The 143,466-nt window shown below is 47.9% G+C and overlaps 4 protein-coding genes across 8 annotated transcripts; 2 read left to right on the top strand and 2 right to left on the bottom strand.

Moving 5' to 3' along the window:
* On the bottom strand, window positions 35,830–92,584 carry FKBP6 (FK506 binding protein 6). Of its 4 annotated transcripts, XM_005661974.3 has the most exons (10): window positions 82,082–82,465; window positions 81,763–81,880; window positions 81,264–81,353; window positions 80,256–80,458; window positions 78,656–78,775; window positions 70,859–71,053; window positions 70,620–70,729; window positions 69,422–69,514; window positions 55,718–55,763; window positions 43,516–43,991 (listed from the first exon to the last, which is right to left on the bottom strand). In XM_005661974.3, the coding sequence occupies exons 1-8, from the start codon at window positions 82,136–82,138 to the stop codon at window positions 69,424–69,426; spliced, it is 984 nt and encodes a 327-aa protein (XP_005662031.1). In that variant the 5' UTR covers window positions 82,139–82,465; the 3' UTR covers window positions 43,516–43,991; window positions 55,718–55,763; window positions 69,422–69,423. The 4 variants fall into 4 exon arrangements, with proteins under 4 accessions (XP_020941977.1, XP_005662031.1, XP_020941978.1 ...); XM_021086318.1 differs by lacking the exons at window positions 43,516–43,991; window positions 55,718–55,763 and adding an exon at window positions 35,830–35,928; XM_021086319.1 differs by lacking the exons at window positions 55,718–55,763; window positions 82,082–82,465 and adding an exon at window positions 92,323–92,584.
* On the top strand, window positions 96,695–104,350 carry TRIM50 (tripartite motif containing 50). Its single transcript, NM_214186.1, is given in 7 exon segments — window positions 96,695–97,093; window positions 100,001–100,096; window positions 100,966–101,196; window positions 101,311–101,330; window positions 102,710–102,834; window positions 103,762–104,154; window positions 104,157–104,350. Coding segments are annotated over 7 exon segments (1,458 nt in total).
* On the top strand, window positions 109,977–119,370 carry NSUN5 (NOP2/Sun RNA methyltransferase family member 5). Of its 2 annotated transcripts, none has more exons than XM_005661971.3 (10): window positions 109,977–110,115; window positions 110,213–110,335; window positions 111,293–111,467; window positions 111,563–111,671; window positions 116,710–116,848; window positions 116,934–117,049; window positions 117,431–117,609; window positions 117,796–118,006; window positions 118,103–118,242; window positions 118,323–119,370. In XM_005661971.3, the coding sequence occupies exons 1-10, from the start codon at window positions 110,023–110,025 to the stop codon at window positions 118,541–118,543; spliced, it is 1,506 nt and encodes a 501-aa protein (XP_005662028.2). In that variant the 5' UTR covers window positions 109,977–110,022; the 3' UTR covers window positions 118,544–119,370. The 2 variants fall into 2 exon arrangements, with proteins under 2 accessions (XP_005662028.2, XP_003124450.1); XM_003124402.5 differs by having other exon boundaries at window positions 118,103–118,243; window positions 118,319–119,370.
* On the bottom strand, window positions 118,666–142,965 carry POM121C (POM121 transmembrane nucleoporin C). Its single transcript, XM_003124420.5, is given in 14 exon segments — window positions 118,666–120,850; window positions 121,210–121,332; window positions 122,411–123,166; window positions 123,169–124,068; window positions 124,969–125,145; window positions 125,598–125,700; window positions 125,815–125,939; window positions 126,377–126,450; window positions 127,086–127,177; window positions 135,311–135,482; window positions 137,553–137,633; window positions 139,686–139,844; window positions 140,154–140,369; window positions 141,541–142,965. Coding segments are annotated over 14 exon segments (3,648 nt in total). The 5' UTR covers window positions 142,113–142,965; the 3' UTR covers window positions 118,666–120,752.

The following is a 143,466-nucleotide window of genomic DNA, read 5'->3' as shown; positions in this document are numbered from 1 at the left end:
GAGGGAGATTACCATCCATGCCCACCCCCACTCTAGTTCGCTGGGCAGTGGGGGCCGGAGTTAGGCGAGGTGGGACCGAACCCCTCCTACCTCCTCCTGGGAGAAACAAGTTCCCCTGCACAAGTGGGAAGGGACGCCCTCTGGGCCTTCCACGCTGCGGGAGGCCCGTCTTAGCACGGTCTCCGTGACCGTAGCCACTACTCACCCTCAGTGGACACATGCTGCCCCTTCCCCAACGTGGCCCTGGCACTGCCTCCTCCTGGAAGACCTCCTGTCTGTTGGCCCTGGTGCCTTCTCTGTACCCTGCAGCCACCATAACTATGCCTGTCTCCCCACAAGCCTAGGAGTTTCTGGAGGTCCTGGGTCAGGCCATGCGTCTGTGTGCCTTGGTGCCTGGCCTGAAAGAGGCTCCTATAAATATTTGTTGATGAAAAGAATGTCATAATGAGGAGGTGGCCATAGATCCTTCTTGGAAGAGGCTGAATGCAAGTGGGACCTGAGGTGGAGGAAGGCGTACTGATGGGACCCTGGAGGACAAAGGTGTCCATGTGAGTAATCAGGGACCAGGATGAAGACTGTCCTGCGCCTCCTCCAGGTGCCCAGGACACCCCTCAGGAGGGGCTGTCTGTGGTGATGAAGGACCCAGCAGGTACAAGACTGACACACCTGTTCCTGGGCGGGATGTGTGTGGAGTGACACTGCAGCTTGGGCAGATGGCAGTGGGTACCAGCAAGTATGTGCACTGTGTGTGTGGGTCTGGAGGTGAGTTAAGTGTACAGACACATAAGGACATACAGGGCCCTGTCAATTCCTACGTGTGCGCACGCTCGACCATGCACGGGGCAGGGCTTGGGGAAGGGGCCCACCTCCATAGCTTGAGCCCGGTTCTGCTTCACTGTCCCTTGATGGGGATCGTCAAGGACTGGTCTAGACTGTTCCAGTCTCACTAAAGAAGTATTTTAAAAATTTCTTATTAGGGCTTTTACAATTTTTATAACTAATTCCCTTACAACCTTTCCCCTCAGGTAGTTAGCACCAAGAGTTCAGGCAGGAGTTCCTGTTGTGGCTCAGTCATAACAAACCTGACTAGTATCCATGAGGATGCAGGTCTGATCCCTGGCCTTGCTCAGTGGGTTAAGGATCCAGCATTGCCATGAGCTGTGGTGTAGGTCGCAGACGCGGCTCAGATCCTGTGTTGCCATGGCTGTGGCATAAGCTGGCAGCTATAGCTCCAATTAGACCCCTAGCCTGGAAACTCCCATATGCCACGGGTGTAACCCTAAAAAAAAAAAAAAAAAAAAAAAAGAGTTTAGGCATCTCTTGCAACTGACAAAGGCTCAGTTTCCAAAATGAACAAACAACTCATACAACTCAACAACAAACAAATAACCCAATCGAAAAATGGACGGAAGACCTAAATAGACATTTCTCCAAAGAAGACATATGGATGGTGAATAGGTAGATAAAAAGATGCTCAATATCACTGACTGTTAGAGAAATGCAAATCAAAACCACAGTGAGGTGTCAGCTCACACTTGTCAGAATGCATCATTAATAAGTCTACAAATAACAAATGTTGGAGAGGGTGTGGAGAAAAGGGACCCCTCCTACACTGTTGGTGGGAATATAAATTAGTACAACCATTATGGAGAACAGTATGGAGGTTCCGTAAAAAAAGCCAAATACAGAACTACCATATGATCCAGCAATTCCACTCCTGGGCATATATTGGGCCAAAATTATAATTCAAAAAATACATGCACCTGTAGGTTCACAGCAGCACTATTCACAATAGCCAAGACACGGAAACAACCTACATGTCCTTGGACAGATGAATGGATAAACAAGATGTGGTACATATATTCAAAGAAATACTATTCAGCCCTAAAGAAGAATGAAATAATGCCATTTGCAGCAACACGGATGGACCTAGAGATTATTACACTAAGTGAAGTAAGAGAAAGACAAATATTTGGTATCACTTATATGTGGAATCTAAAAAATGATACAAATGAACTTATTTATAAAACAGAAACAAACTCACAGACATAGAAAACAAACTTATGGTTACCAAAGGGAAAGACGGAAGGGATAAATTAGGAGTTTGGGATTAACAGATACATACTACCATGTATAAAACAGATTAACAACAAGGACCTACTGTATAGCATAGAGAATTACATTCAATATCCTGAATAATGTATAATGGAATGTGTGTGTATAAACATATATACACGTATATACATACACACACCTATATATATATATATAACATATAAAACTGAATCACTATGTTGTACACCTGAAATTAACATAACATCATAAATCAACTGTAATTTTAACAAAGAGTACAGGCACCTCTTATGGTACATTTTTCTAACTTTACAAAGATGAATACATGTAAGTACCGCCTTTTCTGATCTTGTTTTTTACCTAAGCAGAATTAATATTGTACATTTCATACTTCATTTTCTCATCTAGGAATCTATCCTGGATAGGCGGATGGGTATACGATAAAAAATGAGTCTAGTACAATATTAATGGTAGAATCTAACGGTGGATATTCAGGTGCTCACTATAAATGTTGTTTACATTTCCTGCACATCTTTACATTTCACGATAAAATATTTTAAAAAGACCCATCATGAACGTCTTTCCAGGTCGACACACAGGATCCAACCCATCCTTTTTATTAGTCATTCTGATTTCCACCGTGTGTTTATTGTAAAGGTTGTGGCCAATCCCCTGGGGATAGACATTTAGGTTGTTTGGGTTATCATCGCAACATGGGGGACATGTATTCATATTCAGGGGATGCCAACTGCAGCCCACAGTCCGAATCTGGCCTGCTGCCTGTTTTTGTAAATAAAGTTTTATTGGAGCATGGCTATGCTCACTGGTTTACGCAGAAGCCATGGCTGCTTTCCAGCTACCCTGGCAGGATTAAGTAGTTACCATAGAGACCATGTGGACCACAAAGCCAAAAACATTTATCATCTGGCCCTTTACGGAAAACAGCTGCTGACCCCTGAGTGTACTTGAGCTTTTATTTCTATAGCATGGAGTCAGAGAACCTGCTGGGCCAGTGGGTATGTGAATCGTTTTTACAGCATTACTGAGGTACACTATTGATGTGCAATTAACTTGCACATATTTAAAGTGTACAATCTGATGGGTTTTGACATAAAGATATACTTGGGAAATCATCACCACAAGCGATTCAGCAGATAACCGGTATCTTCTAGTTAAAACGCAACTCTTTTCCAGTGTAGTAGCACATTAAAATGTTAGCAACTGGCATATGTATTAACTGGTCCATAGAGTATGAAATGAGCTTATAAAACCACCATTTATTAAATATTAATTTACATCTCACTTAATCCTCCTAACACCTTATGAGGTGGGTATTATCTCCTCCAATTTCTAGGTGAGGAAACAGGCTTAAAGGGAGTGGAAGAAACTCCCTTCAGGCAAGTGATGACACGGGGATTAAAAAACAAGTCTTCGTCTCCCAGAGTTTTTTTATCCCCTCTCCCTTCCCCAGGTGACCATGAACTGCTGCCACTATAGGTTAGTTTGCACTGAGTTTATACAAGTGGACAATGCGTGTGATTTTAAGGTAATTTGGGCCGTGCATATTAATTGGGCATGGACTGGGCTGGGTGGTGGGTGCCCTCTCTTTGCTCATGGTCACTTGATGAATCGTGACTACTCTGGGCTTGGCTGATGTTTGTGACTAGAGAGAAGCTGGGGTGGAAGGCAGAGGAGGTGATAGGTGAACAGGGTCTCACAGGCTAGGTGGAGCCAGGCAGAAGCCAGGGCGTGTTCTAGAGACAGGAACAGCCTCTGCAACAACTTTGGAGAGAAAACAAAAACAGAAGCAGCCTCCTGGGACCCAGAGTGGAGGCTGGAAGGTGGGACTGACCCTCTAGCCATGGGGAGCCATGTGTGGCAAGGTTTTGAGGGAGGGAGGGCTTTATTTGGTCTGTGCAGAGTGCTGCTGGAGGCGAAGGACACATGAGGGCTCTGCTGGGGGCTGGTGGGGACCAGAAGAAGTAACAAATGTGAGAGTCTGGAGAAACGGGGAGGGCATGTGAAACCGGGGCTCTGGGGGAGCTGCTGGGAAGGGGTGTGGTGTCTGCGTGCCCAGAGGCACCCCTAGCTCCAGGGAGCCCCCATCCTCCATGCCCCCCGCCCTGCCGGGGTGCTGCGGCCACCCTGCGGCCAGGACAGGCCGAAGGGGCCTGCTGTTGCTGAAAGCCGCTTTTGTGAGGCTGCTCAGGCTCCTGTTTCGTTGACGTTGGAACCTGCTGCTTATTTATCCAACTCGAAGGGAAATTCAGCAGCAGCCGAGGGAAAAAAATAACCTCAGCTGCCGAGCTAGGAGGAAAGAGGCCCCAGCCTGGCCTCCGTCTGGCCCCCGCCACCCTGCCCAGCCCAGCCAGGGGCCTCGGATGGAGCCCAGGCTCTCCCAGCAGCTGTGGGCCTCCCTGTGCCCCTGGAGAGGGGGGGCCTGGCGGGCCTGGGACCCCCACCCTGTCTGAGGCTGCTGGCTGGAGGAGGGAGGCCCTATGGCCTCTCCCAGGGAAAGCCACCTGCCTCCGGGACAAGCCCTCACTATGGCCTCAGCTCATTACTCTGCCTTGCCCCTGCCGGAGGAGGCTCCACAGTAGCTGCCCCTGGTGTGTGCTGGAACCCTCTCCTGTCCCCACCCCGCCCCCAGTGCAGGCCTGGCTCCAGGCCACACTGCCTCTCGAGGTATGAGGGTAGAGCCTGGTGAGGACTGTCAGATGCGGAGGTGTGACCTTCGGCCACTCTAGACCCTGTGGTCCCTCAGCCAGGGGTGGATGTGTGAAGGAAAAGGTGTGGACATGGCCCCAGGCACCAGCCCAGCCCAGGAGGGCCTCCCAGTTCTCCAAGGCGCAGCCCGCCTCCCTTCTCTTCGTCCAGCTGCCCCTGTGCTCCACGAGGCCCTTTCATACCCATGACCTTGTGCGCCCCCATTTTACAGAAGAGGAAACTGGACCTCGGGAGGCTGAAAGGTGGGGCTGGACCCCAGGCCCCCGGACACTAGGCCTGTGGCCTGCCTCACTTCTGTCTGAGGCCATCCCACCAGGCAGGTTCGCCTGCTCCCCGGCCCAGTTGGCAGGCCTGAGACCTCGCTGTTCTCTCTGCAGAGGCTGCGCCGGGAACTCCCGAGAACAGGGAGCGTGTCCCTATTCACTGGGCCCCTCCTGGTCCTTGCCCTGGTCCCGGCTTTTCCTAGGTGTGCGGTGGGCAGAGGCAAGGAGTCCTCACCCCAGGTGAAGGCAGAAGCCTCCCAGCAAACCCCCTGCCAAGAGGTCTTTTTCTGCTCCGTGTTAGCCTTTCTGGAGGCGCCCACACACGGACAAGCTCAACTGTATCTTTGAGGCGTTCAGGCCCTGGGGGGTGATGACACGGTTTCTGGATTCAGCTGCCTGGATTCAGATTGTACCCGCAGCTGTCATCCTGGCTAATCTGCCCAAAGCCTCTGGGCTGCGGTTTTCCCGGCCGTTAAAGGAACGCTCCATGGTACCCGGTCCAGGGCCGCTGGGAGGGCTGGACGAGCCGCAGAGGGTGCGCTCCGCATGCGAGGGGGTGCCACGGTCACTGCCAGCCCACCACCGGCCCTCCCTCCCTCACACACACCCTTCACTCAGCTCTCCAGGACTCTGGGGGACGAACTATTGTCTCAAGCTGTCATTTGAAGCTTGGCTCACATCAGGGTCACATTTTGAGTTTCACTGTGTGTTTAGGCACGTTTGCTTTCCTGGGTACCCTCCTCCAGAGAAACAAACTTTTTAAAACTACATTTTATGGCTACACTAGCATAAAGATGAATATATTAATATTACCTATGAAAATACTTTTTGACCCAAAATTGATTTATTTTTCCCCCCAGTTTTAAGAGAAAGTCTTTTGGGGGGCTCTTAAAAGGGCTGCAGGCCTGACAAGGTGCCCACTAAAGCCCTTTTAGGTGGATGTTGGCTCTGGATTGATCTCTAATATCCTTTGCTGTCTAATGCCTACCCCTTTAACTTTTCAGTTGCTTTCTGAGAAATTTCCTCATCTTTATCTTCCAACCTTGTATTATTATCATTTCACCTTCTCCGCCTTTTTATTTTTAACTATCATATATTTAATTTGTAAGAGCCCTTTCTTATGCTGTTTTTTCCTTTTTACATCATCCTGTTCCTGTTTCATTATAAGATCTTTAAAAAAAAATACATCAAGAAAGGAAATACAGAGCAATGAAATGCATGAATGACAGCTGCACACACCAACACAGTGAGTCTTTTGATCATAAGCTCAAATGAAAGCCAGGCCCAACAGAATACACATAGTTCGATTATAAGAAGTTTGGAAATGGGCAAAATCAAACTAGATATTTATGGCAGGCATTAAGAAAATGCAAAGACAGAAGACCTAAACAGACAATTCTCCAAAGAAGACATACAGATGGCCAAAAAACACATGAAAAGATGTCTCATAATTAGAGAAATGCAAATCAAAATCACTATGAGGTACCACCTTATACCAGCCAGAATGGCTATCATCAAAAAAGTCTACAAACAATAAGTGCTGGAGAGGGTGTGGAGAAAAGGGAACCCTATGACACTGTTGGTGGGATTGCAAACTGGTGCAACCACTGTGGAAAACAGTATGGAGATTCCTCAGAAAACTAAAAAATAGAACTACCATTTGACCCAGCAATCCCACTCCCAGGCATCTATCCAGAGAAAACCACAACTCGCAAAGACACATGTACTCTGATGTTCACTGCAGCACTATTTGCAACAGCCAAGACACAGAAACAACCTAAATGTCCATCAACAGAGGAGTGGATCAAGAAGCTGTGGTACATATACACAATGGAATATTACTTAGCCATTAAAAGGAAAGAAATACCAGCATTATTAGCAACATGGATGGACCTAGAAGCTATCATGCTAAGTGAAGTCAGTCAGACAATGAGACACCAACATCAAATGCTTTCACTGACATGCGGAATCTGAAGAAAGGACAGAATGAACTTCTTTGCAGAACAGATACTGACTCACAGACTTTGAAAAACTTATGGTCTCCAAAGAAGACAGTTTGGGGGGTTCAGGCAGGTGCTGGGGTTGTGGGATGGAAATCCTATAAAACTGGATTGTGATGATCATTGTACAACTATAAATGTAATAAATTCACTGAGTAATAAAAAAAAAGCAAATGCGAAGAGATGAACATCACAGTCACTGCATAGAGTATGGAGTTGGGATGGAGGGTTTGGGAAACTCAGACGGTGTTCAGGGGCCTGAGGGGCAGGTGGGGCCAAGCTCAAAGAGCCTGTGAACCTCCTTACCCAGAAAGGAACAGGAAGTCTCTGAAGACCTCTGGAGACAGAAGTGACATAATCAGCTCTAAATTTCTCAAAGAGCACACTGGGAACTCGGAGGGTGCTTGGAGGAGGCTGTCGCGGAAAGTTAGGGCGATGGGAATAGAGAGGGGAGTGGGCGTCCCACAGACAGGGAGCCACAGACCGAATGAATGAAAGATCAACCTATATGGACTCCAGCCTGTCAGTAAGGAAGAGTCCAGGCTTGGAGAGGGGTCAGCCCCTATGACGACATCAAGCTGAATGCCAGCCTGGGCCTCATCAGCCAGGGCAGGGCTCTGACCATAGGACACTCCAGCCTCCAGCTCCCACTGGGCAGGGAGGCCTGAGGTTGGGCAAGCTGCCTGGCAGGAGTTGGGACAAGGGAGGGGAAAATGAGGGCAGGACGGCCCCTACTGAGGGGTGGCATCTGGTCCTGAGAAGCCAAAGGCACAGGGCTGGGCAGCTCCCAGGTGTCTACGCTCTGTCCTAGGCTGGCAGGTCTGTGCCAGGTGGGTCCTAGGCGATGACAAGGGGCCGTCCCCTGTCCAGTATCTTCACCTCATCCACTCACTGGTGGGGTGGGGACTCGGCAGCCCCCATCCTACCCCTGCACAGAAGCCCTTTTCATAGGCGGGCTGGCTCAGAGTGCTGGCAGCCCCTCGGCCCCACGCCTCCTTCCTGCCGAGCCCCCATGCTGGTCCCCTTCTCTAGGCTCCGCGCAGGCCCAGGGTGGGGAGCAGCCGGGCACTGAGCACAATGTGGCTCCTTGTTCCCCAGCCCAGCCGAGCCTCCTGGAATTGGCCCATTTCCTGCCTGGGCCGCAGGGCCTTTTCCAAGGTAAATAAACAAATACGGAGAAGTTGGGGCCTGGGGTGGAAAGTGGGGTACTGGGGTTTTTTCTACCCCAATCCCATAGCCACAGTTGGTGTGTGACCACAGGGTCGAGTCCCCACCCCCTGAGGTTGGCTGACCCCAGGAAGGGCAGAGAACTGATGAAGGTTTGTCCCCCAAGTCCCCACCCTTAGCCATGGGCTGTCCCCAGAGAGGAAGCCAGGGAGCCAGGGACCCCAGGCAGGGATTCCTGGGCAAGGAAGACAGCAGCTGATAGTGGAAAGGGCTCTGAAGTGGACGGCAGGTCCCCGGGCTCCTGTCCCACTGTGCCACCTGGAAGGGCTGTGACCTGGGGAAAGGAAAGGTGCCACCAGATGCAGAAAGGGCTCAGGAGGGGCTGCCTGCCTGGAGTGGGCCTCAGCCCCAAGGGCAAGAGGATGGGCCCACGGGCTAAGCAAGAGTGAAGACTGCTCAGACTTCTCCTGGGGCAGGATTGCTCTAAGGAGCCGCACTGGGGTGAGGGGTGGGGGGTGGATCCCGTGTGTCTGCTAACTTGGCTCTTGGTCTCTCTGAGATCCACCCTTTCCATACGCCTCTTCTCTGTCAAAGAGGGTGGCCTAGATACAGGAAGGGTCCAGCTTGCTGCCTGCCCCGGCCTGTGCTGGCACCTGCTAGGGTTTATGAGCAGTCCCTGCGGCTGACCCGCTGGCTTTTAACCCAGGAGCTCCTCCTGCAGGACCCAAGTGAGGGCCTCAGAGAGCTCTGAGTCGAGGGCTTTCCCAGCCTGGCCTGACCGCGCCAGGCACTGGGGTGGAAAGCGAGTCCCAGGGGGGCAGCAAGGCAAGAGAGCCCTGCTCGGGGTGCCTCTCCATTTATCCCTCACAACTGCTCCTCCAGGCAGAAGTCAGGATGCCAATCCAGCCACTTCCTCTCCCACGATTCCTGGGGTCCAGGAAATAGAAGACACTGCCCCCGGCTTCTCAACAGGATAGCTTTCCTCATACTAACCTCTATGGAAAACTAGTTTGCCAAGCCTGGACCTTGGTAAGTTACAGAGGAAGATCCTGGCGTTAAGTTCATGCCTTTTCAAGATGGCAAGACTGTACGTGTGAACATCAGTGGTGCCCCTGTGTCCTCTCTTCCTCTTTGCTTCCACAATAACTCCTGGTCTCAGGCTCCCCCAGGTTGACCAAAGGACGGGACTCAAGCGCACGTGAGTGAAGCACATGAATAGCTAAGCGTCCCCCCACTCCCCACCTGCACGACTCCTCAGGGCTCTGGAGGGAGCCAAGTGGCAGATCCTGGGCTCACTCTGCCCCTTCCACCTCTCTTCACCCCAGAGTAGGTCCAGAAACCCCTGGTCATTGAGCAGGGTGGAGCTGGAAAATCAGTTCATTTGATTATCAGATTTTTTTTTTTAATGGGCCGCGCTCACACATATGGAAGTTCCCAGGCTAGGGGTAGAAGTGGAGCTACAGCTGCTGGCCTACACCATAGCTACAGCAACACCAGATCCAAGCCGCGTCTGCAACCTATACCACAGCTCACGGCAATGTCGGATCCTTAACCCACTGAGCGAGGCCAGGGATTGAACCTGTGTCCCCTGGATACCGGTCGGGTTCATTACCATTGAGCCATGATGGGAATGCCCTTGATTATCAGTCAGGAAAGTCACTCCCTCCCCCCACTCCCTTCCACAGGAGGAGTGTGCCCCACCCCATTTAGCTTGGGCTTGACCATGTGACTTGCTTTGGCCAACAGGATGGAAGCAGATGTGAGGTGAGCAGTGGTTTGAAACGTGCTTGTCCGCCTTAGCTCCCACCTTAGCCTTGGGAAGAACATGGAGCCCACCAGTCTAGGCATTGAGAGATGTGTGGACAGTCGTGGACCCAAGTGGGCTTAGAGCCAAGCCTAGCTGCTCAGCAGAGGCACAAGCAAGAAATAAACACTTGACTGGTGTGCTCTGCAGCATTACCGTGGCAACAGCTGACTACTGAACTCCGAGGCCCCTTATGGCTCTTAGCCTCTACCAGGGGGCCAATCCTGGCCAAGTCTGAACATCCACCTGTCTGGACTGGATGATCCCTGCCTCCCACAAGTGGAGGAACTGAGCCCCAGCGGCTCATGAAGCAGCCCTGCCTCCCCCAACCCCAGGCAGATCAGAGGGCTTCCTCTGATCAGTGTTGCCCTTGTGCCCCTGCAGAGGGACCAGGGTTCTTCCGAGGAAGAGGATGATGTCAGACAGGGCTGCCTGCCCGGAATACTTCCTTTTGGGCCCAACCCAGCCTGCATTTCACACACATCAATCCTGAAGGCAGGCATCTTTGCTTCCGTTTCCAGAAGAAAAACCTCAAGGTCAGACAAGTTGAGGGACTTGCCCAAGACCACACATCTGGGAAGTGGAGCAGCCCCGCGCATGTTCCTGAGGCTGGGACCTTCCCCAGCCAGGGCACTGCCTGCCTTTCTGCAGCTGAAGGAAGGGGCTGGGCAGAGACCAGTCCTGGGCCCAGAGTCCCCTCTTCATCGGCCTGCCACCTCCCAGGAGGGGGCTCTGGGCAGATGGGTACATCTCGGGAGAGAGACAGAGTTTTTCTTAGGCCTGCTTCCCTCCTACCTGTGCACCCCTCCCCTTCCTAATACCCAGACCTGGCCCTTGAAGGAAGCCCCTCTCCTTTTGTCCTTCTCATCAAAGCCAACTCCCAGACAACCGTCACTCCTGAACATCTGAAAAACTCGCTCGCACTGAGGCCCTTGGTAACTGGGGAGAGTTAGGCCACCACGGGGGACAGCTGCACAGGGAAGGATGCCCCCCAGAAGGCCACATGTGGACATGGCCCAGAAAAGCTGGGAGGGAGACAGGAGAGAGGTCACGCATGGCGGAGCCCGAGCTTCCCCTCCGAGTGAAGGAGTGGGGCCAGGTGTATTTATAACACAGCCCCGAAGGGGACCAGGCCTCCTATAAATCACACTGTTTCCTTGACAGGACTAAAAATAGCCCCCTGGCATCTTGCACATGCTTGTGCATGGAACAGAGCCGGCCCGGCCAAGCCCTCCGCCCCAGGCCCCGCCCTCTGGTCGTCAGCACAACGTTTCCACCTCCTCCTCCCTACTAGGCACCAGGCTTGCCACCCGCCCCTCACCTCCACAGAGGGGGTGCCCCCAGATGGAGGGCCCGCTCAGCGGGCCCCCCGAAGCTCTGTCCACCAGGCCGAGACTGCTGACTCAGGCCAGCCACAGAGGGGACAGCACACATCCTCGGCCAAGTCAAGGTGGGGAAAGGTACAGAACTGGGCAGTGGGTGACGAGTAACGGTCGGGGCCAGCGGGGAGGGGACCTAAGCGGAAGATCCCAAGTAAGCATTCAAGGTCACCACGAGGCTTCCGCTCTCTGACGCCAGGTGAAAGACAGAAAGGGAAGGAGGGACTCAGGGCAACCCTGAACCATGCTGGAGCTGGGGAGACCCTCAGCCAGTGCACCGCAAAGGGCAGCCTGAGGTCGCATCAGAGCAGTGGGCGGAGCACCTGACAGTGGAGATCCCGGAACAACTCGCCGGGCGGGGCCACCCTGCACTTCTGAGACCTCGCACTTCTGAGGTCCCCTGTCCCTGCCTGAAGTCCAGACCTCCCCACTCTGATGCACCCCTCACCATAAGACTGGAGCCCTGGGTGCCAGGAGGCAGAGCGTGGGGGAGGCCCTCTCCTGGCTGCCCACCCCCGCTGGCAAGCCAGTTTTCCGGCTGTCTCTGGGTCAGCAAAAGTGACCTATGTGAGGCATGACCACACCCTACCAGTCGCCTAGGCTCTCTCTGGGAAATCCATTCCCGCTGGGGTCAGGGAGGGAGAGGCCACCTTCTCAGGGATAAAGCCTGGGCTCAGTTCTGAGGGGAGCCAAACAGGGACAGGACCTGCTGCGTGCTACTTGTCATCATATTCACCCATCTGCACAGTGAACTTCCCCAGGAGACTGTTATCACTGTGTTACACAAGAGGAAGCGGAAGCTGAGATTTAAACTGGGGTCTTTCTCATTAAACCCAGAGCCCAGGTCACAGTGGAAAATCCCAAATTCTTTCCTGTGTCCAAGCTCAGTATTGTCACAGAGCTGCCTTCAGTGTCTCTCTCCTGTGATGTCCAAGATGTGGGCAACTGGACTGGACCAGACCGGAGGAGGGGGTGGCCAGGTGCCCTCCCCCGCCCTCTCTGGGCACTGCCTTCCCGGAGCCGTGCCCTTCCTCCTGGGCAGCAGCCTCTGCCCCACAGGACCTGGCTGTGCCCTGGGTGGTAAGAGGAGAGGCTCTGACTCTGGCAGAGACTGTAGGCACTTAATTCATCTAATTGGCCCAGGGCAGTGGTTCCAGCCACACCACGCCCTCGGAGACCTCAGAGGAGTTTCTCTTCTGTGAGCCTCCGCTGTGGACGAACCCTTGATGAGCACACATCCACCAGACAGTCTCCCTTTCCAGCTCCAAACTGGGAATTCTCGAATTCGTTCTCCAAATGCCGACGGAGTAGCTCTTCTGGGAAGGCACGTCCCAGGGCCAAGGGAACAGCAGGGGCCAAGATAGGCCAAGACCTTGTTCACGCAGCACTTTCATCTCAGGGAAAATCACAGTGCCGCGTTGACAGGATGAAGAGTGGGAACTCTAGAACCATCTGGGTTCAAATTCTGGCTCTCTCAACTAGCTCTGTGACCTGGGACAAAATACTGAACTGCTCTGTGCTTCAGCTCCCCTATCTGTTCAGTGAAGGTCATAATGGCACCTGCTTTGATCCTGGGAGAATTAACTAATGGCCCATGCACAGAGTGCTGGCAGCTGTGACCGTCAGTGCCTGACCCCAGGTCCTCACTGGGAGCCTTGGGAAGATTAAAATAAGACATTAGGCATCAAAGTACAAAACATCATAACTTGTCCTACGGCAGCCCCAGCATTCTTTCCCCCTTAGGAGGTCAAAGGGACCTGTCCCTGCCTTTTCTTCTTCAACCACAGCGTTCGAGAGAATGGATGACCTGATTCCTTATGCAACCGGAAAAGGGCATGGAAGCAGCAGCAGAAACATGGATCGCCCTCCCACCCCCTACCTGGTTTCATTTGGAGTTTTGTACTGGGTGCTACCAGCCCGCTCCTAGTCCAGCCCTGATGGGAACAGAGGGGAACTGCAGCCACAAAGCCCAGCACTGCTGTGCCTGGTGAGGAACAGAGTCCTACATCCGAGCTATAAGTGGATCAACAAGTAAAAAAAAAAAAGGACACAGCTGAAAATTCTGGAAAGTTTTGCCATCTGGGTTATCCCAGTAAAAGACTAAATTGTATTAAAATTTAAACACTTTAGAATATCCTTTTTTTTCTTTTGTTCTTTTGCCTTTTCTAGGGCCTCAACCTGGCATATGGAGGTTCCCAGGCTAGGGGTCGAACCTGAGTTGTAGCCGCCGGCCTACACTACAGTCACAGCAACGCAGGATCCAAGCCATGTCTGCGACCTACACCACAGCTCATGGCAATGCCGGATCCTTAACCCACAGAGCAAGGCCAGGGATCAAACCCGCAACCTCATGGTTCCTAGCTGGATTCATTAACCACCGAGCCTCGACGGGAACTCCGAGAATACCCTTATACTGAGAATAACTCGGGACATAGTAATAATAATACTAGGGCTGTTTGGATGCCAGACACTATTCTGCACGCGTTACAGATGCTAATGTAGTAATCCTCACAGCTCTCTAATCCGTTAAATGCTGCTGTCCTGTTACTCATCCCCAGAGAGCAGAAAGGATGACGGGAGCAGCGAGGCTCAAAGTCCCTGGATCTGCAGCGCCACCTTTACCTGGGAACTTATTAGACATGAATTCTCTGGCATCGACCCACATCTGCTGAATGAGAAGCTCAAGGCGTGAGGTCCAGCACTGTATTTTAACAAGATCTCTGGGTGACTCTAATGCATGCCCAAACTTGAGAACCATTTGAACAAAGCTAGATTTGCTGTGGTAAAAACAAAAAACAAAAAAGCCCTATGCTCAGTGGAGTAAAACAGCACAGGAAGAGTTTTTCCTCGTGCTACTTGTCCGCTAGGGGTAGGAGGAGGACTTTGCTCATCACAGCACTCAGGCACCGTCTGGAAATGGACTTAAAAGTTTACAACAAGCGAAGAAACATTCATTCAAAAAACTCTACTAAAACTTGTTAAGAAGAGAGTCTGTGGTGTTTAAATAAGATCCCCCCACCCTGACCCCCACTTCAGCAGGATGGAACTTCCACTCCAGGCTGGTGCAGCCCAGCACAGAGAGGTCCTGTCACTTTAGCTCCCAGGCAGGGGGCTGTCTTCCCAGAAGGGGCAGGGCATCAACATTTCTCAGGGCATCAACATTTCTCAACATTTCTCACCCTGGCTACCTGGTGCTGAGGCACTGTTCTGGGCAAGTGCGGCCAGCTTCCACTCCACCATGGTTATGGCACCACTGAGAATATTGGGCTCCAATCCCCTTGCCCTGGCTTGCTAGGCAGAGGTTTCATCCTGAAAGAAGACTTGAGGCTACTGCCCTTCCCCACTCAGCACTCACCTCCTGAAGCAGGGTTGTTACTCCGAGAGAAGCATACTCCTGTCCCTAGTTCCAGCTCCAGAGTTATGGCACAGAAATTTTGCCAATCTCTTCCCAAAGGAATTGACTTCATTTGTAGCAAAGTGTGGAGAAGCTCAAGCCTAGAGGTGCTTTCAAAAACAGTGGAGTTTGTGGTAGAATGCAAGTGGGAAGAGATTGGTAGATTCATTGGAGAGGTAAGCTAGCTAGTTTGTCAGAGAGAACCAGGCAAAGAGACAATCGTAAGGAACCCTTCTGGGGTCAAAACGAATCTCAAACACTGACCTGAGTAACTATCCCTTCAAAGGAGTCCTTATTTGATTGGATTATACCACAGGGCATTGTTGTAAACAATAGCGCAACTACCACTTAGAGGATCTTAAGAGATGGATATGGTCAGGGAAAGAGACAGTCAAAGACAGTTCTGCCAAAACCACTGTCATTCCACAGTGAGTGTGGGCACATCCAAGGCTTCACCCCTGAGGAGCAATGCCAGAGGCTACACATTAAGGAGAGAAGGTAGAAGAGACTTTATTCAATAATCCAATCATTGGGAGTTCCCACTGTGGCTAGTGGTTAACAATCTGAATCTGACTGGAAACCATGAGGTTGTGGGTTTGATCCCCGGCCTCACTCAGTGGGTTAAGGATCCTGCGTTGCCGTTGCCGTGAGCTGTGGTGTAGGTTGCAGACGCGGCTCGGATCCCACGTTGCTGTGGCTCTGGTGTAGGCCGGTGGCTACAGCTCCGATTCGACCCCTAGCCTGGGAACCTCCATATGCCGCGGGAGCGGCCCTAGAAATGGCAAAAAGACAAATAATAATAATAATAATAATCCAATCATTGTACAACTATAAGTGTAATAAAACTGAGTTAAAAAAATAATCCAGTCAGTCACTGAACAAATAAATAAGCAAACAACAATAACAAGTCCCGGGGAGGGGGAAACATACTGAGCTACTATGATATACTACCTAAAATGTCCAGTTTTCAACCAAAACCATGAGACATGCAATGAAATCGCAAAGTATGACACACATACCAGGGAGAAGACAAGTGACAGAAACTGCCTATAGGAATGACCAGATGTTGGATTTAACAGATACAACTTCAAAGTAGCCATTATAAATATGTTCAAAGAACAAGGAAACCATGATAAAAGTAGTGAAGACAGCAGGAATCTTTCTATGATGAGAACATCGCATCAAACAGAGAATACCAATAAAGAGATGGAAATTACAAAAAGACCCAACGGGAAATTCTGGAGTTGAAAAGTACAATAACTAAAATGAAAAATTCACTAGCGAGGCACAACACTAATTTGCACTATAAGAAGAACTGATAAACTTGAAGACAGATTGAGATTATGCAGTCTGAAGAACAGAGATTTAAAAAGTGAAGAAAAATGAACAGAGACTCAGAGAAATGTGGGACATCATTAAACACACCAACGTATGTGTAACGGGACTATCAGAAGGAAAAGAGAGGAACAGAAAAAAAAGGTAGAAAAAATAATGGCTGAGTTTGATAAAATTCAACATCCATTCATGATAAAAACTCTTACCAAAGTGGGTTTAGAGGGAACCTATCTCAACATAATTACAGCTATTTATGACAAATCTGCAGCCAACATTCAATAGTGAAAAGCTGGAGTTCCTGTCGTGGCGCAGTGGTTAACGAATCTGACTAGGAACCATGAGGTTCGGGTTCGGTCCCTGCCCTTGCTCAGTGGGTTAACGATCCGGCGTTGCTGTGAGCTGTGGTGTAGGTTGCAGACGCGGCTCGGATCCTGCGTTGCTGTGGCTCTGGCATAGGCCGGTGGCTACAGCTCTGATTGGACCCCTAGCCTGGGAACCTCCATATGCCACGGGAGCGGCCCAAGAAATAGCAACAACAACAACAACAAAAGACAAAAAGACAAAAGACAAAGAAAAAAATAGTGAAAAGCTGAAAGCCTTTTTGCTAAAATCTGGAACAAAACAAGGATGCCCACTCTCACCACTTCTCTTCAACACAGTATTGAAAGCCCTAGCCACAGCAACCAGACAAGAAAAAGAAATACAAGGTATCCAAATTGGAAGGGAAGAGATAAAATTGTCAGTATATACAGATGACATGGTACTATATATATAGAAAACCCTAAGGATGCCACACAAAAACTACTAGAACTGATAAATGAATTCAGGAAAGTACCAGGACACAAAACCAACATACAGAAACCAGTTGCATTTCTTTATACTAATGATGACACATCAGAAAGGAAATGTTAAAAAAAATTTACCTTTAAAACTGCATCCAAAAAAATTAAATACTTAGGAATAAATCTGACCAAGCAGGAGAAAGACTTATATGCTGAGAACTATGAAACATTAATAAAGGAAACTGCAGATGACTCAAAGAAATGGAGATATCCTATGCACTTGGATTGGAAGAATTAATATTATTAATATGCCCACACTACCCAAATCAATCTACAGATTTAATGCAATCCCTATCAAATTATCCATGACATTTTTAACAGAACTAGAACAAATAATCCTAAAATTTATACTGGACCACAAAAGACCCAGAATTGCCAAAGCTATCCTGAGGAAAAAGAACAAAGCAGGGGGCGTAACCCTCCCAGACTTCAGATAACACTATAAAGCTACAATAATCAAGAGAGCATGGTATTGGCTCAAAAGCAGACATATGGATCAATGGAAGAGAAGAGAAAGCCCAGACATAAACTCACACACCTACAGACAATTAATCTTTGACAAAGGAGGCCAGAATATATAATGGAAAAAAGGCAGTCTCTCCGGCAAGTGGTGCTGGGAACGTTGGAGAGCCATATGTAAATCAAAGAAGTTAGAACACACCCTCACACCATACACAAAACTCAAAATGGCTTAAAGACTTAAACATAAAATATAACACCATAAAACTCCTAGAAGAGAACACAGGCAAGACATCCTCTGACATAAATCATATCACTATTTTCTTATATAAGTCTTCCAAGGCAATAGAAATAAAAGCAAAAATAAACAAATAGGACCTAATCAAACTTACAAGCTTTTGGACACCAAAGGGAACCATAAACAAAACGAAGACAACCTATGGACTGGGAAAAAATATTTGCAAATGATATGATGAACAAGGGCTTAATTTCTAAAATAGAAAAACAGCTCATTCAACTCAACAGGAAAAAACCAAACCCAACTGAAAAATGAACAGAGACCAAATAGACATTTCTCCAAAGAAGACATATAAATGGCCAATACGCACATGAAAAGATGCTCCACACTGGTAATTATTAGAGAAATGCAAATCAAAACCACAATGAGGACTGCAAATCAAAACCTCACATCCATCAGAATGGCCATCATAAAAAAGTTCTACAGAGTTCCCCTTGTGGAGCAGTGGAAAGGAATCTGACTAGCAACCATGAGGTTGTGGGTTCGATCCCTGGCCTTGTTCAGTGGGTTAAGGATCTGGTATTGCCATGAGCTGTGGTGTAGGCCAACAGCCACAGCTCCTATTTGACCCCTAGCCTGGGAACCTCCATATGCTGTGGGTGCAGCCCTAAAAAGCAATAAATAAATAAATAAATAAAATGAAATAAGTTCTCAAATAACAAATGCTGGAGAAGGTGTTGAGAAAAGGGAATCCTCCTACACTGTTGGTGGCAACATAAACTGGTAAAGCCACTATGAGAAAGAGTAAGGATGTTCTTCATAAAAGTGAATACAGTATTACCATATGATCCAGCAATCCCACTCTTGGGCATACATCCGGACAAACCTACAATTCAAAAAGATACATGCACCCCTATATTCACTGCAGCCTATTCACAATAGCCAAGACAGGGAAGCAATCAAAATGTCTGTCTACAGATAAATGGATTAAGAAGATGTGGTATATACATACAATGGAATACTATTCAGCCATAAAAAAAAATCATGCCATTTGCAGCAACATAGCTGGACTTAGAGATTCTCACACTAAGTGAAGTCAGAAAGACAAATATCATATGCTATCACTTATATGTGGAATCTAAAATATGACACAAATGAACCTGTCTACAAAACAGAAACAGACTCACAGATATAGAGAACAGAATTGTGGCAATAAGATTACAGCTGATTTCTCATCAGAAATGATGGAGGTCAGAAGGTGCTGGAATAACATATTCAAAATGCTCAAAAAACTGTCAATCAAGAAGTTTATATGCAGGGAGTTCCTGCCATGGCCAAGTGTAAATGAACCTGATTAGTATCCATGAGGAGGCAAGTTCAATCCTTGGCCTCACTCAGTGGGTTGAGGATCTGGCATTGCTGTGAGCTGTGTGTAGGTCACAGACATGGCTTGGATCCCACATTGCCAAGGCATAGGCTGGAAGCCATAGCTCTGATTTGACCCCTAGCCTAGGAACTTCCATGTGTCGTGAGTGCAGCCCTAAAAGCAAAACAAACAAAAAAACAAAAAACCATGTACATGTAGAATGACTCACAGAACATCTACTGAATGCTGACAGAAGACCGTATACTTCCAAAAAGGGCAAGAAATCCTCCAAATAACTGGGTAGAATGAAAGGGGAAAAAAAAGAGAGAAAAGAGGGAAACAAAAAAGAATCAGGATGGGACCAGTACTCCTGAGAGGGAGCTGTGAAAGAGAGAAGGAACTGCACCCTGAGAAGCCAACTGACCAGGATATCAGCTGAGATGGAGGGGCCTCAAACCTTGGACAAAAGCACAGCAGCTGGACTGAGGAGGGCAAAGCAGAGAAAGAGCCCTACAAATGACAGGTACTACCACCCCTGGACACCACAGCCTTAGACACTCGGGTGGGGGCTGGGCACTAAGACTCAGGCTCTGGAAGTCAGTTTCTGGGAGAAGACTAAGGTTGGCTGTGTGGAAACAGCCTGAGGGGCTGGGGAGTGGTGCAGAGCACCACAGCCAAGGGAACCCCGGAGGAGGCCTGGACCCATAGGATAAGCAAGGTGCCATTGTTGGGGAGGGTGAGAGGAGAAAGGGTGGACCACCACAGGAATATCTTTCTCTGCACATGCTTGGGCTCTCAGGCAGCAAGACACCTCTTGTGTGGGCTAAGGGGGGCAGGGTGCCTCCTGCGTGGGCTACAAGCTACAGGGGCAAACCACTGTAGCCATTTCAGACTCCAGAGGTAGGCGTGGCCTGCCACTCCTAGGGTTCCATGAACAGGTACCACCTGTGGCCCCATTCACCTCAGAGCTCACCACAGAGAAGGGCACTGCAACCGAGCACCACCTGTTGCTGCTCTCACTCCCCTGGGAATGCACATGCTCTGCTGATGCATTGCCAGACACTCTGGGCCTACACCTGACTGAGGGTCACTGCCACTTCCTAGGGCCCAGCAAGCAGGAGCAGCCTGCGCCATCTCCCTGCAGGTCCTTGCCATCGTCAAGGGCCAGGTAACCAGGCACTGGCTATTAGCCCTATCCAGTGTTTCCATCTTCCTGGAAGCAAGTGCAGGCCATACACCAGCAGGGGGACAACAGCCTGCACACACTGAGGCAAGATACAGTAAACATCCAAACCAAAAGGAGCCTTCATGTCAACAAAAAAAAGAGTAAGCCCTAACAGACGACCCAGGGGCGCTCACACATACAAACAGCCCTCCAAGACTATTGTTGTTGTTTTCCCTAAACTCACAGCATAAGAAAAATATAAGCAAAATGAAGATGCTCAGGAACCATTCCCAGTTAAAAGAACAGCAGAATTCCCCTGAAGGAGCAAACAATGAAACAGACCTCTGCAGTCTAACAGACACTGCATTCAAAAAGGAGATAGTGCGTAGGCTGGCAGCTGCAGCTCTGATTTGACCCCTAGTCTGGGAACTTCCATATGCTGTAGGTGTGACCCTGAAAAAAAAAAAAGCCAAAAGAATTAAAGAAAAAAAAGTGAGTTCCCGTTGTGGCTCAGTGGTGATGAATCTGATGTGGGTTTGCTCACTGGCACCAGTCAGTGGGTTAAGGATCTGGCACTGCCGTGAACTGTGGTGTAGGTCACAGTCGAGGCTCAGATCCTGCAATGCTGTGACTGTGGCACAGGCTGGCAGCTACAGCTCCAATTCGACCCCTAGCCTGGTAACCTCCATATGCTGTGAGTGCAGCCCTAAAAAGACAAAAAAAAAAAAAAAAAAGGAGATGGTGACATTATTGACAAAATTAAAGGAATTTAGAGTGCATATCTACAGTAATGCAGTTTACTTTAGGAAAGAACTAGAGAATATAAGGAGGAGCCAAGAAAAATTAGAAAATTCATTTGCAGAGACGCAAGTTGAATTAAAGGCACTGAAGAGCAGAGTGAATAATGCAGAGGAACGAATAACTGACTTGGAAGATAGAATAATGGAAATCACCCAATCAGGGCAGCAGACAGAAAACCAAATGAATAAACATGAAAGCAATATAAAAGATCTACAGGATAATACAGAGTGGGATACTCTATGCATAATAGAAGGAGAAGAAAAAGAAAAGGGGACTGAAAATGTATTGAAGAAATTATGGCTCAAACTTTCCAAATCCAAAGGAAACAGATATCAAGATAAAGGAAGCACAAGAAGGCCCTAAACAAGTTGAACGCAAGCAAGCCCACACCAAGACATATCATAATAAAAATGACAAAAGTTAAAGATAAGCAGAGGATTCTAAAGGCAGCAAGAGAAAAACAGAATTAATTATAAAGGAACCTCCCTAAGGCTATCAGCTGATTTCTCTACAGAAATACTACAGGCCCGAAGAGAGTGGCAAAATATATTCAAGGTTCTAAAAGGGAAAAATCTGTAGCCTGCAGTACTCTACCCAGCAAGGATATAATTTAAAATAGAAGGAGAAATAAAGAATTTCTCCAACAAATAAAAACCTTAAGGAGTACAGCAATACTAAACCCATTGGTAAAAGAAATACTGAAAGGCCTCCTCTAAATAAAAAATAAGTAGGAAGAAATAGGATGGAAAAAATTACAGTTGGAAAGTAATATGGCATGCCAGTATAAACATAAATGTGCCAGTATACAGATCTAAAAGGGAAAAAGAAAACAATTGTAAAAGTGACAATAAACACAAGGAACAGCAAAAGGATAAACATGAAGATGATAAAAAAGGACATAAAAATTATAAAATGCGGGGAAAGAAAGTAAAAAAATCTAGACTCTTTTTTTTTAGAATGTGTTTGAGCCTATGTGACTATCAGGCTAAAGCAAGCAGACATAGGAAAGCATTAACATACCTGAAAAACAGAGCAACCACAAATCAAAACCAAACAATACATTCACAAAAACTAAAAAGAAGAGGACATAAGCATAAAAGGAAATCATCTAACCAAAAAAAAAAAAAAAAAAGAAAAAAGAAAGAAAGGAACAAAGGGGAAACACAGACTCAACTGGAAAACAAGGTTTAAAATGACAATAAATACATATTTATCAATAATTACCTTAAATGTCAATGGACTGAATGCTTCAATCAAAAGACACAGAGTGGCAGACTAGATTAAAAAAAAAACAAAAACAAGGCCTATAATATGCTGCCTACAAGAGACTCACTTTAGGGCAAAGTTTGACACATAAAAATTTAAAGTGAGGGGATGGAAAAAGTATTTCATGAGAATGGAAAAGACAGGAAAATGGGAGTTGCAATACTCATATCAGACAAAACAGACTTTAAAACAAAGGCCATAAAGAAAGACAAAGAAAGACACTATTTAATGATAAAAGGATTGATTAAAGAAGAGGATACTACACTTGTCAATATATATACCCCTAACATAGGAGCACCCAAATACATACAAAAAATACTAACAGACATAAAAGGAGAAACTGATGGGCATACAATCATAGTAGGAGACTTTAACACCCTGCTCACATCAGTGGACAGATCCTCTAGACTGAAAGTCAACAAGCAACAGGGATCCTAAATGACAGAATAGAAAAGTTAGACTTAATTGATATTTTCAAGACATTACATTAAAAAAAATCACAATATACATTCTTTTCAAATGCACATGGAACATTCTCAAGGACTGACCACCTACTGGGACACAAAACTAATTTCAACAAATTTAAGAGTATAGAAATTAGGGAGTTCCCATCGTGCCTCAGTGGTTAACAAATCTGACTAGGAACCATGAGGTTGTGGGTTCAACCCTTGGCCTTGCTCAGTGCATTAAGGATCCGGCGTTGCTGTGAGCTGTGGTGTAGGCCACAGATGTGGCTCAGATCCCGCATTGCTGTTGCTCTTGCGTAGGCCAGTGGCCACAGCTCTGATGAGACCCCTAGCCTGGGAACCTCCATATGCCACAGGAGCAGCCCTAGAAAAGGGGAAAAAAAAAAAAAAGAGTATAGAAATTATTTCAAGCATCTTCTCTGACCACAATGACACGAAACTAGAAAACAACCACAGGAAAAGAAATGAGAAAAAAACCAACAACCAAGGAGACTAAACAACATGCTACTGAGAAACCAATGGGTCAACAAGGAAATCAAAAGGGAAATTAAAAAAACACCTCGAGACAAAAGACAATGAAAACACAACCATTCGAAAACTATGGGATGCCACAAAAGCAGTTTTTAGAGGGAAGTTCATAGCAATACAGGCCTTCCTCAAAAAAGAAAAATCTCAAATCAATAGCTTAACCTACCACCTAAAAGAATTAGAAAAAGAAAACAAATTAAATCTCAAGTCAGCAGAAGGAAGGAAATCGTGGAGATCAGAGAAGAAATTAATAAAATAGAGATTCCAAAAAAAAAAAGAGAAAAAATCAATAAAACCAAGAGCTGGTTCTTTGAAAGGGTAAACAAAATCGACAAGCCTCTGGCCAGAATCGTCAAGAGAGAAAGAACTCAAAATAAGAAATGAAAAAGAATAAATCTCAACAGATACTGAAGCAATACAAAAAACAATAAGAGAATACTATGAACAATTATATGCCAACAAATTGGACAACCTAGAAGAAACAGACAGCTTTCTAGAGACATACAGCCTGTCAAAACTGAATCAAGAAGAAACAGATCAATTGAACAGACCAGTCACTAGAAATGAAATTGAATATGTAATAAAAACACTCCTTACAAACAAAAGTCCAGGGCCAGATGACTTTGTTTGTTTGAATTCTACCAAACATACAAAGAAGAACTTATACCCATCCTTCTTAAACTTTTCTAAAAGATTGAAGAAGGAATAATCCCAAAGATATTCTATGAAGCCACCATCATCCTAATACCAAAATCAGACAAAGATAGCACCAAAAAGAAAATTATAGGCCAATATCTTTGATTAATATAGAAGCAAAAATTCTCAACAAAATTTTAGCCAACCAAATTCAACAACATGTAAAAAAGATAATACACCACAATCGAGTGGGATTCATCTCAAGTTCACAAGGATGGTTCGACACATGCAAATCAATCGTCATATACCACATTAACAAAAGAAAAGTCAAAAACCACATGATCATCTCGATAGATGAAGATAAAGCATTTGACAAAGTCCAACATCCATTCATGATAAAAACTTACCAAAGTGGGTTTAGAGGGAACATACTCTAACATAATAAAAGTCATTTATGACAAACCCACAGCCAATATAATACTCAATCGAGAAAATCTGAAAGCCTTCCCACTAAAATCTGGAACAAGACAAGGATGCCCACTCTCATTGCTTTTATTCAACATAGTATTGGAAGTTCTAGCCACAGCAATCAGACAAACAAAAGAAATAAAAGGTATCCACGCTGGAAGAGAAGAGATAAAATTGTCACTATATGCAAATGACATAATACTACATATAGAAAACCCAAAGGACTCCACACAAAACTACTCAAACTGATGAACAAATTCAGCAAAGTAGCAGAATATAAGATTAACATTCAGAAATCAGTCCCATTTCTGTATACTAACAATGAAATATTAGAAAAGGAATATAAAAATATAATAACTCTTAAAATCATACCACCAAAATTAAATACCTAGGAAAAAACCTGACCAACGAGGTGAAAGATTTATATGCTGAGAACTACAAAACATTTTAATCAAGGAAATTAAAGAGGATTCAAAGAAATGGAAAGATATTCCATGTCCCTGGATTAGAAGAATTAATTTTGTAAAAATTGCCATACTACCCAAAGCAATCTACAGATTCACTGAAATCCCTATCAAAGTACCCATGACATTTTTCACAGAACTAGAACAAACAATCCAAAAATTTATACGGAACTATAAAAGACCTAGAATTGCCAAAGCAATCCTGGGGAACAAAAACCGAGCAGGAGGCATAACTCTCCCAAACTTGAGGCAATATTACAAAGCCACAGTAATCAAGACAGTGTGGTACTGATACCAAAATAGACAATGGAACAGAACAGAGAATCCAGAAATAAACCCAGACACCTACAGTCAATTAATCTTCAACAAAGGAGAGGCAAGAAGATAAAATGGGAAAAAGGCAGCCTTTTCAGGAGGTGGTGCTGGGAAAACTGGACAGCAACATGTAAATCAATGAAACGAAGACACACCCTCACACCTCGCAAAAAAATAAACTCAAAATGGCTTAAAGACTGAAACAAGACCAGACACCATAAAACTCCTAGAAGAGAACACAGGCAAAACATTCTCTGACATGAACTGTTCAAATGTTTTCTTAGGTCAGTATCCCAAGGCAAAAGAAGTAAAAATGAAAATAAACCAATGGGACCTTACCAAACTTAACAAGCTTTTGCACAGCAAAGAAAACCATAAGCAAAACCAAAAAGACAACCTACGGAATGAGAGAAAACAGTTGAAAATGATGCAACTGATAGGCCTTAATCTTCAAAATATACAAACAACACATACAACTCAACAGCAAAAAAACAAACAGCCCAATTGAAAAATGTGCAGAACACCTGAATAGGCATATTTCTCCAAAGACAACATACGGATGGACAACAGGCACATGAAAAAATGCTCAACATCATTATTTATTAGAGAAATGGAAATCAAAACTACAATGAGCTACCACCTCACACTGGTCAGAATGGCCATCATTAATAAGTCTACCAGTAACAGATTCTGGAGAGGGTATGGAGAAAGGGGAACCCTCCTACACTGCTGGTGGGAATGTAAACCGGTACAACCACTATGGAAAACAGTAAGGAGGTACCTCAGAAAACTAAACATAGAACTACCATATGATCCAGTAATCCCACTCTTGGGCATTTATCTGGACAAAACTTTCCTTGAAAAAGATATATGAACCCCTATGTTCACTGCAGCACTATTCACAATAGCCAAGACATGGAAACAACCTAAATGTCCATCAACAGATGAATGAATTAAGATGATATTCTATATATACACAATGGAATACTACTCAGCCATAAAAAAGAACAAAATAATGATATTTGTAGCAACATGGATGGAACTAGAGACTCATACAAGTGAAGATCCTTTCACCCACCGAGCGAGGCCAGGGATGGAACCTGTATCCCCAGGGATGCTAGTCAGATTGGTTTCTCCTGAGCCATGATGGGAACTCCTATGTTTTCTTATAAGAGTTTCATCATTTCAGTTCTTAAATTTTTATACATTTTGAGTTATTCTGAATGAATTTTGTTTGTTGCATTTCTAGGATAAATCCAACTTGGTCACAATCATCTTTTTGTGTATAATCTTTTTTATATGCTTCTAGATTCAGTTTGCTAGTGTTTTATTGAGGATTTTTTCGTTTACATTCATAAAGAATATTAGTTTGCAGGGTTTTTTTTCTTGTATGCCTTTAACTCTGATACCAGGGTGATAGTGGCTTCATAGAATTGGGGATTGCAGATTCATGGATTATTTAGAAGTATGAGGTTTTATTTCCAAGTGTTTGGATATTTTCCTGTTATCATTTTGTAATTGCTATCTAGTTTAAGCCCATTATAATCATACTTTGTATGGTTTCACTTCTTTATTTGTAAAGGTTAGTTTTACAACCCTGTGTATAGTCTATCCTGGTGAATGTTCCATGGACACCAGGAAAGAAGGTGTATTCTGCCATCATTGGGTAGGATGTTTCATAAATGTCAATTAGATCCAGTGGGTTGATGGTATTATTCAGCTAGCTCTTCAATAAATAGTCTTTCTGATTTTCCATCTATCAGTACTATTACTTTCTGAGAGAAAAGTGCTATAGTCTCTAACAATAACTGTGAATTGACTTATTTCTCCTTTCATTTCTGAGAGCCTTTGCTCCTGGTATTTTAAAACTGTTTTCAGACATACACACTTTTAGGATTTTTAAGTCTTCTTGGTAAACTGACACTCGTAATTCTTTGCTCTGTATACTTTGTCTGGCCATATAATAACTAATACATCCACTTTAGCTTTCTTTTATTGTTTTTTGGTCTTTCTAGGGCCGCACCCACGGCATATGGAGGTTCCCAGGCTAGGGGTCCAACTGGAGCTGTAGCCACCAGCCTTTGCCACAGCCACAGCAACACCAGATCCAAGCTGTGTCTGTGACCTACCCCACAGCTAACGGCATCGCTGGACCATTAACCCACTGAGCAAGGCCAGGGATCGAACCCTCAACCTCATGGTTCCTAGTCGGATTCATTAACCACTGAGCCATGACAGAACTCCCACTTTAGCTTTCTTTTGAGTGCTTTCTTCATGGTAAATCTTCTTCCACTTTTCTACTTTTAGCCTATTTAAATAATTATATTTGAAGTAAGTTTCTTCTAGATGGAATATAGGAAGGTCTTGTTTTAGTTTTCATGTCATTATTGATCTGTTTGGATTTAGGTCTACTATTTTATTAATTTTATGTTTTTTCTTGTTTGTTTCTCTAGTTCCCCTTTCTTATCGTCTTTTGGATTATTTGAATGCTTTTCAGAATTTCATTTTAATTTAACTATTGTGTTTTTATATAGTTTTCAAGTGGTTGCTTCAGGGAACACAATATATATACTTAAATTTTCAAGTCTACTTAGCAGTATTTTACCACTTCAAGTGGAATTTATAAAACCTTTCTACAATATATATCCTTTTACTCTCCCCATTTATACAGTGACTGTCATATATAACATTGACATACATTGAAAATCCCACCAAACACCACCATAACTTTTGGTTTTAACCATCAAACATAGTTTTAAAAACTTAAGAGAAGAATAGTCTATTGTATTTTCCCTGATGTTTATCATTTCTATTGCTTTTCTGTCAATCCCGATACTTCAAGTTTCCTTCTGGCATTATTTCCCTTCTGTCTGAAAAACTTCCTTTACTAATTCTTTTTCAGTAGGTATGCTGGGAATGAATTCGTTTTAGTTTTCCTTCATCTGAAAATGTCTTAATTCCACCCTAATTCCTGAAGGGTGTTCTCATTGGATATAGAATAGGCGTTTACAGTTCTTTTCTTTCCACATTTTAAAAATGTTATTCCACATCTTTCTGGCCCCCATGGTTTCTAATGAGAAATCCACAATCATCTGAATTGTTATTCTCTTAAAAGGTCATGTTTTTTTTCTGGCTTCTTTCATATTTCTTCTTTGTATTTTGTTTTCAACAGTTTAATCAGAATGTGTCTGGTTGTAAATTTCTTTGGGTTTATTCTGTTTGTGGTTTGCTGGCTTACTGAATTTGAAGCCTTACATCTTTTGCCAAATTTGGAGAGTTTTCAGCCATTGTTTCCTCAGATATTATGTGTTCACATTTTATAACTTTATTTTGGAGAGATGGCGTAGGGTACACTACCCAATTTTATAGGCCATCTTATTTGTAAACAGAGACTTTTGATTAATATTAATATTGCTACACCACTTCTATTTTTTTTTTTGGTCTTTTTAGGGCCACACCCAGGGCATACAGAAGTTCCCAGGCTAGGGGTGGAATGGGAGCTGCAGCCCCCGGCCTACGCAACAGCAATGCGGGATCCAAGCTGTGTCTGCCACCTACACCACAGCTCGTGGCAACGGAGGATCCTTAACCCACTAAGCAAGGTCAGGGATCAAACCCGCAACCTCATGGTTCCTAGTCGGATTTGTTTCCACTGTGCAGTGACAGGAACTCCAGCCACTTCTAATTTTGGATTAGAAACTGCTAATAAAAAATTTCCATTACTTTACCTCCAATATTTCTGATTCTAATATTTACATGTTTTTGGCTTTTAATTATTTGACACTCCATAAATTTTGTCCACTTACTTTTTTTTTTTTTCTTCTGGCCTTTTAGAGCCACACTCATGGCATATCAAAATTCTCAGGCTAGAGGTTGAATTGGAGTTGCAGCTACCAGCCTACACCACAGCCACAGCAACTCGGGATCCAAGCTGCATCTGTGACCTGCGCCGAAGCTCGTGGTAATGCCAGATCCTCAACCCACTGAGCGAGGCCAGCGATCGAACCCACATCCTCATGGTACTAGCTGGGTACATAAGCTGCTGAGCCACAACAGGAACTCCCTGTCCATTTACCGTCACTGTGATCAATTTTATATTTCAGATTGTGCTACCTATTTACCTTCCTTTCCTTTCATTTCCTTTTCTCCTTTATTGCTTTCTATTAGATTGGTGACATTTTCTGTATTCTTTTCTCCTAAGAATATACTGTTCCATATATTGCTTTGGAAGTTGTACATCCTAATTCATTCCCTTTGTAGGTTACTGTTAAAATTTTAACTTGTATACTTGAACTAACAATGTCTACAGCATATGTCTTTAACTAATACAAGAAACTTAGTCGCTATTAGTGTTTAATACTTTAATTATGTCTTGTTATACCCCCAACATTGGTTACTGTTAACATTAGGTTTACTCATGTTTACTCACTTTTATTTGTATTTTTGTTTATCATTGCTTCTTTCTCCCTCCTGGGCTATTACATATATTGTTATACTGTTAATAGTAAAAATCTCTCAATCTGTATAAAAAATAACTTTCTTTTACCCTTGCTCTTCAATAATAATTTGGCTTAAAATTTTCTAGATATACTCCTTTTCTCTTAGCAGTTTGAAGATTCTTTAAGACACTCTGTGGATGTCTAATGCTGCCATTTACAAATCTCCTGGCAGTGTAACGGTCACTCCTTTGACGGTAATCTGTCTTTTCCCTCTGATTGCCTTTAAGATCTTCTTTATGGTCTCTGGCAGTTTCACAGTGATGTGCATAGTTGTGAATTTATTCATCTTACTGGTACCAGAGCTTTCTGAAACTAAGGATTGTATTTTTCACAAAAACTAGAATTTCGCAGACATTATCTCCCTGAATATATCGTCTTCACCATCTGCCTCTTCTCTTCCCCATGGAACTCCTCTCAGATGTGTGTCAGACCTTCTTGTTCTATTCATGTCTCTTACTCCCTGTATCAGTAAGCTTTTGTTATTTAACAAATCATCCCCAAATGTACTAGCTTAAAATAACAATCATTTCGTGGCGCAGTGGTTAACGAATCCGTCTAGGAACCACGAGGTTAGGGGTTCAATCCCTGGCCTTGCTCAGCGGGTTAAGGATCCAGCGTTGCCGTGAGCTGTGGTGTAGGTCGCAGATGCGGCTTGGATCCCGCATTGCTGTGGCTCTGGCGTAGGCCGGTGGCTACAGCTCCAATTAGACCCCTAGCCTGATAACCTCCATATGAGATGGGAGCGGCCCAAGAAATGGCAAAAAACAAACAAACAAACAAAACCCACAAAAAAACCCCAATCATTTATTTAACTCATGATTCTATGCATCACCAATTTGGGCCAGGCTCACTTGGGTAGTTCTGGTCTTGACTGAGCTCACTCACGCATATGTGGTCAGCAAGGGACTGGCTGGTCTAGGATGGCCTCAGCTGAGATGGCATTTCTTTGTTCCATCTAGTCCCTCAGCTTACAGCAGACCATTCTGGGCTTTTTCACACAGTTTCAAGAGAGTGAATGGACAGGAGCAAGGTCTCTCGAGGCCAAAGTTCAGAACCAACATCACTTCTACCACATTTTATTGGTCAAATGAGGTTGCAAAGGCAGCCTACATTAAAGGGGTGAAGGAAAAGATTTTTTTTTTTTTTTTTGCCTCGGCCGAGGCATATGGAAGATCCCCAGGCCAGGAATCAAGTCCCAGCCACAGCTGTGACCTACGCCACAGCTGTGGCAACTGTGAATCCTCTTTAACCCACCACATCAGGCCAGGGAGCAAACCCAGCCACTGCAAAGACAATGCCAGATCCTTAAGCCACCGCATCATAGTGGGAACTGCAAGATTTTGCTTTTTGATAATAGAAGCTGCAGCTATAAAATCACATGGAGGAAAACAGAATTTTATAAAACTAAGGAAGTATTTATTACACCTCTGTTTATGGCCTATACATGACAGCGGGATAGAGAATAAATCACTATCCCAGGGAATAAATTGGGACCAGAGTTGAGTAATTTTGACCATTTTGTAAGAAATCTATAATATTCTCTGCCATGGTTACTTAAACAAACAAGCAAAAAAATCTCTGTCCTTCTCTGTGAACTTACCTAGTTCACTAAAACTCTCTCTTTAGCTATGGCAAATGTGACATTTAACCATGCAATGAATTTTTAATTTAAATGACTGTATTTTTCATTTCTAGAAGTTCTATTTGATTCTTCTTGCAGCTGCCTATTCTTTTTTCCTAGTGTTCTTTTTCTCTCGTTTTCACTCTTTATCATTTTGAACATACTTATTTTATAGTCTCCATCAGATTGTTCTGGGGTGTTTAATCTTGCTGTTTGTCTGTCTCCAGATTTTTGACTGGGCTGAATTTTCTTCTTTGCACTATCAACTCATCTTTGGCAGGGCTTTATCTGTGGGAGTCCTGCATGACCCCAGTTGAAAATCTGTTCTTTTAGAGCAAGTTTTAAATTTGTTTCTGTTAAGTACCTCACAGATATTATCAAGCTTGGGACCAATATTTATGTTAATTTTTCAGTTTTAAGTTTACAGGTAAAGTCGCTTTGAATCTAAAACTTGTGCAAGCACTGGCTCACGGTAAGAAACTCTCAGGAGGGATTTAGGGCTGTATCTGAGACACATGGAAGTTCCCAGGCCAGGGGTCAAATCAGAGCTGCAGCAGAGGCCTAAGCCGCAGCTATGGCAACACTGGATTCGAGCCACATCTGTGACCTATGCTGCAGCTTGCAGAAATGCCAGGTCCTTAACCCACTGAGTAAGGCCAGGGATCAAACCTGCATCCTCAGAGAGACAGTGCTGGGTCTTTAACCTGCTGAGGCACAATAGGAACTCCTCCTTTTGTTTCTTAATTTCCTGAATTAAAAAGATGCTTCCAGTGTTTTTTTGTTTGTTTGTTTTTTAGCTTAGCTTTCCTATGTGTTTAGAGCAGGATAGTTTTCAGATTATATAGCTCAAAAGAGAAGTCCAAATATAGACATAAGTTAATTTTTTTTAAAGAGTCGGAAATTTTCAGGGCCCTCAAAACAGGTAGAAGATCTGCAGAACAGTTTGAAAATCACTGGCACAGAAGGGCAAACCTAGGCTTCCTGCCACCTTCTCCCACAATTCCAGCCCTTGCACCCTCACACTGGGACTTGGAGTAAAGAACCTGGCTGCTCTGAGCCTTCTGTTTCTCTTCTGTATGGGTGACCACACCTAAAGCCCAGAGCCTTGGAACATGCATGGAGAGCCCCGCTCTATGATACTTGAGGTGGGAGTCTCTTCAAATGGCAGTCTTTGGTAAAATCTAGGACATTCCCTCAGGAGTAACACCCCTCTTCCCAGCCAGGTGAAGGCAGGGCTGGCTAGAGATAGGTTCCCAGGCATTGCTGCAGGCTGTTCTGAGCATCCCCACAGACATCAGTACAGAGTAAAAAAGCCTCCTCAAGCAGAACCCCAGACCCAGGAGACCTTTCTCCTTGCTATCCATTTCTAGGAGGCCAGCCCACACTGGCCACACCTGCCGACAGTGCTTTCTGACCAGCTCTGGGCAGGGACCCCTTGAGAAGGCATCCATCCGCTCCCTGCTGACCTCCACCTCCAAAACAGCCCACACATCCTGGGCAGTGATGGGAGGAGGAGCCCCATCCCCTCGCCCCAGACACCCAGCTGGAAAGCAGGGACACCCCAGTGGAGGCTGCGACCCTCGCGGAGGCCCCTGCACAGGAAGAAAGGTATTTCTGTCTTGTTCTGAATACGCCTGGGGTTTTGCACTTCCCTTCCCTGGGACAATCCTGACCTTCACCGGGCAGGAACTTTTGCAAATACACACACACGTATTTTTGGAAGAAGGGGGAAAAATTCCAAGAGAACCTCTGCTCAGTTAAAAATGAAGTGAAGATTATATTAAGAATGAAAGGCGAGCGGGGCCGCTCAGGCGCAGACAGAGGGCCCTTTCATCGGCCGGGCCGCGCGCCGCGGGCAGCTGCCAACACAAACGCGGGCGGAACAGAACCTGCGGAGCCGCCGGCTGCGCTGCCAGGCCGCGTCCCCGCTGCTCCCGGGCTGGCGCCTCTCCCTGTTTCCGCTTTGCTGACGCGCAGAAATCGCGGGCGGCGGGGACTCCGGGAGCCGCGGGAAGCACGCCAAGGCAGGGCGGAGCTGGGGAGGTGGTTTCCAGGTGCCCTGAGGCCCCCAGCTGGGGCACGGAGTTTCCCGTCTGCGAACTTCAGGCCAGGGGACCGCCTGCCTCCTCTCGCTGGGACTGTCCCTCTGCCCCGGGCTGCCGGCCCTAATCACAGCCCTCAACACATCATGGGTGCTCACTGGGCTCCAGGCAGCCTCCTCCGTGAAGCTCGCCTGGATCATCCCAGAGCTAAACTCCCGCAAGCTGTACCTGTGCTTCCTCGAGGCCCCTGTTAGGCTCAAGCAGAGTCTGCGACCTTCCTGTAGCCCCTCACCCAGAGTGAGCCTCTCCCACCCCCAAACATGTTGGTGAGGCTAAGAGGGTCCATGTCTGCCACCAGCTCTGGACACAGGGAAGTGCTCCCTATGCAAACTGCCTCTGACCATGGGCACTAACCTGGGGCTGTGTAACTCCTATTAATGTTGGGAAAGCCATTCAGCCTGCCTGTAAAATGGGTATAGCCACATCATGCTTCCCTTCTCAGAACGCGTGGAGAGGCAAGGACTGCTTGGGAACTGCAGAGTACCCCAGCCTTTCTCTATGAGACAGGCACTCCTGGCCACTGCCCAGATCTGGCCTCCTCAGTCCTCCCAAGGGGTTGCCTCCACCTCCCGCAGGAGGATTCATCACCCTATTCCAAAGCGCCAAGATTCCTAGTATGGGGAGAGGTTATGTCAGCCTACAGCCTGGCCCCTGGGAACCTTCCTTTCCAATTCCACCTCATCACTTGGCTCCCACCCCAAAGCCAAGGAGGGCACTGATCCTGTTGGCCAATCAAAGAACACCACCCGCTGCCTAACTTGTTCAGAGCTGGTCAGTGACCTACCCTAAGGCAATCAAAGCCTCCTTGTGAAAGCAGGCAGTGAGGCTCTGGGTCTTGGTACCTGAAAGGGGTGAGGTTGAGGCTGCCAGGGATTCTTCAATGCCAAGAGGGAAGCAGAAGTGAGAGATGCAGCAGGTGAGGGGCAAGCGAGAAAGAGGAAAGCCCAGAGAGACACAGGTGAGACAGAGACATCATCCTGGGTCCTCAGGACACAGCGTGCTGCAGACAGAGCCGCCCGGGCCACCCACAACAAACAGCCAATCCGTTCTCTTTTGGTTTGGGCTGGAGTAAGCAGGGTTTCCATCAGCTGGAACTGAGAGTCCCACCTAATCTCTTTGCCACACGGGAACCTAGCCTGAGCCCTTGAACTTGGTTCTTGGGACCTTCATCATGTGTGACCTGCTTTCTGGCCTTGGGCCGCCTTATGTCCATCTGGCACTTTACTGTTTACGAAGGATTTTCACGAGCATGATCAGAGGTGATCTCCACGGCCCAGGCATCAGGTAAGGGATCTGAAGCTTCAGTGTTAGGTGCCCTTATCCAGAGTGATGGAGGCAGAATGTGGATGAATGACAGCCCAGTTGTCTCCAACCACAGCCAGTCTCCCAGCCATGCTGGCCAGCCTCCCTCTGCCCTCCTGCGCCCTCCCTCCAAGCCTTGCCCAGGACCGACTGCTCCTGAACCCAGGCGTCTGCACGGTGCACTGCAGCTGTGGTCCTCCCTCCTCTTCTGCTGAGCTCTGCCCTTGGCCGCTCAGTGCGCTGCCTCCCCACCCCATCTTCTGCAGCCTGCAGGGGTCATTTGGTGGGCTGGGTCGCTGCAGTCTCACTTCACCCCCCAGTGCACAGAGGTAGAGCCTATCCTGTGCTGCTCTACGTGTGCCTTTTGAATAGTGAGGAGGCAGAAACCACGGGATGTGACAAGGAATGATATTTGGGAGGTGGGGGCAAGGGAGGAGAGTCAAATGCAGGGACCCCGAGGTGTGTGATCACTAACTGAACTCAGGAACGTGAGAGGAGGCCTGGGTTTCCCAGAAGAGACCAGGGAGAGGTGGTCTCAAGGCCCCTGGGGGCCCAGCACAGAAGGGCCAGAGAGAAAGGCGCTGGAGTAAGAGGTTCAGGAGGCTCTGAGGTCAAGGTGGAGGCCGAGCCCTCAGGAGTTGATAAGTTTCCCCAAGAGGAAGATGCTCAAGGACAGAAGCCCAATTTCTACAGAACCAGTAGAGGAGGAGGGCAAGGGCAGGGGAAGGAGAGAGGAGGGTAAGGGAAGGAGAGAGACAGAGCAAGGAGTCTGTGGAAGCTACAGGAGAAGGACTTCTCCAAAGTGGCAAGTGAGCTCAGATGTCCATGGCAAGAAGACGTCTTTCCAGAAGGAAGATCTCCCTGGACTGTCAGCTCGGGGGTCACTGAGGACCTAGGTCAGAGTGGTGGTGCTGCCCTGCCAGCAGTGGGCCCCAGGGCAAGCGATGCAGGGGACCCGAGGAAGCAAGTGCAGACTACTCAGCCAAGAGCCAGGCAGTGGGGGCCTGACCAGGAGGAGGAAGATACGCTAAAACCATGAGACATCACTGAAACATTAAAGAGCTAAACAAATGCAGACATTCACGTTTGTGGACTGGAAGGTTTCATATCATGAAAATAGCAATATTCCTCAAATTAATCTACAGATCAATGCAGTTCCTGCCAAATCCATCCCCTGCAAAAGCTGCCCTTTTCTGCCAAAACTGATCCAAAAACTCACATGGAAAAGTGCAAGGAATCCAGAATACCTAAAACAAAATGGAAAAAGAACAAAGTTGGAGAACTCAAAATTCCTAGTCAGAAAACTTACTAACGAGTTCCTGAGCTCAGAGGGTTACAAACCCGACTAGTATTCCTGAGGACACAGGTTCGATCCCTGGCCTCGCTCAGTAGGTTAAGGATCTGGTGCTGCCATGAGCTGTGGTGTAGGTTGCAGATGCAGCTCAGATCTGGTGTTGCTGTGGCTGTGGTGTAGGCCAGCAGCTGCAGCTCTGATTCAACCCCTGGCTTGAGAACTTCCATATGCTGCAGGCGCAGCCCTGAGGAGAAAAACAAACCAAAAACGAAAAAACAAACTTACGACAAAGTTACAGTAATCAAGACTGTTTGATAGTTGCATGAGGATAGACATACAGATAACTGATGTAGAATTAAGAGTCTAGAAATAAACACACACATCCATGGTCAACTGACTTTTGATAAGGGGTCAAGGCCATTCAGTAGGTCTGGGCTTGAATAGTCTCTTCTGCAAATGGTGCTGGGAAACTGGATATCCACATGCAAAAGAATGGAAGCTTCATATCATATTCAAAAATTAACTCAAACTGGATCCACAACCTAAATATAAGAGCTAAAGCTATACAACTCTTAAAGGAAAACACAGAGGTACATCTTCACAACTTCAGATTTGGCAGTGGTTTCTTTTATATGACACCAGCAGCACAGGCAATGGAAGAAAGATAGGTAAATACATATGTCATCAAAATTCTGTGCTTCAAAGGACACCATCAAGAAAGTGAAAAAAACAGTCTACAGAAAGGGAGAAAATGTCTGTAAACCATACATCTGATATGGGACTAGTTCCAGAGTTTATAAAGAACTCTTGATTCAACAAAAGAACGAATGATCCAATTAAAAAATGGTCAAAGGATCTAAACAGACATTTCTCTAAAGAAGATATGCAAACGGTTCATAAACACATGAAAAGATGCTTGACTTCAACTGCCCTTAGGGAAATGCAAGCCAAAAAACCACAATGAGATACTAGCTCACACCCACTAGGATGGCTATAAAACTACCACTACTACAACCAGAAACTAACAAGTGTTGGCAAGGATGTGGAGAAATTAGAATCCTCAGACATGGCTGGTGAGAAGGTAAAATGGTGCCGTTTTTGTGGAAAACAGTATGGCGGTTCCTCAAAAAACTGACATGTGGAATTAGCATATGAGACAGCAATGCCATTCCTAAGTATATGCCCAAAAGAACTGAAAATAGGTATTCAAACAAAAATATACACAAATGTTCACAGTAGCATTATGGAAACAAAGCAAATGTCTATTGACCGATAAATGGATAGACGAAAGGTGTATAAACATACAACTATTTTTTTTTTTTTGTCTTTTTGCCTTTTCTAGGGCTGCTCCCATGGCATATGGAGGTTCCCAGGCTAGGGGTCTAATCGGAGCTATAGCCACCGGCCTATGCCAGAGCCAAGATGCATCTGAGACCTACACCACAGCTCACAGCAACGCTGGATCCTTAACCCACTGAGCAAGGCCAGGGATCGAACCTGCAACCTCGTGGTTCCTAGTCGGATACATTAACCACTGTGCCACGACGGGAACTACACACACAACTGTCCATTATTCAACCATAAAAAGTATTGAAACTTGCCAAAGTACGGATGAAGCTTGTAAAAACGCTCAAGTGAAAAAAGCCAGACACAGAAGGCCACGTATTGTATGATTCCATTTCTATGAAACGTTCAGAATAGATCAATCCATAGAGATGGAAAGGAGACCAGTGGTTGCCAGGACCTGAGAGATGAGAGGCGGGTGTGACTGTTGATGGGTAAGGCATTGGCGTCTGAGGTGATCAAAATATGCCTGAACTGGAAGGGGTGATGCACAATCTGTGAACATTCTTAAAAAAAAAACCCAATTAATTATAAAGAGTGATATTCATGGTATGTGAATTATGTCTTAATTTTTTTAAAAAGAAGGAAGACTATATGAAGGCATCCTCTTGTAAGTGTGGTTAACTCTCCTGGAAGGATAACGAAGAAACTGCCAACAGCAAGAAGGGACCAGGAATGGGGCAGGGGCAAGGACAGGAGGGAAAGTGCTTATACTTCAGTTATGAGTCAAGTGAATGGGTTTCCTTTTTTTTAAGAAGTAACTAGAATACAATTAAAGGGGTCTGGCTATGGGTGAAAAGGAGGAGGCAGGGTTGAAGGAGTCTTACTAGGAGGGAGAGACTGGGCCATATTTGGAGGCAAAAGGGAAGAAGCCTGTACGTCACAAGCAGAGGATGACTGATGAACCTCTGGTGCCAGCATCAATGGCACAGAGAGGGGCATTTTCCCCACCCCCAACTCCTGCCCAAGGATGCTGGGGAGGAGGTGAGGTGGGCAAAGAGAGCAGGGGAAAGGGGGCTTATTTCACGTCCATTTAGTGGCATTTATTGGCTCTGAGGAGAAGGAAGGCAGGTCTCTGGGCCTGGAGAGAGAGGACTTGGCAGGGAAGGGACCTGAGAATTAAGAGTAAGGTTAGGAGGTGCCTCCTCGTGGAATCAAAAAAGGAACCAGTGACGCAGGAAGAGGCTGCTGAGTAATTCTGAGGTTGGAAACGCACCTTGGTGATTTTCACATCCATTCCCTGGAGGCTGAGAAAGGCTCTTTGTGTGCTGGGAGCCACTGTGCTACCGATGGCTGGCATCTATGGGCTGTGGCCGGGCATGTGCTTAACACTCCACACGCCAAGTGGGGTGGGGGAAGTGGGCCCTCCAATGCCTGTTGGAGGGGGGCCCTGTGGGGCCGAGCCCCCTGAAGGGGTCAGGAAATGTATGGGCCCAGCAGTGGGGCCCAGGTCGATGGTACCCGGGAGGGACCCTTGGGCTGGGGAGTTGCACTATCTCCACATGGGGACTGAACAGGGTGGGGCCAGTGTCAGAGGTGGCTGACTCTGTTGTGGCCTTCAGTCCATGTCTACTGCACATTTCCCAACAACTATTCACAGCCAAGTTAGAAATCTTCACTGCATTTCCAGCCCACTGGTTGCTGCCGGTCATGGCACCCAGGGCTCTCCTGGCACTGAAGAGGCCATCATACTTGGCTTCGAAAACAGCATGGAGGGAGGCAGCCCTGTTGTTAGGGTGTCCATGGGCCCTTGGTCCTTCTCTGGGCTGGTGACCATCTCCAATCTGCAACCTGCAGACCCACCTGGAGCGTGAGCCAGTCAAACCCCGGCCCCTGCCGGCTCCCACCGGTCCTTGCCGTGCCCTTTTTAGTAGTCACCACACCCCACGGCTCATGCTGCGTTCACAGTCTTTTTGTCTGACTGACCTGGATTTGTCTTTTTCATTGAGGGTCCTTAAACCAGATTTCCTTGACATAACCAGCCCAGGCAGAACTCATTCCAAGCTCCCCATTCTGACTTGTCCATCAGGATTTCACGAAGTGTGTGACCACAGCTCCTAAGTGAGATCCATTGGACGAACCGGGGTTCCTGTCTGACCCCCGTGTTGGGGAATGGAGGACCACAGTCAGGTGACGTCCTGTCCCTGCCCTGGAAAAGCTCACGGCCTTGGGGAAGTCAGGCCAGACCATCTAATTACTAGGGGGTGAGGGAACCAGGGGCCTGGGCATCTTGAAAGCAGCTATTCAGGGAGATCAGGGAATTCTGCCTGGAGGAGGCAAAGCTTAAGTTTTATTTTCTCTTCAGGTTTATGCATGTATTTATTTTTTTACTTTTATTTTTAGGGCCACACTCACAGTATATGGAGGTTCCCAGGCTAGGGGTCGAATCAGAGCTACACCACAGCCACAGCAACATGGGATCTGAACCACGTCTGCAACCTAACCACAGTTCACACTGGATCGTTTACCCACTGAGTGGGGACAGGAATAGAACCCACAACCTCATGGATACTAGTCAGGGTCCTTACTGCTGAGCCACAATGGGAACTCATATGCATGTATTTAAATCTACCTATACATGTGGTTTTTGTCTAAAGAAATTCAAGTGATTTTTTTAGAACATGAGAAATATCTTAATACCAAGACAAGTAGAAGGTCTGTGATTTTATTTGCTGGACTGGGGACAGGAAAGTTTGCTCTTGTGCTGAATGGCCCCTTTTTCATGACTGTTGGATGACTGATGGGTTTGCCGGGGACACGTGTCCTGCCTCTGTGAGCCTTGTGGGCTCCTGCTCAGGATCCTGTCTTAACTGAGCTTTGGAAGAGGAGTGGAAACGCAGCCTGCTCTGAAGCAACACATGGGGAGGCACAGGGTGTGGAATGATGTGAACGTTTCAGAACCGCAGGCAGCTCAGCGTGGCTGGAAGGCAGGGAGCCTGGCAGGGAGTGGCTGGAGGCAGGCCAGGTCTCCGGTGCTAAATTAGGGAGTTTGAACTTTATCTGAAAGGCTCCTGGGAGCTACTGAAGCATTTAAGCTGGAGTAGGACAGGGCTGGCAGGTGGAGAAGGGATGCAGGAGTAGGACTGGGCAGGCCAGCTGGAAGGGCGTCAGTGGTCAAGGTGAGAAGTCATTACATCTGATTGAGGCAGGGCACAGGGACAGAGAGTTGAGGCTGATACAAGAGACATAAAGGAGGAAACCCCTCAAGCTTCAGGAAGAGGCTGAGTGGGAGGCGGGAGGGGAGCAGGACCCCTGAGGGTCTGGCTGAAGGACCAGGGCACAGAGGCAGCAGAAGCTTGAAGGATGTAACTGTCCCTTCCTTGTGCCAAGGGTGTTGAGATACACTCTGCGTGGAGGTTCATGAGCCACACAGGAGTCCCTGCAGCACAGACCTCGCCGACGTGAGTATGGCGGGCCTATTCCTGAGGAACAGACAGTGACTCTGCTATCTCTACTTATCCATCTCACAATGGACCCCAAGAGGGTCTTAGGAACCAGCATGAGATTTTGCATCAGAAATCTGGAGTCAGAGTCCACCAGCACTAGTGAGTACCTATCACTGAGGGAACCACACAGTTGCTGCAGAGACAGGCAGCAGGCAGGCGTAAATGTGGGGCTCTAACTGGGGACACTGACCCTTTTCCCAGAAGCCATCTTTTGCAAAGTGGCCATTTGTCTGGAGTCTGTCTCCTGGTGTTCTTGTTTTATGAGGGTCCTTCCTTCCTCCCTCCCTCCCTTTCTTTGTCTTTTTAGGGCCATACCTGTGGCATATAGAAGTTCCCAGGCTAGGGATCGAATCAGAGCTACAGCTACTGGCCTTCACCACAGCCACAGCAACACCAGATCTGAGCTGCATCTGCAACCTACACCACAGCTCACGGCAACACCAGATCCTTAACCCACTGAGTGAGGCAAGGGATCAAACCCGTGGCTTCATGGATACTCGTCTGGTTCGTTACCACTGAGCCATGATGGGAACTCCTGAGATTTCTTAAAGAGCGGCCACAGAGCCACCTACACCCTACACCCCCTCAAGTCATTTCCCATTTGGGGTTTTTTTTTTTTTTTTTTTTTTTTTTTTTTTTTTTTTTTGGCCGAACTTGCAGCATCAGTGGCAATGCTGGATCCTTAACCTGCTGCACCACCACAGAACTCCCATTTCCTGCTGTTGATGAACTTACTGGGTCTGACTTTTCTTCTCCCTGGAAAAGTGTCTCTCCCTCTATCTGCTGGGAAAACAGAGATCTGACTCAAGTCCTTCCCCAATCTGCAGCTACCATTTTAGTTTGAAGGGTTGTGAATTAAGAACAATACATTTGTGGAGCTTCTGTGTGGTGCTAGGAGATGGGGATCCAGCATTGTAACTGCAGTGGCTTGGGTCACTGCTGTGGTACAGGTTTTTGATCCCTGGCCTGGGAATTTCCACATGCCACGGATGCAGCAGCAAAAAAAAAAAAGAAAAGAAAAGAAAATCCTATTGCCTAAGAAAGATAAAATATTTCTTGGTTTATTACAATATTTATATTATTTTTTATCTATCTCCAAACACTTCTGTCTCTTTCTAGAACTTTTGCCTCCTAGGCCAAAAACACACACAGCGATTTTTTGTTTAACTGATGCTTTGGATTAAGTCTGACTCGTCACTGTCATTATATCATTACCATGACTGAACTGACCAAAGGCATTAGAGGGCTCAAGGTAAGCTTCTTATGGAGGGCAGCAGAGAGAAGCCAAGGGATGAGACCAGCCCTTCTCTGCATCAAGTTCTGGCTCTTGAGCCCAAGGGAGAGTGGGCATTTCTAGGACTGGTGTTCACCTGGGAAGGTGCCAGCAGAGCTTCCCAAGGCCCCAAAGGGTCTGATTTCTCCATACACAGTGCTCCAGGATCCACCAGACTGCCCACGGGACATCCACACCAAGACTTATCAAATTGCAGGTGGTTTCCCCCCCTCACCGCCACCCCCTCGCCAAGCCTCTGTTCCTGCCTCGCTCTCTGCCTGGAGCAGGTCCTTCAGGCTCTCTTGTCACAGTCACCACCAGCAGAGCCTCTCGGCCTCTCCCACTGTCTGAGGGCTGGCCACACCTGCTGCCTTTTCCTCCTGGAGGGCAGAGCCTGGCTGCAGGGGCCAGGTCCCACTGCCCAGCACAAACCAGCCTTTAAAGAGCAACCATGTGAAGCAGCCAGTGCGAGAGAGGCTGAGAGCCGTCCCAACAGGTCACCACCCCACCAGTGGCGACTGCCCTAGCCCATCAGCTCAGTCACTTGCTGTGGCCTGGGCTGGCCTTGGTTTCTCAGTGGCCAGGCTGGCCAGGCTCGCCAAGCTCGCCCAGAGCGAGTTTTGTCTCCGCCTATCGCCTGGTTTGCTCAGCACGAGTCAGCCAGAGCCTTGGGTCTTGGGAAAAGAGCCCAAGTCCTCTTTCAGCAGAGGAAAGACCAGGAGAGGGCCCTGAGCGCCTCCCTCCGCCTGAGGAGCACTCCAGCGGCGCGTGCCCCGGGCTGGGTCCCTCCTCCCTGCGTGGTGCCCAGCTTGCAGGAGATGGCCAGTTAAAGAGGGGGGCTTGTTGACACATGGGTGGGGACAACCGGGCCCTTGGGGGGCCAGAGGCCCCATCCACCAGCCCTGCTGGCTTCGGCCCTGAGGCGGGAGAGGCAGCGATTCACATCTGAGCTCTGAAGAGGAAAATCCGAAGGCCCTGGGTCAGTGTCTTCATTTAAGCTGGCCATTCCTTCCCTGTTAAGTGCAGGGCCCACCTCTCTCTCCCCTCCCAGAGTTGTGGCAACAATGAACTGGGGTGATGCTGTGACGGCCCAGGGAGGTCCCTCAGGTGACAGCCGTCACTACCCAACACTGCCCTGTCCAAGACGCCATGGGGAGGCTGGCTTCACCACACCTCAGACACATCTATTTTGCAAGACCCAAGGTGCACACACGTGCAGGAGGACTGGCCGGCTCCAAGGTTTCTGGTTAACTGTCTCGAAAGAGCTCCCCACAGGAGGGAGATTCAAGGGAACTCCAATGTGAATACACAAGCATTTTACCGTCGGGTTGATCAAAAAGAATTGCTCTGGCTCCGGCAAACAAACCCAGCTCCCGCTCTTGCTCATTCAACAGGTCTCACTGAACGGCTGTCCCTCTGCCTTACCCGCTGACTCTACACGTTTAGCTGGATTCACACAATTAATTTACACCAGATCTCGCAAGGACAAAGAAGTGTTTTATTTAGTTACAACAAAAACATCTGTAACATAATTCTCTCTCTTCAAAACCGAGAACCCTATAAAATACACAAAACCATCTCTATCTGTATTTACCCAGGGACATTAGCAGCAGGACGGGGGTTGGGACTGGGAGAAAAGCCAAGGACTAATTCTATTTGAAAAAACAAGAAACTGCCTTTAAAAATAATACCTTGCTACTTGTCAGTAGCTACCCTTTCCCCTCATCCGTATGAAAACGTGAAACAGAAAACAGCATCTGTGAAAACACTTGGGCCGTGTGTTGGTCAGAGATGAGGCAATGGCCTCAGGCTGTGGAATCCCAGCCCCCTTCCAAGTGGGTCACTGCTACACAGTCTGCTCTGGGGCATTCTTCCCCAAAAGCCCCCTGCCCCCTATAATGATGACGAACTCCAGGCAGCCTTGCTTCTCTTGCTTGTAGTTAGCTGAGTAATCTAGGAATCAAACACAGCAGTTAGAAACACTAGGGGACTCAGACGTCCCCGAGGGAGGCAAAGCCACTCCCGAGTCAGTGGTGACCACGCCAGATGGGAATCAGCAACAGATACCATCACTGGACAGCCTTTGGGGTGGTTCTGGGAAATGGTGACTGACTGATGTGGTAGCTTTGAAATGTCAAGAATACAAGACACAGTCTCAGAAAACTGGAACAGAAGGGACCCTAAGACCATCCAGTTCAATATGATTTTTCAGACGAGGCCCTCAAAGACCTGACTAGTTCCTGGATGCAGGTAGAGCTTCATTCATTAGTCTTCCTCAGCTGCTTCCACAGGGACCGACACCTCCTCGACCATTCAAAGATGTGAAAAACACCCCCAAAGAGACAAACACACGGGCAGCTGCCTTCAAGGGGACACAGGAGACACCTGTGACACATACCAGGCAGCACAAGCTACTCAGGATGTGACCGGACAAGAGCTCCACAGGACAACGGGCTTCACTGCACAGACAGGTAACACATGCGCTGACAGTGGGGGTGCCGCCTGACAGTTTATCTGGAGCCGGGGACCTGAGCAGCGCCTGGGTTCCACTATTTCCAGCTCTGTGACCCCGAGCAAGGCACACCTCTAAAACGGGCCTGACAGAGCGGACTTCTCTGAGCTGTCACAAGACCCATGTGACACTGTCTGAAGGAAGAAACACAAAGTACGACAGTATGACAACCTGCTGATGGCTCTGCAGCCACTGCTACCTACCACCCCTCCCCCCTCAGCCCCCTGGAGCCACATGCTGGCCCCAGAGCCACATAAAAGCTGATACACAGGGGTGGGTCCTGGCCCATGCACCAGCCCAGCCTGGTAGCCTAGTGTGAGCAGCTGTCTGGGCCATGGTGGGTGTGTGTGTGTGTGGGGGGGGGTGTTCGGGGCAGGGAGTTGGTCAGAATAAGAACACATCCTCTTTCCTATCTTGCTGGACAGCGATTTCTGAGGCAGGTGGAGAGACCTGCCCCGAGACCTTCCCCCGGCCCAGCCCTGGGCAGCAGCAGGTGGGCTCAGTGCAGGTGGGAGGGAAGGCCAGCGCCGCCTCAGGCCATTTGCTTCTCACTTAAACCTAGTCTGAAAGGTGCTTTCCTGGGCCTGTAAGTGCTATAGCACCCTGCTAACTAAGCCTCTGGTGGCTGGACTTTATAACAAATTACAGAAAACAGAGCACCAGTGAAATCCAACTGACGAAACTCCAAGTCACCACCTCGTGGAACTGCAGTGGGACAAAGAGGTGAATACACCATAATGTGTTTAAGTGAAGAAAACTTAGCAGGCTACAGGATGAGGAATGATGTAAGTTGTTATTTATCACAGAAGTAACGGGAAAGACCTCTCCAAGGAGGGGACATCTAAGCACACTGAGCTCTGAATCAGCAGAGGAGCCTTCCAGGCTGGAGGAACTTTGATGTCAAGGCCCAGAGCCAAGAACGCGACTGGAGTGTGCAAGAGGCATCAGGAAGCCGGGGTGGAGCTGACACGGGGAAGAAAGCCAGCAAGGGGCCCAGTCACGTGGGCCACGGAGGCACGAGAAGGATTTCAGGTTCACTCTGCGCAGTGAAAACCACTGGAGCTTCTGAACAGAGAAATGACGTTTAAAAAGATGACTCTGGCTGCTTTGTGAAGAGACTGCAGGATTTAAGAACCGCAGCAGGAAGAGTGGCCCCTTCACCTGCATGCCCCTGCCCAACATACCCAGGTGAGGTGTTTCCCCGGGCCAGGCTCTCAGAAGCTGGCAGCTTCACTCTTCATCACACAGCACCTCACTTCCCACTTATCCCTCCACAAACCCACGCTGCCAGGAAGTCCAACTGCTCTGAGACCAGCACACTGGAGAGATCACTGCGGGCTCCGGCGGACTGTCCATTCACATGCCTGCCTAGGAGCTACCCCAGCCACTCACGGGGGAGGTACCCACTGTGCTCTGTAGGGCACCCAGAAGAGGAGGGACAGGCAGAGCCAGAGCAGCCAGTTGGGGGCACGGCCACAGAGGATGCAGGAGGGCAGGCACATCAGAAGCGCTTTCCTGTCCAATCCCATGCCGAGTTATAGAGAAACAATGGGATCTGTGATGACCTGTGATGCAGTTGCACTGAGAAACATCCAGCCTTGAGGTCCCAACCAATCTGATACACCCTCTGACCGCCTCTAACTGCTGTCCAGTTTGAATTCCAACAGCACGTGTGGTGCTCAGCCCTGGAACCTTCTAGAGAACCAACACAGAGCGCAGTCAGCCTGGAGGGAGGGGGCACTTAGAGCCTGATGGACTCAGCCTACTACCAACACCGCCTCCGGTACGCAAACGGGCAAGATTCATTCTGTCCTTACACTGAAGAATGCGTTTACCTTAAATAGGTATAAACTCCTTGTTCAGAGTATCATAAATGTTACTTTAAGTCAATAAACACAGAAGGTTTGGGTATAACTGTTTAGCTATTTGATTAAAAGTAAAGTTAGATCCCTACTTCAATTAGGGATGTAAATAAACTGCTAATATCATAAAGATCTAAACATAATAAAACTGTAAGATATTAGAAGGAAACAAGATATTGCCTGAGTTAAGAAGGGGAAATGCAAATAAACAAGTGAGAAGATGCTGAACTTGACTAGCAATCAAGGAAACACAAATTAAAACATCAAAAAGGTACAATGAGGCCCCTCCCAGCCAAACTCCTTTCAACAGAAACACAAGTGCCAGTGTCCTGAGGCCTTGAGGCTAGGTAGAGCTGGGCACCTCTGCCCGTCCAGTCAGGAGCCCCGCTGGCACAGTGGCAGAGGTGCCCTCTACCCTCTTCCTGCAGCTCGTGGGCTCTCCTTTTGCTTTTCCCACAAGTCCAAAGGTCCCCCCAAAACTCTTCTCTCTCAAGCACCAAGCAGCCTGAGGAAAACAAAAATTCTTACTCACCTATGGTGAAGAGCAAATTTAGTTTCCTTTTGCCTCAAATTCTCCTACTCGGTTTAAAGGCCCCTCCTTCACAAAAATGTCCCATCAACGCCTTTGCTTGAGAAGGAATATACTCTTGTGCAAAAGGAATTCCATCTGCCGCTGTTCCACAGCAACCAAATAAAAATGCACACTATTTCCGAGTTTCTGCGGTGGCCCAATGGGATCAGTAGTGCCTTGGGAGTGCTGGGACACAGGTTTGAGCCCTGGCCTGGCATAGTAGGTTAAGAATCCGGTGTTGCTGCAGCTGCGGCTTAGGTCACAACTACAGCTCAGATCTGATCCCTGGCCTGGGAACTCCATATGTCTTGGGGCAGCCAAAATAAAAAAAGCATACCTGCCACAAAGATTCAACATACAAACCATAGTAACAGGTCAAAGGGTTAAAAAAAATCTTATGTTTGCGACAGGAAAGCATTTGATAAAAATGCTCCTGATAAAAGCCTTCAGTATAAACGCAACTCCTTAATGTGATAAAAAGAATTACCTCAACCAAAAATAAGCCTTGCGCTTAGCAGTGAAGCAGCACAGTGCCCCCCCCCCCCCCCCCGCAGTCATGAAAGACGTGCTCACTGTTCTGAGAGCACACAGCCCCCACGGTGAGATGGGCTTCTGAATAAAACAAGACATGGGAGACGGCAGGGAGAAGACAAGATCTTCATTACTTGTAGATCACATGCCTAGCATGTCCGGAAAAGCAACTGGCATTTCGTAACTCTCAAAAACAAAAATTCAGAAAGGTGTTTGGTTACAGAGAAACAAACAGGCAATTTATAGAAAGGACACACGACTGTAAACGTGTGAAAAGATGCTTGATCAGGGACATGCTGATTCTAATAACAAGGTCCCACTGCAGATGCACCAAACTGGCAAAGATTAAGCCATCTAACAATACAAATGATGCCAAAATCTGCAGAATGAAGCTCAGACACTACGAAAGGGATGTAAACTGGGATAAAGACTTGAGCGGTCACTTCAGTGACTCCTACTTCAGCTGAAGATCTACGTCCCACCACGTTTAATAAATACCATAGAAAACTCAGGTGTGGGGATAAGTGCACCAACTCCTATCTACCGATCCTGCTGAGAACAGGATGAGTCTCTCCCTGGGACTGAATGCTACTGAGTTGTTTTTGTTGTGGCTTGTTGCTGTTTTTAATGAGTTAGTTCTCTGCGTGCTTACAAAGCATCCAAACCGCATCATGGAGAAGATGCATAATTCTGTTCTGAGGAAGATTACATATACACCCACAATCTCGAAAAGTCACAGAAAACCCTTGGGCAAGGACACCTATGAAGCATCAACAGTGGGTACCTCTGGAGAGTAGGTTTGGGGACTGGGAGCTTAATTACTTCCGCCTTTTGGGTTTAAACTACAGGCATACAGCATTTTTATAACTTAAATACTGACACAAAGTTACAGGTGGGATGTCAGGTAGAGGAAAGAGAACAGCAGAATGCCGATAACTGCCAAAGTCAGGCAATGAATTCATGGGCTGACTGTCAATCTATTCTTTCTACATTTAAATAGGTTTGAAGACCTCTACTAAAAAAGTTTAATATTCATCAAGTGAAAGGAAGAAAACTTTCAGTCTAGTCCGTGTCCTGTGCAATGACTGCAGAAACAAGCCCTGTGATCAGTTTTCACGCAGCACGAACATGCTCCCAGGAATAAAGGTGGGTAGGGGATCCTCCAGGATTTTACGAGGTTCAGCTACTGAATTTTCAAATTGAAACCAATAAAAAAGAACACTTTAGCATAAATAAAAACGTATCAATACAGAAAAGTTCACATTTCAGTCTGAAAATCCAAGACTCGCTGCACACTGAGGGCAAAGACAGAGAGAAAAGCCATCATGTACCGAGGGCTACAAGAGAAAAGATCAGCCAGGAGACCTATAAAGACAAAGAAGTCAGACTCAGGCAGGGAACACAGACAAAGGTCCAGCAGGGCAGACTCCCACTGAATATATTAATACTAAACAAGCTGCTTCCAAGGAAAGTAAAACCCCAGGCCTGGGGAAAAGGCACAGTCACTGTGAAATAGAAACTCAAGCAATGATATGATCGGTGTCCACAATTCACACAAAATAATGAGCAGTAATCAAAGAAGAGTGTGAAAATGTAACAGAGAAGACAGAGAAGTGACGTAATCCTGCAACCACCAGCCAGGGGCTGCAGGGCCCGGGATGTTTATGTTGGAAACCCGAGGACAAAGAGTCCAGAAGCAGGGCAGGGTGAGCGGAGTTCCCACGGCATCGTGTACCAGCCCTGCCCGTCTGGGGCCCCATCCTAGAGCCTTCCCTCTAGTCCTGTGATAGTGAACCAGAGTGTAAGTGGACACAGGTGAACAGCACCTGTGAGAAACCTCCAGAACAGTGGGTCTTCACATTTATGGGTCACATGGCCCTTTGAAAAAACAGATGAAACCTTTGGAGCCCTCTTCAAAATCCCAGATGATGCATAAACATTGCACATAAAGGTGAAGATTCACAGACCCTCCCTGAAGCATTTCACTGGCTCTCTTCGTCAAAATGTGTTCATCAGAAGAACCTAGTTTGGGCATCTCAAATATCCAACTGAAAGAGAAGGATTTTACAAGGCGCCCAAGCCCACCCACACTCTATGACACTACGTTTCAGGCCACCCCACCAGCTGGCTGGCTGGTCCTCCATCCTGAACCCCTTGCTCCTGCCACCCTGCGTGGCAGCCATTCAAAGTCAACCCTTGCTGCTGGGCCCGCCTTCATCTGCCTGTCCCCTCCATGGCCCTGATTCTCTGGTGGCCTGCTCTACACAGACCCTCCAGCCTCCTGGTGGTCCTCTAGGCAGCAATCTGCCCTTGGCTACATCCATCTACCTCTTGCCACTGGCATGAGGCAGGCATCACTGCATGCTCCCTACCTGCTGCAAACACACGTCAAGCTCTGAGTGGTCCCCTGAAGCCCACACTGTCTTGGTTTAGACCGAACCAGAGAGCACCCTAGGCCCCTGCCCTGATATGGGAGTGGGCCGGGACTCTCACCACAGCAACTGTCAGAGCTCATGGCCGTCGGCTGCCAGACTGCCGTGCTGAAGGTGGCAGGACATGTGATCAAAGGATGGGGTAAAGAGTACCAGCCAGGAGTTCCTGTAGTGGCTCAGTGGGTTAAGAACCCAACTAGTATCCATGAGAACATGGGTTCCACCCCTGGCCTCACTGAGCAGGTTAAGGACCTGGCATTGCTGCAAGCTGTGGTGTAAGTCAAAGACATGGCTCAGATCTGGCGTTGCTCTGGCTGTGGTGTCGGCCGGCGACTATGGCTCTGATTCGACCCCTAGCCTGGAACCTCCATATGCCACAGGTGTGGCCCTAAAACGACAAAAAAAAAAAAAAAAAAAGGTAGCACCCACTGCCACCCTTGTTTCAAAACAGGGTTTACATTATTCAACACATGGTACCTCTAACCACCATGTAAGCACTCTCCCCACGAGCGTGTTGTGAGAAAGCCGCCATCCACCTTGCTGCGGCCCAAACACCAGCTGATCCACATCACGTGGGAGTTTGTTAGAAATACACATTCTGGGGCTCCATCCACCCCAACTGAGTCTGAATCTCCTGGGAGGGGCCCTGGAGCTGTGCTGTAACAAGCCCCCTGGGAGGTTCTGAAGAGGCCAACCCAGCGGCACTGGCCCACCTGCCTGGTTCCCGCCCCTCCACTGTTCCTACAGCACGTTGGCAAACGCCCCAAGTACCTCTCAGTCCTTACCGTTTGAGTCCTTGGTGCTGCAGGGTTTGACACTGCTGGTAACTATGAAATTCAACTCTCCAAGGTACTGGGGCTTTTTCTAACCTTTTCAGGTGCCAGAGGCCCCATTGAGAAGCTGATAGCAACTGTGGAAACTTTCTGTGGTTCCATGGATCCCTGGAGCCCACCAGAGACTCCCAGTTAAACCTCCCATTCACTCTCCTCCTGGTTCCCACCTTGCTTCTCTGTTCCCTGTCGGTGCTCCCACCGTCCCTCCTTGGCCCAAAGCCTCCTCTTTCTTCACCTCTCCCTGGTGACTCAGTCACACTCCCAGATCTCACTGCCCTGCAATACTCAAGGCGGCCACATGCTCTGCAGCCGGGGCCTTTCTCTGACGCCCAGACTCACAGTCAAGTGCCTGCCAGCCAGCTCCAGCTAGACGTCCTACACGTACCTCAAGCTCCTCCTGCCACGAGCCTCCTTCAGCAGGTAATGCCTCCAGCGACCCAGTTATGGAAGCTGGAAATGTGCGGTTGTTCTCGACACCTTCCCCCATCCCAACACCCAACTGTGTGATTCTGCCGCCGAGGAGCCCCTGGGGGCCTCCCTCCTACCCTTCTCCCCACGTCTGCACGCAGGGCTGAGAGGTGGGCTGTGACTACCCCCTGATTCTAGTCCCTTCCCTTTATAAGATGACTCCCCCAGCCACCGGAGGGATTACTACGAGCGAGGAAATGTCCCAGTGAAGGCTGTTGGGATTAAGTGGAGGACATTTAGGTTTGGAGTTATCTTTAAAAGACATCTGTTGTTCCCGGTAGATGCTGATGTGTAAGAGGGTATGACAGATAGAACAACGGCCCCCCAAAGATGAGCACCTCCTAATTCACAGAACCTGTGATACGTTACCATACACGGCAAAAGAGAGATTGTGAGTAAAGATCTTGAGATAGGAGATGATCCTGGATTATCTGGCTGGGCCCAATACGTTCAGAAGGATCCCAAGGGAGCCAGGAAGCTCAGAGTGGGAATGACTACAGAAGCAGAGGAGAGGAAGGGATTGAGAGAGATACTGGCCAGTCTGGGAAGAGTGCAGTAGTTTGAAGCTGCTACGCTACTGGCTGTGAAGAGGGAGGAAGGAGCCGCTAGCCAAGGAATGCAATCAGCCTCCACAGGCCATTTGTTACAGCGGCAACGGAAACCAGTACAGAGAATGTTCTTACACGTGCGGCTATCGCATTCAGCTCACCACATATCATCATCAAGCCCTGTGACATAACAGGATGCCAAAAAGAACAAGAGAGCAAATGCCAGCATCTATTCCTCAGAGTCTTTCCCGTTCAGAAGGTGAGAATGACCTTGGCATGGCTGCTGCTACAGGAACCAGGCAAACCACATCCTTGTGGTCATCCACGGGTCCACTTTTTCGCTTACAGCCAGTCATTCCCTTTGTCTAACAGGTTTGAAAAATGCTTCTCCGAGTTCTTGAAACTCTGCAGCTCAGGCTCATCCCCACTCATCTCGGCTTCACCCTTGCTCCAGGACTGTCTGGTGGGGTCCTCTGGAACAGTCAGGAGGACCAGCTAATCAGGCTAAGACTCCTTCAAGTGTCTCAAAGCACTAAGATGCTGACTTGATGTTACTTCCTTACTGCTCAAGCTCCCTTCTTTCACTTTTTACCTGTACCCTTGTTTATCTAAACCAGGGTCTAGCATTATATGTGCCTGGAGGCAGGGATTATGCTCCTAATTATGAATCCAAGAAATTTTTTTTTCTTTTTTTTTTTTTTTGTCTTTTTGTTATTTCTTTGGGCCGCTCCCTCAGCATATGGAGGTTCCCAGGCTAGGGGTCAAATTGGAGCTGTAGCCGCTGGCCTACACCAGAGCCACAGCAACGTGGGATCCGAGCCGGGTCTGCAACCTACACCACAGCTCACAGCAACACCGGATCGGTAACCCACTGAGCAAGGGCAGGGACCGAACCCGCAACCTCATGGTTCCTAGTCGGATTCGTTAACCACTGCGCCACGACGGGAACTCCCGAATCCAAGAAATTAAAGTGGCTGAGCCAACATCTAGCAGAAAGGAGGTACAGAGCGATCTTAAAAATCTGATCACTTCATCCTACAGATGATAAGACTGAAGCCCAGAGGGGGTAAATGACTCAGCTTGCTTTCCATGACATTGGCCAAGTCTGAGAATCCAGATTTCCCATTTCTTCAACCCCATAAGGAAAAGTAAAGGGCATTTCAATGACCACTGATTTTGAAGATTAGAAAAAGGAACCTAGTTATCTCCCAAAATTTAATTAAGTAGCCCTCACCCGTTAAGAGCACAAAAGTCAACCTTAATAGGAAGCAGGTCTGGAGTCCGTTACAGTTGCCAAGAGAGGCTGTGGAAAGAGATGAAAGGGCCAAAGAAACCCTACCAGCGGAAACCATTCCCAGGAAGGGGTATCATGAAAAGATGCCAACCTAAGCGGAGTTATTTATAGTCACACAACAAAGGGGTGACTTCAATGATACCTCCTGAGCTGGGAGAAAGGCATTTCACAGATTTCCTAAAGATCAAGAGACTGCATCTAACAGTTTGCCTGGAAAATGCCATGGCCCTCATCTAACAAGAGTACGCCTGCCTGGCCCAGGTCCCCCAGGAAAACACACTTCCATTTGGAGAGGGGAAAAGGGGGAGATACAGGCCAAGTCAATCAGAATCAGTAACATACAGAATCATAAAAGCAAACTATTTTTTTTTGTTTTTGGTTTTTTTCTTTGGGGGTGTGCGTCTGCGGCATATGGAGGTTCCCAGGCTAGGAGTCAAATCAGAGCTACGGCTGCTGGCCACAGCCAAAGGAATGCAGGATCTGAGCCGCATCTGTGACCTACACCACGGCTCATGACAACATCAGATCCTTAACCCACTGAGCGAGGTCAGGGATTGAACCAGCATCCTCATGGATATAGTCAGGTTTGTTACTGCTGAGCCACAACAGGAACTCCTTAACCAAGTTTATTATTTGTTCAGGACTCAGATGAGTGCAACTGGAGGCATGAGATACTTTTATAGACTCAATAGTAGATTTGAGTTTCTCCTTAATCCCTTTGGGAAGAACAGGATCAAACAGATTCTCCGTTTAGATCTGGTCACATACTGTGAGAGAGGAAGATCTGCTCCTAGGGTTTCCTGGCAACTGACCAGCCCAGGCCGGACACAGGAAGGCGATTTTGGAACAAGGAAGCCCCTGACCCCAGAGGACCCCTCCAGCCTTGCTCAGAGCCCTGTGGGGCCTGTTGCTCCAGGCCTTACTCTGGCCAACCCTTTGAACCAGGATTAAACAAATCCCAGCATCTCAACTACAGGAGTGGACTCTCCACAGCCTGGCCTTTATTTCTACCTGGGCCTCCTGGGAGCTACTTTGACTTTGCAGAAAACACTTTTTTAAAAATCGTTAAGATACTCTTTCCCCTGAGGCTGGCCAAGCAACATGGCTCAATCCTCTTAATTCTGCAGCCCAAAGGCTTCAGCTCCTCCTAAGTATGGAAAGCAGAGAAGGGGGGAGGACATTCCAAAACACCTAAGAAAGGAAGAAAAAAAATCCCTGGGTAACCAGTGATAACCCTCCAGCTGAAGAAAAGCCGAATGCATTTAATGCCTCAGATATCATCTGAGGTTTACATTTCAAATCAAATGAAAATGGTCACAGTTGTTTACACACACATGCACAAGGACCTCCACAGGGAAACAGTCTAATTCTCTGAGCTTTATTCCTTCTCCCATCTGTTAAATTGAGATAATTTCTCCCTCAAAAAAAAATTGTGAAATCAAATGGGCTTATGGACACGATGGAGCACTATGGACATGGAATGATGCTCAGACTCCAGAAAGAACTTAAGACACTCTGCAACAACAACAACAAAAAAAGACAAAAAGACCAAAAAAAAAAAAAAAAAAAAAAAAAAAGGAGTTCCCGTCGTGGCGCAGTGGTTAATGAATCTGACTAGGAACCATGAGGTTGCGGGTTCGGTCCCTGCCCTTGCTCAGTGGGTTAACGATCCGGCGTTGCCGTGAGCTGTGGTGTAGGTTGCAGACGTGGCTTGGATCCCGCGTTGCTGTGGCTCTGGCGTAGGCCGGTGGCTACAGCTCCGATTTGACCCCTAGCCTGGGAACCTCCATATGCCGCGGGAGCGGCCCAAGAAATAGCAGCAACAACAACAACAACAAAAGAAGACAAAAAAAAAGACACTCTGAGCACATCTGCTAGCGCATTAGAGACCTCTGCTTCCTCCCATACGTCAAACACAAGCATAACGCAATTCTGGAGACCACACAGAAAACAGTGATACGTGTACATGTATAAATTCTCAAAACAACTAGAAGATAATACTTGAATTTATATAACATTTAGTTAACATCCTTCACATGAAAAAGGGTTCACAAAACCAAGACCCAAGAGAAGAGTGATCAAAGGCTATCTATCAATAGGCAATTTGCATAAAGAATACAGAGGGTCAAGAAGGACACAAAAAGATGTTCAACCTCACTGGAACCTGGGGATATGCATATTAAATTAATACAGCACTTGTAGCCACTCTTTCAGGAAGGGGCATCCAACTGAGGAAGAGCTGGGAAGCTAGTGTAAGAGTGTTAAGAGTCATTGCACTTGTGGTTGCCAAGGGGAAGGGGGAGGGAGTGGGGTGGTTGGGGAGCTTGGGGTTAAGAGATACAGACTATTGCCTTTGGAATGGGTTAGCAATGAGATCCTGCTGTGTAGCCCTGGGAACTCCGCCTGGTCACTTATGATGGAGCATGATAGTGGGAGAAAAAAGAACGTATACATGTATGTGTAATTGCATCACCACGCTGTATAGTAGAAAATGGACAGAACACTGTAAACCAGCTATAATGGAAAAAATAAAAATCATTCTATTTAAAAAAAAAAAAAAAAGGAGTCAATGCAAAGTCCCTCCCCTCTGGTATTTAAGGATCCCAAAGCATCCTGGTTGACTCTCACCTGTTCAGCCTTAAGTAGGAATCAAGAAGCCCAGTGTTTCATAGAACTAGAACAAAAAAACAATTTTTTAATTTGTATGGAAACACAATAGACCCTGAAGAGCCAAAGCAATCTTGAGAAAGAAAAACAGCTGGAGGAATCAGGCTCCCTGACTCTACAATAAAGCTGCAGTCATCAAAACAGTATGGTACTGTCACAAAAACAGACATATAGCTCAATGGAACAGGACATAAATAAACCAAAAGCAGAGTTCCCGTCGTGGCGCAGTGGTTAACGAATCCGACTAGGAGGTTGCGGGTTCGATCCCTGGCCTTGCTCAGTGGGTTAACGATCCGGCGTTGCCGTGAGCTGTGGTGTAGGTCACAGACACGGCTCGGATCCTGTGTTGCTGTGGCTCTGGCATAGGCTGGCAGCTATCGCTCCGATTCGACCCCTAGCCTGGGAACCTCCATATGCCGCGAGAGCGGCCCACAAAATAGCAAAAAGACCAAAAAAAAAATAAAAAATAAAAAATAAACCAAAAGCACAGAAATAAACCAAAGCACATACAGTCAATTAATCTATGACCAAAAGGCAAGAATATACAATGGAGAAAAGACAGTCTCTTCAATAAATGGTGCAGGGAAAACTAGACAGCTCCATGTAAAAGAATGAAATTAGAACCCTCTCTAATACCACGCACAAAAATAAACTCAAAATGGATTAAAGACCTAATGTTATTAGACCAGACACTATAAAACTCCTAGAGGAAAACATGAGTAGAACACTGTTTGACATAAATCACAACAATATCTTTTTGATCCACCTTCTAGAGTAATGAAAATAAAAACAAAAATTAAAAAATGGGACCTGGAGTATCTGTTGGGTCGCAGTGGAAACGAATCCAACTGGGAACCATGAGGTTTCAGGTTTGATCCCTGGCCTTGCTCAGTGGGTTAAAGATCCAGTGTTGCCATGAGCTGTGGTGTAGGTGGCAGATTCAGCTTGAATCTGGTGTTGCTGTGGCTCTGGCATAGGCTGGCAGCGTAGCTCGATTAGACCCCTAGCCTGGGAACTTCCATATGCCACAGGTGCAGCCCTAAAAAAGACCAAAAAAAAAAAAAAAAAAAAAAAAGGTCAGAAGATCTAAAGAGACATTTCTCCAAAGACAACAGATAGTCAAAGAACACATGAAAAAATATTCAACATCACTCATCATTAGAAAAATGCAAATTAAAACTACATTTTCATACCACTCAGAATGGCCATCAAAAAGTCTAATAACAATAAATGCTGGACTTGTGGGATTAAGATGGTGAAAAGGAGGAGTGGAGCTCAACTTCTCTCCTAAAAACAACAAAATTCACAACTAAAGACTGAGCAGGAGTTCCTGTCGTGGCGCAGTGGTTAACGAATCCGACTAGGAACCATGAGGTTGTGGGTTCGGTCCCTGCCCTTGCTCAGTGGGTTACCGATCCAGCGTTGCTGTGAGCTGTGGTGTAGGTTGCAGGCGCGGCTCGGATCCTGCGTTGCTGTGGCTCTGGCGTAGGCCAGTGGCTACAGCTCCGATTGGACCCCTAGCCTGGGAACCTCCATATGCCGCGGGAGCGGCCCAAAGAAATAGCAAAAAGACAAAAAAAAAAAAAAAAAAAAAAAAAAAAAAAAAGACTGAGCAGTCTTCACCAAAATGGACCGGAAACCTTAAAAAAGATATCCTACTCCAGAGGAAAAAGAGGAAGACACAAAAAGAGGTAGGAGGGGCGATTTTGTGATATAAACAACCCCATACCTCCTGGGTGGGAAGCTCCACAGACTGGAAACTAACTGGTTCACAGAGACTCACCTACAGGAGTGAGAGTTCTGAGCCACACATCAAACTCTCACGTGTGGGAATCAGGCACCAGGAGAAAGAGCCCTGGAGCATTTGGCACTGAACGCCAGTGGGGCTTGTGCGCAGGAGCTCCACGGGACTGGGGGAAAGAGAGACCCCATTCGCAAAAGGCGCACACAGACTTTCATGTGCACTGGGTCTCAGGGCAAAGCAAAGTCTCCATGGGAATCTGGGTCAAGCCTGACCGCAGTTCTTGGAGGACATCCTGGGAAAACAGGGGTGAATGTGGCTTGTTGTGAGGGAAGGACATTGAAAGCAAAGCTCGCGGGAATATTCAGCAGCCGTGCCTTTCTCTGGAGGTGGCCATTTTGGGAAAATCTGGCCCCACCCGTCAATCAGCTGCTGAGAAGCCCCAGGGCAAACAACCCAGGTGGGATCACAGCCCTGCCCCTCAGTAAACAGGCTACCTAAAGACCCCTCAGGCACACAGCTGCCTCTAATTCCATCTAGAGACTAAGCCCCACCCACCAGAGGGATTAGAATCTGCTTCACCTACCAGTGGGCAGGCATCAGCCCCTCCCATCAGGAAGCCTACAGCAAGCCCCCCATACCAACTTCAGCCACAGGGGGGCAGACATCAGAAGTAAGAGAGGCTACAACTCTAAAAAGGTCACCACACCAAAAACCTATAAAAATGAAAAGACAGAGAACTATGACTCAGATGAGGGAGAAAGGAAAAACCCAGAAAAACAGCTAAGCAATGAGGAGATTCTTAGCCTCCAGGAAAAAGACTTTAGACTGTTGATGCTGAAGAAGATGCAAGACATTGGAAATAAACTGGAGGCAAAGATGGATACCTTACAGGAAACACTGACCAAAGAGATACAAGATATAAAACTTAAACAAGAAGAGACGCAAAATACAATAACTGAAATAAAAAATTCACTAGAGGCAGCTAACAGCAGAATACAGGAGGCAGAAGAACGAATAAGTGAGGTGGAGGACAGATTAGTGGAAATTACAGATGCAGAACAGAAGAGAAAAAAGATTGAAAACAAATGAAGACAGTCTCAGAGAACTCTGGGACAACGTGAAACGCACCAACATCCATATTATAGGGGTGCCAGAAGGAGAAGAGAGAGAGGAGACAGAAAAAATATTCCAAGAGATAATAGCCAAAAACTTCCCTAATATGGGGAAGGAATCACTCACTCAAATCCAGGAAGCACAACGAGTACCATATAAAATAAACCCAAGGAGGAACACCCCGAGGCACATATTAATCAAACTGACCAAAATTAAAGACAAAGAGAATATCTTGAAAGCAGCTAGGGAAAAGAAACAACATACAAGTGAACCCCAATAAGGTTATCGGCAGATTTTTCAACAGAAACTCTGCAGGCCAGAAGGGAGTGGCATGATATACTTAATGCGATGAAAGGAAAAAACCTCCAACCAAGATTACTCTACCCAGCAAGGTTCTCATTCAGATTTGAAGGAGAAATCAAAACCTTCACAGATAAGCAAAAGCTGAGAGAATTCAGCAACACTAAACCAGCCTTACAACAAATGCTAAAGGAACTTCTATAGGCAGAAAAGAACAAGGGAAGGAGAAAAGAAAAAAAGAGCAGCAAAAACAAAACCAAAGCAATTAATAAAATGGCAATAAGAACATACATATCAATAATTACCTTAAATGTTAATGGACTAAACACCCCAACCAAAAGACACAGACTGGCTGAATGGATACAAAAACAAGACCCATATATATGCTGTCTTCAAGAGACCCACTTCACTTCTAGGGACACATACAAATTGAAAGGGAGAGGATGGAAGAAAATATTTCATGCAAATGGGGATCAAAAGAAAGCTGGAGTAGCAATACTCATATCAGACAAAATAGACTTTAAAATGAAGACTATTTTAAGGGACAAAGAAGGACATTACATAATGATCAAAGGATCAATCCAAGGAGATGATATAACAATTTTAAATATCTACGCACCCAACACAGGTTCACCACCATATATAAGGCAACTGCTAACAACCTTAAAAGGAGAAATCGACAATAACACAATCATAGTGGGGGACTTTAACACCCCACTTACGGCAATGGACAGATCAACCAGACAGAAAATCAACAAGGAAGCACAGGCCCTGAATGAAGCATTAAACCAGATGGACTTAATAGATATTTATAGGACGTTTCATCCAAAAGCAACAGAATACACATTCTTCTCAAGTGCACATGGAACATTCTCTAAGATTGATCATATCCTGGGCTACAAATCCAACCTCAGTAACTGTAAGAAAATTGAAATCATATCAAGCATCTTTTCTGACCACAACGCCATATGACTGGAAATCAACAACAAGAAAAAAACTGCAAAAAACACAAACACGTGGAGACTAAACAACATGCTATTAAACAACCAATGGATCACTGAAGAAATCAAAGAGGAAATTAAAAAATACCTAGAAGCAAATGACAACAAAGATATGACACTCCAAAACCTACGGGATGCAGCAAAAGCCATTCTAAGAGGAAAGTTTATAGCAATACAAGCCCACCTCAAGAAACAAGAAAAAGCTCAAATAACAAGCTAACTTTACATCTAAAGCAGCTCGAGAGAGAAGAACAGACAAGACCTGAAGTTAGTAGAAGGAAAGAAATCATAAAGATCAGAGCAGAAATCAACGAAATAGAAATGAAGAAAACCACAGAAAAGATCAATGAAATGAAAAGCTGGTTCTTTGAAAAGATCAACGAAATTGATAAACCCCTAGCTGGACTTATCAAGCAAAAAAGAGAGAGGACTCAAATCAATAAAATTAGAAATGAAAAAGGAGAAGCAACAACAGACGTCACAGAATACAAAGGATCATAAGAGACTACTATATGCAACTATATGCCAATAAAATGGAAAACCTAGAAGAAATGGACAAATTCTTAGAAAAGTACAATCTTCCAAGACTAAACCAAGATGAAATAGAAAAGATGAATGGACCCATCATAAGAACTGAAATTGAAACTGTGATTTAAAAACTTCCAACAGGGAGTTCCCGTCGTGGCGCAGTGGTTAACGAATCCGACTAGGAACCATGAGGTTGCGGGTTCGGTCCCTGCCCTTGCTCAGTGGGTTAAGGATCCGGCGTTGCCGTGAGCTGTGGTGTAGGTTGCAGACGCGGCTCGGATCCCGCATTGCTGTGGCCCTGGCGTAGGCTGGTGGCTGCAGCTCCAATTCAACCCCTAGCCTGGGAACCTCCATATGCCGTGGGAGCGGCCCAAGAAATAGCAAAAAGCAAAAAAAAAAAAAAAAAAAAAAAAAACTTCCAACAAACAAAAGTCCAGGACCAGATGGCTTCACAGGTGAATTCTATCAAACATTTAGACAAGAGCTAACACCTCTCCTTCTGAAACTATTTCTTTTTTTTTTCTTTTTGCATTTTCTTGGGCAGCTCCTGCAGTATATGGAGGTTCCCAGGCTAGGGGTCTAATCAGAGCTGTAGCTACTGGCCTACGCCAGAGCCACAGCAATGCAGGATCCGAGCCATGTCTGCGACCTACACCATAGCTCACAGCAACGCTGGATCGGTAACCCACTGAGCAAGGGCAGGGATCAAACCCGCAACCTCATGGTTCCTAGTTGGATTTGTTAACCACTGTGCCACTACGGGAACTCCCTGAAACTATTTCAAAAAACTGCAGAGGAAGGGATACTCCCAAACTCATTCTATGAGGCCACCATCACCATCACCCTGATACCAAAACCAAAGATTCCACAAAAAAAGAAAACTACAGGCCAATTTCACTAATAAACATCAATGCAAAAATCCTCAACGAAATACTAGCAAACCACATCCAACAATACATTAAAAGGATTATACATCATGATCAAGTGGGATTTATCCCAGGGATGCAAGGGTTCTTCAGTATCCACAAATCCATCAGTGTGATACACCACATTAACAAACTGAAGAATAAAAACCATATGATCCTCTCAATAGACACGGAAAAAGCCTCTGACAACATCCAACACCCATTTCTGATAAAAACCCTTCAGAAAGTGGGTGTAACAGGAACCCACCTCAACATGATAAAGGCCATTTATGACAAACCCACAGCAAACATCATTCTCAATGGTGAAAAGCTGAAAGAATTCCCTCTGAGATCAGGAACAAGACAAGGATGTCCGCTCTCGCCACTACTATTCAATATAGCTTTGGAAGTCCTAGCCACAGTAATCAGAAAAGTAAAAGAAATAAAAGGAATCCAAATTGGAAAGGAAGAAGTAAAACTATCCCTATTTGCAGATGACATGATAATATACCTAGAGAATCCTAAAGACTCTACCAGAAAACTGTTGGAGCTCATCCACGAATTTGGCAAAGTCGCGGGATACAAAATTAACACACAGAAATCGAAGGCATTTCTATACACTAACAATGAAAGAGCAGAAAAGGAAATTTGGGAAGCAATCCCGTTTACCATCGCATCCAAAAGAATAAAATACCTAGGAGTAAACCTACCTAAAGAGACAAAAGACCTGTACTCTGAAAACTATAAGACACTGATGAAAGAAATCAAAGATGACACAAATAGATAGAAAGACATACCATGCTCGTGGATTGGAAGAGTTAATATTATCAAAATGACTCTACTACCCAAGGCAATCTACAGATTCAATGCAATCCCTATCAAATTATCAAGGACATTTTTTCATAGAACTCGAACAAAATATTTTAAAGTTTGTTTGGAGGTACCAAAGACCCAGAATAGCCAAAGACATCCTGAAAAAGAAAAATGGAGCTGGAAGAATCAGGCTCCCTGACTTCAGACTACACTACAAAGCAACAATCATCAAAACCGCATGGTACTGGCACAAAGACAGACATATAGATCAGTGGAACAGGATAGAAAGCCCAGAATTAAACCCACGCACCTACAGCCAACTAATCTAAGACGAAGGAGGCAAGGATATACAATGGAGAAAGGACAGCTTGTTCAATAAGTGGTGCTGGGAAAACTGGACAGCCACATGGAAAAGAATGAAATGAGAACACTCCCTAACACCATACACAAAAATAAACTCCAAATGGATTAAAGACCTAGATATAAGATCAGACACTATAAAACTCTTAGAGGAAAACATAGGCCAAACACTCTCGGACATAAACAACAGCAACATCTTCTCAGATCCACCTATCAGAGTATTGACAATAAAAACAAAAATAAACAAATGGGACCTAATCAAACCTCAAAGTTTCTGCAAAGAAAAGGAAACCCTAAACAACACAAAAAGACAACCCACAGAACGGGAGAACATCTTTGCAAGTGAATCCACTGACAAGGGATTAATCTCCAAAATTTATCAACAATTTCTGCAGCTCCATACCAAAAAAACAAACAAGCCTATCAAAAAATGGGCAGAAGATCTAAACAGACAGTTCTCCAAAGAAGACATATAGATGGCTGAGAAACACATGAAAGGATGTTCATCATCACTCATTATTAGAGAGATGCAAATCAAAACCACTCTGAGGTACCACCTTACACCAGCCAGAATGGCCATCATCAAAAAGTCTACAAACAATAAGTGCTGGAGAGGGTGTGGAGAAAAAGGAACCCTAGTACACTGTGGGTGGGATTGTAAATTGGTGCAGCCACTGTGGAAAGTAGTATGGAGATGCCTCAGAAAACTAAACATAGAACTACCATTTGATCCATTCCACTCCTGGGCATCTATCCAGAGAAAACCACGACTCACAAAGACACATGTATTCCCATGTTCACTGCAGCACTATTTACAAGAGCCAAGACATGGAAACCACCTAAATGTCCATCGATAGAGGAGTGGATCAAGAAGATGTGGTACATATACACAATGGAATACTACTCAGCCATTAAAAAGAACGAAATACCAGCATTTTTTGCAACATGGATGGACCTAGAAATCATCATGCTAAGTGACATCAGCCATACAATGAGACACCAACATCAAATGCTTTCACTGACATGTGGAATCTGAAAAAAGGACAGACTGAACTTCTTTGCAGAACAGATGCTGACCCACAGACACTGAAAAACTTAGGGTCTCCAGAGGAGACAGTTTGGGGGGTGGGGGGGTGTACCTGGGCTGTGGGATGGAAATCCTGTGAAATCAGATTGTTATGATCATTATACAACTACAGATGTGATAAATTCATTTGAATAATAAAAAAAAGAAAAAAAAAACAATAAATGCTGGAGAGAGTCTGGAGAAAGGGTTCCTCTTACACTGCTGGTGGGAATGTAACCTGGTACAAGCACTATAGAGCAAACCATGGACGTTCCTTCAAAAACTAAACATGATTCGATCCCTAGCCCGGGAACCTCCATATGCCACGGGAGTGGCCCAAGAAATAGCTAAAAAAAGACAAAAACACACACACACACAAAACTAAACATGAGAGTTCCCATCATGGCTCAGCAGTTAACGAACCTGACTAGTATTCATGAGGATGCTAGTACGATCCCTAGCCTTGCTCAGTAGGTTAAGGGTCCAGCATTGCCATGAGGTGTGGCACAGGCCGTCGGCTAAAGCTCTGATTGGACCCCTAGCCTAGGAACCTCCATATGCCATGGGTGTATCCCTAAAAAAAACAAACAAAACCCCACAAGTTGACACAACACTATAATAAACCAGCTGTAATGGAAAAGATAAAAATAATTTAAAAGAAAAATAATAATAATTTTAAAAAACCAAATATAGAGCTACCATATGATCCAGCGATCCCACTCCTGGGCATCTATCCAGAGAAAACTCTAATTCAAAAAGATACATGCACCCCAATGTTCACAGTAGCACTATTTACAATAACCAAGACATGAGGGCAACCTAAAATTCCATCAACAGAGGACTGGATAAAGAAGACGTGGTATACATATACAATGGGACATTACTCAACCATAAAAGAGCATGAAATAATGCCATTTGCAGCAACATGTATGGACCTAGAGCGTATCATACTAAGTGAAGTCAAATAGAGAAAGACAAATATCATAAGACCATTAATATGTGGAGCCTAAAAAAATGATATAAGAGAATTTACAAAATAGAAACAGACTAAAAGATTTTGAAACCAAACTTATCTTTACCAAAGGGGAAATGTGAGGCGGGGATATATTAGGAGGTGAGGATTGATATATACACACTACTACATATAAAATAGCCGGGGAGTTCCCATTGTGGCACAGCAGAAACGAATCCGACTAGTATCCATGAGGATGCAGGTTTGATCCCCGGCCTTGTTCAGTGGGTCGGGGATCCAGCGTTGTGTAGGTCACAGACATGGCTCAGATCCTGTGTTGCTGTGGCTGTGGTATAAGCCAGCAACTGTAGCTCCGATTTGACCCCTAGCCTGGTAACTTCCATATGTCTAGGGAGCAGCTCTAAAAGGACAAAAAAAAAAAAAAAAAAAAAGACAGGTAACAGGGACCTAATAAATGTATTGCTCAGGGAAATTTACTCAAAACAATAACCTACAGAGGAAGAGAATCTGAAAAGGAATGTGTATAACTGACTTACTTTGCTGTACCCCTGAACTTAACACAACTTTGTAAGCCAGCTATATTGCAATAAAATTAAAAAAAAAATTATCCCCCGAAAAAGCCCTGCCCAGGCAGACAGAGCTCCTCCTGGTGAATTTTCCTACTATTTCATTCTTAAATGTGAATAAATAATCAACAAACACCAACCATTTATGGAAGGTCTACACATGAAAAAAAGATCAAAGCAAACAAAGAGAAACAAGTATTTCGGGAAATAAAAGAAAATGTGCAAGAATGGTCCTTACCTTTTAGAGATACATAAGGAAACACTTGTGGATGAAATGATTACAGGGATTTGCTTCCAATTAATTCAGCAGTGCTGGGGATGGGGGGAAGTGGGTGGGGTCGCAAATGAAAATACTGGCTTTATGCGGATAATTCTTAAAGCTAAATGTTGAATACATGGGGAAATCCTCACACAAAATTCTATTGGTTGAGGTTTTTCATACTATATGAAGCTTATTAAATTCACTACTATTGTGGATGGGGCTACGCAAGGTCTTAACCATGTAGAAAAAATCCACTTGTGCACGTTTGGATGTAATGTATACACACGTGGAACACGGCCTCCACGGCACTCCAAGCCACAGGAAAAGGTGTTTCAAAACAGCTTATCAAACATCAGCATGGGGTTTGCTATAAATATTTAGAGGTACATGAGTCAAAACCTCAATGACCTCTGTTGACTTTATCGGTTATCCTCAAGAATATTCCCCACCCAAATACACACTGAGGTGGTCGCTTGGGAGAACAGTGAGGAGGTTCCTCGAAAAACCGAAAACAGAGCTGCCATGTGATCCGGCAATCTTGCTCTTGGGCATTTATCTAGACAAAAGTACAACATGAGGGAGTTCCTACTGTGGCTCGGTGGAAACAAATCTGACTAGTGTTCACGAGGACTCGGGTTTGATCCTAGGACGTGGTGCGAGGAAGGGGTGCCACTCCTAGGACTCCACACACCCCAAACGAGGCCAGAGTCCTGCTTCAGAACTTTTCAAACTGGAGCTACGAGGTGGTTCAGGAAGAGGAGTGAGGTGGGGGTAAGGAAGAGCCCCCTTCTCTAATAGAAAGGCTGTGTAAATGGAGTCTGGGCTCTCCTTAGGGTGGGAGAGAATGAAGCAGAAATGAGATAGATTCCCTGAGGCCCTGAGAACTGCGGTCTCTACCTGCCCAAGTACTGGTGCTCTAGTCCTCCTTGAATTCTGTGAGCTACCCCAGGATCCACTCGGCACACCTCTTTTTCAGGGGACACTAGTTAAAGATGGGTTCCTGTTACTGGCAATAACATGAGTCCCGAAAGTCAAGACGAGAGCCAGCCTGAAGGGCATGGTTTCAAAGAGGCTGGGCTGGGAGTTCCCACCATGGCGCAGCAGAAAGGAATATGACTAGTATCCATGAGGATGGAGGTTCAATCCCTGGCCTCACTCAGTGGGTTAAGGATCCAGCACTGCTATGAGCTGTGGTGCAGGTTGCAGACGCGGCTCAGATCTGGTGTTGCTGTGGCTGTGGTGCAGGCCAGTGGCTATAGCTCTGGTTCGACCGGTAGCCGAGGAATACCCATATGTCAGGGGTGTGGCCCTAACTAACATATGGGTAACTAACAGTAACTAACTTAACTAACTAAATAAAAACAAAGAAGTTGGGCTAGCACATCAGCTATTTCATACTTGATCCAACCAACATGTACTGAGCACCAATCACATGCTAGGCATGGTTCCCAATGCCAGAAGATACAGAGGTGAAAAAGACATGGTCTCTCATCTCAAAAACAGTCAGTCTATTGTCACGAGAGGCTTAGGGAATATAACTGAGAGAATGCTTGTTCCACCAGAAGTACCTAACGTCTTAGAAGACAAGTCAGTAGCATCTAACATCATAGATCACAAGAACCCATTTTTTCTTTTCATTTTTGGTCACCCCTCAGCATATGGAGTTCCCGGGTCAGGGGTCAGATCTGAGCCACAGGTACAACCTAAACAGCAGCTGTGGCAACGCCAGATCCTTAACCCACTGTGCTGGGCTGGAGATCAAACCTGCATCCCAGCACTCCCAAGACACCGCCAATCCCATTGCACCACAGGAGGAACTCCAAGAATCCATTTTAAATTGTCCTAATTAGGTTGGCAACATAATCGAAAAACTTGGACATTTAAAGTGACTAATTAGGCACAAGTGCAATAGACGAAAAGAGAGCAGAGAGACCACCAACCACACAAAAGCCAAAATGTGTTACAACCTCAGTGGCAATGGGAGTCTGGCAATCGTGGCCATTTCAGACGCTGGTGCAGCCACTGCCAGAGCTAAGACAAACTTGAGACTTAGGCATACTCGGGAAACCATCTAAAAACCAGTGGTTCCAGAACATCTGCCAGCCCCAAAAGCCTGGGAGTTGAGGACAATGGAAAAGAAACCTGTTACCCTGCTGGGTTTTCCAAGATCTGCTTCTAGGATGGACCCAGGAAGACCTGGACCTTCATTAAGGGCAGGACCTGCCAGCTTTCAGCCCCACATCCAGCAAAAAGTAGCCAGGCCTCCAGTTCTGATGGACATTGATAGTTGCCAAATGGCAAAAGTGCTCTAGCTCACATCTCAGCTCAGGAGACCTGCAAAGATGCCAACGTCCCCAAAAGACCTGAAGTCCAGGGTCAAAGGGTCATGGTCAGCGATGAAGGTGACGTTTATGTCTGATACCGACTGGCTCTTTCTGACGGGGCAGAGACAAGAGTTTACAGATCACTTAGGAAAGCGTCTGGGATGAATAGGCCTTTTCACTGCCTTCTGCTCTCAAGCCCCTTTTGTAGGAGACGGAGAAAGCCACAAAGGAGAGATTTATCACCATGAGCCTGCTCAGCAGCTGTTTTCTTGCTGTCTCTTGTTTAACTTCTCTCAAGAGAGCAGAGTTATCGACCCAGCTAAGCAGGTGTTTAAGGCAGGTGATTTTGTTTCCATTAATTTTCCGAATAGTGAAGCAGAGGAGAGGGTTAAGTCACGTGCTCCTGGGGAAACCAGAACCCTGAGCTCTAAGTCCTGGGGTGTGTGTCTGCTCCCTGCTGGGCCTGACACCATCTCATTTCCAGCTCTAAGAGCAAGTCGAACTTAGGAGTCACCGCCCATCCCCATCCTTGACATCTGCACCTCATCTTTTTTAAAAGTATGTTAGATGCAGAGTGAGGCTGGAGGCTTTAGGGTTTTGAGGAAAAACCGTAAGATTAGGAAAAGCATTACTGGAGTTCCCGTGGTGGCTCAGAGGAAACAAATCCGACTGGGAACCATGAGGTTGTAGGTTCAATCCCTGGCCTTGCTCAGTGGGTTAAGGATCTGGAGTGGCTGTGAGCTGTGGTGTAGGTTGGCAGCTTCAGCTCCGATTGGACTCCTAGTCTGGGAATCTCCATATGCCGCCAGTGTAGCCCTAAACAAAACAAAACAAGACGGAAAAAGAAAAGCATTATTTCCATCACTTGGGCAGACCATCACATTAACAACTATACTCAGTTTCACGTTCCACACCACTGTGAGGGGGCACGAATATACAACAGGAGAACATGTTTGTTTTCATTTAAGGCTTAAGGCTTCCCAAACCTATGAATTTAAACTCCAGCCCTGGATGGATGTTCCAAATCTTCTCTGTGATCCTCTGAGGAGGCCCACAGCACGTGCCCTCCTTCCAGACCAGTTATGCCATCAGCCCTGGGAAGGAGCACTGTTATCCTTCTGGAGGCACCACTATTCATGGGGGGAGGCTGGGGACAGCCATGTTTCCTCAAACAGATGGTCCCTGGATTAGGATGGTCTGACTCATAACATCTCCACTTTAGGATGTTGTGAAAGTGATATGCATTCAGTATAAACAACTTGAAACTTTGAATTTTGATCTCTTCCCAGCCTAGCAACACGCGGCCACATACCCTCTCATGATACCGGGCAGTGAGCCGCAGCTCCCAGGCGACCCGGTGATCACGAGAGTCAACAACTGATACACACACGTCCGTTCTGCACCCAAACCACCATTCTGTTTTGCTTTTAGTACAGTATCCAATGAATTACGTAAGACAGTCGGCGCTTTCTTATAAAACAGGCTTTCTGTGAGACGATCAGGCCCACCTGCAGGCTAATGTCAGCGTTCAGAGAGCATTTGAGGCCGGCAAGGCTGAGGTAGGCATTCTAGCAGGTTAAAAGCATTAAATGCAGTTTTGACTTAATGTTTTCAATTTACAATGGGTTCGTTAGGATTTAATCCTACCGTTACAAGCAAAAGCTCCATACTAGACAAAATCTGGAAGCTGTGTTTCAGCCCTTTGTTTACCTTCAGTTTTCTCCTGCCGCAGGGCCACTGTCACAAGGAGCAAACATTCGGTGACACATTTCTTTCTCTTTATCCACGTAGTCCCTGTAATAGCTGTAGGGAGAAACACACAGGAGTTAGAAAAAGCCTGTCCTTGTGGGAGGTGACACCTGGTGGCTGGAATTCTCCATTCAGGTTCAGAAACACTGACAATTCTGCAGGCCTTAAACCAAACTGGGGTGGGGTAGAAGGCAGGGAGAAAGAGGAGGCTCCCAAAGGCTGTTCAGGAAGCCCCTGGACAAAAAGCCCAAGGCACCTTCCAAGGCCCAGGCCACTGTCACTGAGGCTGCCTGATGAGCCCTGCCAGGCCATACCTCACGCCCAAAGGCCTCTAACTTAGCTTGAGGTTTCCCTGCTAAAGAATGGTCAGATTCCAAAATTCCTACTTGAAAGGGGATTTTAAAATACTGGAAAGAAAACTGCTGGAAAATATTAGAGGCCTGAAATGCAAATATCCAGACCCATGTTTAAGAGGTACACACACTTCAGACTTTGTGTGTATGTCAAGAAATCTTTAACTAGCAACCTGGATTAAGTATTTACAAATGTTAACAAGAGCAGAAAAATCTCACCAATAAAAGGAACAAAAGAACACCTAAAAAACAAAAACACCACAGTGGTTATAATGCGAGGTGATGGAATTATGGGTGATTATGCTGATATTGAACCACGTTCAAAGTTGTCTATACCGAACATGCAACGTCTACAATCAGAAAAAGTTACATTACTGAAAGGCTGCTATCCATGTCTCCTGGGTAACAAGACAGTCACACTAAGCGTTTGACTCAAACCTCAAAGAGCCACTTCGGATCAAACCAGCTCCTCTAAGACATCTTTCTGCAGCCAGTTGAGAACAGCAGTTCTTGGCAGCAAGTTGAAGAGTTCCTGAAGAACCCTGCTCTGTTTAAGAGCCACCTTGGCCACCTCTTTAGGGTGCTTACTGGTCAGGTGGACTGGGAGGCGGGCATGTGTGGCTAGGTTTGTCTTACGCGCCCCTACTACCCTGGAGCTGCGGTTAGGGTGCTGAGCACTTCATAAAGTCAGCTCTAGGGGGCACTGCCTCCTAACACATGCTGGACAGCATCAACCAGTCCTTTACCCAAGCGGACAGGCCAGAGCGGCAGACAGCCACACCACACGTTTTGGTTCGCAATCTCACCTGGCCAGTTTCTTCAGCTCATTATTGATGTCATGATTGAAGGGCTGTTCCTTCTGGGCTCGGACTAGGAAATCCCGGGCCTTCAGATACTCAGTCATGAGGAGACAGGCCTGTCAAAAGGACAGAATTTTAAAAGCACACTTTAGGAAAGACAGCACTTCTGCAGTGCCCAAATTGAACAAACACCACTGATGCCTTTTCTTGGGCATTCATTCCCAAGCACCTGCCTTCCAACTCACCTGTCCACACCGGAAGAGGGCCTTGGCATTCTTCTGGTCAATGATCAGAGCCTGCTCTCCATAGCGCAGGGCCATGGCGGGTCGCTCCAGCTTCAGGTACACAAAGGACAAGTTAAGGAGAACCAGCAGCTTGGCGGTCTCCACCAGGTGCTGCTCCTCAGAGGGTGCTGATCGGCGGTGGAGAAGCACTAAGGCCTGTGGAGAGGGAGGACATGCGGTCAAGAGGAGGTGGTCTAACATACAGAAAATCCCTAAAATCCACACACCCAAAAAACAAAACTGCTAGAGCTAAAATGATTCAGCAGAGTTGTAGGACACAAGATCAACACACTAATTAGCTGTATTTCTTTACTCTGACAATAAATAATCTGAAAATGAAATTTATGAAAACTCCCTTGGAGTTCTCTTGTGTTGGATCCAGCATTGCCACTGCAGCAACTTGGGTTGCTGCTGTGGCATGGGTTTGATCCCTGACCTGGGAACTGCCACACGCCATGGGTGTAGCCAAAAAAAAAGAAAAGGAAACAACTCCATTCACAGTAACATCAAAAGATAAATGGCAATAAATTTGAAGAGAAAGATGGCTGGCTGATGTTTAATAAAAATCATTATAACCATCAGCTCCTGGTTTCAGTTGACAAGATATAATGGTTTACTGCTGTCATTGTCCATGCCTACAGATAACTTGATTCTTAAATAAAAAGACATTTGCACATTCCTGGGGAAAAAAAAAAAAGTAAAATGACAACCCACAGAACGGGAGAAAATATCTGCAAATCATATTTGTTAAAGGTCCAGTATCCAGAATCAAGAACCTTTACAATTCAATAATAAAGACCACCAAATTAAAAATGGGCAAAGGATTTGAATAAACACGTCTCCAAAGAATACACAGATAATAAGCATACAAAAAGACATTCAGCATCATCAGTCATTAGGGAAATGCAAAGTAACAATGAGACCACTTCACACCAACTAGGATAGCTGCAATTTTTACAAATGGAAGCTAAGTGTTGGCAAAGATGTGGAGTACTTGAAACCCTGGTATTGTTGGAAGGAATGTGAAAAGTTGCACTCATCATGGAAAATAGTCTGGCAGTATTTCAAAAAGTTAAATAGACTCGTCATATGACTTAGGAATTGTGCTCTTAGGTATATACCCAAGAGAGCTGAAAACATGAGTCTACACACACACACACACAAAATGTACACGAATGTTCACAGCAACATTCATAATAGCCAAAACACAGAAACAACCCAAATGTCCACGAAATGATGAACAAAGACAGTAAGATCTACACAACAGGGAGTTCCCGTCGTGGCGCAGTGGTTAACGAATCCGACTAGGAACCATGAGGTTGCGGGTTCGGTCCCTGGCCTTGCTCAGTGGGTTGACAATCCGGCGTTGCCATGAGATGTGGTGTAGGTTGCAGACGCGGCTCGGATCCCGAGTTGCTGTGGCTCTGGTGTAGGCCAGTGGCTATAGCTCCAATTCGACCCCTGGCCTGGGAACCTCCATATGCCGTGGGAGCGGCCCAAGAAATAGCAAAAAGACGAGAAAAAAAAAAAAAAAAAAAAGTGAAAGATGCCTCAAAAAAAAAAAAAAAAATCTACACAACAGAGTATGTAATTCAGCCATACAAAGTATGAAGTATAGGAGTTCTCATCGTGGCACAGTGGTTAACGAATCCGACTAGGAACCATGAGGTTGCGGGTTCGATCCCTGCCCTTGCTCAGTGGGTTAACGATCCGGCGTTGCCGTGAGCTGTGGTGTAGCTCGCAGATGCGGCTCGGATCCCGCATTGCTGTGGCTCTGGCGTAGGCTGGCAGCTACAGCTCCGATTAGACCCCTAGCCTGGGAACCTCCATAAGATGTGGGATTGGCCCTAGAAAAGGCAAAAAGCCCCCCCCAAAAAAAAAAAAAAGTAATGAAGTACAGACACCTGTTACAAGATGGATAAACCCTGAAAACAGTGTGCTCAAAGAAGCCAGCCACAAAAGGACAAATATTTTATGATTCCAGTTATATGAGTGCCCATAACAGGCAAATTCATGGAGACAGAAAACAGAATAGAGATTACCAGGAGCTAGGGGAGGGGAAATGGGGCGTGACTGTTTTCAGATAAAGAACTTCTGTTTAATATGAAAAAGTTCTGGAAACAGGGAGTGTTGACGGTTGTACAACATTGTGAACGTACTTAATGCCATTGCATTGTATACCTAAAAGTACTTAAAATGGTAAATTTTATGTTATGCATATTTTACAGTTTTAAAAATAAATATTTTAAAAGGAATGAAGTGCTGGAGTTCCCGTCATGGAGCAGTGGTTGACAAATCCAACTAGGAACCATGAGGTTGTGGGTTCCGTCCCTGCCCTTGCTCAGTGGGTTAACGACCCGGCGTTGCCATGAGCTGTGATGTAGGTTGCAGACTCAGCTCGGATCCCGCGTTGCTGTGGCTCTGGTGTAGGCCGGCGGCTGCAGCTCCAATTTGACCCCTAGCCTGGGAACCTCCATGTGCTGCAGGAGCGGCCCAAAGAAATAGCAAAAAGACAAAAAGAAAAAAGGAATGAAGTGCTAATACATGCTACAACACAAACCTTGAAAAGATTTTTTGCTCAAACAAGCCAGACATGAAGGACTATGTATCTGATGATTCGATTTACATGAAATGTCCCAGATAAGCAAATCCGTAACATGGAAAGTAAAAAAGGGGCGTAGGAGGGAATGGTGAGTAACTGCTAATGGGTAGGGGGTTTCTTTTGGGGGTGATGAAATGTCCTGTGATTAGACAGTAGTAATGGCTGCACACTTTGGGACTACACTAAAAACCAGTGAATTGTGAAAGTGTGAATTTTATGGTATGTGAATCATACCGCAGCAACGATAAATAATAAATGGTTCTGGGAAAACTGGACAGCTACATGCAAAAAGAATCAAACAAGACTACCTTCTCACCCATACACAAAAAGTCAAAACGGACTAATGATTTAAAATATAAGACTTGAAACCATAAAACTTCTATCACAGGCAGTATGGTCTTTGACACTGGTCTAAGTAATATTTTTTGGATATATCTCTTCAGGTAGGGAAACAAAAGCAAAAATAAACATATGGACCACATGAACTTTTGGAGTTCCCATTGCAGCTCAGGGGTAATGAACCCGTTTAGTATCCATGAGGACAAGGGTTTGATCCCTCCATCTGCCCAGTGGGGTAAGGATCCCGAGTTATCTCGAGCTTCTGTGTAGGTCGCAGACTCGGCTTGGATCTGATGTTGCTATGGCGTAGGCCGGCAGCTGCAAATTAGACCCCTAACCTGGGAACTACCATATGCTGTGGGTGCAGCCCTAAAAGAGAGAGAGAGGAAAAAAAAAAAAAAAAAAAAAAAAAAAAAAAGCTTTTGCACAGCAAAAGAAACTACCAAGAAAAAGAAAAGGCTACCAACAAATGGGAGAAGACACTTGCAAACAATATATCTGATGAGGGGTTGGTATCCAAAATATGCAAAGAATTCATACAACTCAACATGAAAAAAACCCAATTAAAAAAAATAGGCAGAAGATCCTCCTTTTTTCCAAAGAAGGCATATAAATGGCCAGGAGGCACAAATGAAAAGTTGCTCAGCAATCACTAATCATTAGAGAAATGCAAATCACAACTACAATGAGATATTACCTCACACATGTCAGAATGCCTATTATCAAAAAGACAACAGCCAACAAGTGCTGGCAAGGATGTAGAGAAAAGGGAACCCTCAGCACTGCTGGTGGAAATGTAAATTGGTGCCACCCCTATGGAAGACGGTATGGAGGTTATTTAAAAAATTAAAAATAGAACTACCATTTGATTCAGCAATTCCACTCCTGGGTATTTATCTGAAGAAAATAACATTAATTTGAAAAGATACATGTGCCCTATGTTCATTGCAGCATTATTTACAATAGTCAAGATATGGAAGCAACCTAAGTGCTCGAAAACAATACAGAAAATGTGGTATATATCTATATATACACAATAGGATATTATTCAGCCATAAAACAGAACAAAATCTAGCCATCCGTGACAGCAGGGATAGACCTAGAGGGTATCATGCTAAATGAAGTAAGTGAGAGATAAACACTGCACAATTTCACATATATGTGGAATCTAAAAAAATGAACAAAACTAACCAAACAGAAACAGAGTCATAGATACAGAGAACAAACATGTGGTTGCCAGAAGGGAGGAGGTGGGAGAAGGAGAGAAAAAGGTGAAGGAGATTAAGAGGTACAAACTTCTAGGTGCAAAATAAATGAGTCATAGGTACAAAATGTACCATGTGGGGAATACAGTCAATAATTACGTAGTATTCACAGTGACGGTAACTAAACTTAACATGATAATTTTGAAATGTAGAGAAATATCGAGTCACTATGTTATATAACAAACTAATGTAGTGTCGTGGTTCAGTTATGCTTCAAAAACAAAACAAACTCAGAAAAAGTGATCAGATTTGTGGTTATGAGAGGATGGAGAGGAGGAACTGGAAGAAGGCAGTCAAAGGTTCAAACTTCCAGGTTTTTTTTTGTTTTTTTTTTGTTTTTGCCTTTTTTTTTGCTATTTCTTTGGGCCGCTCCTTCGGCATATGGAGGTTCCCAGGCTACGGGTCCAATCGGAGCTGTAGCCACCGGCCTACACCAGAGCCACAGCAACGCAGGATCCGAGCCGCGTCTGCAACCTACACCACAGCTCATGGCAACGCCGGATCGTTAACCCACTGAGCAAGGGCAGGGACCAAACCCGCAACCTCATGGTTCCTAGTCGGATTCGTTAACCACTGCGCCACGACGGGAACTCCCCAAACTTCCAGTTATACGGTAAATTAGCACTGGTTATGAGATACAGCATGCTGAGTGTAATTAATGCTGCTTACTTTACATATGAAGGTCGTTAAGAGTAAATCCTAAGAGTTCTCATCACAAGTTCTTTTCTAGTTCTTCTCTCCCCGATTTTTAGGGCCACACCAGTGGCATATGAAAGTTCCCAGGAGAGGGGCTGAATTGGAGCTACAGCTGCCGGCCTACACCACAGCCACAACAACGCCAGAACCAAGCCGCATCTGTGACCTGCACCACAGCTCATGGCAATGCCGGATCTTTAACCCACTGAGCGAGGCCAAGGATCAAACTCCAATCCTCATGGATCCTATTCGGGTTCGTTAACTGCTGAGCCACGAAGGGAACTCCTCTAATTCTTTAATTGTACATCCAAGATGATGGAGGGTCCCTGAACTTACTGTGGTAACCATTTCATGATGTAAGTCACTTACTGTGCTGTATCCCTTAAAACTTACACGGTGATTTGTCAATTATATCTCAAAACTAGAAGAAAAGCACAGCACACAAATAGCACGAAAATTTAAGAACTCCAGAGAAAGAAAGATCCTTAAAATCTCTACAGAGAAAAACAATTAGGTCACACAGAAGGAACAGGAACTTAAAATGGTATCAGATTTTTTTTTTTTTTTGGTCTTTTTTGTCTTTTTAGGGCCTTGCCTGTGGCATGTGGAGGTTCCCAGGCTAGGGGTTGAATAGAAGCTGCAGCTGCCGGCCTACATCAGAGCCACAGCAATGTGGGATCCGCTGTGTCTGCGACCTACGCCAGACAGCTCATGGTAATGCCTTAACCCACTGAGCGAGGTCAGTGATCAAACCCGCGTCCTCATGGATGTTAGTCCAGTTCGTTAGCCACTGAGCCACAATGGGAACTCTGGTATCAGACTTAATAGCAATTGTAATGGTGAAAACAGAACAACATTCTTCTTGAAAAACCTGAGGAATGGGGACTCTATCCTGGAGTTCTTTTTCTTCTTTTTAGGACCACACCAGCAAATGGAAGTTCCCGGGCCAGGGGTAGAATAGGAGCTGCAGTTGCTGGCCTGTGCCATAGCCATAGCCACGCCAGATCTGAGCTATGTCTGTGAGCCATACCACAGCTTGTGCAACATTGAATCCTTAACCCACTGAGCAAGGCCAGGGATCGAACCCACATCCTTACGGATATTAGTCAGGTTCTTAAGCCGCTAGGCCATAACGGGAACTCCTGGAATTCTTTACTCAGCTATGCTACCTGTTCAGTGTAACAAAAGCATAAAGTATATCTTTAAAATACAAGGTTTTTTTACAGGAAAGGTTTTTTTCAAGTGAGCAGGCTCCCTCCTAAGAAACTTCACAAAGTTATAGTATCTGTGATTCAACCTGTGAGCCAAAATCTGTACCTTCTGGATTCAAGAAATCTGACCTTGTCCACATTCCAGAAGGCAACTGGCTCTCCCCTTCTCTCTCTCTGGGGTAAACGTGGCAGATGCTGTTAGATGCTCACCCCATATCTCTCTCTGCTAACAGAGCCTCCGTTTCATTCAACGCAGCAACGTGCTAATCAAACTACACTTCCCAGGTGCCTATGCATATACCGCTAAGGGTGTCCATCTACCACGGGAAAAGCCAGTGAGATATAAAATAAGGTGGGGTGGGGGCAGATTCTGGAAGGTTCTTAACATAAATAAACACACTAGCCTCTTCGGCTCTCTCTTGTTCCTGCCCAGATGACCTTGTGATGCTGCAGGTTGAACAACCATCTTGGGGCGGGAGAGAACAAAGATACGTTTACCGGCAGCTGTGCAGAAAGACATCTGGAACTCGGCTCCCTGATGGCTTCGTGGAACCGCCACGCCAGCCCTGGACTGCCTCCCTTCCTCCACAGGGGAAACTGATGTCTCCGGTTTATGTGAAGTACTGTTTTTCAGGATTTTATGGCTTACAACTGATTGCAGCAAATCCTGAATGTTTAGGCTCAACATGCAGATGAGAAAAGTCCAAATGCCCCGAGACTCTAAGCTTTATCCTTTCTGCCTCTGGAACGTAGGGCACAGAGTTCAGCACACAGAAAGGGCTCATAATATCTCCTGAATTTGCTACAAAGCAAACAGTGAATTCCTGTCAGCATAACCTCCACACGAAACTAAGTCACAGTCAGAAGGTGGTGAGAATGAACTCAGAAATAAAGGAATGTCCACTGTCAAAGAGACATGAAATCAAGATGAGGTAGAGAAGTCAATTGGGAAGTGAGGATCCAAAACTAGAATGAAAAAATTTTAAATCTTTTTCTTAAAACACACATGCAGCTCAGTACAAAAAATAAGTGTCTGGCTCAATGGATTTTCACAACTTGAACACACCCGTGTAACCACATCCAGATCCAAACCCTGTGTCCCTCACCCAGTCTTTTTTAATGTCTTTTTAGGGCCTCACCCAGGGCATATGGAAGTTTCTAGGGCAGGGGTCTAATTGGAGTTGTAGTTGCCCGCCTATACCACAGGCACAGCAACTTGGGATCCAAGCCACATCTGCAACCTACACCACAGCTCACGGCAATGCTGAATCCTTAACCCACTGGGTAGGGCCAGGGATCAAACTCATGTCCTCACGGATACTAGTTGGGTTCATTACTCCAGAACTATAATGGGAACTCCTCACCTAGCCTTTAGTCCCCTGGCATGTGGATTTTTTTTTTGGCTGCACCTGTGGCATGTGGAAGTTCCCAGGCCAGAGACAGAACCTGCACAACAGTGACTCACATTGCTGGAGTGACAATGCCAGATCCTTAACCCACTGTGCCACAAGGAAACTCCTGGCATGCAGATTATTGAGATTTTTCTTAATGGCTGCACATGAGGAGTAGGGACAGAGACGAGGCCTCTATCTTTCAAATAAGGAAGTTTTCAAGGTTGAAACTTATACTTCTGAAGCATTCTTACCCGTTTATATCTCATTTTGGCATCATAGAATCGATTTTGGCGGAAAAGGTAGTTGCCAAACTCCCGTTCGGTAGCTGCCACTTTTAGGACCTTCTCGAGTGGAAACTGATCTTGTTGATCCTGAGGATCAAAGACAAGGACACTCAGGAAGAAAAAACTGAAAGCCCCCGTGCCACAAGGCCAGGGTCAGGACAGTTACCAGTTCTTCTCCTTTAGATTATGAACTTCTGTTCACTGTCACATGTGAGCTAGGTGTCTCTGAGAAGTCACCTCCGTGATTCTCAAAAGAAGGCACGGCAGGTCCGTGTCGCTACCGCTCCCGTTTTATAGACTATAGAGCCAAAAGGAAGCCTGTTACCTTAGGTCTCCCAGAGATGCTCCCTAAAACAGCAGTTTCTCAAGGGATTAGAAACCAATGGAACTTGCCAAGCATAAAAGCTGGGGCTCACATTTAACACGTCTTGGTCTGCCCAGTGCCCAGCTGGTCTTTCTGGCCATGATGCTCCCCCCAGGTACATACTGGACTCACCTTTTTACAGCTGCACCCATGGCTAAGGGTCAAATTGGAGCGGCAGCTGCTGGCCTACACCACAGCCACAGCAATATAGGATTCAAGTGGATCTGCCTACACCACAGGTTATAGCAACGGCAGATCCTCAGCCCACTGAGCAAGGCCAGGGATGGAACCCGCATCCTCATGGAAACTTAACCCCCTGAGCCACAGTGCGAACTCCTGTGTTGTGTTTTGTTTTGGAGAATATTTAATTTTTTTTTCACTGTGCCAGGTGGAAGTTTCCAGGCCAGGAACTGAACCCCAGCCGCAGCAATGACAACACTGAATCCTTAACCACTAGGCCGCCAGTAAAGTCAGATCTCTTGGCCCCATCCCCAAAGTTTCTAAATCAATACGGAAGAGGTGGGATACAGGTTATCTTCAAGAACCTCTGTTTTGCAGGAAAATGAGGAAAAGGCAAGATCCCTCGCCTGAGGTGGTGACAGTTTAGCTGGGGAGACATCATATACATATGTAAACCTGAGCTGGATATCAAAGGCCACATGGACAGTCAGGGCGAACAGCATGACAAGGACAGGACCTGACTGCTGGTGATTAGAAGACCTAGCTCTAAACTCTAAGGGATGAATTAAGTGAAAGACTACAAAGCAAAGGCAATTTTTTTTAAGTTATGGGGACAGAACCCATCTGTCCCAGTTTGCCTGGGATTGTCCCAGTTTACACCTGATGTCCTGCTATAATAAATTATATGGTCACCCTAGTCAGGATCTATCAATGCTTGATTTGCTGGAAACCACTGTTGAGAAACAAATGTTCACTGTCTTGCAGGGAGAGCTAGACAAACAGTGACTAAGAGACCAGCTCAAGCTGCTAGTCCCTAGCAGACTCTCAGCCTAGCACACATGCCTACACATGAAGCCAGAACTAAGACAGACAAATACTAACAAGTGGGGAACTCCCCGCCCCCACCCCCCAGGGCCTCAGTGGAACCTGGGGCTGAGGATCATTAGCAGATAAGGATAATTACCGAAATACAAACCCATCCCATTCTCTCTTAAGTGCTGACATCTGTGCCCCAGGACTCACCACCGAGAGGGCACAAAACTTGTCCGACTCAGCAGAGTCCAGGAAGTCAAGCAGCTCAATCTCAAATAGGACGGTGGTGTTTGGGGGGATCAGGGGAGGACAGCCCAGTGTTCCGTAGGCGTAGGTCGGTTTGAACAGGAACCTTGCCAGCTCTCCTCTCCGCATGCTCAGAAGGCCCAGCTCCATGCCCCAAAGTGTGATGTCTGGAAGAAGGGACCAGAAGCATGGTGGAAGCCGACCCAGTATCTTGTTCCAATGCCAATGACTTTCTTCCCCCTTCCAGGTCCACATCTCTCTGCATGGTATCTCCAGCCTTTCTACACTGTGGTCCCAACACGCTTCTCAGCCTTGTTTCCCTACCACCACCACCTCCGTCCCAGACCTTAACTCCTCTAGGCTCTGCAGCAGCCTTCGTCCATGAAGTTCCTTCTTCCTCCAGTGTTGCCCCCGCCCCCACCCATGCCCAGCTTCTACCTTGGGGGGATTGCTATTCAAACGTTAGGGATCATGTCAAATGCCCCCTCTTCCATGAAGCCTTCCCTGAACCTCCCAGCTGGAATTAACTCTACCTTCAATTGAGCACTGCCACAAAATATGGCTTACACTTCCTAGAAACTCCACCAGTTTAGCTGTCTGGAATATGTTAATCTCCCTCCCCCACACTGGCCCCAGACCTTCTAATCCTCAGTACCTCCTCTCTTTTCCCTGTGCTTTGGAGGTAGCAGGCATTCAATAGGTGTTGACTTAATCAACTAGCAAAGAAAAGTGTAGCACCCAATATTTAAGTCAGGCTGCAAAGATAACTCTGCCAGCAAGGCCATCTCCCAAACACCTATGTCTCAAGGAGGGAAGCATGGAAGACAACAGGGCTGGTTTAGCAAAGCCCAGCCTCAGAAAACCAACTCAAAGAATCAGCGCTCCAGATCATTCTGTGGTCTTAGGGTGTTGCCCTCATTAGGGCAATTCCCCAAATGATCACTTCTTTTCCAGCTCTGTTTCTGAACTTACCCTCCCCAAGTTTCATGAGCCGAGGAGTTTTCCTAAAGCAGTTAGAATCAAAAGGCTTGTCCATGTGCTCCAGATATCCAGAATATTTCACTGGGACAGAAGAAAGAGATAGTGGGAGGTAAACGGACCAAAGACACCCTCACCGCCCTATCAAATTTCCTTAATTGTCCCACAAAAATAATGGAAGTACCAGCTGCCCTTAAACTGCCCCTCACCAGGAGTGATTGGAAAAATCTTCGCTCAACGTTTGGAGGCCTGCCCACAGGCTCTGAGGTTCGAGAGCTGGGCTGGTGGGATCCCTTGTTCTCCGTAGTCCCATTACAAAGGGGTAAGGGGTTCCCTCCTTATCCCTTAAGACGCCAATTATAACAAAACTCATGTTTTAAACGTGGCCTCCAAAATCAAAGTGCAGAGCCAAGCCTGGTGCCCAACACCCGCCAACACTTGGGCACTGCCAGCTTCCCGAGGGTGGACGGCAGGCGGGTCTGCGGTCCGTTACCGAGCACCGAAGCGTCGGGTGTCACCAGCTCTCCAGTCCCCTCTCGGATGACATCCTTCAACACGCCCCGGTCCCCGGAGATGTCCAGCATCCTCTGACTTAACCGCTGGTACAGAGACTGGTGGGGGAATGAAACACAGAGTCTCAGAGCCCGGGGCTGGCGCCCCGACTCCGGCGGCCAAGGCCCCTGCCTCTCCAGCGCCCGGGCCCTCACCTGGCTGGGGGCGACGTCCCTTTGCAAGGCTCCCGGGTTCCGGGCGCTGCCCCCATCTCTGCGCGGCACCCCCCCCCTCCGCGGCGGCTCGGCGCCCCTTTATACCTGACCGTCCGCACCCGACCGCGGTGTTCCTTTCAGGGACCGCGAAGAGCCGCTCATGGCTCCGCTCCAAACGCCGCCAACCGCCCTCAGGGAGCGCGCACGCGCGGGAGAGTGGCAAGGCACGTGACCGGGCACGTGACGGGGCGCACGCAGCTTGAGCGGGCGCAGATTGAGGGCACGTGGAGCCTCATCAGGCGTCTGATGAGGACAAGCAGGGCCTGACGGGGCTCGTGGCAAAGGCGCGAGGAATAAGGACCAGCAATGGGGCAGGGGGTGGCCAAGCTTTGGGCACGGGCCGGGTGAAGCAGGATGGTGAGGACAAGGCCTCAGAAACGGCGGGCTGCTGGAAGCGTCGGGCCTGGCAGCCCTGGGTTATTTCCACCGTCCCTCGTTCTGCTTTGCTGTGGGGGAAACGCACGTGCAGATGAAAGGATGAAAATGCAACCTGACTCTCCCAGAACCCAGGAAGTTAATAAGAAGCTCTAAATGCCCTCGAATTCCAGACCCTGTTCCCTATAGGTAAAAGATCATACTTTTTGCTGTTTTAGGGCTTGCTTTCTGCTCTGTACAAAACTTTGTGGAAGGGGAAAAACAGGCCCCTGAGTATGTGCCTCTATGCTTGAAACTTCTTGAAACTGCTCCTAACTGCTTGTTTGGCTTCTGTAAACCTGCTTGCATAAGATAAAAAGAGGAGAAGTCAATTGCCTAACGGACCCCAGTAAGATCGGGCGTGCCACAAAATGTTGAAAATCCTGATAAATATATCTTGGTGACAATATGTCTCCCCCACCCAGAGACAGGCACAAACATGTAACTCCAGAACAACTTAAAATTAATTGGTCCACAAAGCGCGGGCTCTCGAAGTTTTGAATTGACTGGTTTGCGATATTTTAAAAATGATTAGTTTGTAAAAGCGCGGGCTTTGTTGTGAACCCCATAAAAGCTGTCCCGACTCCACACTCGGGGCCGCAGTCCTCTACCCCTGCGTGGCGTACGACTGTGGGCCCCAGCGCGCTCGGAATAAAAATCCTCTTGCTGTTTGCATCAAGACCGCTTCTCGTGAGTGATTTGGGGTGTCGCCTCTTCCGAGTCAGGACGAGAGGGATTTTAACTCGACTGGCCTTTCAGTTTGGTGCGTTGGCCGGGAAACCCGCGACTACCCCTCACACCCGAGAACCGACTTGGAGGTAAAGGGATCCCCTTTGGAACGTGTGAGTGTGTGTGTCGGCTGGCGTCTCTGTTCTGAGTGTCTGTTTTCGGTGATGCGCGCTTTCGGTTTGCAGCTGTCCTCTCAGACCGTAAGGACTGGGGGACTGTGATCAGCAGACGTGCTAGGAGGATCACAGGCTGCCACCCTGGGGGACGCCCCGGGAGGTGGGGAGAGCCAGGGACGCCTGGTGGTCTCCTTCTGTCGGTCAGAGGACCGAGTTCTGTTGTTGAAGCGAAAGCTTCCCCCTCCGCGGCCGTCCGACTCTTTTGCCTGCTTGTGGAAGACGCGGACGGGTCGCGTGTGTCTGGATCTGTTGGTTTCTGTTTTGTGTGTCTTTGTCTTGTGCGTCCTTGTCTACAGTTTTAATATGGGACAGACGGTGACGACCCCTCTTAGTTTGACTCTCGACCATTGGACTGAAGTTAAATCCAGGGCTCATAATTTGTCAGTTCAGGTTAAGAAGGGACCTTGGCAGACTTTCTGTGTCTCTGAATGGCCGACATTCGATGTTGGATGGCCATCAGAGGGGACCTTTAATTCTGAGATTATCCTGGCTGTTAAAGCAATTATTTTTCAGACTGGACCCGGCTCTCATCCCGATCAGGAGCCCTATATCCTTACGTGGCAAGATTTGGCAGAGGATCCTCCGCCATGGGTTAAACCTTGGCTGAATAAGCCAAGAAAGCCAGGTCCCCGAATTCTGGCTCTTGGAGAGAAAAACAAACACTCGGCTGAAAAAGTCAAGCCCTCTCCTCATATCTACCCCGAGATTGAGGAGCCGCCGGCTTGGCCGGAACCCCAATCTGTTCCCCCACCCCCTTATCCGGCACAGGGTGCTGCGAGGGGACCCTCTGCCCCTCCTGGAGCTCCGGCGGTGGAGGGACCTGCTGCAGGGACTCGGAGCCGGAGGGGCGCCACCCCGGAGCGGACAGACGAGATCGCGACATTACCGCTGCGCACGTACGGCCCTCCCATACCGGGGGGCCAATTGCAGCCCCTCCAGTATTGGCCCTTTTCTTCTGCAGATCTCTATAATTGGAAAACTAACCATCCCCCTTTCTCGGAGGATCCCCAACGCCTCACGGGGTTGGTGGAATCCCTTATGTTCTCTCACCAGCCTACTTGGGATGATTGTCAACAGCTGCTGCAGACACTCTTCACAACCGAGGAGCGAGAGAGAATTCTGTTAGAGGCTAGAAAAAATGTTCCTGGGGCCGACGGGCGACCCACGCAGTTGCAAAATGAGATTGACATGGGATTTCCCTTGACTCGCCCCGGTTGGGACTACAACACGGCTGAAGGTAGGGAGAGCTTGAAAATCTATCGCCAGGCTCTGGTGGCGGGTCTCCGGGGCGCCTCAAGACGGCCCACTAACTTGGCTAAGGTAAGAGAGGTGATGCAGGGACCGAATGAACCTCCCTCAGTTTTTCTTGAGAGGCTCATGGAAGCCTTCAGGCGGTTCACCCCTTTTGATCCTACCTCGGAGGCTCAGAAAGCCTCAGTGGCTCTGGCCTTCATAGGACAGTCAGCCCTGGATATCAAAAAGAAGCTTCAGAGACTGGAAGGGTTACAGGAGGCTGAGTTACGTGATCTAGTGAAGGAGGCAGAGAAAGTGTATTACAAAAGGGAGACAGAAGAAGAAAGGGAACAAAGAAAAGAGAGAGAAAGAGAGAAAAGGGAGGAAAGACGTAATAAACGGCAAGAGAAAAATTTGACTAAGATCTTGGCTGCAGTGGTTGAAGGGAAAAGCAATAAGGAAAGAGAGAGAGATTTTAGGAAAATTAGGTCAGGCCCTAGACAGTCAGGGAACCTGGGCAATAGGACCCCACTCGACAAGGACCAATGTGCATATTGTAAAGAAAAAGGACACTGGGCAAGGGACTGCCCCAAGAAGGGAAACAAAGGACTGAAGGTCTTAACTCTGGAAAAAGATAAAGACTAGGGAAGACGGGGTTCGGACCCCCTCCCCGAGCCCAGGGTAACTTTAAAGGTGGAGGGGCAACCAGTTGAGTTTCTGGTTAATACCGGAGCGAAACATTCAGTGCTACTACAGCCATTAGGAAAACTAAAAGATAAAAAATCCTGGGTGATGGGTGCCACAGGGCAACAACAATATCCATGGACTACCCGAAGAACAGTTAACTTGGGAGTGGGACGGGTAACCCACTCGTTTCTGGTCATACCTGAGTGCCCAGCACCCCTCTTAGGTAGAGACTTACTGACCAAGATGGGAGCACAAATTTCTTTTGAACAAGGGAAACCAGAAGTGTCTGCAAATAACAAACCTATCACTGTGTTGACCCTCCAATTAGATGACGAATATCGACTATATTCTCCCCTAGTAAAGCCTGATCAAAATATACAATTCTGGTTGGAACAGTTTCCCCAAGCCTGGGCAGAAACCGCAGGGATGGGTTTGGCAAAGCAAGTTCCCCCACAGGTTATTCAACTGAAAGCCAGTGCTGCACCAGTGTCAATCAGACAGTACCCCTTGAGTAAAGAAGCTCGAGAAGGAATTCGGCCGCATGTTCAAAGATTAATCCAACAGGGCATCCTAGTTCCTGTCCAATCTCCCTGAAATACTCCCCTGCTACCGGTTAGAAAGCCTGGGACTAATGACTATCGACCAGTACAGGACTTGAGAGAGGTCAATAAACGGGTGCAGGATATACACCCAACAGTCCCGAACCCTTATAACCTCTTGTGTGCTCTCCCACCCCAACGGAGCTGGTATACAGTATTGGACTTAAAGGATGCCTTCTTCTGCCTGAGACTACATCCCACTAGCCAACCACTTTTTGCCTTCAAATGGAGAGATCCAGGTGCGGGAAGAACCGGGCAGCTCACTTGGACTCGACTGCCCCAAGGGTTCAAAAACTCCCCGACCATCTTTGACGAAGCCCTACACAGAGACCTGGCCAACTTCAGGATCCAACACCCCCAGGTGACCCTCCTCCAGTACGTGGATGACCTACTTCTGGCGGGAGCCACCAAACAGGACTGCTTAGAAGGTACGAAGGCACTACTGCTGGAATTGTCTGACCTAGGCTACAGAGCCTCCGCTAAGAAGGCCCAGATTTGCAGGAGAGAGGTAACATACTTGGGGTACAGTTTGCGGGGCGGGCAGCGATGGCTGACGGAGGCACGGAAGAGAACTGTAGTCCAGATACCGGCCCCAACCACAGCCAAACAAGTGAGAGAGTTTTTGGGGACAGCTGGATTTTGCAGACTGTGGATCCCGGGGTTTGCGACCTTAACAGCCCCACTCTACCCACTAACCAAAGAAAAAGGGAAATTCTCCTGGGCTCCTGAGCACCAGAAGACATTTGATGCTATCAAAAAGGCCCTGCTGAGCGCACCTGCTCTGGCCCTCCCTGACGTGACTAAACCCTTTACCCTTTATGTGGATGAGCATAAAGAAATAGCCCGGGGAGTTTTAACCCAAACTCTAGGACCATGGAGGAGACCTGTTGCCTACCTGTCAAAGAAGCTCGATCCTGTAGCCAGTGGTTGGCCCGTATGCCTGAAGGCTATCGCAGCTGTGGCCATACTGGTCAAGGACGCTGACAAATTGACTTTGGGACAGAATATAACTGTAATAGCCCCCCATACGTTGGAGAACATCGTTCGGCAGCCCCCAGACCGATGGATGACCAACGCCCACATGACCCACTATCAAAGCCTGCTTCTCACAGAGAGGGTCACGTTCGCTCCACCAGCCGCTCTCAACCCTGCCACTCTTCTGCCTGAAGAGACTGATGAACCAGTGACTCATGATTGCCATCAACTATTGATTGAGGAGACTGGGGTCCGCAAGGACCTTACAGACATACCGCTGACTGGAGAAATGTTAACCTGGTTCACTGACGGAAGCAGCTATGTGGTGGAAGGTAAGAGGATGGCTGGGGCGGCGATGGTGGACGGGACCCGCACGATCTGGGCCAGCAGCCTGCCGGAAGGAACTTCAGCACAAAAGACTGAGCTCATGGCCCTCACGCAAGCTTTGCGGCTGGCCGAAGGGAAATCCATAAACATTTATACAGACAGCAGGTATGCCTTTGCGACTGCACACGTACACGGGGCCATCTATAAGCAAAGGGGGTTGCTTACCTCAACAGGGAGAAAAATAAAGAACAAAGAGGAAATTCTAAGCCTATTAGAAGCCTTACATTTGCCAAAAAGGCTAGCTATTATACACTGTCCTGGACATCAGAAAGCCAAAGATCCCATATCCAGAGGGAACCAGATGGCTGACCGGGTTGCCAAGCAGGCAGCCCAGGGTGTTAACCTTCTGCCTATGATAGAAACACCCAAAGCCCCAGAACCCGGACGACAGTACACCCTAGAAGACTGACAAAAAATAAAAAAGATAGACCAGTTCTCTGAAACTCCGGAGGGGACCTGCTATACCTCAGATGGGAAGGAAATCCTGCCCCACAAAGAAGGGTTAAAATATGTCCAACAGATACATCGTCTAACCCACCTAGGAACTAAACACCTGCAGCAGTTGGTCAGAACATCCCCTTATCATGTTCTGAGGCTACCAGGAGTGGCTGACTCGGTGGTCAAACATTGTGTGCCCTGCCAGCTGGTTAATGCTAATCCTTCCAAAATACCTCCAGGAAAGAGACTAAGGGGAAGCCACCCAGGCGCTCACTGGGAAGTGGACTTCACTGAGGTAAAGCCGGCTAAATACGGAAACAAATATCTATTGGTTTTTGTAGACACCTTTTCAGGATGAGTAGAGGCTTATCCTACTAAGAAAGAGACTTCAACCGTGGTGGCTAAGAAAATACTGGAGGAAATTTTTCCAAGATTTGGAATACCTAAGGTAATAGGGTCAGACAATGGTCCAGCTTTCGTTGCCCAGGTAAGTCAGGGACTGGCCAAGATATTGGGGATTGATTGGAAACTGCATTGTGCATACAGACCCCAAAGCTCAGGACAGGTAGAGAGGATGAATAGAACCATTAAAGAGACCCTTACCAAATTGACCACAGAGACTGGCATTAATGATTGAATAGCTCTCCTGCCCTTTGTGCTTTTTAGGGTGAGGAACACCCCTGGACAGTTTGGGCTGACCCCCTATAAATTGCTCTACGGGGGACCCCCCCCGTTGGCAGAAATTGCCTTTGCACATAGTGCTGATGTGCTGCTTTCCCAGCCTTTGTTCTCTAGGCTCAAGGCGCTCGAGTGGGTGAGGCAGCGAGCATAAAAGCAGCTCCGGGAGGCCTACTCAGGAGGAGACTTGCAAGTTCCACATCGCTTCCAAGTTGGAGATTCAGTCTATGTTAGACGCCACCGTGCAGGAAACCTCGAGACTCGGTGGAAGGGACCTTATCTCGTACTTTTGACCACACCAACGGCTGTGAAAGTCGAAAGAATCCCCACCTGGATCCATGCATCCCACGTTAAGCCGGCGCCACCTCCCGATTCGGGGTGGAAAGCCGAAAAGACTGAAAATCCCCTTAAGCTTCGCCTCCATCGCGTGGTTCCTTACTCTGTCAATAACTCCTCAAGTTAATGGTAAACGCCTTGTGGACAGCCCGAACTCCCATAAACCCTTATCTCTCACCTGGTTACTTACTGACTCCGGTACAGGTATTAATATTAACAGCACCCAAGGGGAGGCTCCCTTGGGGACCTGGTGGCCTGAATTATATGTCTGCCTTCGATCAGTAATCCCTGGTCTCAATGACCAGGCCACACCCCCCGATGTACTCCGTGCTTACGGGTTTTACGTTTGCCCAGGACCCCCAAATAATGAAAAATATTGTGGAAATCCTCAGGATTTCTTTTGCAAGCAATGGAGCTGCGTAACTTCTAATGATGGGAATTGGAAATGGCCAGTCTCTCAGCAAGACAGAGTAAGTTACTCTTTTGTTAACAATCCTACCAGTTATAATCAATTTAATTATGGCCATGGGAGATGGAAAGATTGGCAACAGCAGGTACAAAAAGATGTACGAAATAAGCAAATAAGCTGTCATTCGTTAGACCTAGATTACTTAAAAATAAGTTTCACTGAAAAAAGAAAACAAGAAAATATTCAAAAGTGAGTAAATGGTATGTCTTGGGGAATAGTGTACTATGGAGGCTCTGGGAGAAAGAAAGGATCTGTTCTGACTATTCGCCTCAGAATAGAAACTCAGATGGAACCTCCGGTTGCTATAAGACCAAATAAGGGTTTGGCCGAACAAGGACCTCCAATCCAAGAACAGAGGCCATCTCCTAACCCCTCTGATTACAATACAACCTCTGGATCAGTCCCCACTGAGCCTAACATCACTATTAAAACAGGGGCGAAACTTTTTAACCTCATCCAGGGAGCTTTTCAAGCTCTTAACTCCACGACTCCAGAGGCTACCTCTTCTTGTTGGCTTTGCTTAGCTTCGGGCCCACCTTACTATGAGGAAATGGCTAGAGAAGGGAAATTCAATGTGACAAAGGAACATAGAGACCAATGTACATGGGGATCCCAAAATAAGCTTACCCTTACTGAGGTTTCTGGAAAAGGCACCTGCATAGGAATGGTTCCCCCATCCCACCAACACCTTTGTAACCACACTGAAGCCTTTAATCGAACCTCTGAGAGTCAGTATCTGGTACCTGGTTATGACAGGTGGTGGGCATGTAATACTGGATTAACCCCTTGTGTTTCCACCTTGGTTTTCAACCAAACTAAAGACTTTTGCGTTATGGTCCAAATTGTCCCCCGGGTGTACTACTATCCCGAAAAAGCAGTCCTTAATAAATATGACTATAGATATAATCGGCCAAAAAGAGAGCCCATATCCCTGACACTAGCTGTAATGCTCGGATTGGGAGTGGCTGCAGGCGTGGGAACAGGAACGGCTGCCCTAATCACAGGACCGCAACAGCTGGAGAAAGAACTTAGTAACCTACATCGAATTGTAACGGAAGATCTCCAAGCCCTAAAAAAATCTGTCAGTAACCTGGAGGAATCCCTAACCTCCTTATCTAAAGTGGTTCTACAGAACAGAAGGGGGTTAGATCTGTTATTTCTAAAAAAAGGAGAGTTATGTGTAGCCTTAAAAGAGGAATGCTGCTTTTATGTAGATCATTCAGGAGCTATCAGGGACTCCATGAGCAAGCTCAGAGAAAGGTTAGAAAAACGTCACAAAAAAAAAGAGGCTGGCCAAGGATGGTTTGAGGGATGGTTCAACAAGTCCCCATGGGTGACCACCCTGCTTTCTGCTCTAACAGGACCCCTAGTAATACTGCTCCTGTTGCTTACAGTTGGGCCTTGCTTAATTAATCGGTTTGTTGCCTTTGTTAGAGAACAAGTGAGTGCAGTTCGGATCATGGTACTTAGACAGCAGTACCAAGGCCTTCCAAGCTAAGGAGAAACTGACCTTTAGCCTTCCTAGTTCTAAGATTAGAACTATTAACAAGAGAAGAAGTGGGGAATGAAAGGATGAAAATGCAACCTGACTCTCCCAGAACCCAGGAAGTTAATAAGAAGCTCTAAATGCCCTCGAATTCCAGACCCTGTTCCCTATAGGTAAAAGATCATACTTTTTGCTGTTTTAGGGCTTGCTTTCTGCTCTGTACAAAACTTTGTGGAAGGGGAAAAACAGGCCCCTGAGTATGTGCCTCTATGCTTGAAACTTCTTGAAACTGCTCCTAACTGCTTGTTTGGCTTCTGTAAACCTGCTTGCATAAGATAAAAAGAGAAGTCAATTGCCTAACGGACCCCAGTAAGATCGGGCGTGCCACAAAATGTTGAAAATCCTGATAAATATATCTTGGTGACAATATGTCTCCCCCACCCAGAGACAGGCACAAACATGTAACTCCAGAACAACTTAAAATTAATTGGTCCACAAAGCGCGGGCTCTCGAAGTTTTGAATTGACTGGTTTGCGATATTTTAAAAATGATTAGTTTGTAAAAGCGCGGGCTTTGTTGTGAACCCCATAAAAGCTGTCCCGACTCCACACTCGGGGCCGCAGTCCTCTACCCCTGCGTGGCGTACGACTGTGGGCCCCAGCGCGCTCGGAATAAAAATCCTCTTGCTGTTTGCATCAAGACCGCTTCTCGTGAGTGATTTGGGGTGTCGCCTCTTCCGAGTCAGGACGAGAGGGATTTTAACTCGACTGGCCTTTCACAGACAGGAACTTAATGTCAAACTGCCTTGTTCCTCAGAATTCAACGTGCTGACCCTCATCTGCTCATCACCGAATCTGCAAAGTCTGCGGCACCTGCAGCAGATTGGGCGCCTTCGGGTATCCCCCTGCGCTCTTGCACCCAGCGTGTCTTGACTGGTCATTTTCTTAGGCTTCTTTGTGTCCCCCAAGCTCCCACCTCAAAACAAACTCGTCTCCCTCTGTCCCACGTCTCCAGCTGCTACAGGTGGCCCCGTCCCGGTTCTTTGCAGGAAAAACTTCTCAAACGTGTTGCAGTAAAGGGCTTTTTCAACTATTCTGTCACCACCTCCTTACCCTCCATTTTCCTTTTTTTTTTTTTTTTTTAATGGCCGTACTCAAGGCATATGGAAGTTCCCAGGCCAGGGTTGAATCCCATCCACAGCTGTGATCTGCAGGGCAGCTGTGGCAATGCGGGATCCTTTTTAGCCCACTGCGCCAGGCTGGGGATCAAACCCAAGCCTCTGCGGAAACCAGAGAAGCTGCAATTGGATTCTTAACCGTGTCACAGCAGGAACTCCTCCATTTTTAAAAAATTTTATTTTTTCTGTCTTTTTAGGGCCTCACCCGAAGCATACGGCGGTTCCCAGGCTAGGGGTCCCATCGGAGCTGTAGCTGCCCCCGTTTTCTTTTGAATTCACTTCAATACCACTTCCCCTCTGCTCCATGCCACCCCCTCTGCTCTTGTTGCCAAATCTGGCAGATGCCTCTTTGTCCTCAGGTTACTGGGCACTTGTCAGGATATGAGGAAGGGGACCTATCTGACCTTTAAACACTTTTTTCTCTTGGTTTCTGTATTTAGTTTTCTCTCACTATTGTAATAGAGGACCACAAAACTAGCTGTTCAAAGCACTACCTACTTACTGTCTCACAGTTCTGTGTGGTAGAAGTCTGACACCATTCTCACTGGGCTAGGTTCAAGGCGTTGGCCTCACTGGAGGATCTGGGGAAGGAGCCACTTCAAAGCCCACTAAGGTGATTGGCAAAGCCAGATCCCTGCAGCCCTAGGCCCGAGGTCCCTCTGGCCTTGCTGTCAGCCAGCGCTGACCTTGAGCTTGTAAAGGCCTCTCTCTGGCCCTTGCACGTGGGCCCCTGCATCTCAGAGTCCACAATAGTCAGTTCCTTCTCAGGCTTGGAGGGACTATTATCTGATTAACACTTTTATAGGCTTGGCTCCTTTTTGCCGCATCTCTCTCTGACTTTAGCCAGAGAAGATTCGCTACTATTGGATCGTGTGATTAGATTGGCTCCACCTGGATAACTCCGCTCCATGACTGTAATTACATCTTCAAAGTCCCTTTTGCCCTGTCAGATTCCTATTCACAGATTCCAGGAACTAGGGCGTGGATATCTTTGGGGATCCGTTTGGCCTGTCACGCCTTCCTGGTCGCCACACTCTCTTGATTTTTCCTCCCACCTAACTGGCTGTCCTTTCTCAGTCATCCTTCATTTCCTGACCTCTAAACATTAGCCACCTCGGGGCCCTGTCTGGGAACCCCTTCTCTATTCCCAATCCCTGAGGGAGCTTGACCACGCCCACAGGTTTAAATATATGATGTACAGGTGGTGCATATGAGGCCGGCCCAGAGCCTCCCCTGGGCACCCGAGCTCCAGGTGCCCGTGTGCAATTGTCTTTTTCAGTGATTTTCAAAGTGTAGTCCCCAGACCAGCAGCATCAGTGTTGCCTGGGAGCTCATTCGAAGTTGAAACACAATTGTTGGGCCTATCTCTGTACTCCTGAATCAGAAACTCTGGGACCAGAGCCCAGACATTTGTTTTAACAAGCTCCCCAGGTGTTTCTTGTGTTTGCAAAGTCTGCAGACCACTGGGCTCCTCAGGGGCCCTTACCCGAAATGTCCTCAGGCACCTGACTCTGGATTCCCCGTCTACCTTTTTCACCTGGATCTTCTTGGCATCACTATCCTTCCATCTAGGTGCTCAAGCCACAGTGATCCATTATCTATGCAGCAGCTAGAGGGATCTTTTCAAAGTATAATTCAGATATTTCCTTGCTTTAAAACCCTCCAGTAGCTCACACTGCTCCTGAAATTAAATCCAAGCCTTTCGGAGTTGCAGCTGTGGTAAAATGGGATCAGTGGTGGTTTGGGACCGCTGGGTTGCAGGTTCAATCCTCAGCTGGGCAGAATGGGTTAAGGATCTGGCGTTATCACAGCTGTGGCTTAGGTTGCAACTATGGCTTGGATCTGATCCCTGGCCCTGGAACTCCATATGCCGTGGGAGGCAAAAAAAAAAAAAAAAAAAAAAAAAAAATTCCAAACCTTTGCCCTGATCTGCAGGGCCCTCCCTGCCAAGCCCCCTGAGCTCATCTGCTATTCCCTCGCATTTACTGTGATCCAGCACCCAGCCTCCTCTCTGGTGATCTCACACATACGGTTGACCCTTGAACAACACGGGTTTGACTTCCGAAGATCCACTTACACGTGGATATTTTTCGCTAGTAAATACTGCCATGTTACACAATCTGTGGTTGGTTGAATCCACGACAGAGCGGGCCGACCATAAAGTACAGGAGGATTAATCCCCACACTGCTCAGGGGTCAACTGTACTGAGCTCTTTCCAGCCTCAGGGCCTTTGCACTTCCTGATTCATTGCCTAGTCCTCCCTTTCAGGTGGTTGGCTTCCTTGTATTCTTCAGTTCTCATCTCAACCATCCCTCCTGAAAGATTGTCCCTCCTCCTTCTCAAGTGTACCTCAAAATCTGGCCACCCCATCTCCCTCTTTCTCACCACACCGTTCACATCCTGCATAGCATTTAACACCGTTACATTATCTTGTTTATTTATGGGCTCATCCTACTCCTCTTCCATGTACTATAAACTCCAAAAGGACAGTAACTTTGTCTTGTTCTCTCATGTCTCCCTAACACTCAGCCCAATGCTTGACACATGGCAGGTTCTCAATGAACATTTGTCCAATTATATAAAATTGGCTTTCTGCTTGCCTAGACCAGACCTTGGTCTTGCTTGTCCCTGGGGTGGAGACCTCACCCCACCAACAGATGTGGGTGCTTAGGCCTGTGGGGGTCATGGCCTGCTAGTCCAGGTCTCCTTCTGGAGACCCTCTCCCACCCCTGTCTTTTCCATTCAGTGATTTCCTGCCCCACCCCACCCCCCATGAGAGGCGTAGTGTAGTACCGTCATGATATTTGTTACCTGTGTAAACAAAATGTCATTGAACCTCTTAAACCTTTGAAAGACTTTTAATAAAAGGTTCAAAATGCAATAGTCTTGAGTAGAAGTTGGACACAAAAGGATACATACTAGGTAGTTCTGATTATTTGAAATTCAAAACCAGGCCACTTTAGTTTATGATGATATGAGTCAAGGTCGCGGCTCCCCTCTTGAGGGGTTCTGACTGGGGACACGTGAGGATGCTTCTGGGTGCGGGAAACGTTCTGTATCTTGATTTTTTAAAAACGTTTCCCATTTTATTATAAAGGATGCAGATGAACAGCCCAACAAAGAGGTGGACAGGGTGAAGTCTGAAGAGTCCAGAGCACAGGGTCTTTCACCCCCATGGAACTGGGGTCCCCCCGCCCCAGTACATGGATGTGTTCACCAACCCAGAAGCTCCTCTGGATCTTGACCTTGAGAGTGAGTAAACATGTATAAATTGTACCTCAAGTCCATGGGTAAGATTTGTGCACTTTAGGAGTTCCTGCCGTGGTGCTGTGGGTTAAGAATCTGACTACAGTGGTTCCAGTCACTGCAGAGGTGTGGGTTCGATCCCTGGCCCAGTGCAGTGGGTTAAAGGATCCAGTGTAGGTTGTAGCTGCAGCTCAGATTCAATCCCTGGCCCAGGAACTTCCATATGCTGTGGGTGTGGCCATAAAAAAAAAAGATTTGTTCATTGTATAGAAATTATACATCAACTTAAAAATCTAGGGAAATAAAAATACCTTCAACATTTGAGAGAGCTCGAGATGAGAAAGAATTGTGTCAGAGCATGAGTCAAGTCCCATTTGGGGTCCATAAGGTATGAGAAGGTGCCAGGGCCTCTGTCTCCGCCCCTCCCCCATGCCTGGCCAAAGCAAGCCCTTGAGTATTGCAGTTATCAGAGGCGGGCTCCCTGGTCCCGTGATGTAGCCCAGTTTCCACCTGATTCTGAGTGACCTTGGGGACACCAGGGTGTTTCTGGGAAAGGGGAGGAGGAAAGGGGCAGAGACTAGGTAGAACAGGTGTCTAGCTGCAATCCCCAGGTCCCTACACCTGCCATCCCTTCCTGGGCAGAGGAGAAGCTGGAGCAGACTGAGTCGGTGATGCTGGTGTGAGGCCCCAGCGGGGGGCTCAGTGGATCCAGAGAAAGCAGTGGTCAGTAAGGGGTTCTCCCTGAGCCCACTGCCGACTTCCCTTCCGGTGAGATGCTTCTCCTCTCTCAGTGCCAATAAGCTTTCACAAGGGAGCGGGGAGGGAGCCCAGGAGCCAGCCTTCTGAGGTCTCAGACTCTCTGGAAGAGTTTCGTTGCTTTAGCTTGATGGGGGGGGGGGTGTCTATCGTAAATGCAGATTTCTGGGGTTCACTGGAGCTGTGTGAAGGGGTGACTCAGGAGTTCTGTTCCATCTGTGCTTCCAACAGCTGCTAGCCAGTCTGAGAACCATCTGGAAGGTGGGGAGGACCTTGGCTTGTTTTTGCCGTTCGGGTCTAGGTCAGGAGCTGGGCCGGAGTTTGCGTTATTAGTGTCACTCCAAGTGACCCTGCAGCTAGCCCCTTTTGTGTTTAACCTCTCAATCCGAGTTAAAAATGTGGAATCCCAGGAGTTCCCATTGTGGCTCAGTGGAAACGAACCCAGCCAGGATCCATGAGGACGAGGTTTCTTGATCCCTGGCCCTGCTTAGTGGGTTAAGGATCCAGCGTTGCCGTGAGCAGTGGTATAGGTCACAGACTCGGCTCGGATCCTGCATTGCTGTGGCTGTGGTGTAGGCCGGCAGCTGTAGCTCCAGTTTGACCCCTAGCCTGGGAACTTCCATGTGCTGCACCTGCGGCCCTAGGGAGGGAAAAATTGTGGAATCCTGGACCTCCAAGTGACCACTCGTTTCATTTAAGCCCTTTGTTTTCAAGATGGGAAAACCAGCCTAAGGTCATAGTGGGTCTGAGCTGGAATGCAGGACCGGTGTCCTTAAGAGCCTCTCATTTCAGGGTCCTTGGGGGCCGGGGCTGAAGGAGTGGAGGGAGCAGGCTCCAGGGAGGCTGCCCTGGGCCCCCTAGGGTGCTGTGGATGGCGTGGCAGGTGAGTGTGCCCGAGCTGGAGGACCGCCTGCAGTGCCCCGTCTGCCTGGAGGTCTTCAAGGAGCCCCTGATGCTGCAGTGCGGCCACTCTTACTGCAAGGGCTGCCTGCTGTCCCTGTCCCGCCACCTGGACTCGGAGCTGCGCTGCCCTGTGTGCCGGCAGGAGGTGGACTCCAGCAGCTCCCCGCCCAACGTCTCCCTGGCACGTGTGATCGAAGCCCTGCAGCTCCCCGGGGACCCGGAGCCCCAGGTCTGCACCCATCACCGGAACCCACTCAGCCTCTTCTGCGAGAAGGACCAGGAGCTTATCTGCGGCCTCTGCGGCCTGCTGGGCTCCCACCAGCACCACCGGGTCACCCCCGTCTCCACTGTCTATAGCCGCATGAAGGTGGGCAGCGAGGCTGCTGGGGGGACAGGGGGCTGGGCTTCCCGGAGGGACCTGGAGGGAGCACGGTCCTGCACCTTTCTACCACCAGAGAGGGGTCCGGGGGACCAGCCATGTCCTGGAGCATAACTTGATCACTTTTGAGTGGCCGCTCCAGGCCCCAGGTGCTGGGGATCCAGCGATCTATAGGCCTTGCATCCCTTGCAAGCCCCTCCCCTGCTTTTCCCCTGTAGTGGTCATTCCTTTGGCGAGTGGTCCGTGGACTGCTGTCTCAGGCACAGGAGTGCAGGGACTGTGTTTTTGCCCCCGGGATAGTCCTGTGCCAGCAGGTTGTAAATGTGTTGTGGAATCAGTGGATTCCTGCCCTCACGGACCGCTAACTAGCAGATCATCTTTTAGCAGAATAATAATGACGATGATACCATCGTAGGTTAGTTAGTTGATCTAAGGTTTATGAAGGTGGGTTATCTTTGTATTTACACATGAGGAAACTGAGGTTCAGAGAAAGTAAACGTCTTAGGATCAGTTTGTCAGTGGCAGAGCGAGGACTCAAACCAGGGCCAGGTTTTTTTTTTTTTTTCCCCCTTGGCAGCAGATCAGCAGAAGGCAGGATGGGCTCTCAGAAGGGAACTGTTCTAGAGGACCTGACCTGCTGTCTGCAGAGGAAGGGGAAGGAAGGGTGATGGGTGACGGAAGACAGGGAGTCAGGCAGGAAGAAGGCAAACGTCAAAATTTACAAGCAGAGGGCATTCCCGTCGTGGCTCAGCGGTGATAAACCTGACTAGCATCCATGGGGACACAGGTTCGATCCCTGGCCTGGCTCAGTGGGTTAAGGATCCGGTGTTGCTGTGAGCTGTGGTATAGGTCACAGATGGGGGCTTGAATCCCGCGTTGCTGTGGCTGTGGTGTAGGCTGGCAGCTGCAGCTCTGATTCGATTCCTAGCCTGGGAACTTCCATATGTTGTGGGTGTAGCCCTAAAAAGACAAAAAAAAAAAAAAGATTTGCAGGCAGAGGGCCCCTGGAAACTGTTCCAGAGATTTCCTGGCTGAGTGCTCCGGGCAGCATTTCTTTGCTCCTCCAATGCTTGGAGACAGTAATAAGGGTGCAGAAGGCCAACCGGGTCATCCACCAGCCCCTCCTACTCACAGACATTTCTGGGCATCTAGTATGTAGTAGGTGCCATGCAGGTGCCCATGGTACAGTAATAAGCAAGAAGTTCACCCTGCCCCAGAGCAGAGTTTGGGGGCTGGACAGAGTGCTGTGTGTTAGGTGCTGCTCAAGGTTAAATACAGGCAACAGTGAGACCACCTGGAACATGGCTCCTGCATGGCCTCGGGTGGTCAGGGAGGGCTTCCTGGAGGAAGTGTACTGCTGAGCCACTTCTGAACCATAAGGAGGACTTGAAAAGAAAAGAAGGGGAGAAAAAGCAAAAGGAGGCAAAACATGCAAAGGCCAGCAGGCAAACAGCATGGCCCACTTGAGGAATTACACATTTTCCCATTAAGGGAGGGTGAGGTAAGCAGGGGCCAGGTCAGTAAAAGGCCTATGTGACATGAGAAGGGACTTGGGATTTATCCAGAGGACCAGGGTGGCGGGTTTCAAGCAGAGTATGACGTGGCCTGATCCCTCTGCCAGGTGGTAGGTGGGAGAGTGAGGCTGGGAATACGAGGGTGGGGGGATCTATATACCGGTGGTCCTTGGAGTCACAGGTGTGGTGAAGACCGACCAGGAGAGTGGGCAGAGCGGTGGGGAAGACCCCAAAGACACCCCCAGGGGCACCGGGGCTTGAGATTTGGGTTGAGAGAGAACCCCGCAAAGGGGACCAAAAATTCCCAGAGGGAGCAGGGAGCAGGGACACTGGGTTTTAACAGCAGAGGGTGCCCAGCAGAGGGGACCCCAGGGAGCCTGTCGTTTCTGGCCAGAAGCCAGAGAGGGCTTGGGTTCCAGTTTCGGATGTGGATTTATGTTCCTTTATCAGATCTCTTTCATGCATTCCCGTTTTCTCCTATTGAAATCTTTTGTTCGTTTGTTTGTTTTATCTTTTTGCCATTTCTAGGGCCTCTCCGTGGCATATGGAGATTCCCAGGATGGGGTCCAGTTGGAGCTGTAGCCACTGGCCTACGCCAGAGCCACAGCAACGCAGCATCCGAGCCGCATCTGCGACCTACACCATAGCTCACGGCAACACTGGATCCTTAACCCACTGAGCAAGGCCAGGGATCAAACCCGCAACCTCGTGGTTCCTAGTCAGATTTGTTAACCACTGCGCCATGATGGGAACTCCTCTCCTATTGAAATCTTAAGATACTTTATGTTTCACATAAATCTGTTTCCGCTCACGGTGCTCACAGTGGCCCAGCGGATGAGAAATAACGGGTCCCATCTGTCTCTGTCTCGGGCGGGTTAGCTTTGGGATGCCCCTCTCAGGCTGCTGTGAGACCAGACGCCTTCCTAGGGAGAGCAAGGACTCTGTTCACTTATCTCCATGCTGCCTTATTATTATTATTTTTTTCTTTCTAGGGCTGCACCCGCAGCACATGGAATTTCCCAGGCTAGGGGTCGAATCGGAGCTATAGCTGCCGGCCTACACCAGAGCCACAGCAACGCGGGATCCGAGCTGCGTCTGCGACCTACACCACAGCTCATGGCAATGCTGGATCGTTAACCCACCGAGCAAGGGCAGGGATCGAACCCGCCACCTCATGGTTCCTAGTCAGATTTGTTAACCACTGCGCCACGATGGGAACTCCTCAGTGTGGAATATTCTTGAGTCGTCTTACCTATCTGGGGGTCAAGGGTACCAGCAGCTCCCTGGTTCCACTGGGAGTGCCTGTGGCTGTTGGGATGCTCCCAGGGGCGGAAGGGTGAAGGGGTCGGTGGCTCATGGGGCTACGGGCTGTTGCCTCCAGGAGGAGCTAGCAGCCCTCATCTCCGACCTGAAGCAGGAGCAGAAGAAGGTGGAAGAACAAGTCGCCAAACTGGTGAACAACAGGACCCGGATTGTCGTGAGTTCCCTGCGCCCCTGTGTCCTCCCCTGCGACCAGCCCCCTTCCCTTTCCTGCAGAGCCCAGTTCTGATTTGTCCTTTGCGGGAACCTGTGCCCTCGGTATGAAGCCAGAGTTCAAAGCATTCCAGGGAGGGGTGGGGAAAGCGCAAAGACTCTTAGGGGAATTCGGCCTGGTTGTCAGAACTCTCTCCACACGCGCCTATGTCCCCCATGCCCTTGGGACTGAGATAATGCAGAACCCAAGTCCTGGAGGTAAACAGCCCAACGCATGGGCCTGACCACCCGCCCCCTGCCACCTGGGTCTGCTTGACCTTGACAGCCTGTGCAGTGCCCTCCGGGTACCCTGGAGAGGGGGTGTGGAAAGGCCTGAGGCCCTCAGCGGCTGCTTTTCCCAAATGAGGGGCCCCATTGGGGCTAGAAGGCTGCAGGGATCGTGAAACTGGAGCAGGGACCCTTGAAGGTCAACTCAATGAATCTTCCTCAGCCTGGAGAGGGAGGCAGCAGTACCGGGTCTGAAGGAAGGTCACCCAGGGCATGCTTGTTATCTCCAAAGCCTGCTCGCTGGGGCCTTTCAGGCTTTTTTGCAGTGTGGAACCCTGGGATAAAGCCAGATCTTACGTAGGGTGGGACAGAGCCACTGCATCTGAACCAGGAGGTGGAGGCCCAGCCTCTGCCCCGCCGCTGTTGCCCACCCCATGGCCACATCTGGGATCCCTTGACCCAGCGCGAACACACACCCCAGCCAGAGTCAGCCCTGGGCCTTGGGTCCCAGCCCCTTTGGGAAAGCCCAGAAGGCCTGGGCGGCAAGGCTCTGGAGCCCCAAGGTCAGCTGCAGCTCCTGCCCTGACCGGCCCCTCCCTGTCCCAGAACGAGTCTGATGTCTTCAGCTGGGTGATCCGCCGCGAGTTCCAGGAGCTGCACCACCTGGTGGACGAGGAGAAGGCCCGCTGCCTAGAGGGGGTGGAGGGTCACACCCGTGGCCTCGTGGCCTCGCTGGACATGCAACTGGAGCAGGCCCGGGGCGCTCAGGAGCGGCTGGCCCAGGCCACGTGTATGCTGGAGCAGTTTGGGAACGAGAGTCACTACGAGTTCATCCGGGTGAGTGGACAAGGGATTGTCCTCCAGGCTGAGGCCCCAGGGCCCCAGGACCCTCCCCTCCTAATGGCTTAACCTCCTCCATGCTCTAACCTGCCCCCTCTTGTCTTCCAGAAGTACCACTCCACGGCCTCCAGGTAATTACCACAGAGGGAACTCTCGGCGAGGGTCTGGTGGCTGCAGGCAAGGGAATCTGTCTCCACTAGATCTCCCTTCACTTTTGCTGCTGCCAGTGCCCGGGGGCAGCCGCCCACCTCTGGCTCTGTACCCAAGCCTGGGGAAAGTCACGTCTCTGCCTTCAGGGGTCTCGAAGACTAGAGGTGGCCATGAACTAGAGTTACATCACTGTGGGTACCTAGAACAGTAGAAGTTCACCCAAGCTACAGAATTAACAAAGAGGAGGTGACTCGGGGAGGCTGGCAAAGACCACACACAGGTGGGATGGCTGAGAAGGACAGAGGACAGGTGTTTGCAGGCAGGCTGGGTCACATGACAGAGTGAAGCGTGTGTGTGTGTGTGTGTGTGTGTGTGTGTGTGTGTGTGTGTGTATTTGGAGTATTATGAGAAGTTCAATATCATGGGTATTTAGGGAGTTCCCATCATGGCTCAGTGGTTAGCAAACCCAACTGGCATCCATGAGGACGTGGGTTCGATCCCTGGCCTTGCTCAGCGGGGTAAGGATCCGGCATTGCCCTGAACTGTGGTGTAGGTCACAGACGTGGCTCAGAGCCTGTGTTGCTATGGCTGTGGTGTAGGCCAGCAGCAACAGATCCAATTGGATCCCTAGCCTGGGAACCTCCATATGCTGCTGGTGTGACCCTAAAAAGACAAAAAGACCAAAAAAAAAAAATCGTGGGTGTTTAGTGTGGGTGTGATGCAGGGCAGAACAGGAGCTGAGGAGGGTGAGGTGGGTAATGAAACATACACCACACCTGGTGGGAAGCGGTCAGATCCATGTTCCAGTCCCAACAAACGAATCACACATAAGGTTCCAGAGCCAGGGCTTAGGCCAGTTTAGGAGTCTCCTTGTTTTCTCAAATTTCCCTTAGAATTAAACATAATTTGGTGAGGAGAATTGGCTGAAACAAATGGACAGAGGATCTGATTGGCTGAGTTTGGTTTCCACTCCAGCTGGAGCTGGGGGCCATGGTCCTCCAAGGCAGAGATGTGAGCCTCAGACAGCACACATCAGAACCACCTGGAGAGCTCATTAAAATACAGATCCCTGGGCCCCAGTAATTGGTTATGATTCATCAGGTCTGGGATGGGACCCAAGAAAATTTGCATTTCTAACAAGCCCCCAGGTGCTGCTGCTGGCCCCAGGCCTGCACCTGGAGAGCTCCCCATGTGGTGTGTTTTCCCTCCCGGAAGGAGGCGGGACTCTGAGAGGGGTGGCGGGGAGGACAGGATGGGCCCGGGCCTCTGAGCTGCGGATTGGCTGGTTGGACCTGCATTCGGATGAAGGGGCGGGGTGCACGGTAAGTCCTCCACCCTCACTGTGAACCACTGCTCCCAGCGCAGAGCTCCAGCAGGCCCGGCTCTTGGAAGGTGCATTCAGCCCCATCTCCTTCAAACCAGGCCTGCACCAGGCCGACATCAAGCTGACGGTGTGGAAAAGGCTCTTCCGAAAGGTTCTGCCAGGTGAGGCCCCCACCCATCCTCCTTCCTGGGTGCTGCCTCTCTGTGAGGTCCAGAGAACTGCATGGGAGGCGGGCACGGTTCGCGGGGAGGGCGCAAGGGTGGGCTTCCACCAGCAGAGGGCGCTCAAGCTCAGCGCCATCTCTTACTAACCTGTGACTGGGTGAGCGGTGTAATGTCTGAGCGTTAGTTTCCTCGCCTGTAAAGAGCCCACCTTGCAGGGCTGCGTAGCTTCTAAATTGACTTGTGTGTGTGTGTGTGTGTGTGGTTTAGTGCTTAATAAATGATAGCTGTTGCTCTGCCAAAAATAACTCAGACATTTAATTAACCCCTTCGTTACCAGTATATCAGGGAGCTCAATCAATAGACTGGTTTCACCCAACAAAGGCAAAAACAGGGTTTATTTAAGAGGTAAAGGAGGCAAGGGGAGTACAAAACGGCAGATAATCTCTGAATCGTGAATGCTGTTTGCACGTATGGGGTGTAAACTGATTTGCAGGCAGTGAGCCAAGAGCTCAGGGGGGATGGTTTGTCCTTGACGAGGCTGCTGGGGTAGCCAAGAAGCAACTGTGGTTCTTAGAGTCTCCGGAAAACCTGAGGAGGAAGCTGAGGTGCTTCCTCACACAACAGGCCATCTTCCAGGCCTTCCATCAGCACCTCCACCTTAGGCAGGTCACCTGCACCGTGTCCCTTACCAGAACGCCTCAGCTCACAGTGGCCGTTTCCTCCATCCTTCAGGCATCTTTCAGTCATTCTGCAAACCCCCTCGGGGTTGCCTGCTCTGTGCCCGGCCCCTTCTAGACCCCGCGGGTACGGGGATGAGGCCGACTCGGTTCCTCTCCCAAGGAGCTCGGGCCTCCCATCAGCCTCCCTCGGGCAGGGCCTTCTGCCTCCTTCATGGCTTGAAAACGCGTCTCTGATCTTTCCCAGCCCCAGAGTCCCTCAAGCTGGATCCCACCACGGCCCACCCGCTCCTGGAGCTCTCCAAGGGCAACACAGTGGTGCAGTGCGGGCTCCTGGCCCAGCGGCGCGCCAGCCAGCCCGAGCGCTTCGACTACAGCACGTGCGTCCTGGCCAGCAGGGGCTTCTCCTGCGGCCGCCACTACTGGGAGGTGGTGGTGGGCAGCAAGAGCGACTGGCGCCTGGGGGTCATCAAGGGCACGGCCAGTCGCAAGGGCAAGCTGAACAAGTCCCCAGAGCACGGCGTGTGGCTCATCGGCCTGAAGGAGGGTCGGGTGTACGAGGCCTTCAGCTGCCCGCGGGTGCCCCTGCCCGTGGCCGGCCACCCCCACCGCATCGGCGTCTACTTGCACTACGAGCAGGGGAGCTCACCTTCTTCGATGCTGACCGCCCCGATGACCTGCGGCTGCTCTACACGTTCCAGGCCGACTTCCAGGGCAAGCTCTACCCCATCCTGGACACATGCTGGCACGAACGGGGTAGCAACTCCCTGCCCATGGTGCTGCCCCTGCCCAGCGGGCCAGGCCACCTCACCCCCTCGCAGCCCACCAAGCTCTAGCGTTGCTTGCAGGGGCTGCCTTCCCAGCTGGGCCCAGGGGCTCCAGGGTCCCGCTGGGTCTGGCGAGCAGAGGTGGTGTCTTCATTGTTCAGGGGAGCTCTTCCTGCCTGGGTGTCGCTAGAAACAGTGACAGGGAGAGAAGGCCCACAGTCCCATCCCCATTAGCCAGGGGCATGTTTATCAAGCTCTCTCCAGGCTGGTATCAACCTGCGCATTAACTGGCAGAGGAAGGCCTTGGTGTCTGCGGGTCACGCTGGGTTCCCTTGGTGCCTCCCGGCCACAATCTCTGCTTATTCTTCCGCCTTAAGGTAGAAACACTTCCGCCCATAATTTCCCCCATCATTGTGAACTTTAAATAACTTAAAGGATAATAAATTTGACATTATTTCTTCCTTTTCAAATAATTTGCAACGATCCATTGCTGAACTTTTTTTTTTTTTTTTGGCTTTTAAGGGCCATACCTGTGGCATATGGAGGTTCCCAGGCTAGGGGTCCAATCGGAGCTGTAGCTGCCGGCCTATGCCACAGCCACAGCCATGCGAGATCCAAGCCGCATCTGTGACTTACACCACAGCTCATGGCAATGCTAGATCCTTAACCCACTGAGCAAGGCCAGGGATTGAACCTGCGTCCTCGTGGATGCTAGTCAGATTTGTTAACCGCTGCGCCACGACAGGAACTCCCATTGCTGAACATTTATACTGCTTCTGTGCTCTGGGCTTTCAAGGCAGCATCAACCTCTGGCAGGGCCACATGGTGTTTCCACCCCCTGCCCCCTGGGCTCTGGTTAGTTACCTGCTCTGTCACTGCTCTGTCCCCAGAGACCTCTCTTGACTTCCCTGTGTTAGAGGAGATGGATGTGACACTTGTGCAGAGCAGAAGTGAGTTGGGGCCAGACGGGTGTGTGTCCCATCCCTGAAATCGGCCGGGCACCTGGGGGTGGGCCCAGAGTCCGTGTCTATTGAAGGGGAGCCTCCCTGTGGCCACAGCAGATGGTGTCCACTCCAGACCGAGGCTGGAACACCTGCATTCACTCCCAAGAATCTGGAAATTGGAAGAGAGGGTGGTTGGGGCTGAGGCCTCTGAGGCCTGCTGCTTTAGAGAGAAGCTCCCCCTCACCCAGCCTTGTGCCCCTGAGGTCTGTGGAGCCACCAGAGAGCCTTCCGTGGGGAACAGCCCTGCCCTGGCGCTCTGGCACGAATTCACATCGGCCACACAGACAGAGGCTCGCCCACGGCCTACAGAGCCATCCTCCAGAAACACCAGAGGAGGGAGGATTGTGAGGCGCCCCCTCAAGGCCATCGCTGCTGACCTCCTTATCCTCACGGGTGACTCGGGACGCGGCCTCCCAGCCTCTGAGGAGCTGTGCGCCTTTCTGTCCCTCCTCCCTCCCCGGAGGGCTGCAGCCTATCAAACAGCTTAGTTGTTGCTAGAACGGGCCCCTCCGCCACGGGACACCCCACAACTCAAGCTGCAGCCATCAGCCCTCTCATCTCCACGTCATCTTTTTTGGCGAGGGCAGCAGGGACCACGAGGAGCTCTGCCGTGGGCTAAGCTGGGTAAGTAAGAAGCGGTCAGAAGGTGCTGCTTGTCTCGGGACCGGCTGAGTCCGTCGGGCCTCTGCCTTGGTTGCTGTGCGCTTGACACTTTTCGGACCTGGTTTGGGTCATGCTGCTCTTCCCTCAGTTCCGTGACGGTGCGTTCACTCCGCACCTTCTCCGCCCTGCTGCTCCCCCACCCCCGCCCCCATGCAAACCCCTCTGGCTTCCGGTTGGGCTCAGCCGAGCGGAGGGACTGGCAGAGATCCTGGGGCAGGATGGTTCCGGGTCCTTGTTTTCCTGGTTTTCTGCCCTTTGGGCTGAGGGTTGGCAGCTTCCCTCCGCTGAAGAATCCTGCCAGGCTGCCCTCTCCCTCCGTTACCACCCCTCCTCGCACCCTGTGGTGAACAGGGCTGTCGCCAACCCTGAGGACTGCCCCACCCAACCCCCCGTGGGTCCCCTTGACCCTGGTCATGCCTTTAGAAATCGGCCCTTCTTTGACCTCTCTTCAACTACTCCCTGCTGTGCACCTTTCTGCCTGCAGCCAGACCCTGAGCGCCACAGTAGCACACTTCTGCACCCACTTAATAAATCCCCTTTTATGTTTGGTTAATCCGTTAGTGTCTGTGTTTGCAACAGAAAGATCTTAACTTACATCCAATATGTGGAGGGCAGAGGAAAGGGCAGTTCGTTCTTCCTGTGGAGTTGGCATGCAAGTGGAAGGACGAGGAAGACAGGCAGAGGATCTAGGGATCTAGGTCCACAAAGGGGATACAGCAGCTGGAGATGAGGGTGGGGCCAGGGCGGGGCCGGGGAGGGGCTACTGATGCAACTTTCTTGACTGTTAAGTTTGTTCTGAAGTAATGACAGTGTGGGAGTGGGTGAGTCTGCCTGGGGAGCAAACCTGATTGATGGAAAGGTCAGAGAAAGGAACGCCAGAACCTAAGGGAGAGCTTCGATGGGGTTTCCAAGGAAACCTAGAAATGGTCAGAGAGATGAGAAGGGATGCCGGCAGGAGAGGTCATAGAAGCCAAAGTATTCTCCACCATGGGAGGTGTGTTACAGCGCCACAAAACCGCGGATTCGGCAGGGAAAGCTTGAGGATATTAGGAGGTGGTTTTGGAGGGAGCTGTCTCAGTGCTTAGGGTGGAAGACAGACTACAGGGAGTTAGAAAATCACATGTGATTGAAGAAGTACAAGCAAGGATTGCTGATTCTCCTTTTAAAAAGTTTGATAGTGGAGTTCCCGTTGTGGCTCAGCGGAAAGAATCTGACTAGTATCCATGAGGATGCAGGTTCGATCCCTGGCCCTACTCAGTGGGTTAAGGATCTGGTGTTGCTGTGACCCACAGATGAAGCTCAGATCTGGTGTGGCTGTGGCTGTGGCATAGGCTGGCAGCTGCAGCTCTGATCCCTAGCTTGAGAACCTCCGTATGCATCAGGTGGGGCCCTAAAAAGACACACACAAAAAAAGGCTTTTTTTTGGTCTTTTTTAGGGCCACATCCACAGCATTTGGAAATTCCCAGGCCAGCCTACACCACAGCAATGCCAGATCAGAGCAGTGTCTGCGACCTACACTGTAGCTCGTAGCAATACTGGATCCTTAACCCACTGAGCCGGGCCAGGGATCGAGAACCCGTGTCCTCATGGATACTAGTTGGGTTCTTTACTGCTGAGCCACAATGGGAATTCCCAGAAGACATTTTTAAAGGCTTCTGAAAGGGATACAAGAGCCAGCTGAAAGTATTCCAGTGGTCCAAAGGGGAACAATTTCAGCAACACAATATTTTTGGATTACAACCCCAAATACATATACTTGTGTCCCTAAAATATACATAAATGGTTGAATATTTAAATGGGGGAGAAGAGATAAAACTGTACAGAAGAATTCCAGATGATTTGTGTAGCTACTCTGCCCTCCAGGGCAGGGAGCATAATCCCCAGCTCCTTAAGCATGGGCTACACATAGAGACTTCTTTTTGGAGAGGACAGAAGGAAAAGAGTAGCTTTACACTAGAGCAACTTGAGAGACACTCCTTCAGCCGGGTGATCAAGGTGAACCGTCCCGGTGATGTCGCACTGGTACTATTGCCCTTGATAGGAGGTAATGAAGATGGCTTTCTCCCCAAGCCCATAACCCTAGGCTAATCCTGAGAAAAACATCAGACAAATCCTTATGGAGGGACCTTCTACAAACTACTGACCAGGAGTCCTTAAGACCACCAAGGTCATCAAAAACAAAGAAAGTCTGAAAAACTGTCACAGACAAGAGGAGCCCAAGGAGACATGACTGAATGTAATGTGATGTCCTGGGTGACATTCAGGGACAGAAAAGGACATCAGATAAACACTAAGGAAATCTGAATAAAAAGTGGATGTACCTGTTACCCACCCTCTGGAAGGAGGGGAGACTGTTTCAGGATGGGTCAACTCTAGCACAGCTGGTTGTCCAGAACCACATCAGTGTGTGGTCTGTTCATCCAGTCATTCCTTCGCTCAACAGATACTAAGTCCTTATTGTGAAAAAGACACTGCACTTGGAGGTAAAGATAGATGAGTGTCAAAACAGACATGGATTTTCCCTCCTGGAGCCAGCTGGGGAGAAAGAGAGTAAGTCATAACCACATATGGGACAGGTGCTGTGAAGAAAATAAAATAGGAGTTCCTGTTGTGGGGCAGCAGAAACAAATCCAACTAGGAACCATGAGGTTGTGGGTTTGATCCCTGGCCTTGTTCAGTGGGTTAGGGATCTGGCATGGCCGTGAGCTGTGGTGTAGGTTGCAGATGCGGCTCAGATCCTGCGTTACTGTGGCTGTGGTGTAGGCTGGGAGCTGTAGCTCCAATTTGACCCCTAGCCTGGGAACCTCCATATGCCGTGAGTGTGGCCCTAAAACAAGAAAAGAAAAGGAAAAAAAAAAATAGATGATTTGATGGGAGAAAGGAGGAGAGTTCCACTAGAAGGTCACTTATGAACCAACCTAGAGCCACAGGAATGGGTTAAACCTTTAAGTGACTCAAGTGATTTCAATGTAGACTAGAATCAAGCTTCCTGCAAAACGCTTGCTTATACGTTATTAGTATACAGAGAATATACAGGCTGGAATATTCTAGTTCACAGAGGCCTGCCTGCTTGAATGCTTGAGATACACATATACAAGGCTTTTCTTTTATTTCTTTTGCTTTTCTTTTCCCCAATTAACCCATTATGTATCAGTAACTACATGGGCGCTAAGGACCCATATAGTACCCAGTCCCTGTCCTCTGGGGGTGGGGGTGTCAGCCTGGGGAAATGGGCCTATAGATGAATTGTCACAAGGAATTCATGAAAGGCTAGCCTTTTGGAAACAGAGTGAGAGCCCTTCTCACATCATGTGCCAAACCCAATTCTAAATGGATTTAAGTCTGAAATGATGAAGCCATAAATGATTTCTCTATTGTATACATGTGAAGTGGTTTTCAAGTCTGACAGTAAAGGCCAGACCTTTACATAAAGGCAAAGATTTAAACAATTTGAACACCATGTTGTCCCAAACAAATATAAACCACAATAAAAAGCAACGATAAACTGGAAAAACGTCAAAACCTAAGATAAGAAGTACAGATATTGCTGGAGTTGCCTCCTGGCTCAGCAGGTTAAGGATCCTTGTTGTCTGCTGTGGTTCTGGTTACAGCTGTGGTGGGGGGTTCCATCCCTGGCCCAGGAACTATCACATGCTATAGGCACCACAAAAAAAAAGAAATTTATATTGTTAATACATAAAAGGCACGAAGAGAAAGACCAAAGACGAGTGAATAAGGCATTTACATGCCATAACAGAAGAAATACAACCAATAACATGAAAATATTCAACTTCAATCACAGAAATTAAAACAACAGAATCTCTTGCCTATGAGATCGGCAAAGATTGAAAGAAAAAAGCGAAGAGCTATGAAGACGTGGTGAACCGGACTCCTAAGGTCGGCCGTCTCCGCCGGGAAGGAGCTTGAACCCGTACAAGCCTCGGGAACACTTAAATCGGCACTGGGAATCCGGGTCCGGAAGCCCGTGCCCTTTGACCCCGGAAGTGCGGCCGGGCGGGGCGGTGCGCTTCACGACAGAGCCGTAAAGGCGCGCGCAGGCAGCAACGCGGAGCATGGCTGTGTACGCTGCGGCGGCGGCGGTGCTGGCGGGCGTGGAGAGCCGCCAGGGCTCCCTCAAGGGACTAGTGTACGCCAGCAGCTTCCAGGTAGAGGGGTTCGAGGTTTCGGCCCGGGAGGGAGCCCCTGCGGGGGGCTAGTCCGGTCCGGCCCCCTCCTCACCTGGGTCCTTTTGGCCGCGCGCAGAATGTGAAGCAGCTGTACGCGCTGGTGTGCGAGACGCAACGCTACTCCGCTGTGCTGGACGCCGTGATCGCCAGCGCCGGCCTCCTCCGCGCAGAGAAGAAGCTGCGGCCGCACCTGGCCAAGGTGATGGCGGGGTGGGGCGGGCGGGGCGAGCCCCTCCTAACCCGGTCCTAGCTCGGCTACCGTCCACAGTGTGACTCTAGCAAGTCTCTCCTCTGAAAAGAGGAGGCACAGCCCCTCGCCGGGTTATGAATTGAAGTGAGGCGAACAGACTTAACTTGGAGCCTTGTGTGAAAGATTAAGAACGGAGATGCAAAGTACAGATGCAAAGTAGTGATGGCAGGGGTTGTTGTCTTTGGGTGCACGATGCTGTTGACAAGGGAGGAGGGTTGGGATGCAGAGCTCTCCTGCTGAGGAGAGAAGCCGTGGGGAAAGGGTTCAGGACTGGGAAGCAAAGTACCAGGTTGAAATCATGTATCTGCCATTATTTCTTGTGTGATCTTGAGGAAGATATCTTTTACCTGTTAGTGTCTCCGCCCGCCCCGAACCCCCAGACCAGAGATTGAACCTGGGCTGCAGGGTCACAGCTGCGAATCCTAACTCCTAAATCCCCAAAGAACTCTCTGTATTGGGTATTTCTGTCTACAGTACACGGAGGTCTCCAAATCATACCTGTGAATAAATCTGTAATGAAGTCAAACGTCACTCTACAATGTTTTTTTCCTTAGATCTCTTTTTTTCAGCCACTATTTTGGGGGCACTTAAGCAGGAAGTTTGTAATAAGTTTCTAAGTGACTTTTGATCCTATCTCCTCCAGCTTTTTTCTGCAAATCACTATTCGTATAATCTCAAAGCCTCCATCAAAGTTTCTTCAGTGCCTCTCACAACAAGGCGAGGTTCTCTTCCTGAGAATCAAGTTTCTCCATGATACGGACATGACTTACTGGTGTCTATCAGGCATCCTCTCCACAGCACCTGTTACTGCCTTGACAGGTGGTTAGCCGTATCCAGTTCCAGCATATTTTGATGTTCCAGGGTATTCACGCTCAAAGTTTTACCTCTTCCTTTCCTCACCCCCAGGTGCTAGTGTACGAACTGTTACTTGGAAGAGGCTTTAAAGGGCATGGGGGCCGATGGAAGCCCCTGCTGGACCGGCACCAGGCAAGGCTGAAGGCTGAGTTGGCCCGGCTCAAGGTTCGTCGAGGTGTGAGCCGGAACGAGGACCTGTTGGAGGTGGGATCCAAGTCTGACCCAGGTGAGCTGAAAGGAGTTGTGGGGCTGGGGGATAGCCATCAGGCCCTCACCGGCGAGGGCCGCGTTCCCGCCTGCTCATTGCCGATTGCTTCCTAGCCTCCCAGGTGCCTCGATTTGTGCGGGTGAACACTCTGAAGACCCGCTCTGAGGATGTAGTTGATTATTTCAAGAGACAAGGTTTCTCTTACCAGGGCCAGGCTTCCAGGTGAGTTTAGAACCTGCTTGGCTGCCTTCATCCAGGGAGGTGCCTGGGAAATGGGGATTGGCGGGGAGAGAGTCAAGGTGGTTGTGGCTGCACTCAGGTTTTCTTCTTACTTTTCCAGCAGTTTCTCCATCACCTTTCAAGGCCTGTCCTCCTCCATCCCTTAAACAGTGATTCTCCTGGGAGCCTCATTTCGCATTCTTCTAAATGTATCCCTCGGTTTCTTCTTGAGTTCTGACTCCTACCTCTCACCTGATGACTCCATCTCCCAGTCTAGACATTCTCATATATGCCTACTTTCAGGTTAACATCACTGCTTCATAGACACCCCATCACAGCATTCATCTGAATTCATCTTTCCTTTGAATTTGGTACCTCTTGTTTTAAATTATTGCCATTATTATTTTAGCTTTTTAGGGGCCACACCCAAGGCGTATGGAAGTTCCCAGGCTAGGGGTTGAATCAGAGCTACAGCCACCAGCCTACACTACGGCCACACCAGATCCAAGCCACATCTGCAGCCTACACCACAGCTCATGGCAGTGCCAGATCTTTAACCCACTGATCGATGCCAGGGCTCGAACCCGCATCCTCACAGATATTAGTCAGGTTCTTAACCTGCTGAGCCATAATGGGAACTCCTGTTTTTAACTTTGTAAGGCACCTGCATATGTTTTCTCTAGTGACTGCATGAATTTGCATTGCCACAAGCAGTGCCCAAGTGTTCCCTTTCTCTGCATATTTTCCAACATTTGTTATTTCTTGTCTTTTTGATACTAGCCATTCTGACAGGTGTGAGTGATACTTAACTGTGGTTTTAATTTGCATTTCCCTGGTGATCAGTGATTCTGAATGTCTTTTCACATATGTTGGAGGACAGAGGGAACAAAAAGTGCCCATTGAACTGAGAAGGCATCTTTTTCCTTCCTTCTTTTTATTTAGGGCTGCTCCTGTGGCACATGGAAATTCCCAGGCTAGGATCTGAGCCACATCTGTGACCTATACCACAGCTCAGGGCAATGCTGAATTCTTAACCCACTGAGTGAGGCCAGGGATTGAATCCGCATCCTTATGGATACAGGTCAGGTTCCTTACCACTGAGCCACAATGGGAACTCCTGAGGAGGCATCTTGAGAGCAAAAATGAGGCCAGCAGCTGCAGATAATCAATAGATGGTTTGTTATAGGGTAACTTACAGCGTAGGATTGGGCAGAAAACAATCTGGAAGCATTCGTGGCTGCACTCTGCATAGCAGAGGGGCCCGTGGGATAATTTTATAGTTAATCTCGGGCATGTAGGTAGATCCTTGCAAACAGAGCGTGCATTGCTAAGATTCACTTACCAGGAGCAAACAGGCATGTGCCTGTTCTTCACGAGCAGAGTCTGAGTTTCTGACAGCTGTCCTGTTAAGTCCTACTGGTTTTCCAACCAGCTAAGGAGATTCATCTTCCTGATGTCAGACCCTAGGGCTGTCGTGCCTGAACATGTGGTTTGAAATGCTCACGTGTATGTCTTTTTTGAACAGTTTCTCCTGTAGTCATTTATCTTTGTATTTTGCTTCTGAAATGTTCTTCATAATTTTGTTTCTATTAGGGAATGCTGGGCTCGATCTACATTTATCCTAAAAGTCCCAACAGGATGCATTTGATTCAGTAAATTATGGTTTTATCCCGACTATGAAACATTGGAGCTGTTTACATTGTTGGTGTGAATGCTTATTGACAAATAGCAAATGGGAAAATAGTCATATGTTAAGTATGATCTCCATTTTTGTTAACAAATACTGATTTTTAGAAGTTTTCGTTGTGGCTCAGCAGGTTAAGAACCCGAATAGTATCCATGTGGATTCAGGTTCGATCCTCGTCCTTGCTCAGTGGGTTAATGATCCCAAGTTGCTGTGGCTGTGGTGTAGGCCGGCAGCTACAGCTCCGATTCGACGCCTAGCCTGGGAATTTCCATATGCTGCAGGTGCAGCCCCCAAAAGGCAAATAAATGAAGAAATAAAAAGATCCCCTCCCACCCCGCAAAAAAAACCCCCACTGATTTTTAAATGTCTACAGGAACTGCACCACACCCTCAGTAGGGTTCTTGATAATGAATGGCGAGGGGTCTGTGGTGGGAATCAGCTTCCATGTGTTCCTTCAGGTGATGCCACCCAGGTGGTGCCAGCGTCCTGTAACCCAAGGAGGATCTTAGACCCTGTGGAATCCTTCTCTTCTTCTGGGTCCCCTGCAAGGGACCCAGGTCCCAACGTGAGAGCTTCTCTTCTCTGCTTACCTGACTCCGTGTGCATCTTTTCTCTACACCCTTGCTTCTGTCAGTCTCTCTGCCAGGCCCCAGTTTGTTTGCAGTGGGAATCGCTCCATATGTAGATGTGTTTTTGACATGTTTGTCGGTGGGGGTGGCGGCGGAGGGGGGGAATGTGAGCTCAGCGTCCCTGTACTCTGTCATCTTTTTTTTTTTGTCGTCTTGGCGCCGCACCTGTGGCATATGGAAATTGCCAGGCTAGGGGTTGAATCGGAGCTCTTGCTGCCAGCCTACACCACCGCCACAGCAACACAGGATCTGAGCCGTGTCTGCGACCTACACCACAGCTCGTGGCAATGCCGGATCGTTAACCCACTGAGCAAGGCCAGGGATCGAACCCATGCTCTCATGGATGCTAGTCAGGTTTGTTAACTGCTGAGCCACCACAAGAACTCCGTCTGCTCTGTCATCTTTATCTCCTCTTCCTCAGTGTTTCTATTACTGTGGTTTTACAATACAGTTTTGCAGTTTGAGATCAGGGAGCGTGATGCCTCCAGCTTTGTTCCTTTCTCCACACTGCTTTGGCCATTCATGGTCTTTTTGTGGTTCCATACAAATTTTAGGATTGTTCTGCTTCAATGAAAAATGCTATTGGAATTTTGATAGGGATTGTGTTGAATCTGTAGACTGCTCTGGGTAGTAGGACATTTTAACAATATTCTAACTCATGAGCATAAGATATCTTTCCATTTATTTGTATTATTTGCTTTTTTTTTTAATAGATTTCAGTGTACATGTCTTTCGCCTCCTTGGTGAAATTTATTCCTAGGTATTTTATTCTTTTTGATGCAATTGTAAATGGGATTGTTTACTTAATTTTTTTTCTGATAGTTATTAGTGTATAGAAATGCAACAGATTTTTATTAATTTTGTCTCCTGCAAAATTCAGTTAGTTCTAATAGTTTATTCTGATAGTGTTTTGGTGAATTCTTGAGGGTTTTCTTTATAGAACATAATGTCACCTGTAAATAGTGACAGTTTTACTTCTTCCTGACTTGGATGCTTTTTCTTTCTTTTCTTCACCGGATTGCTCTGGCTAGGACTCCCAATACTGTGATGAGTCAGAGTGGTGGGAGCTGGCCTCCTTGCCTTGTGCTTGATCTTAGAGGAAAAGCTTTTAGCTTTTCTCCGTTGAGAATGACTTTAGCTGTGCGCTTGTCCAATATGGACTTTATTATGTTGAGGTACCTTTCCTCTGTACCCAGTTTGTTGAGAGTGTTTATGAGTGGATGTTGAATTTTGGCAGATGCTTTTTCTGCAGCTTTTGAGATGGTCATGTGGGTTTTCTCCTTCCTTTTGTTAATGTGGTGTACCATGTGGATTAGCTTGTGGGCGTTCAGCTGTCCCTGCATTCCTGAACAGGATGCATCTTGTGCCTGTTTTAACCTGACAGATATCACTATTATGCACCCCATTTGGTCAGGGCAGAAACTTACTCATCCTGGATGCTTTCTTCCTCTCCTTCTAGTCATCGTTACTACTCTGCCTTCAGCATCTTTTCGTCCTCCCAGATACTGCCTAGGTTCAAGTGTCATTTTCTGCCGTGATTGGCGGAAGGATCTCCCAAACTGGTCTCCCCACTTCCAGACTTTGTTCATTGTGCTTGTGCTCCTCGCGTTGGCTGCAGAAAGATCTGAAACCAGATCTGATGCTGAACTCCCCTGCTGGAAACCCTTGGCTCTCCCTTGTGCCGTGCCCCCTGCTTGGGTTCAGGCCCCTCTGCCATGCACTCCTGCACTTGTGTTCCCCCAGTGGTTGCTCCCCGCGCTCACTCATGTCCCAGTGTGTCCTTTGACAGCTCTGGGAAGCTGCTGCCTCGACCTCCCTTTCCCTCCGTCTCTTGTGATAGATGGTCACCTCTTGGAGACCAGGGGGTAGAGTGGAGGATGGCTGTGTTGGGGTTTGAATTCCAGCTCTGCTGCTTAATAGCTTTCTGATCTGAGTTGTTACTCTCTCTGCCTGTTTTCTACTGGGTCAAGTGAGTGGACAGTGCTCTGCCTTTTCACCTCAACTCCTCGTGTTACTAAATTCATCCATCAGGAATCAGCTTAGCACTTACCTCCCTGCACCACCCGGAGTCTCCCCCAGGGTTATGTTTTAACAGCTCTGAGTATAAGTGCCTGATGTTGAAATATTGTGAAGTATTTTCTGAAGTATTTTGCATGTCATTTAATCTTGATACCTACCGTTTTCCAGAAGTATATAGACAGGCTGAGAGGCCCATGGTCCCACCACTGGTGAATGGTGGAGGTGGGATCCTGAACCATGAGGGAGTCTGACCTAAGAACCCCATTCTCTCTCTCTCTCTTTTTTTTTTTTGTCTTTTGTCCTTTTTTAGGGCCACACCTGCAGCATATGGAGGTTTCCAGGTTAGGGGTCCAATCGGAACTACTGCTGCCGGCCTATACCAGAGCCACAGCAATGCCAGATCCGAGTGGCGTCTGCGACCTACACCACAGCTCGTGGCAATGCCAGATCCTTAACCCACTGAGCGAGGCCAGGGATCGAACCCACGACCGCATGGTTCCTAGTCGGATTCGTTCCTGCTGCGCCACGATGGGAACTCCAAGAACCCCATTCTCTTTAACTGCTGCCTCTGTCTCATCACCTTGTCACTTATTCATAGCATTTATTGCCTAAATAAGCAGTTAGATGACATGTGAGATGTCTGGCCTGGTGCCTGGCCCAGAGGGATTCAGAAAACGTGGAATGAAGGGTTCTTATTCCCTGGCAGCCTCGAGGACATAAGGGCCCTCAAAGGGAAGTGTTTTCTTCTGGATCCCTTGCTGCCAGAGCTGCTTGTGTTTCCAGCCCAAACAGATCTGCATGAACATCCACTGTACCAAGCTGGTCACCTCATCCTCCAAGACAAGGTCGGGAAGGTGTGTGGAAAGGGGAGGAGCGGTGGGGAGTGACGGGCCTGGGGCCTCCTTCACCCGCTCTGCTCCGCTCCCCCAGGCCAGCTGTCTCCCAGCCGTGCTGCTGGCTCCTCCCCCGGGTTCCCATGTCATTGACGCATGCGCTGCCCCAGGCAATAAGACCAGTCACTTGGCTGCTCTTCTCAAGAACCAAGGGTGAGTGCTGTAGTCACACAGGGGAGTGGGGTGGGGTCTGAGCCTCCACTTTGTAAGAACGAAGAGGAACTCTTGTTCTAGTAGGTCACGAAGGCTGAAGAGGGGGCCTTTCCCTCAAACATGTCCTTCTGGACCGAGGGCAGGTCACCACACTTCCCAGTGGGTTGCAGGTGTGGGATGTGAATTCCTTTGCCCTTGGGGCAGAGTGCCCGGGCCCGTTATTTCTCACCACTGACCCCTCAAAAATATTTAGAATTTAAAGACGTTTACGTACTTTCTGTGTGTCTTGACTTAAAACGACGTGTCACTATGTGTCAGAGCCGTGGGCTCCCACGTGTTCCGTGAATTCTCAGTTCACCTCAGCTCTGCCCTCCTCCCTAGGAAGATCTTTGCCTTTGACCTGGATGCCAAGCGGCTGGCGTCTATGGCCACCCTGCTGGCCCGAGCTGGGGTGTCTTGCTGCGAGCTGGCCGAGCAGGACTTCCTGGCGGTCGCACCCACAGACCAGCGTTATCGTCAGGTCCAGTACATCTTGCTGGATCCTTCGTGCAGTGGCTCTGGTGAGACGGGGGGTGGGGGAGGAAGCACGGCCAAAGGCCCCCACAGATCGAGAGCAGCCTTAGTGCAGGAGGGCTGGCCTTGGGTGTCGTTCTGAGTCTGATGACCGTGGCCCCGCGCGGGTGTGCTGGCCTGTACGTAGGGGATTCATGTGCTCACGGAGAGTGTGAGAAAAGTGCTCTCCCTAGGGATGCTGACCAGACGGCTGGAGGAGCCCGGGGCCGGCGCCCCGAGCCAGGAGCGCCTGCGGGCGCTGGCGGGCTTCCAGCAGCGGGCCCTGAGCCACGCGCTCACGTTCCCTGCCCTGCGGCGCCTCGTCTACTCCACGTGCTCCCTCTGCCAGGAGGAGAATGAAGATGTGGTACAAGCTGCCCTGCAGCAGAGCCCAGGAGCCTTCAGGTAGTGGGCAGGAGCCTTCAGGTAGTGGGCGTCTGGCAGGGTCTCGGGGAGGGGCTGCCCTTTTACCCCGAAGCCTGTCACGTTTCCTCCCCACAGGCTGGCTCCCGTCCTCCCCTCCTGGCCGCATCGAGGCCTCGGCACGTTTCCAGGTGCTGAACACTGCCTCCGGGCCTCCCCTGACACCACGCTCACCGGTGGCTTCTTCATCGCTGTGCTTGAACGGGTAGAGGTACCAAGGTAAGCGAGTAGGGGGCCCACTCGGAAGATGCTGGGAGACTAGGGCGCATCTAACTCCTGTGCTTTTGCTCCTAGTGCCGTCTCACAGGCCGAAGCATCCATCCCAGAACTGACGTCCAGCCCAGGCCCAAGGAGGAAGAGACGGCGGCGAAAGGCAGCGGCCACGCCCAGCACACAGCCTGGCACGTAGCTGGGGCTCAGAGCCTGGACTGCTCAGGCCTCCTCCCAGCTCGTCTCCGGCCCTCAGTGCCGGGCAGCGGGCTTGTGTGGAAAGGGTCTTTCCATGGCTGTAGGAATTAAACGGGCGAGCCTGCTCCTCCAGCCGGGGAGGGTGGCCCTCCCTCGGGCTGTGCCGCTGCCCCTGAGCTGTGTTCTTGCTGGGAGGCACTGCTGCCCACGGAAATAAAAGGCAGGACATGGTCTACGATAGATCACAGTTTTTTATTCTTATGACATAAGCAAGGAGAAAAACCTCACATTCATACTAAAAATTCCAACTAGACTCACAGGATTCAGTCTTCAGTCGTGATGGAAAGTCCCAGCCTCCCGTCGCTGTCCAGTGCACGTCCACACCCGCACGCACACACTCACACTCAGGCCGCGCCAGGCCGCCTGCTTCGGGGGGTTCCTGGACCAACGGTCCTGCCCGTGGAACCGAGGTAAACGAGCTCCGCGCGCGCGCCAGCCTAAGGGGTCTACCTTCGGGAAGGTATAGGCAGGAGCCTCGCTTCCAGACCCGTGCCCCGCCCCGCCCGTGGCTCGAGGTTCGGGTCCCTCTGCAGCTGCACACACAGCGGTGAGTAGTGGAGCTCTCCCTGGGGGCGCAGTCCCCTGCCAGCGCCAGCGGACGTTCACCCTCAGTCACAAAGGGGAGGGGGACTAGTACAGCTACATCACATTTATAAAATAAGAATTACATTTTCTGTTTCCAGAAGGAGCTCCAGTCCCTTGGAAGAGCTGCCTGGGACAGCACGTGAGCCTCTTCTTCACACAGGCATAACTTAACTATACAGCTAATTTCTAGTCAATAGCATTTATACTTAACCACCTCAATGAACCAAGCTTGAAGGAATTTAAAAGGCAATTTAGCTTAAATACAAAAATAAATTTTTTATTTTGTTAAAAAATGTTTAAATATTTTTTTCTTTTAATTTAGACACACGCATTCATACTTCTCCCAAAGAGGATGGGCGTGGCAGCAAGGCTCTTGGGCCTGGAGTATGTGGTTTGGGAACAAAGGAAGAAGAAAGGAAGGGGCGGGAGTGAGATACACTCTTAAAATGTGGTTTATAATTTAGGTTTTCTAACTCACACTACGGGTGACCCAGCCTACAGTCAGGTTAGGCAGGTGGGGAAAGAAACAGAGGGAAGAGGCCTTTGCTTCTCCTCGGCCCCATCCTCCTAGGCTGCCAGCCCTTAAAGTCAAAACACCATTTGAAAATTCAAGACTCGGCACTTGTAGCCGTCAAGCGGTGCTACTTTCCACATTCAATTAGCGAGGCCCCAGAAACTTGAGAAACAGTTAAGTCCGGCACTACCAACATGCCGCCACTCATACAATTCAATTCTTCCTCCAAACTCGATTCAAAGAGCAACAGACATGAGCATCAGACAAAGGAACACAGGACAAGGCTTTAAACATACGATCCCGGAGAGGCAGACAAGCCCAGGGAGGCCAACGGGGAAGGTGAGCGAGGAGGCAGCTGAAAGCGGCGGCGGGCATCCTGCCTGTTCCAAGATCTTCCCTCTCCCGGAGTGAGGTGTCACCCCTGGATCTGCCAGGCTAACAGTCTTGAGCCACCAAGCTTTTGGGGGCCAAACTGGCAGAGAGGGTTGGAGATGAAACAGAGGCTTGAACCTGGCAGGAGCAGCACCCACTGGGGTCTCCAAGGCAAAGCTAGATTCAGGATCATTTTAAAAGGAATCGATCCTGCAAGGAGTCGGTGAGGGACAAAGCAGCAAGAATGGGGGAACCGAGTCCTCTAATGGGACAAGAGGGGGAGAAGCACTTTTTATAGCCAAGCCAAGCAAGGTAAAGCTATAGGGATAAGCTGCTTCCCCCAATCCCATCAAATGCGTATCAGGGATGCAAGTGGTGCGGGCTCTACCTGCCACCCTCCAGCAGAGGTGGCTCTCAGGGAATCGGCGGGAAGGGAGGCGCCTGACGAAGCTTATACACTACACGAGCGTCAGGGAGGGAAGAGGGCGATATGTACAGGTGGTGTGTTCGTTCTCTCCAGCCTCACCAGTGGAACTGTTCAAGTAAGGTCACAGGCTTCCGCCCTGCCGCGTCCTTCCTGCCTCCCCCTCTCCCCAGAGGCCTGGGGCTTCTGCTTCCTGGAAGAGAGGGACCGGCCACTGCAGCCGCCACTCCTGCCCCGGTGGCTGAGGCCAGACTGGTTCGGGGTGGCTCTGCTTTATGGAACTAGAAGACGAGAGGCTCCTTCTGGCAGGTGCCGAGGTCCAGATGTGGGTGGGGGTGGGATGGGGTGGGGGGAAGGGCCGGGGGCTACTTCTTGCGAGTGTGCTGCCTCCGGGCCTGTAGCCGTTGCCGAGCCCCCGGAGGCTTGGATCCCGCACCAATGGAAAAGGAAGGGGCCGCAGATCCTGGAAAGAGTCAACAAGGTCTCATCAGGGCAGCTGCCCCCGGGCAGCAGGGCTCTCGAGACCGAGGGTGCCGGAAAAAGCCTTTCGGAGCTCTCGCAACCCTCTGAGGGAGGGGCCGATTGAAGGTGCAAACCCCCAAGACGACAGGCGGTCCGGGAGCAAGGCCTGGGAAGGCGCCTGGACCTGGCTCCCAGCGGTCTGGGGAATGCTGCCGAGACGGGTCCTGGCCGAGCTCTGCTGCTCAGCTCCAGACCCGGGCTGTGCTGATTCCCTCGGAGCTGAACTGCCAGTCCTCCCCACCCCCTCTTCAGAGAGGCGACAAGCAGGTCACACGGGCAACGGGGAGACGGGCCGCTTACCGAAAGGTCCGACTCCAACAAAGCCCTGGGTGGGTGTTGAGGATGCCCCAAAGGAGAGGCTGCTGCCTGACGTGCCCACCCCAGGAGCAGGGGCGTTCTGGCCAAAGGTGGGCGTGGAGGTGCCTAGGGTGAAGAGACAGCAGACAACTGGAGGCCAGGCTGCTGGGCACAGGGCCCTGAGCCTTGCCGGGAGGTCTGCCACTGGACCCCCCACTGCAGGGAACTGCACAGAGAAGCGGGGCTTCCTGCGCTGCTCAGGTGAGCCGCCCAGCCTAACAGCCGAGAGGCAGCGGAGGCCGCCCCGTGGGGTTGCCTTCTGGCCCCTCGGCCGCTGGCCCATCCCCCCCACTTGCCCTGCAGGGCCCACCCCCGCCCCTCAGCACCCAGCTGGCCCCCGGTGTTTCCTGACCCCGCTGCAGGACCTCCAGCGCACCCACTGCCCCTCCCTGCTTGAGGGAACAGGGTGGCTTTACCAACTACCGCTTGCTTAGTGGCCATCTCAGAACAGCGCTGCGGGGCAGAGGGCAGTGCGGCGCGGCCTCACTCCGCACTCACCACCACAGCCCGTGCAGCCTCCAAGCTGCCCGAGAGCCTCCCACCCGCTCCTCCCACTCCTGTGCCCACTCCAAGGCAACTGCTTCAGGAGGCTCCGCTCGGCCGCACTCCGCCCTGACCCGCTCCTCGAGCCCGTCTCTCAGGCTGCGCGACCAAGAGCCGCTCAGGGTTCAAGGTCCTGATCCTCCACCTTCCACATGGCGACGAAGACGCCTCACTCTTCTTCAAATTCTACACCGATTTGCCTTAGTCCTTAAAATCCACACACTTACCCTTCAACTGTCTGCCTCTCGACCTCATTTTATGCCATTTCCCCAACTTTCAAGCCTCCAGCCACACCGGGCTCCCTCTGTTCCCGAGCCCGCCAGGCTGTCCCCACCTCTGGGGCTCTGCACTAGCGCCTCCCGCGTCTCTGGTGCTGTCTCACACCCTCCCCATCCGCACCCAAACCCTTCTCGCCACCAAGTCTCAGAAATGAAATGCGTTACTTTTTCAGAAAGGCATCCCCCCCGCAGTCACTCATCATGTTTTATCAAGACCTCTCCTGCTACCGACATGATACTTACACATCTAACGGCCATCGCTTCACTACCACACAGTAAACAGTAGACACTGCCCAGCAGACCGAGTCAGGTTCTGATCTTACCTCCAAACACAGGTTTGCTGTCCGGCGTGCTGGCCACATTGAAGGCAAAGGACGTGTTCTGGCTGGGCACGCCCAGGCTGTTCTGGCTCAAGCCTCCCCCAAAAGGGGTCGTGCTGCCAGCAGGCCCACTCTGTCCTGCTCCGAAGCTGAAGGCTCCGGAGGCAGAGCTGGTGCCTGGGGTAGCCACACTGATGCCAAAGCCTCCACTGCCCGCTGGGGCTGCCGATCCCCCAAATGTGAAGGGAGATGGCGTCGTGCTGCCAAACACAGAGCTACTGGTCCCACTGCTGGTGGTCTGGGTTGCAGCTCCAAAGCCAGAGGTGGTGGCTGCACCAAAGGAGAAAACGGCTGTGGTGCTGCCAAAGGCTGGCTGGGTGCTGGCAGCGGTGCCGAAGCCAGAGGCTGTGGCTTTCAGGCCGCCGAAAGCGGACTGTGTGGTGCTGCCAAAGGTCGGCTGGACTGGGGCTGGGGCTGGCGCTGGCGTTGCAGTCGGGGCGGAGGCTGCAGAGTTTCCAAATGTGAAGGAGCTGCCAAAGGTGGGGACAAGGGTTGGCTTGGCAGCCCCCTGCTGCTGCCCATCAGTGGCTCCGAAGCTGGGCTGGGGGTTGGCTCCTGGGTATGATGGGAGGGAGGGCTTGGCACTTGAGCCAAAGGGAATGTTGAATGCCGGGGTGGTGGTGCTACTGAATGTCAGTGTGGGCTGGCTGGTGGTGGCCGGGGCGGAGGCTGTAAGGGTGCTGCCAAAACCACTAAACCAGTGGTGCTGCTGCTGGCGGCTGTCTGAGCAGCACTGGGAAGGGACGGGCCAAAGGTGGTGACTGCTGTTGAAGCAGGCATGGCAGGAGGCTTGCCAAACTGGAATATGGAGCCCATAGCTGGGGTGAAGCTGGCACCAGAGGCAGGGGGAGTCCCAAAGAGGAAGAGCTGGGAGGTGGAAGCAGTGGTGCTAGTCACGCTGCTTGGGGTGCTGGTCACGCTGCTCACACAGAAGCTGAACGTGGGCTTCAGAGCAGAGTCTGTGGAGGTGCTGGCTGTGGTCACAGAAGCCACTGCAGGAGTGGCACTGGCCTGGCCGGTGAAGAGAGGGGTGCTCGTAGTAGTGGCTGGAGGAGCTGTTTGCTTGAAGGAGAAGGGGGTTATTGTGGGCACAGATGCAGGTGGCCCCATGGGGCTAAAGACAGGTTTGAAGGTGAGGGATGGGCTGCTGGTAGTCGTGGGGAGGGCTGAGCTGGAGGATGCTGTGGCTGTGACCTTGGAAGGGCTAGAGGGCAAGGGGCCTTCACTCTCGCTTTTGGGAGGGGGTGGGAAAACGGGACTGAACATGGGAGATGCTGAAGACACAGCAGGAGCTGCAGAGGCAGGAGGGTTAGCAGTGGGGGTGCTCAGCATTCCAAAAGGAATGTTCTGCTTGGGGGTGGGGGATGGGGCGGACGGGGCTTGGGATTTGGCAGATGTCTCAGCCTGAGGGGCCGGAGATGACTTGGTGGTGTCAGTGACTGGTCCAGGGGAAGCAGGGGTCAGTCCCAAGAAAGTGGCTGTAGGTTTGGAGTCTGAGGAGGTGCCCGGAAGAGGCCCTGACTGTGAAGAGCCAAGAGGGGCCAGAGGGCTGGGTGTCTTCGGAGGTGAATGGGCCACAGTGGTTGCCATGCCAGCAGATTCTGGGAAGAAAAGCAGAGAAAGTGAACTTGGAATACCTCAGACGTGGGGGTGTGCAACGCTGAGCACGGTGCCAAGTATTCAACAGTCAACCGTGAGGACTTAGTCTGCGTCACGGCCCTTCAGCTGCTCATTCCTGAACATCGAGGATGTGTTCACACCTTCCACCCTTCCCAGCTCATGAGAAAGACAGACGGGGATGACACTTGGCCTCATTGGGGGTTAAATGTGTAGAAACTAAGACAAATCCAATCACCTGAACTCAAGTCCGGTCAATAACCCAGGTCCACCTTACTCTCTAACAGAGATGCGCTCTATCTGCCGACCAGGCGCTAAGTACAGAACACATAACCCCGAATGGGCTGGCCTCTGCCGGGAGCCCTGGGGGAGGCCGAACAGCTGACACATCCTGGAGTGCCGCAGAGCGCAGTAAAGGAGGGCGCACACACGCAGTGCCCGGAGGCCACGTGGCTGCAGCAGTCGGCAGACCCTTGAAAACCGAGAGCAAAAGCAACTGCTATTCCCTCATGTCTGTGGTCTAGCAAGCATGTGACAAGACATCTTAAGCACGTGATCCCTTCACCTCAGGGACACCTCATAAAGTGAGCAATATTCTCATTTTACAGATGACGACAACAAGGCTCAGAGCAGCGAAAGAACTGCGTTTCCCATCAAGAGCCATGTGAGTGCCCCAACGAAGCGCCTTCCCCAACCTCAAGTGCTGCAGCCTCTCTTCCTGAATTTCCTGACTGCAGCCTTCTGAAGCTCGTACGCTTGCACCAGCTCAGGTCTGGGAGGCCAGAATGGGCTCGCCCTCTACAACCATTTCTAGCAAGTGACAGGCATGGTGCTTTTACTTCCCCCCAAGCGAAGGCTGACGTCTCCACAGCTCGCTCTCTCACCAGGGAGGGATGGTAGGCCTGGGGAGTTCTGCATCTTCTTCAAGCTCTCCAACAGTGGGTTAGTGCTTGGGGCTGGGAGGGAGGTTGTGGGGACAGCAGTCCCAGCAGCAGGCAGGGTAAAAGTGAAGGAAGGCTGACTGGTAGGTGGGCTCTCAGGGACAGAGGTCGAGGCAGTATCTACGGAAGAAAAGATTTTATCATGAGCACAGGGATATTCAGGGTCTCAGTATAAGTCATTTAGAAATGTGTCCCCTGGAGTTCCTGTCGTGGCTCAGCAGAAACGAACCCAACCAGTATCCATGAGGATGCGGGTTCGAGCCCTGGCCCTGCTTTTGCTGTGGGTTAAGGATCCCGCATTGCCATGAGCTGTGGTGTAGGTCATAGATGCGGCTCAGATCTGGCGTTGCTGTGGCTCTGGCGTAGGACGGCAGCTGCTGCTCCAATTAGACACCTAGCCTGGGAACCTCCACATGCCGCAGGTACGGCCCTAAAAAGACAAACAAGAGAAAAAAGCTTCTCCTGAATCCCAGTGCTCACTGTTCTCCAGATTTCACACTGAGGACCCAAATGGATTTCCCATCCGAGAAACAAACCCTCTCTGGAGTGTGAATCTGATCTATATTCCTCACCAGTCTTATCCTCCAAGATCTTGTTGAACCACTGTAACGAAGCTTTCTTTTCCAAGTCTAAGTCTTCAGCAGTGATTGAATAACCAAGCTGGGGAGGTGGAGGCTACCAAAGAGAAAAAGAAGTCAAGCCCATCGGAAGAAACTGGAAGGCTGCCGTATTTAGCCTTCCTAAGACAGAGCTAAGCTGGGCGGCAGAGGTAGACAGACAAGACCATACCAAGGTCAGCTGGTCCCCTCGCCGGGACGGCAGCAGCTGAACTTTCCGTTTCCGCTGCCCTGAGCTGCCAGGTGTCGATGGGGAATTCCATGAGTTCTGTTTCTTCCATGTGGTTGTATCTGCAACTACAGAAAGAAATATGGACTTGTTTTCTGCCTCCTTTCTGCCAGAAATGGATAGGTTTGTCTATCCCCTGGTTTTAGCATTGAACGTTCACTGGTATCTCCGACAGACTCTACCTTTCACAATGTGGGCGCTTGGACGGTATCTGCAAGATTATTTCTAATAGTCGAGAGGATGTAAAGGGAGAACTGCTCCAACTGCATGGATACAACTGCACGCTGGACACGAATTACCTGGCCTGCTCACAGATACCTCACCCTGAGCTAATCCGCAGCTGCTGTCACCACGTCATACTGGATTTGTAAACGTCACCCTGCTCCCTTACACGACTATAAACCGCCAAAGGACAGGAACTCCCATCTCTGTTCCCAGCAGGTCTCCGACACGGCAACGCTCAACACTTACACCACCAAAAGCTGCTCCCGGGCACGCCACTTACCCTTCTCTCCCTGGGACTCCCTGTCTGTTACCAGTGGCGTGGAAGAGCTAGAATGATGAGAAAGTTCCTCTTCTCTGTGGGAGGAAAAGATAGAATTAAGTTTAGAAAGGCTTGCTGACGAAAAGTACAGGATAACATCTGGGACCTGCTTACCTGCCAACTGGACACAGTCCAGAATAACCAGGATAGATTTAAGATCTCAGGAGGCCAGGACAAAAGTAAGAGAAAATGCCCACAGAAATGAAGGGAGGCAGTTCATGGAAGCCAAGAAAAACCTTCGTCTTAAAATAAGCACAAATCAATCATCTTCCAAATCTTACTTAGAACCCACCAAGTTCCTCAAAGTTCTGCTCACAGATCTGATCCCTAACAGAGTGATGTTCAACTTGACTGTAGGTACTAGAGGGTCAGCTGGAGTCGAGAACATGCAGCCGCTGACATTATTCGCTCTGTTCACTCTGTCCTGCGAGGCCTCTACCCCTGCACCCCAGTCACTCACACTGCAGTGTGGTGAGGAGAGCCAGGGCCTCTACAGCCAGCACGGGAGAACGGTGAGAGATGAGAGCGGTTGAGGTGGGCACTTTGCTCTCCTCTAAATGTTAGTTTCTTTGATCCTCCAAATCAGAGTTGCAGAAAGCCTAAGAGCCAAGTAAATGTCCCTCCTTTTCTGACCTTTCATGAAGCCACACAGCAAGAAACAATGGATTACCTTATTTTCTTTGCTGGCCTCTCTGGCGTCTGGGAGCGGGATGAAGCGGGGCTGGAGAAGGGAGATGAACTAGGACCACTCCTCTTCCACAGCTAAAAGCCAAACAGAAGTAATATGACTGACCCCCGTGGATAGTTTCTCATCTCATCTTCAAAGTGACTCTGTGGCTCTATTCCACACTGCATAAAACATCTCCTTTTAAGTAACTAAAGAAGTATTTAATTGTGGAGAAAGGCTCCTGAAAAGAAGGTCAGTGGCCAACATAATTATAGGAGAAAAGTTCTGAAAAAGTCACGGAATGCTAACTAATAAATGTAGAAGGAATGAAGGTACTTTTGGGCTGTCACATTCCGGAACAGTTTAGAGCTATGATGTGCAGGCAAGTCTACTCTTGTCTATGGATACAAGTAAATTAAGAAACTGCCGTAATGAAGATAAGCCAGTAAACTAATTTAGTTTTGCTCTCACTGAATTTTCAGTTTTACTTTATTACTTTTAAAAAATATACTATCATGACATTTACCACTTTTGCAACATTAGCAGTAGTTTGTAGGATAATTATCCATACATCTTCCTGTCACAAAGTGGAGTCCCCAGCGAGCAAAGAGAGTCTGTTTCCATCTCTGCCTCCCTCGGTAGAGGGGCCGGGCTAGCAGCAAAGTAACTGCAAAAGAGCAAGCACTCTGCAAAGAGTTTCACTGTCTCTGGCCTATTTTCAAAGACGTTAAACTATCACCATAGACATTTTTCCTACTGAGACGCTTCTAGTGATTTCTTACTCAGCAAAGGTGCATTATATAAGCACAAACGGGGAAATAACAATGTTTAGTAAAATTTTCTATGTGGAAAAAAATTTAAATCAAAGACAGGTGGTAAAACAGTAGAACAGTTCCCTAAGACTAAAAAATCAGGAAACCCAAGGCTCAGAATGAGCTTGAGAAAAAAGTTGAAATCACTAACACTTTTTTTTTATTATACTCAGGTAAATGACAAAGGTGGTCAGCCATTTGAAAAAACAATGACTGCTTAGGCCTCACATCCTGCATTTTCAACAAGTGCCAAAGGTGATCCTAGCCTTCAAAACAGAAGGGCTGTCATCTCCATTGACTACTGGGTATGACTGCAGCACACATTTCTTTCAAGAAGCTTCAACGTAAAAATCTTTCATATTACTCTCATCTCTCCTTCCAAAGACTTCCTCATTATCCTAATAATTTAAAATAACTGATATGTGGACCACTTCAAAGATAATTATGATCAAAACAGAAAGTAGTGATGCACTGTGCTATTTGTTCTAGCAATTTTACTTCCAAGAATCTATCATAACTCAAATATCACACATGAACAGGCAGCTAGCAACTACTTACAGACAGATTCTTTTTCAGATTCTTTCCCCTAACAGGATATTACAAGATACTGAATAAGGACTAGGTTGTTTTAGATCAACCCCGCTGTGGAGGACAAACAGAAAATACTGAAGAAAATATGAAACACATCTGTTGGGAAGCTATGGAGAGCTACTAAGGCAGTGAGACACTGTGGCGACAGGCAGAGAGGAGCAGCAACGCGACCACCCAGTCTGAAAGTAAAAGCTGCAGTTGAGAGGCTGAGAAAAGCTTCGGGCAGTCCCATCAGGCTGGGGAGACACACACGGGACAGAATTCAGTGGTTTCCAAAGGAGAAGGGCCCTAACGTGCACCGCTGGCTTTCAGCTGGAATTCCAAAGGCTATGCAGCAGGGTACCGGGCAAGTCGGAGAGACACTAGCCCTCACAAGAACTGGCAACCAATTCAGAATCAAGTCAATTCCAACTGTACAGAGTCATCTGCCCTACCCAGAGGCAAAAAATGACCTCTCTGGAGGAAGATACTATGACTCAGAGCTTCCAGTCACTGTTAGAGCCTCCGACCTTCGCCTATGTCTGCTAAAAAAGCAAAACAACAAAAAAACCTCAAGTATATAGATTATTCAATAATAACTGAGAAGAGTTCCCATCATGGCTCACTGGTTAATGAACCTAAATAGCATCCATGAGGACGAAGGTTTGATCCCTGGCCTGGCTCAGGGGGTTAAGGATCCAGTGTTGCTGTGAACTGTGTGAAGGTCGCAGACGTGGCTCAGATCCCGAGCTGCTGTGGCTGTGGTGTAGACCAGTGGCTACAGCTCTGATTCGACCCCTAGCCTGGGAAACGCCACATGCCACCAGTGTGGCCCTAAAAAGCAAAATAAATAAATAAATAAAAAAGATGAAGAAAAACCACATATGCTATGATCCCATTTTTGTAAAACAGACCAGAAGCCTGTGTATTATCTGTCTGCATACACAATAGGAATGTTTACAATAGGTACCAATGAGACGAAGACTGAGAGAGCCAGGACAGGAATTTCTACTTAACAGTCATCCATACTTAAAATTTTTTTTTTGATATTAGGAAAGGTAATATTGTAGTATATATTACAAATCCCAACGCGTATACAGTAAAAGGCTTCCACGCTATCTCAATAGTTATTACCGATTTCTAATATATCCTGTCAGAATTATCCTATGCACATCAAAAGATTAAAGAAAGCAGCATCATGAATAGAGGACACTATACACACAGTTCTGCACCATGCTTTTTAAATACATTTTGAGGTCATTCACATTAGTTGCCTATTAAACTACCTTATTCATTTTGTTACACAGTACTTTAACTTATGGAAATAATCTAAGTTATTCAACCAGTCTTCTAAGAAGGTATACACATTGTTTCCAAGCTTCTGCTATTAAAAGCTGCTACAATCATCATCCTTGTATATGTCTATGTGTAGGATTAATTCCTAAAAGTAAACCTGCTGGATCAAAGGGTATGTACATCTCCAATGCTGACGACCACCACCGCGTGGCCCTCGAGGAAAAGAGTACCATCTGATGTTCCCACCAGCACTGCATGAGAAGCCTGTTTTAGCAAACATTTATTTTTACGCTTTCTACTCTACATTTTAATCTAGTTCATTTAGAATGTTTATCTAATATATGAAAAGCTGCTCAAACTCAATCATAAGAGACACAAATTAAATACTACTCCTCATCTGTCAAATTATAAAAATCCAAAGCTAGCACAACCTGGTTTGTTAGACAGAATGTAGAGAAATGATCACTCATACAAAGCCAACAGAAATGCGAAATGGAAAATACTCTAACAAAGGGAATTCAATGTATAGCAAAATTACACATGCATTTAAGCTTTATCCCAGGAATCTATTACGAACCCATCACAGAAGTATAATGGCTAAAAGTATGAAATGACATATGAAATAAAGTATTATTTGCAGCACTATCTGTAACAGCAGAAGACTGAAACAACCCAATGTTTATCAATAGCAGACAAAAGTAACAATATAGCTGTTAAAAAGAAAAAAAATGATGAATTTCTATATATATAACTGCTATGGAGGCTCAAATCTAACCTAAATGCTAGAAAATAGGGGGTTACAAAGATACTGATTTGCATGGGTTTGGGGAAAAAACAGTGGATGGATGAAGTATTAAAAATGATGAGGGAGTTCCCGTCGTGGCGCAGTGGTTAACGAGTCCGACTAGGAACCATGAGGTTGTGGGTTCGGTCCCTGCCCTTGCTCAGTGGGTTAACGATCCGGTGTTGCCATGAGTTGTGGTGTAGGTTGCAGACGCGGCTCTGATCCCACGTTGCTGTGGCTCTGGTGTAGGCCGGTGGCTACAGCTCCGACTGGACCCCTAGCCTGGGAACCTCCATATGCCGTGGGAGCGGCCCAAGAAATGGCAAAAAGACCAAAAAAAAAAACAAAAAACAAACAAAAAAAATACGAGGAGGGTCTGATATGGAAACTGCACTTCTCTGAGTGTATCTTTTATTAGATGTTCTTTGCAGAAGAATATAAGTATTTTACAAAGTTAAAAACAAACTGCAGTTGATCCTTGAAAAACAAGGGTCTGAACTGTACTTATATGGCAGATTTTTTTCAATAAATATGTACTATGGAAGCACAGGATTCCTGGTTGGTTGAATCTGCAGATAGGGAATCATGACTACAGAGGATACATGTCCAATTGTGAAGTTAGACATGAATTTTCAACTGTGTGGGGGCTGGTGCCATACTGTTCAAGGCTCATCTGTGTATCAAGAAGAAAACCACAGAAATTCTTAAAACACTGAATAAATGAACCTTACTGTATACCAAGATGGTGGTGTAACCAACTGAAAACAATTAGTTCATATCACTTAAAACACATTATTTTGATTGCATATTCCCAGTATCTACAAAGAGATGTATACTAATGAGAAAATGGGAGTTCCCGTCGTGGCGCAGTGGTTAACGAATCCGACTAGGAACCATGAGGTTGTGGGTTGGTCCCTGCCCTTGCTCAGTGGGTTAACGATCCGGCGTTGCCGTGAGCTGTGGTGTAGGTTGCAGACGCAGCTCGGATCCCGCGTTGCTGTGGCTCTGGCGTAGGCCGGTGGCTACGGCTCCAATTAGACCCCTAGCCTGGGAACCTCCATATGCCGCGGGAGCGGCCTAAGAAATAGCAACAACAACAACAAAAAAAAGACAAAAGACAAAAAAAAAAAAAAAAGAACCACAAATAATTCTTAAGCTGATTTCATAAGTCTTACTGTTAATAATATTGATATGGTTATTCTAAACTTTGTGTACTAAGATCAATCAAATTAATTAGGTGCCAACATTTTTGTAAGAATACAATCCTAAAGCTATATTTGAAATATCAATATGAACTAATGACAGAGTCCTTTTTCTGGAGGACATGTTATCTCGACTCTACTAAAATCCAGATTATAGTCTCTAAATATCATTTCCAACTGAAAGAAACTAAGGCTACTTAAAGAAACAGCCAACTTCAGTTTGGACTGGAAATGCACAAGACGGATTTTTTGGAGAGGGAGGAGGAAAAAAAGCAATGACATTATCTATCAAAGACTACTGGTTCCATGGAGTTCCTGTCGTGGCTCAGAGGAAACGAATCTGACCAGCATCCACAAGGATGCAGGTCTGATCCCTGGTCTCGTTTGGTGGGTTAAGGATCTGCCATTGCCATGAGCTGTGGTGTAGGTCACAGATGTGGCTTGGATCCTGTGTTGCTGTGGCTGTGGTGTAGGCCAGTGGCTACAGCTCCGACTGGACCCCTAGCCTGGGGACCTCCATATGCTGTAGGTATGGCCCTAAAAATAAAATAAAAATTAAAAAAAAAATTTTAAAAACCCAAAAAACAAAAAGACTACTGGTGCCAAATTAAAAGGATACAGGAGTCAATTTGAAAAGGCTCCTACTGGCCAAAGTTGGAGAAGTTAGCACATAGAAAAGAACAATAATAATGTACTGAAGATCATGAAATGTTTATAAAAATAGAGAAGTTCATAAAGGTAATAATAGCAAAAACCTTATTGGCCACCTTTGGATTAGCTATGGCATCAATGCCTGCTTAGCCTGTTATTCCTATAGGCAGGGCATGCTCCTCCATGTAAAATTTCAGTTAATAAATGCAGAGGGAATAAGAGAGTTATAATATCACCATTTTGCAACCTACTAAAACAATGCACCCAGGCAAAGATGATAAGTGGGGTTGTTAAAATCATCAGACGAAAAATTCACAGGGAAACAGAGTTCCCGTCGTGGCTCAGTGGTTAACGAACTGGATTAGGATCCATGAGGACGCAGGTTTGATCCCTGGCCTCGCTCAGTGGGTTAATGATCCAGCATTGCCGTGAGCTGTGGTGTAGGTCACAGACATGGCTTAGATCCCGTGTTGCTATGGCTGTGGCTATAGCTCGGATTTGACCCCTAGCCTCGGAACCTCCATATGCCACAGGCGTAGGCCTAAAAAGACAAAAAAGAAAAAAACTCACAGGGAAACGAAAATGAAAAGATCACAGTGACAATAACCCAGTGATCAATATTAGTATCACGTGCTCCTGATGTGATGCAATTTGAAGTACACAGTACTAACTATGCAGTAAGCTGCCAAATTAATTAAATTTGAATCAAATCAAGCTCAGGACTCAACTACCCATTTATAGGGAACAGAGGAAACTGAGTACAAGTTGAAGAGACACCATGACAATGCAAACTTAAACCAGAATCTGGGAAATCCTAAAGAACAAAAAGAGTAGTAATACTATCACAGATTAAAAGAGCCAAAGAAATATATGAACCAAATGTAATGAATTGATTTGGGGTCCCTGATTCAAATAAAGTAACTGTAATGACAGTTTAGGGTAATAAGAGCAATTTGAATATGGAGTGCTATTAACGTTAAAAAAAAAAAAAGTTAAAAAATATACTGAAGTGTCTATAGTTGAAATGATGCATATGTAACTTACTTTAAAAAATAAGAGCAGAAACATACAGGGCAGGAGGAGAGGCGGTTGATGGAACATGACTGACAAAATGCTATTAATTATTAAAGCTACATAGAAGTTCATTATGATATTTCTTTTTGTGTACATTTGAAATTGATATAAAGAGTCTTAAAATAGGGGTGAGTGCATTTTAATAGGCCTATTGTTTTTTTGTTTTTTTTGTTGTTGTTGCTATTTCTTGGGCCGCTCCCGCGGCATATGGAGGTTCCCAGGCTCGGGGTGAATCGGAGCTATAGCCACTGGCCTACGCCAGAGCCACAGCAACGCGGGATCGAGCGCGTCTGCAACCTACACCACAGCTCACGGCAACGCTGGATCGTTAACCCACTAAGCAAGGGCAGGGACCGAACCCGCAACCTCATGGTTCCTAGTCGGATTCGTTAACCACTGCGCCATGACGGGAACTCCTAATAGGCCTATTGTGATGATTAAATGAGGAAATGTATGTGAAAGGCTAAGTGAGCAGAGGGGCTAGCACAGAATAAATAAGCGCTCAAATAAAATGTTATGATTTTATCCTCTATGCATTCCTATGATTGCCCTGGCTTGGGCCTGCATCTTTCCTTTGTTCCACTCTAAGGGCCTTCTGGATTAAATTTTTCTCTTCTTCAAAACCTTCCTCTTCACATGCTTTATCTTCCTAGCTACTATATTTTGGGTACCCACTTATTAACAGGCACTGTAATGGGTACTTTTCAAATACTGCCCTCAGTCTTTGCAGTAATCCTTTAGAAATGAGAAAGAGAGAGTTTAAGTGATTTACTGCCCAATGTCCCAGAGCAATTATAAAGCATCAGAACCAAGATGTGGAACCCACATCCATCAGGTGGCAGAGTCTGCTCTATTCCCTAGGTTATATTACATCCTCTTTCTAAAAAAAAAGAATCACGACCACATCTTACTTTAAAAACTTTCATTAGGAGTTCCTGTCGTGGCGCAGCAGAAATGAATCTGACTAGGAACCATGAGGTTGCGATTTCAATCCCTGGCCTTGATCCATGGGTTAAGGGTCTGGCATTGCCATAATCTGTGGTGTAGGTCACAGACGCAGCTCGGATCTGGCACTGCTGTGGTTGTGGCGCAGGCCTGCAGCTATAGCTCCGATTAGACCCCTAGCCTGGGAACCTCCATATGCTGCAGGTGTGGCCCTAAAAAACCAAAAAAAAAAAAACCCCAAAACAAAACAAAAAACCTTTTATTAAATTCTCAATGCCTATAGGATAAGTTTCTTTTATGATCCAATGCAATCTAGACTCAATCTACCTTTTGACAAGTTCCCATCGTGGCTCAGCGGAATCGAATCTGACTAGTATCCATGAGGACCCAGGTTCAATCCCTGGCCTTGTTCTGTGGGTTAAGGATTTAGTGTTGCCTTGAGCTGTGGTGTAGGTGCATATGTGGCTTGGATCTGGTGTTGCTGTGACTGTGGCATGGGCCAGCGGCCACAGCTCTGATTTGACCCCTAGCCTGGGAACTTCCACATGCTGCAGGTGTGGCCCTAAAAAGATAAAAAAATAATAATAAAATAATCTACCTTTTGATTAAATTACTATTTATTTGAATAAATTAGTATTTATTGAATTATTTGTCTTTTGCCCACTTATTTGCAATAACGGCTCTGTCTTATATTAGGTTTCCACATGTGACTGCTTCACTTTTGGGGCTCACTATTCTGTTCCACTGACCTTTGGTTATTACTCAGGGTTTATATCTTCTGTTAGCTTAGAGGTAATCCCAATATCTGACAGATAGAAGGTGGGCAGTAAACTCTGGCTGATTAATTGACTAATGCTTAGAACCCATTTCTCCAACAGCACAAGGAAAATGTACCTGAGAGAGACCTCGAGTAGAACTGTAAGAACTGGTAATGGCATTGCGGCTGGAGCTGGGGATGCCGCCTGTGTACGTGCTTGTCAAGGAGCTCAGAGAAGAGGTGCGCGATCTCTTATTTAAGTGGTCATCTGAGCTCTGGGAATTGAGACCTCTCTTCAGAGACCCAGGCCTAATAAAAAGGGAAAAAGATAGTTAGATGCATTATTGAAAACAGTCTTTCTCTTTTCTTAATCTTCTTCAGCTGTACTGGCTGCATAGGGAATTTCCTGGACCAGGGATCAAAGCCGAGCTGCAGCTGTAACCTACACCACAGCTACATCAATGCTGGATCCCTATCCCATGGCACCACAGCAGGAACGTCTCAAGGCACTCTTTTAAGGCTTCACCATGGACACAAAATCTTTCTTATAGACAGTAAAAAAGAATAATGCTCTTAATTCTATTATTAACAATTTGGCTAAACTTATCTGACAGTCTGGAAGGGAAAATAACATTTTAAAAATCAAACGATTCCACTGATATAATATTCTAGAAAATGCACACTAATCTGCGGTGACAGAAAACAGGATCAGTGGATGCCTGGGGATGGGGGCAGGATGGAGGGAGGTATTACTAAGGAGCACAGAAAGTTCTGGAAGTGATGTTTATATTATCTTGGCTGTAGTGATGGTTTCACAAGTGTACGCATGTCAAAACTTATCAAATTGTACACTTTATTTTCTTTTTTTCGTTCTTTTTAGGACTACACGTCATGGCATACGGTGGTTCCCACGCTAGGGGTCCAATCAGAGATGCAGCTGATGGCCTATACCACAGCCACAGCAACTTGGGATCCGAGTGGCACGTGTGACCTACACCACAGCTCATGACAATGATGGATTCTTAACCCACCGAGCAAGGCCAGGGATCGAACCTGAATTCTCATGGATAATACTATTCGGATTTGTTTCTGCTGAGCTACGACCAGAACACCAAATTGGACTAAACAAGCAATTTATTATTATTTTTTTAAAAATTATTTATTTATTTTTGTCTTTTTGTCCTTTTAGGGCCGCACCTGCAGCATATGGAGGTTCCCAGGCTAGAAGTCTAATTGGAGCTGTAGCCACCGGCCTATGCCAGAGCCACAGCAACGCAAGATCCGAGCTGTGTCTGTGACCTACACAATGATGGATCCTTAACCCACTGAGCAAGGCCAGGGATCGAACCTGCAACCTCATGGTTCCTAGTTGGATTCGTTGCTGCTGCTCCATGACGGGAACTCCAATTATTATTATACATCAATTATATCTCAGATAAAACTGTTTAAAAAATCAGAGTTAAGAGGAACCAACCATTTTTTCTAAGCTTCCAAGTGAAGCAGAAATTCCCTACACATCTTTTCCATAGAGTAGTTTATCCAACCTGTTATGATACCCAACCATGGACAAGTTTACTCTTAAACTGGATGAAAGTGTATTTCCTCTCACCCACGGATACTATTTGGAGCCAAAGTAAGCAGGCTGTTTTTCTTCTTTCATGTCAGAGTCTTTAAGTTTTTTTGAGACTATTATCCAAATTTCCTTTACTTCCCTCGAGATTTTTCCCGTCTGGCCTAGTATTTATACAAATTCAAAACTGCATTACCCACCACCACCACCCCATCAAATCTTAGCTGCTTCAATTGGAATAACTTTCAGTTGGCGTACATCTGCTCTCATAGTACAGCACACAGAACCAAACACACTCCGTGGACAATCCGAGTAGAACTAAGGAAAGCAGGACTACCACTTACCAGCCTCATCTGAATCTTGTTCTTCTACCAGCACAGACTTGGAACACATTAGCTTTTGCAGCAGCCATATCACATTGCTGACTCAAATTAAGCTTAAGTCACCCCAGGCTTTACACACATATTTCTGAGGCACTTTCCCTCTCATCTGATTCTTCCTCAAATGTATTTAAACTCAAATACAGCCGTAACATACTATCCACTGCACAAACCTTGTGATCTTTGTTTATATATACTTGTTATAAACCCTCTTCACCTTAGTGTGTTTTACTCATATTAATTAAAAAATGTTAAAAGGAATTAGAAGATAGCTATTGTGCCAAGTTACTCAAAATGTTCCTCTCTGATTTCAAAGATTTGAATCTTAGCTTAATAAAGCAATGCAAAAAGCAAGGAAGAAAATCTACAGGACAATAAACGATAAGGCCCTTTCCCCAGTCTGTATCTCATCCAGGGATTTCCACTTACTTAGGCACAAAAGAGGCAGGGACTCCATTGGCCACCAGCGGCTCAAATGCTGAATGTCCACTCCCACTGCTATCGTGGCGCCTATGATAAATCAAAAACTCTCAATTAAATGAAGTTACTTTTTTCCCCTTAAATCATATTCCCATATTCTTGGGATCTTATTTCTATGGAGCATAGGTTCCATGCTTGACAAGGAAAAGGATACTTCAATTTCAAAGATTCCAAACAGTAAATTTATGTTAAGATTGGGTATTTGGCTGGGCAATAAAGAAAGTATGAAAATACTTCCAAGATCTTCTGAACTATTCACGTGTATTATTATTTGCTAACTTCTCCAAAGCAACAGCATCACAAATTTAACATCCTTCCACCCCCAAATTAAAAACAAAAACAACACTTTAGCGATCACCCCACACGTTGTATAGTGCTCTGCAGGTTAATATGGCAAGTCTGTTAAAGAAAAGCTTCACATGTATCACATACAAGGGCCTATGCATGGGACACATAATCACTGCTTATTCCAATCATGGGAAAGACAACACAGAACCCTGTTACAGGCTCCCTAGGGTCAAGAAAATTTACTGTCCCAGAGAACATGAGAAACCTACCAGAACCATAAAATATTATTTCTTCTCCCACCTCCATACTTCCCCACCCCCACCACTTCTGCTTAGGAAGTGGACATCAGCTCAAATTGCTTACCTGTCAATCGTATTCTAGTCATCATTACCTGATCTTCCTGCTACATCAAAACACGTGCACTGATGAACAGTTCCCTACTCCATTTTGTCATTTAAGCTATCAAAGCTGATGAATTTTGAATCTGTAGGATATGAACATTCTGGTCTAGGTAAGGAGGCTGATGATTTCAAGTGTGGGGTCTGGTGTCTTCTCACAGAGCATTTTTTTGCTCATCTTATATAAAGAAGCCCCCTTCTCATTACCTTCTGTTATATCACTGCTTTTGTATAATCTATAATTACCTTTTAAATTGCATTATTTTTTTTAATTTGGTTTCTCTCCTTCAATAAGTATCAAGAGGACTTTGCTCTCTCTCTCTCTCTTTTTTTTTTTTGTCTTTCTAGGGCCGCTCCCATGGCACATGGAGGTTCCCAGGCTAGGGGTCAAATTGGAGCTGTACCTGCTGGACGACACCAGAGCCACAGCGATGAAGGATCTGAGTCACACCTGCGACCTACACCACAGCTCACGGCAATGCTGGATCCTTAACTCACTGAGCGAGGCCAGGGATCAAACCTGCATCCTCGTGGATGCTAGTCGGATTCATTAACTGCTGAGCCACGCTGGGAACTCTAGGACTCTGTCTTATTTAAAGCTTTCTCAGCTGTACCTGGAATAGGCTCTGGCACATAGAGGCATTCAATTTATTGAATTCAAAAATGACTGAAATCCTTAACTGATGAAAGCCACATGCAATTCTGCATCCCAATTAGTGATTTCTATCTCCTCTCTTCCTTCTTTTTTTTTGGTTATGGAAGTTCCCAAGCCAAGAACCAAACCTGCACCACAACAGCAACCCAAGCCTCTTCAGTGAAAATGCTGGATCCTTAACCCCCTGCATCACATGGGAATTTCCTATCTCCTCTTTTTCTATACTTAGGAAACAGACTATTTACTCCATTCTCATGAAGTTATCAAAAGCCAAATAATGAAATTGGTTTTACTTTCATTACTGATAAATCTACCATACTCTAGTTTTAACTTTTCTTTGCCAAACATTCCCCTCGGCACAATCACAACACTGAAACTGGTGGTTATCCAAATAATTAACCAACACAGGATTGTGAAGAAAAGACTTTAAGCATTCCCCTCAAAAATAAAATGTAACAAGTCTGTATCAAAAGTATGAGTCTAACAGGGCTAATAGCTGTTAGCTTATCCCTAGTACTTATGACAAAGATATATCACACCATTTATCCAACATGTTATCTCAGGGAATGAACAGCATTAAAGTCCTTGTTCCCAAGCTCGTCCAAGAAAGCCAAAGAAGAGGACCTATGACAGGTCACAAACTGGACAAGGCCTCTATATATTTTGCAAAGAGATCTATAACTCAGCAAATCCTGGGAGCTAAAGTAAGAGGCCTGTTTATTACTCTGCTGGGCCTGTTACCTTCTTTTATTTTCCTGGCCATCAGCAAATATTTGGTCTTCTTCCTCCACTGTCCTTTTCTTCCTCTCTTTGAGGGCACTCAGCACAGTCTCCTTCGCACATGGGTCTGGGGCACTAGTTGATGGTGAGGACAGTGTTGAGCTGATAACCTGCTCTGGTCTACAATGAAAGACAAAATTCTAACATTAAGATATTTTAATTACCAAGCCAAACAGCACAGACTTCAATTAGTGGACATCAGAAGCCAACCAACAAGCAAAAGTATAATTCATACATTCACAGAAATTACTCCTAGCAATTAAAGCTATAGCCTAAGGCAAACTAAATAAAAAGATGATTGAACTACTAGAACTTGAGATTTCTCATTCAAATCTGCAGCCACTTCCTCTTCTCCTCTGTCAAAGGAATAACCACAGAATAATAAAGTGGATACAAACAGGAGTCTATTCTTCCAACGACAGTACTCACAGAGGGGAACGAATCAATTTGCTATCCGGGGGAGCAATCCTCACTGTCACTGGGCTGCACACCATTTTGGAATTGCGAGCGGATAGCACAGTCTTCTTGTGGCAACCATTCCAGCACACGGTGGGAAGTACCCCCAGCAAGGAATATTGGGCCTGCTGGATTGGATATCTTCTTCGAGGTGTTATTACAAACCGATGTGATAAAGTCCCACAATCCCTGTGAGGATGGGAGATACCAAATAAGCTTAAAGGAATGTCAGAAAATTGAAATGACTGAAAAACCACGTGGTTTCAGATATGTCACAGAGAGCTTAAATCTGTTCCCAAGCAACACACAGTATTTTTTGGCAACTTTCCTCATTTCATCTAAAGGCAGAAAGTGACAGCTGCTTAACAGCTGTCCCTACAATGGACTTCAACAATTTGAGAGGGAAACTGAAAACCTTGTCCACACAAGTAAACTACAATGGAAGAAAAGTGTGTGTTAGGGAAAAACTTCTCAAGAATGCTTCAATCTTTTCAATTTTTTATGCTAAGTTATTGGTATCATACCCCCCAAATGTATACATTTTTAACACAAAAATCATCTTCTCAACTAAGTCTACTTTTTCTGTCTTTTTTTTTTTTAAGGGTCCCACCCAAGATATACATAGGTTCCCAGGCTAGGGGCTGAAACCGAGCTGCCAGGCCACGCCACAGCAACACAGGTTCAGAGCCAGATGGAGCCATGTCTTCAATCTACACCACAGCTCATGGCAATGCCAGATCCTTAACTCATTGAGCGAGGTCAGGGATCGAACCTGCGTCCTTATGGATACCAGCTGGGTTCGTTAACCTCTGAGCCATGACAGGAACTCCTAAGTGTACTTTTCAAGAATCTAGTATTTTCACCAAATTTTTGTATTCTCTTAAATTATTCAGCTATTTAGACTAAATGAAATCATCTTCACGTATCAAGTTTTATCAGAGTTTTTTCATAGGAACAGCTCTTTGAGCTTGGCTAACCACAGAATTTCTCTTAGTGATCCAAAAAAACAAAAACCAAAAAACCTAACAAAACATATGATTACACTCGAAAAATAAAGCTATCTCCCCCAGAAGAAGGAATATTTATTTAATGGTTTATCCAGTACTCTACTAAATCTATACTGTATGAAAATTCCGTTTTAAGAACTGGAAAGAAAGGAACAGCTGTGGCATCACACCTCATTCCAAAGGGTAAAGGGGGCGAGCAGGAGACGGCTGACAAACATTAAAGTGTTTAAGAGGACAAAACGACACAGAATCCACTTTGACTTAATGAAAAAGAAAATCGGCTTTAAAAGTCAAGTCCTCAATTCAGTCTGTCGATAGAGAGCAGGGTGTGGGGAAGATCAGGGTCATCTTACCGGTGGGAAGGCCTCCTAGAGGGTCGGAGAAGAGGAGTGGGGAGGGAGGGTTGAGTATGAACGCGGTGGGGATGGGCTGATAGAGCTGGCGCCGCGGTGCGGGCAGGTGGGCGGCGGCCGGGCCTCTCCCGCACGTCCCTGGCCTCCGGGGTGGAGGCGGGCTGCGGGGGGCCGGGCTTGCCCAGGTAACTGCCCATGAGGAGCAGTTCAGCGGGGTCAGGTCCTTCGAGTAAGCTCCGCGGCTCTAGAAGATTTCCGTTTACTGCCGACTTGGCCGGGGGCGAGGCGAGCAGTGTTCGCTGACGGCGCGCGTTCCGAACGAGCGAGGAGAAGGCGCGCGAACTTCGGGGCTCGCGGCTCAGTCCCCACCAGGCCGCGGTAGCCCCCACAGCTAGCCAGGCCAGCGCAGCCGCCGCCGGCACCAGGTACAGCACGAGGCCGAGCAGCGACAGGCCGAGCAGTGCCGCCCCTGCCGGCCCTCCGCAGCCCCAGCCCCGGGCCCGACCGTCCCTGACACTCGCTATCAGCCGCCGCCGGTCGCCTCTTCCAGCCGCCGCAGCTGCCGGAGACATCGCGGCTCCGCGCCGCGGAGAAGACTTAAATATCCCAGCGTGCACCGCGCCGCGCGCCGCGTCACCGCGCGCCGCTTGCGTCACTTCGCACGCGACTTGTAAGAGCAACCGCGAGGGGCAACGCTTCTGCCTGGCAACGCGCTAGACCCGACCAATTTCAGAAAATGCTGCCTCGCTGAAACGCCGAGTTCTGATTCTTGAGGCTTCCCGCGTGACCACACGCACAGCACTCATCAAGAGGTGAGCCTGTTGGAAGAGTCACAAAAGCGACTGCTCACCTAATGTTTTCTAGCGGGCTCAACACCCTCTAGGAGATTGTTTTCAGGCACTTTTCACAATTGCTACCTGAGGTTGCGAGTTTTTTCAGTTACTCTGTTTTCTGCCTTCGGCAGAAACTGCTAAAAGGAGTTGACTTCAGCAACAATAAAAAGCAAGACCAACCCAAACTAACCACCCTTGTTAATATGGATCTCGTACTATAAACTCCCGATCAGACAGCCTAAGAGTCTAGTAAACTGCAGATCAGACCTGAAGCTGCAATATGTTTGTGTTTCTGCAATATACATCTCTAAAGGGGGACAATGATCTACGAAATTTCACACTGTGGTCCAGAATCGGGTAGATTTTTGGGATTTGTGATTAATTTACCTGTGTTAAGTTTGGTAGCCTGAGAGAGTAGGTTAGTGGTTGTCTAGGGCTGGGGAGTGTGTTCGGGGTTGGGGGATGGATAGTATCTGCTAAAGGATAGTTTCCTTTGGAGGGAGGGGTACAAAAATGTTTTAAATTAGATTATGGTGATTGTTGTATAACCCTGTGAATTGTATGGTTTTTGAATTATATCTTAATAAAACTTTCTTTAAAAAAGTTGGGGAGGGAGTTCCCGTCGTGGCGCAGTGGTTGATGAATCCGACTAGGAACCATGAGGTTGGAGGTTTGATCCCTGGCCTTGCTCAGTGGGTTGGGGATCCCGTGTTGGCATGAGCTGTGGTATAGGTCACAGACATGGCTCGTATCTGGCGTTGCTGTGGCTGTGGTGTAGGCCAGCAGCTACAGCTCCAATTAGACCCCTAGCCTAGGAACCTCCATATGCCATGGGTGCAGCCCTAGAAAAGACAAAAAAAAAAAGGGTTAAGGATCCGGGTTGTCATAAGTTATAGGTCACAGACCTGGCTCAGATCCCGTGGTGCTGTGGCTGTGGTGTAGGCCTAGCTGTAGCTCTGATTTGAACCCTAGCCTGGGAACTTCTATATTTAGGGTGTGGCCGTAAAAGACAAAAAAATAATAATAAAAAGTTCGGTGGTCTGCCAATTCAGGCTTTGGCCTAGCTCAGCTTCCTCAGCTATTCATTCATTCA

The sequence above is a fragment of the Sus scrofa genome, chromosome 3, assembly GCF_000003025.6.
Source record: "Sus scrofa isolate TJ Tabasco breed Duroc chromosome 3, Sscrofa11.1, whole genome shotgun sequence".
NCBI lineage: Eukaryota > Metazoa > Chordata > Mammalia > Artiodactyla > Suidae > Sus > Sus scrofa.
This window is presented reverse-complemented; position numbering and strand designations above follow the sequence as displayed.

Excerpts from the sequence above, each read along its gene's own strand:
- NSUN5 (XM_005661971.3), top strand. The coding sequence starts at position 110,023 with ATGGCTGTGTACGCTGCGGCGGCGGCGGTGCTGGCGGGCGTGGAGAGC. Across the intron at positions 111,672-116,709 it reads TACCAGGGCCAGGCTTCCAG|CCTCGAGGACATAAGGGCCC; the intron begins GTGAGTTTAGAA and ends ATTCCCTGGCAG. Across the intron at positions 116,849-116,933 it reads ACCTCATCCTCCAAGACAAG|GCCAGCTGTCTCCCAGCCGT; the intron begins GTCGGGAAGGTG and ends CCGCTCCCCCAG.
- FKBP6 (XM_021086318.1), bottom strand. The coding sequence starts at position 82,138 with ATGAGCGGCTCTTCGCGGTCCCTGAAAGGAACACCGCGGTCGGGTGCG. Across the intron at positions 70,730-70,858 it reads CCCTCTTCCGGTGTGGACAG|GCCTGTCTCCTCATGACTGA; the intron begins GTGAGTTGGAAG and ends TCCTTTTGACAG. Across the intron at positions 69,515-70,619 it reads GAGCTGAAGAAACTGGCCAG|CTATTACAGGGACTACGTGG; the intron begins GTGAGATTGCGA and ends TTCTCCCTACAG.